The sequence below is a fragment of the Crassostrea angulata genome, chromosome 4 (assembly GCF_025612915.1).
Source record: "Crassostrea angulata isolate pt1a10 chromosome 4, ASM2561291v2, whole genome shotgun sequence".
NCBI lineage: Eukaryota > Metazoa > Mollusca > Bivalvia > Ostreida > Ostreidae > Magallana > Magallana angulata.
Window position 1 is genome coordinate 43,158,072 of NC_069114.1, and position 115,851 is coordinate 43,273,922.

The 115,851-nt window shown below is 33.5% G+C and overlaps 5 protein-coding genes and 1 long non-coding RNA gene across 10 annotated transcripts; 3 read left to right on the forward strand and 3 right to left on the reverse strand.

The window, feature by feature from the left end:
• Nucleotides 1-427: 427 nt before the first annotated feature.
• On the forward strand, nucleotides 428-11,700 carry LOC128180980 (myosin-10-like). Of its 4 annotated transcripts, XM_052849199.1 has the most exons (7): nucleotides 428-1,219; nucleotides 4,762-4,903; nucleotides 5,074-5,088; nucleotides 5,333-5,362; nucleotides 6,004-6,060; nucleotides 7,485-7,594; nucleotides 8,683-11,700. In XM_052849199.1, exons 1-7 carry the CDS (start codon nucleotides 1,085-1,087, stop codon nucleotides 9,982-9,984), a joined length of 1,791 nt encoding a protein of 596 aa, XP_052705159.1. In that variant the 5' UTR covers nucleotides 428-1,084; the 3' UTR covers nucleotides 9,985-11,700. The 4 variants fall into 4 exon arrangements, with proteins under 4 accessions (XP_052705159.1, XP_052705160.1, XP_052705161.1 ...); XM_052849200.1 differs by lacking the exon at nucleotides 6,004-6,060 and having other exon boundaries at nucleotides 429-1,219; XM_052849201.1 differs by lacking the exons at nucleotides 5,333-5,362; nucleotides 6,004-6,060 and having other exon boundaries at nucleotides 429-1,219.
• LOC128180982 (perlucin-like) lies at nucleotides 11,550-18,321 on the reverse strand. 2 transcript variants are annotated; one of them, XM_052849204.1, is made up of 4 exons: nucleotides 18,161-18,321; nucleotides 13,588-13,700; nucleotides 12,894-12,984; nucleotides 11,550-12,009 (listed from the first exon to the last, which is right to left on the reverse strand). In XM_052849204.1, exons 1-4 carry the CDS (start codon nucleotides 18,216-18,218, stop codon nucleotides 11,744-11,746), a joined length of 528 nt encoding a protein of 175 aa, XP_052705164.1. In that variant the 5' UTR covers nucleotides 18,219-18,321; the 3' UTR covers nucleotides 11,550-11,743. The 2 variants fall into 2 exon arrangements, with proteins under 2 accessions (XP_052705164.1, XP_052705163.1); XM_052849203.1 differs by having other exon boundaries at nucleotides 11,550-12,165.
• Nucleotides 18,322-21,434: 3,113 nt separating this feature from the next.
• On the forward strand, nucleotides 21,435-42,762 carry LOC128180605 (uncharacterized). The gene is made up of 11 exons (XM_052848734.1): nucleotides 21,435-21,590; nucleotides 22,188-22,356; nucleotides 22,769-23,313; nucleotides 27,402-27,516; nucleotides 27,817-28,358; nucleotides 28,588-28,897; nucleotides 39,527-39,701; nucleotides 40,906-41,182; nucleotides 41,540-41,592; nucleotides 41,726-41,845; nucleotides 42,075-42,762. The coding sequence occupies exons 1-11, from the start codon at nucleotides 21,536-21,538 to the stop codon at nucleotides 42,492-42,494; spliced, it is 2,781 nt and encodes a 926-aa protein (XP_052704694.1). The 5' UTR covers nucleotides 21,435-21,535; the 3' UTR covers nucleotides 42,495-42,762.
• On the reverse strand, nucleotides 30,527-35,606 carry LOC128180604 (small nuclear ribonucleoprotein G-like). Its single transcript, XM_052848733.1, has 4 exons — nucleotides 35,471-35,606; nucleotides 34,577-34,599; nucleotides 34,215-34,339; nucleotides 30,527-30,807 (listed from the first exon to the last, which is right to left on the reverse strand). The coding sequence occupies exons 1-4, from the start codon at nucleotides 35,500-35,502 to the stop codon at nucleotides 30,754-30,756; spliced, it is 234 nt and encodes a 77-aa protein (XP_052704693.1). The 5' UTR covers nucleotides 35,503-35,606; the 3' UTR covers nucleotides 30,527-30,753.
• Nucleotides 42,763-59,901: 17,139 nt separating the features above from the next.
• On the reverse strand, nucleotides 59,902-63,071 carry LOC128179716 (uncharacterized). Its single transcript, XR_008243124.1, has 3 exons — nucleotides 62,961-63,071; nucleotides 62,764-62,821; nucleotides 59,902-60,041 (listed from the first exon to the last, which is right to left on the reverse strand). It is a non-coding gene; the product is annotated as an uncharacterized LOC128179716 (long non-coding RNA).
• Nucleotides 63,072-68,895: 5,824 nt separating this feature from the next.
• LOC128181034 (dopamine receptor 1-like) lies at nucleotides 68,896-72,999 on the forward strand. Its single transcript, XM_052849288.1, has one exon. It carries the CDS (start codon nucleotides 70,144-70,146, stop codon nucleotides 71,341-71,343), a length of 1,200 nt encoding a protein of 399 aa, XP_052705248.1. The 5' UTR covers nucleotides 68,896-70,143; the 3' UTR covers nucleotides 71,344-72,999.
• Nucleotides 73,000-115,851: the final 42,852 nt, after the last annotated feature.

Sequence of the window (115,851 nt, forward strand, 5' to 3'; positions counted from 1 at the left end):
GCTATAAAAAGGGGGAAAGCCCACTATATAGTTAGCTTTCTGTGGGGGAAAAACTGCTATATAGCCATTTTTCCGGGGGGAAGAACTGCTAAATAGCCATTTTTCCGCAGGGGGGGGGGGGGGGGGGGGGGAGGCACTATATAACACCGGTATTAGTTTGCTTTATTATTCTACAAATGTGACGCACTGTAGAGACTCGTTGAAATTCCAATAATTTCCCTCTAATGATAGTAAAATAAGCCCAATATATCCGTAGAAGTAATTGAGGAAAAGGTCAAGTCCATTCATGATAAGACGATGACAAAACGTAAATAGGATGTAAATCAGACTTAAGCCATACCTTCAAATTTAAAATTCCATTTGACGTATTTTTTCCATTTAAAAAGACTTTTAAATCGGGAAGTACGACAGCAATATCTTAGCAGTATAGTAATTCAGACCTAATAAAATCAATGCCTTTATTATCGTTCTATGGAATCGTCACACGGTACACGCTAGTGCCCGATTCCACGCATCAGTTTATCCGGAATTTCCTATTGTTGTCTTTAAGAATCAATGGTTTTTAAAAGTGTATCTCTGACGAGTTCTACTTTTAAAACCAAAACATCAGTTAATCATAAAAATACTCAGGTGTTGATTTTTCCTCTGCACTGATATACAAAGGTGTGGAAGCGATATCGAGATCGAACCATTGTGCGAAGTTGTAAGTGTCAAACGGACGCTACAGACGAATATATATTTTGGGCCGAAATTTAAAAGTATGGATTAAAAGACTTCGTATGTGTTAAGAAGTCTTATGAAGTGCAATAAAACCCATGCCCACAAAGTGTATCAGAAAAGCTGTTGCTCGTTCTTTTTGGGACTAACAATAACGGAATTCATACCGGATTAATATCGCGATCTGTGTATTGGAGATTAAGTTAAAAAAATCAAGTCTCTTTATTCATATCGACGACGTTTAAACGGGAATAGGTTAACAGGGACTGACATATTCTGAAATAGTTAAGATTCACATGGATATAACTTTTCTACTCCGTTGTCACTGCTGAAACCGTTGTTCTGTGACGACTTACATTACGACAAAATGGATGAACGTTACCGACACATAATGAAGCTTCACCGGCCATTCCTGACCAAAAACATCGTCTGGACTGAGAACCTGGTGAAGGCCTTGAAAGACGATGGATTGCTGCCGGATTCTGTATTCAGAGCTACACAGGTAAAATTCATCGGTTTATGTTAAGGTCGGGGGGGGGGGGTGGTAATTGAATAAAAAATGTAGAGGTACATATATGTAGGAATTTAGCCAATCTTTTTTTTTTGGTAAAATTAAAGCAAAACATCTCTCTTTCATAAATCAAAGCAACACAAGTAATAAATTTTGAAGCCAACTTTTTGAACAGTTTAAGCAAAAATATCTTTATAATCATTTATAAAATTCGACAAATGATAACTGCACCAGACATCTTGGTAACACAAAAACGCTTTTGAATTTTATTGGACACCGAAAGATCCGGTGTTTTAATCCCCTTCCTAGTGTTCCTTATGCAGACCAAAATAAAAAAAAAATACGCGGAAAAGAGTGTAAAGAATCTGTCAGTTTGTTAATATTTATCAAAATCTGTAGAGATTTATGGAAATCAATATTAAGGTTTCTACCCGCTTCTCGCACCCCCAGATAGACTGACGTTGTTTAAAATACATCTAATATCGATGACTTCTTATCTTGTGACAGTGTACACCATTAACACTGAACATAAATCAGACGGTTTTATCCTGTTTAACAAATTTTCCAAGTAGGAACGAAGTCAATTATATACATCTTATCATGAGTGTTACGAAAAAAAAAATGTCATTTCAATAGTGTAAAAAAGATGAAAGAAATATACAAGCAAATACACCATCTTCATTTTTATTCAATAAATCAAGATCTGTGAAAATAGGATAAAATAAATATCATGTTTTAGTTCCTATTAGCACAGTTTTGCAAAACCCTATCATGCGTGCATGCATTTATCTATTGCATAAAAGTAAATTATTGCAAAAGTAATTAAAAACTTGCAGATGAATAAAAACTGTACAAATATGTAGCAAATGTACAACATTATTATGATTCAATTGCCATTCTGCTCTTTCAAAAGGACTGAGATCTTGTATGAAATAATCCTGTTTTTCAGTTTATTTGGTTCTATCTGTCGAGTATCGTGTTTACACAGACAATGCATCTATTCTTTCAACGACGTGCACATTTAATAGGGACAAATCTCTGCTGTGCAAACAGTGCTTTCGAGCACAGAGACCGAAGCATTCAGACAATCCTGACGATATTGCCCAGACATTTCAAGATGGATCGAAAATAAAAAAAAAAACCAACATATCAATTAAATTCCGCAATGAATCAGGCTGTTGTCTAAAATATTTGGTCGTTAAGATAAATTTAAAAAAATCATACTGCGGTAATTTTTCGGAATATATACAAATATAGGACATAGAGAAATGTGTATTGTTGGTATTACACGAACATTAATGTTAAACTTTAAAATTCACAAAACCAGCGCCGTCTTTGGTAGGATTACCCTTACAAGTAACAATAATAGCTTGACTCGTGCAATTGTCATAAGCGTATTAAATATTTCCTTCAAATTTATTTCAAAAAGTGAAACTCAAACCAGTGGGGCTACAACCTTGCCGCGGATTTTCTTTTTTTCTCGGGCCAGTACGGTCACTGCTCGCGAAAGTGTAGATACCGGTATATATTCCCTCCCTTAACAAAAGAATACACCGATTTTAATTATGTCGGGTTCAAACACTAGACATGTATATGGTAATATTTACAGAGGGATTAAATTCTCGTTTTCTCAACTTGTGAATGCCTTTTGTATTTGTAATTCGAAAATATTGAATCGATGTGAAATGCTTTTAAACAGCCAATAGGATGCCAAAAGTGCGAAGTTGTTTCATTTTAAAATATATCAGCATTTGTCTGAATTCCATTTTTAAAAATCTAATGTATTGCCCTGCATTTAAACAGTCGCCTTTATTATGTTGAAAAGACACAGAAGAAAACTACCTGATGAATAATCGTTTAAACTTTCACATGATTTATCTCAAAGCAGTTGTCTTTGAACTAACATTTTTTGTCTATCACATACTATTCAATTCAGAATGTACTTCCTTTTCAACAGTACGTCGGAAGTGACGTTTTGTTCACCAACAGAAACACGCACCTTATCTCGATTTGGGAGTGAGATGATATGTCTTATATACTGTCAACAACAAATACATGTACTTAGTCATCGAATAAATGTGTGAGAGATGTCAATGTATTTTGAATTACGGAATTAAAAACAAATCTCTTGAAATACTACTTAACTCTTAACACCTCAACTTAAACGCTAAAATTCCTACGAACTCTTTTGAAGGAATGCGATGACAAACAATTTGAAACTTGGCAAATAACATTGTAAAGATTTTCAAATGAACGATAAGAATAGCATGTATTTATGGAATGAGAAGTTAAAATTGTTAAAAACATGTTGATGTCTGACGTCAAACGAGTGCTCTCAGTTTACTGTTTGCATGGAGTCCTTGATATGCCTGTTGTTTTTATGAACAAACTCGTATGACAGGTCATTTTAAAAACCGTTATATAACGAATATATATCGAACAACTTACATGCCCTTCCTGTCATCTTATTATGTTTGATCATCAAGATATTTTTAAAAAAATGATATCAATCGTTCTCCGATAAAGAAAAAAAACTGCCTCCTTTTGTTTCAAGAATCCCAATAATCGTTACATAATCTAGCTGTTTGTATGAACTGTCATTAACTAATGAATAGACTATCATAATGACCATTGGAATCTACTTAGCGTGATTGTATTTTGCTTCCGGTCTTTCGGCGCTTGGTTTTATATTTGAATTACAACTTGAGTCGAGCTGTCATGGCACTCCATAACTAAAATTTGATATTCAAGAGACATCATCGTGACCCCACGGGAGAAGTATTTATCTATATGTCGACGCAATTCAGGAATACGAGATTTATAACCATTTCTATGGCAGTCCAAATAAAAACGCTCCATAGAGAATTATGGATTATTCAGGTTTATTGTTTAACGCGCATCGCGATTAAATTGCATTTCATTGATGTATGTTTCCATTTAACAGGCCAATGTTCCCTAAATCGAAAGAAATCCCTGGTTGTGCGCGTACCGAGCGATTTAGTGGCTAATCGGCCCCAGACGCGATCAAACACTTAGCTGGTAGGATTTAACGCCGAGCAGTAAATGTTTTTCGTAATTTAACTGGATGGTAATAAAATGAATTCAAGAAACTTAGCAGAGCAGAAAGCTTACACCTATTCATTGCTTATAAAGTTTAATCTTGTATTGTAATAGGTGACCACAGGGTAATATTCTCAAACTAATACAATTTAGTGAGAACATAAAACACTCCACTGGTTTCTAGTAATGAGCGTTCCCCGATCTTTGCTGACCAGCCCCCCCCCCCCTCTCCTCCGTGTCCGTAATTGAGGCACGTGCTGCAATTTTATATGTATATATATGTATAATTAGAATTTCTGATATTTTGTTTCAAATATTTTTTTTAGTCTAATAAATGCAGTTAACTACACGGCACTTGTATACACAAAATTTCAAAGCAAACAAGTAAATGTTAGTAAATTTTTACTACTCTGATTATGTACTCACAATTTCCACACTTATAATTCTTAATTCACCTCAACATATCATTTTAGGACGCAAAGACTCGAGAGGAAAAAGTCGGATGTGTTCTGGATGTCCTCCCTATTCGGGGTGTCTCGGACTCTTATGGGAAGTTCTGTGACGTACTTCAGAAATGCGGGCACGATTTTTTAGCGGATTTTCTCCGGGATGAAGGTATTTAATTGATAAAGTAATATACAAACAAACCTTTATCATCTGTTTGGAAAACATGGAATATTGAATACATTATAATGAAAGGTTTTAAGACATTTTGCACAAAATAACTCATAGTGTTATATGCATTTATCATTCATAGCATGATTTTTTATGCATACTCACTTTAGGAGAATTGGATCTTGGTAAGTTTTCACGTCACTTCTTGACTATAATTTATATCTAATTTTGGAATGGGAAATTTTGTCGCAACTCAAAACGCATGCGTAAAACATCTTCATGGGCAATTTCAATGACTCAACCATTAAATCCTTCTATCAATAAAAATGAGAAATTTTCAATCCTACAATAAAACATAGATATATTTTTTTTTCATTTGATTCATGTTGCATGTATGTATACATTTTACAACTCACGTGCATGGTTTAGACGACGACGGGGTCGATGAAGCGGACCTTAGTAAGTGACCATAACAATGTTCATGGGCTCTTCATTCCCTATCACCCTCAGTAGAGACCACCGACACTAACACAATACTAGTACTTATCTTAGTACACCAGTACAGTAGCTTAGAGTACTACAAACTAACAAACGTTTTACTAGTCCTGTTATTTTTGTAATGTACCCTGGTTGTCAATCTGTTGGTGTGGTTGGATGATGGGTTGTTTGTTTATATGCAGTACGTGTTCAGATAAGGTTGGTATCAACTAAGTTGCATTCATCATTTAGTTTGAACCTTTGTGTTGTTTTAACATCCTTAATTGTCGCTTACATATTTTTTTTATTGGAATGTCCATGTAGTCATGATTATAGTCTAATTTAATGATAACGAACTTGTTCAATATAAATTCGTAAAATAAATTGAAAATGATAAATCTGCGTGTTAAATGTGTGCAGGTGTGTAAAAGATGATGTTTGGTAGTAAAGCTAAACTTAATTATGAAATAAAAATAAAATTACTATTAAAACTTCTAGCAATATCATATAGGATAAACGGCAGTGCATAATCGCAATTTACAGATAAATCGCATTTGATTGTGGAATTTAGAGTTAGATTGATGGATGACTCGTAATATATAGGAATGAACTTATTTTAACAGCTCTAGACGAAAAAATTGAGAGAATGATAAAACACCGCGAGGCCAAACAAAACCAAGGTATTTGGTGTGCCCCCTCCCCCAAACTCCGTTCCCCCACCACTAAGCTCTCTAACTGTCTCTGGTGATACCCCTTCTTTTCTGTTCTAAACGCAACTGAATACAAAAATGCACAATTTCTCTGTTGTCTACAATAATACAATATTAACAATCAGAAAATATATACCAGTGAAAACAGAACAGATATGTTGATGTATGTACAGGAATGAAAATGTAATATTATATAGGCACACTTGTTTTTACTTTAATAACCTCTTGAAGCTATGACCGATTTATCTCTTTATGATAAAAAATGCCCAATTTGAAATGACGGATTAATCTATCCATATTAATAAATAAAAACATAACATAAATCAAAAAATTGTAATACAACAAATTATAACTTAGAATATATATAAACAGCGCTCAGTAATTGTATGCAGTTACTCAGGCAAACCGAAAGTGAAACAGTGTTTGGACCTAAGCACAAATCAACACTACTGACAACATTTAGTTCTAATCAATAAATTCGATGTAATGAGTTCTTAAGCATTGTTCTTCAAGGATACCCATTTATAGATACCTTGTAAATAGTCAGATTTTAAATGGTACGAACAATTTAGATATTTTTTGAAGTCGTACATTTTATGTATTCCTACGCCAGAGTTCAATATAGTCTCGTTCAACCAGACGCTTGGCTGTCTCCGTAAATCTCCGACAAGTAAAGTCTCTCTTGCTTGTCGGAGATTAACGGATACAGCTGAGAGTCTGGTTGAACGAGAGTAGAGTTCAATTTTGCTTGGATCCATACAATTTCTCATAACTATTTCGATTACTAATACGTAGTTTGATGGAATAATTCTTTGAATATTACACAACATGATTGATAATGGATTTTCACGAAATTCCTTTAGGATTCATATTATAAAAATGTGCGTAATTCAAATACTTATAGGAATTTACTTGCCATGCAAAATAACATATCGTTGATTTTAAAATAAATAACAATCCATTAAATCAACTCCCGTCAGTACTTCAGTACTTTGATTTTTAGATATAAGTAGGGTTAAAATAATTGATAAACAAATATCACTTCTTTCGTTTCTCACCAACGAGTCATATGGTTGAAAAATTTGTTTTAGTTTTATCACATCAAATCAATTAATTTCTAATTTATGAAGTTTTTTAAAAATATTTTCGCATATGTCATATTAAAAATAATGTGATGATGATGATGACGATGATGATGATGAGTTGCTCGTATGTAATCATGACGTCATAGTTCAGGCATACAAAAATCACTATTTCATTTAATCTGTTCTACATGTATTTGTTGAATGTGAGTTTTGTGTTTGGTTTGAATATTTAGCTTAGTTAATATAGGGTGTTACTAGTAATCATCGATGAGAAAATTATTATAAATAAATATGTTCTTTCACTTTTAGATGTGCTGGCTACAAAATTTGATGCTAGAGAAATGTTTAAGAAGCTACCATTTCTTGAACGCCTCCGAAATAATGAGAAGGATGGAATTGAAAGATTTTTTGTAGACAAGGTATTTATTACTATTTTTTTTTGCATTGTACAAGTAAATTTATTGATAAGAGCTAAACTGTTTTTTTATGGGGGAAAAATCTCGTTTTTCGAACAACCCATTGATTGACATTATACATTATACAGTGCATGTATTCATTGCCACATTTGACCTCTCCCAATTCGAACGCACTGGGAACGGCTCTCTTTAATTTTAGATATGTACACTTCAAAACCCACATCGATATAAAATTCTCTTCCTAACTCATCTGTTAAAAACTAACTGATGCACCCGTCTATAAGGCGATAACCACACGAAAACAGGGCTGATAGTTGCACGATTTTGCAAATGTAACTTAATGGAATCATCAAGTAAGTTATAGGTTTTTAATTCCTTCCAAGATTGAGGAGATGTCATGAACAAACACTAAGCTGCATTGCAAGCTGTCGGCAAATTATTTTTTGTTTAGTTATTTTAGTTTATTTTAAAATATATTTTGAATTTCTTTCGAGTACCTTGTCTTTAAAACGTTCTTGTTATATTTTGTTTGTCAATTAACTAGTAAATCCTTGTAGCAGTGAGCTGTATACTAGTGGTGAAATTTGTACTGCGATGCAGACATCGGTAATTCACAGTTTATATATACACAGTTGTTCCATTCTGTACTTACAAAGAACAGTTATGAATGCTACTGTTTCATGAAGTGTTCTTCAATCAGATCATATTCAGCTTCATTCATATTTGTTTGACCGTCAATATCGGTTAATCGGTCTCTGTATACTAATATTGCCGTGGCGTGAAAGTACATGTACCTCGTGAACCTTAAAAAAAACCCAACTTTCATGAGCTCACAGCTCGTCCCCTAGACAAGAATGCAAGTTACAATTTGCTGTTTAAAAAAAAAGATTGGTTTTGTGCGTTTATTTATTCTGAACATTTTTAACTATTGTTGTTTTAAGTTTCATTCACAGCACATTCGTAGAATATCATTTCTTGCATATTTGAATATTATCTTAAAACGATTCTTTTCATGTGTCTGTCAAAACCCTAAAATTAAATTTAACGGGTATAGTTATACATATACCTAGCCATTTTGCTTTCTTCTATAGCTGAGAGGCGAAGCGTTGAAAATGGTATGGAAAGACGACGTCAGAGACAAAGAGAAGGCTGTAGAGGCTCGGCGGAAGTTGATCGAACAGAACGACTCTCATCGAGACGAGGCTGCGAAATGGCAAATCGTTGTAAAGAAGAAAAATGAAGAGTTAGAAGAAAACAAAATAGAAATAAGAGGACTCCAAGCCCAAGTGAAAAGCCTGGAAAATAGTTTAAAAGAGGTTTCTTCCAAGCACAAAGGGGACGTAAGCTCGCAGCTTCGTTTTAACCAAGCCAATGAAAACCAGTTACAAAAAGCTAAGGATAAACTGAGCAATGCCGAGGCAACACTAAGAGACATAAGGAAAAAATTGAACGAAGCATTGCAGAGTCGTCCAAAACGGTTAACACAGAAGCAAGAGGTGGAACTTCACGTAAATGAATTTGCATTTCTCTCCGAAGATGTGGATAGATTATTAGAAAAACATGATGAACTAAAAGCAATTGGGTTGAAATATTTCGACCTCTGCGAACAAAGAGACTACTGCTTAACACACATGGGTCATGAACCTGGTCTTGATGCCCCTTCTCTGATAGACGCTTACAGAGAGTATGCAGTTCAATCAGAGGAAACGATGACAGAGCTCAAAACGAAGCTGGAGGAGTATGGCGAAATCGTGGAAAACTCCAAGAAAAAAGCACAGGAGGATGATAAGAAGAAAAACGCCTTCCAGATGGGAGCTACTGTTTGGCAATCCGCTATAATGAACGTCATGCGAAATCAGCTGCAAGATGTTAAGCTGGAAAACCGCAAGAAGGATACTCGAATACAGCTTCTGGAAAGCGACGGTTCTAAATCGAGAGCCAGGATAACAGAACTGGAACAAGAACTGAAGAAGCTGAGAAACTCAAGAACCTCTCAAGAGCGATTAAGCGTGGAAACTTTTAACGGGGCCCCGTCCATAAGTACAGATAGAAGTGATCGTCTTGAAGATTTTGACGACGACAACAAAAGGCATAAGAGCCGGGATACCATTCTTCCACAGATACACAGACAAGTGTTCCCAGGTCCCCAGTACACCGTCCAGGTGAGTACTACAGGAAGAAAGCCAAGTGACGCCACTGGTAGGCCGTTAGGGATGCCCTCAAATAAATATTCCGCCTTCCCCGAAGGACTAACAACAGCTCCCATCCGATTTGAAAACAAAACTCAGAACAAATACGTCTCAAAAAGTATACCGGGACTTGGAGACCTTAAGGCAATGAATTCGAGAAATAAGTTTGAAAAATCTCTCAATCCTTCCAAAGTTCGAAATTAGACATATCACATATATAAAAAAACATTATACCAAAACTGAATGTTACAACGTTACATATAGTAGTGCCAACATGACATAAAGCTACAACGATTCACAGCGGTTTCTGTGCGAATATTGTTTATCGAAATGGATCAGCAAAACCTGGACAGGATAACTTACTGGGTTACATAATTTTATGCATATGCCTTTACCAAGATGTATTTATAGTAAAACTCTGTGATATTTATGTGTTTAACATTAAATTTGTCTAAGTTGATGTTTGAATGTTTTACACTTTAATTTTACTTCCAAAATATAAAAGCATTACACCCCAGATCTTCTTTAAGTATATTGTAACAGTGGTTTTGTTGGATTTCACATAGTTGATAGATACAGATTCATCATTCTTCAAAAGATTTACGCATCTAATCCCTTAATTTTTATCAAATATAATACATTTTAAAATACGCATGCTAAATACCGTATGTCATTTTCTCTCGGCAAACGTTTTGAAAATTTGATAATTATCGCTCTTAAAAGACAATGTGCCAAAAAATCTTTTCCTGACAGATTTTATAGCAATTACATTAACAAGATTTATAAATCATTTACGGTATTGGTCACAATTACGTCTATTGCTGTTTTTTTTATACCGGGACCAAATTTTGTGAACCAACATCATAAGATATGAATTATAATTCAATGTTTGTATTAATTTTCGGAAAATAATAATGAAATAAAATATTAAATAAGCTACCAATAATCTATGGCCTAGAGTATAACATATGAAATTCAATGTTTTTTTCTTTACAGTGCTTGGCTTTTAGGATTTAAAATTCTAAACATAAGTAACAAATTAAGACTACGTTTCATGATGAATTGCTACTTAAAGTTTAGTTATACAATTTTTATTTTTAATTCTAGTTTTTCTATTAAACATGATTTGTACGCTATCCCCACTATGATATATGAATTATGACTATAATCATTATAAAATGTTTATTACCAGTCATGTTTTAGATGAACCCAACACCTGCTAAACATGTTAAAAAATATGTACATAAAAAATTAATTAGTCATTTTTAGATAGAGTAAAAAACTAAGATCCGTTAATTTTATAGTATCTTTACGTATACTGAGTCGATAATATCTCTAAAATGCAAAGTAAATTTCAAATAAGGCGCTGCACTTTTCACAAAAATAAATTGACAAATATAGATTATCATAGATCTACACGAAAATACATATAACACGCACAAAATTGTATCACTTTAATATTGATTGAATCTTTAAGATTTTATATTGTAATAGCTGTATTTTACACATGATAGCATTAACCTACACATTTCGAGAAAAGGAGTTTATATTCCTAATAATTTAGTAAAGATTATTCTACATCCTTATAAAAATATCAAGTAAAAAAAGCTTAGTTTTGTGAATTCTAACATTCTACTACATTTTGTTTATGCTATTACAAGGCGTATCAAACTTTACATTTATTTAAAGTTGATTTAGTATTTTCAATTGCTGAAAGAAATTGTGAGTTGAGTTGTTCATTTAAAAAAATAACAAGTTGTAACAATACAAAGGCCTTTATAGCTTAATATTGGTTAAGCAGCAACGTAAATCATATTATTGCATCGATTGTGTATTGCACAAATATCTATCATAACGCAGCATAACTGCAAAAACAATGACATATTTAAACAAATATCGTATCAATATTTAACAAAATTTGACATCAAGCGAACAAATAAACGAGAAAAAAAGTACTTGTTTTTCACTGTGAATCATGTCTTTCGCAAATGAAATGCTGGGGTGTCATGCAGTCGACGCGAGCAACATTAAACCCGGTGCTCTTCTCGAGAGCAAGACAACCACTCTGTTGGTTAGTCGATAGCAGCATTCCAGAGAAGCTTGATTTGGTTGGATCTGTGGCGTTGAACTGGTCAAAGTCAATAGTTTGCTTATTGGTCACCCATTTCCAGTGTCCCTGGAGATCCGCCGAAGTACCAGCCGTCCAGAATCCGGAGGAGATGTATCCACCTGAATTCGAAGATAAGTTGTCTATTCTAGATCGTGGAGTGTTTTGATTCTGCCAAACGTAACGCGACCTAGAAGAATACGGGCTGGGGGTGCCAAATCGCGACCCATAAAAGTATGGACCGGGGGTGGTTGATCTTATTTGAACCTTTGAGACGTCTACAATAGAGATGTTCTTGTTTGGATCTTATCAGAATAGAACTAAACGGACTATTAAATTACCTTTCTACCATGCGAATTAAAGGAAAATTAGTTAAATATGAGTGGCTAATTCTCATGTTCCTTTCGTGTGTGTTTTTACTTTTTGTTTCCTTGGATTATTGTCTAATCTATGCACTACATTGCAATAGTGGTTTAACATGAACAAAAAAAACCTATATAAAAACAAGTCCTTGCCTGAAAAACCGACAATATATAACAATATATAACAATTCACTTAACATTATTTGTACCTTGCTTTTGAATGATTAATGGTTATTATTCCGTTGGATTGGAAATTGTTAATTTAAAAAAAACCTGGTGAATACATCTGAATAATTTTAACCAGTAAACAATTTTGTCGTGATTTTAGTTATTTTCAAACATCATATTGGGTTCAAATGACAAAGATGATGGAAATCAAACAAAATGAACAAGATTGACTATTTATCAATGAATCTATATCGCAAGGAAATATTTGGAACGACCTGCATCGATCCATGCGCCAGAATCAACTTCATGCATGACTTTCAAATTAACTTTTTGCTTTTGCCGATTTAATGCCCAACAAATTCAATTCAAGTTACGGTTTTAGTTCGGGAAACTTCAGTTTTTGAGATAGTAACGTTAAACAACCTTCTTAAAAATAAATTTAATACAGTAAAACTGACACGTGTATGTCCAAATACCTGTAATTGTGGTCAGATGACCTTTTATGAACTTGTACTGATCGATGGTTGTCAGGGTAACTAATGTATAGTTGAATGCTCTGCAGAAGATCTACAAATATTTACATATTGTTATACTTTTATGTTAAATACTGAAATCTGATTGGTTAAGACGCAGTTCATAATCCTTTCTATTACCCTCAGCGTTAGCAACGCACTTAGCAACGGGTAACATTAAAAATTGTTACATGCGCGAAAATTATGCGCGTACGGTTCGCTGTAGAATTCACGTTATTCCTATATAAAAGCAGTAAAATTTTCTTTAAAAATAAGACATTCAGTATAACAAAATAAATAGTGCCTGTTTGGGAGGATAACAGTTGAAATTGACACCCCTCGAAAACCATTGTCAACTTCCGCTTCGCGTCGGTTGACAATGGTTTTCTCGGGGTGTCAATTTCAACTGTTACCCTCCCAAATAGGCACTATTTATATAAAGTTATTTATTTAAAAAATATCTACAATGCACTATTAAAACATAAATAATTTCTTTAATTTTCTTATATTACATATAATGACTGTATATATCTATTCATAATTAATAAGGACATGCCAAATACGAAAGTGAAAATAATTCTTTCAATTCTAATTCTGTGCTATTGAATAAAGATTTATGCTTAAGATTCAATAAAAGAGTAGGAAACAGTTAACATACCAGTGCCTCTGGCCAAGAAAACTTTTCAGAGTAGAAGTTGTAGCAGGAGTCTTGGAATCTAACAAAACCATCGGGGCACTTCTCCACTGCATCTTTGTTCAGCTTTCCTGGTGCTGAAACAGTATCCAAATCCCGGTATTTGATAGACAGCAAACAGTTTTAACAAGTTCTGTGTTTCGTGCACATGAAGGTAATGTGTTTTAAATTTATGAACCAATCGTGAGACATGATTACTTTTAATGAACGTTGTTAACATTCAATCGTAATCAATGCGTTTAAATGCTTGTTAAATGATGTCTTTGTAAACTCTTGAAAAATATTTCTATTTTGTTTTACAGGGGAATAACACTCTAACATTGAATAAAACGATGTGACAAAATATTAAATATTTCATAGATATTTAAATACAGATTTCTTCATTTTACTTGCCTCTAATTTCACAGCCCTGTAGTAAAGTAGTGTAATTTGTTTAGACTTTTGATCTGCACGTGATTTTGACCTACTTCCCCGGGTTCTGTCGCCAAATTTTAGCATGTAAAGCAGTTCTCTCAGTAGTATTTTTTGAAGAATGTTATATTAAGTATTTTCACGGAATGTGTCCAGAAATCTGAAGAAATCAGCCCAATACAAGCGCAATATTATTGAGCCGTAAGTTTATTTTGTGTGTGACGAACTGTAGCATGTATGTCTTAAGGATTACAATCTCACATCTCGCAACTAAAGACCATTTGATGCACTTAGAAGTTGAAAGCTTCTAAAATTTATGTCTTTTGTCCGCAATCTTTCGGGTAAACCTTAATATTCTCACAGTAACTTCTATACTTTAAGGGTTTGTGATTGACATATAACATAAAGAATCCTTTTTAAACTTGCAGTTTTTAAAATAATTTTTCCTTCAAATAGAAAAGAAGAGTTTAACAATAAAATGAAATTACAAAGAGAAACAACTCAATCAAATATCAGTTAAATGTGAATTTGACTTTTATCATGTTGATTTCATCTTTTTCTTCATAATTGTGTTGTGTTTAACGCTGCGATTTCATTGATTTCGATACTTTCCATTCAGGCTGCTATTTTTAGATATATTTTTTAAATAAAATGTCGAAGATCACGGCATTAATTCGTCTAGAAAAATGTTGTGTTAGACTATACGTGATTTGAGATACGTAACTGTGTATGTGTGCTGAATGCAGAAGGTGACGGGGAATTTGAGATTTATGACACAGAATACTTCAAACTCAGTAAGATGGTCCCGACAGAGAACTTCGACTTCGACCTCTACGACATTCAAGAGATATACATTACCAGGTATGGAATCGACGTGATTGCAACTAAAACCAATGTCCCTTAAATTTTAATTCAGCCATTGGTATGTCATAATCATATTTATTTTGTGTCATTTAAAAAACAAAAATTGACCTGTGATTATCCTTTTAATAGTATATAAGCAAGCTAAAGCTACAGAGGGAATGACTGGAAGGGACTTGGTGATTTATTTACATTTGATGTTGAGAAATGGCACTTCAATGCAGCTGTTAGAAAGAAAGACTCTCTTGTTGTATTTTAGATACTGGTAGCTGATGTATCCAGAGTTGGTGAGCTATTCTTTGAGTATAAGGATCATCACCTACATTTAACCAACGCCACTGTACTAGCTATTGGGAGCATCAACGGCGATACATCATTAAAGTTTTTGGTCGGAGTCATTACTTTATTCATTCTTTCATTGTCAGTTGCTGAAGAAGAGTATGGTCTCTGTCACCCTAAGTCACACACTTGGACATCGGTCAGAATTAGACCCATTCCCTCAGATCTTGGTCGACTATCAAATATTTTTGCGAGCTAAAGCATATAAAAGATATTCAGCAATGTGATCAAATCTCCCAAAGGTAAACAATGGTTCTGTTAAAAGCTGAAAAACTTAACTTTATTTATTTTATACCACTGATAAACATGTTTTACGACCTATATTGACAAATAAAATCACAAATTATAGATGTCCTCTATATGCCTAAGTTTCTAAGCAAATTAGTTTCAGTATACTTTTCTTTTAATATTTTCTACAAGATTACACTTATAAATCAAAGTACTGAAGTACTGTCGGGAGTTTATTTTAATGATTATTATCAATTTTAAAATCAACGATATGTTATTTTGCCTGGGAAGTAGTTTCTAATCTGTATTTGAATTACGCACATTTTTATAATATGAATTCTCGAACTTTTCCGACAAGAATTTCGAGAAAACCCCATATGAATCATGTTGTTTAATATTTAAAGATAGAATTAATTCCATCAAACTGTGTATCAGTAATCGAAATGTGTCTAAAAATTGTACACGTTTGGATCCAAGCAATATTGAACTCTAGTCCCGTTCAACCAGATGCTCGGCTGTCTCCTTTTATTACCGACTACCAAGAGAGACTCTCTGCTTGTCAGAGATTTACGGAGATAGCCGAGCGTCTGGTTGAACGAGACTATATTGAACTCTGGCGTAGGAATACATACAACTACAAAAAACAATTAAATTGTTCGTACTATATAAAATCTGACTATTTTCAAGGTATTTATGAATACGTTTCTTTTGAAAAACAATGGTACAGAATACAGTACACCGAACTTATCTATTATTTTCAAGATCTACGCCTTGTCAGCAGTGATGATTTGTGCTTAGGTCCAAAAACTGTTTCACTTTCGGTTTGCCAGAGTAACTGCATAGAAGAGTTGATTAAAATCAACTCCCAAAAAGATGCTCAGCATCTCAACAACAAGGGAATGTTCACAAAGCGAAGTGATTCTATGTTCAATCTTCTCTTCTCTATCGCATGTGTGATTTTTTAAAACATTGTTTGATTTTTATTTTAATAAAAAGATTATTGATTAAGTGTTTGGGGGATACGACGACTTGTTTTCTTTAGAACAATTTATGAGTTATCCTTAATCACAATGCAATAAGTGTGCTATGTACATTGCGACTTAACTTACTGAAAATAGATTTTTTCTTGGGAACAGAGGACTTATCAGTGCTGTATGTCATTGAAGAAAATGTATACTAGCATTAATCTCTAAATCTAACTGTCCTGATGGTCTGATTGTGTGACCTTCGGACTATAAGAATATTGTACTTCCCGTAGAACAGCAACAATATATAATTTTTGCTATCTTAAACTTTGAGGTCAATTTGATGATTTAACTAACCAAGCTGTACTTTGAGGGAAACTAAATCATCATATTGAAAAAACCCCAGCACTGATTGTGTTATCATATGATTATATTTATGTTGTAAAACAATTATTTTGGGGGGTTTTCAGCAATACCAAGAGTTAGGGAGCCAGGAAGTACAAATTTTCCCGAACCGAAAGTGATTATTATTATATGATTGATAAATTCCTAGCTTTCTGATTGGCTCATATCCAACTATCTAGAAAAAAGCAGAACGTTATATTCACCCGCACGTAACCTAGGAGGTCAATATAACATTTGATTTTCACTACATTCTACTAAAAAGAGATCGTCCAATGAAATATCGCCTTTCTCAATTTGTTCGGTAATGGCTTCAAACTAAACTCCTCGCTTAATAACAGTCAGTGAGATATGTCTGTATAAATTCGGCGCTGGTCATTTAATAACATAATTTTTAGCTACCCTTGAAGTACAATATTCATCTCGCCTCCACCTTGGTGATTATTGTACTTCTCGTATAGCTTATCAACGTATTGACCTCAAAAACAGCAATAATTGTATGTTATTCAACTGTTATCGTAGCTAAAACATCATATTGAATGATGATTAAACACAACAATTGTTTTATTAGATGATTCAAGGACGAATTTACACATTCATATCATATTTAGTGTTATCGAGATTTTTGCCAAACAAATTGCATGAGAAACACGATATTTCATTAAAATATCTATATTTAGTCCAATGTTTGGAAAATCAAATGAAACAGCACTATATATATATATATATATATATATATATATATATATATATATATATATATATATATATCATCACGTAAACGTAACATTAAATTTTTTTCTACATTGTTCGATATCAGCCAGTGAGAGAGCTAAAATCATTCAATCATATAATAATTATATTTATTTTACTATTTTCTAGACGTCAGAGCCTAAGAGATTGGATTAATTAATAATGTAAAAAGTTACTCGTTCAGAACCATTCGATTTTGGATAGAAGTGAGCGTTATATTCTAGATCAAAGTACGAGCAAATGAATTTTGTAGTAGAAGCATGTAATGTACACACCGTTTAGTTACTGAAAATCATGTGCCAAAATTATAACCAAATCTTAGGTTTCAACCAATATTTTTGTGAACTTTTAAACAAATTTGCTAAAATAGAAACTTAGTAAAGAGTAAATAAACAGGTTGAATTGATATTACTATTGACAGGCTCAAATCAAAAGGTCCTCCAAACTTATAACAATAGTGAATAATTTGATTTCAACAAGTTAAAATCGTTTTCCTGCAAATACTCATGCAAAGATTTTATTTTTATTTTAATGATGTACCATGTAAAATGACATGATGATATAAAAAACTGTCTTACCTGCATTTGCAGAAATTAAAAACCAAAAGCAAATAAAGGCATGGATGATAAACGCCATTGCAGTTGCCTTCAAGAAGTTGTCCTAATTGGATGCAGAACAAAAAAACTGAATGCCTTGCCAGAAACTGAGCCTGTAGTCACATGATTAGATTTTCTGAAAATAACAGATGCGCAGATTTCCCCAAGAAATCTTACATTTTCTGAAAACCAGTGACCTAAAATACAACTTCATCATCAATATCAGAACACTGCCATTTTTCTTTTAATGAAATTATTGGTATTAATCGAGCACTACACATATCGTTATTTCAGTAACAAATCAAGATGAGTATAGACAACAAACGTTAAAAAAACCTGACAAAGTTCTTAATAGACATTTCTTCAGCATAGTGGTGGACTGACTAAAAACCAAACAGAAAGAAATATATATAACATGGGTCAATAATGTGGAATATATATAACATTTATTTTTGCGAACGTTAACCCTTCATCAACTACTTAGTTTCGGTTTTCAAAGATGATCACTTTGATCCATTGAGTTTTCTCAAAATGAAATGTTCTTTTGTGCATTTTAAATTAGCAATAACCGATCGAGTTGGTTGAGATAGCAATTAATTTATAATAATAATAATAGTAAATGCATTCAGTAGAACAAAATTTGTCAAATATTCATGGTATAAATTTTATTGTTGACTTCAGCATAGTAAAAAATAAGATACAACGGTTTTCGAATGTGCAAATAATTTATCTGTTTATCTATCAAAATGGTTTATTTTCATTCACTGGCACACTTTTGCAGTTCATTTTCGCTTTGTTTTCAAATAATCTGCACGTTGTTTTGTGCGTGCTGAGCCGTTGATTGATATCTAGATCCTATCTCTCTTTCGCTTTCGTTCTCGATTTTCTATTTTTCTCTGTCTGTCGAGAAAAAAAGCCGCACAAATATTCAAGGAATTTATTCAAAATTAAGGAAAATAAAAAAAAAAAACTCGCCCACAGTTCATATAAACTTATAGTTTTTGTGATCATAAATATTGATAAGAAACACGTTCTTTGGTGTGTGTGTGTGTGTGTGTGTGTGTGTGTGTGTGTGTGGTGCAGCTAGCATAGTTATGGTAACTTTTGCGTCACCTTACTGTAGATCCTCACTATGGTCCCCGTTACGCTGTGTAACAGAGTCTCGTGTACAGTGGTTTCAGTATACGATTGTCTAAATCATGATAATCCAAATAAACTAAACTGTAGGAGTATCGTAGTATTTATACGAATTAAATAAGCATTTTCTGCAACAGGATTGTTGTTTTAACTAATGTCGGCTGATTATATAAACAATTTCGCAATCGCTGAATATTCATCTGTAACCGCGTTGGTATTGCTTTAATTTACACACGAAAAAAGTCTGATGCATGGCGTCGTCCGGTTGGCCGCCTCTCATCGACCGATCGATCGATAGAGGGAGGATGTTAAACGGAATCGGTATACGGTTTGTCAAAATCGCCCAATATACCAGTCGACCCCCCTCTGTCGATTTTCTGTCGTAAATAGGTGTATGTGGGTCGACATTTAAGAAAATTTCAAATGTCTCAATGTCGACAGACATCACAAACTGCCTGGCAATGGTCGGACGAGGATCGAGGGTTGCTCGATAGACTATTCAACGACTTAAAAAATCGGCCAACGATTCAGAAAAACATATAATTTGGCCCGACGCATACACAATTTATCGGGCTACGAAAAAAAAGTTAATATGGGCGAAAACAACGACTGAAGAACCGCCGACTGTCGCCTGAATAATCCCATTTTTGCCCCAGAAACCGTCGACATTTGCCGTTTTTGGAAATGTGACTAGGGTTTTACGGGTTGACTCAAAGTTCCTTGTGTGGAACCTTTTTTCACCTTCCTCCATTACTGTTTTCTTATTGATTTTTTTCTTTGAGTGTTGCTTACATTGCTATTGGCATATCTTGTGGAGTCAAACATTATCCATGTTTTAGGCGCAATTTCATTACTGCTTTGGTTTTGCCTACATGTATATAAAAAGAAGTTTCCCTATTTTTTTGTAAATTTGTAAAATCTCCATTGTTTTTCAATTTAGGATATCCTGCCATTTGTTACATTTGTTGTATAGGTTTCCTAGCTTACCATTGCTTACTGCCCTTAATTCTGTCGTTGTTTTTTTTGGAAGGTGTCTATTTAATATACTCTCTTATCCATGCAAAGGGTTTTTTCATACTATACTTTTGGCATGTCGTCTTTAGACTCAACTATCCTTATTATAGGCGCTATCCTGTCCTTACTGCTGTGTATTTGACTATATGTTATCGTATTTTACCATTTTCTTTTTAAATTTCCCCCAATTCTCCTCAACTGAGATGTTCTTCTCTAGTTCTAAATTTAGCAGTAAGTCAAATTCATTCACACGTAGTATTATTTTAAACAATGACGATAACGATTTTACCCAATAGGTTAAAGTTATTAGTAAAAAAATGTAAAATTTGTCGCCATACGATGTAAGATTTTTTTAATCGAAATGGTATGCTTCCATCTTTCTTTCCAAAGCACTTGTACAGAAAGCATTAAATCGTTCACATTTATTGAATGTTCTAAAACTCAAAACAAAGGGTTTTTTCAACTTTTATCTGAGACTCACAATTAGCCCAAACAAAATGACATTATTACTTACCAATATTATCCCTTGGACACGTTAATTGCAAATTTGATATATCGATAAGTAATAAATGATTGGACCAATCAGAGTTTCTAAAATGCATTTTGTTAATCTTTCAATTAAAAAAAAATACTTAAAAAAAAGTCTTAGCAATTTACTTGCAGTGTATTACAGTAATGTTTCTTGTTTTAGTATTCAATTTGTGTACTAGTATTTTTTATTTTATTGTATAATTTTTTGTCGTTTTATTATTGCATTGATCAATTTTGCATCACATTCCTTTAAAAAGTTTTGATTGTTTTTGTAGATATTATATAAATTGCGAAATCCAGCGTTGACTAACATATACATTTAAATACGGGTCATTTTTTCTTTCACCGAGTTTCAATCTTTTGTGGTATGGATCACGACTTGGCGTTTTAAATAGAACTGGTAGCGAGAAACTTGAAGCTAGCCACTTTTATAACCCATGCACATTGAAGACCGGAATACTTCTGTGAATGTTTAGGTATGTACCTTTCATTCTTAATATCTGTCCTTGATATTGAGTTTCTGTTGATTAAAATTTTAGAGAAACTAACCACCCGTGCTCCACTTTAACCTTCCTATGATTGAACAATGGAATCGTGCAGCTGTCATGGATGGCTGCATAACCACCGTCTACATTCGTGATAAAGATGTTTCAGCTACCAATAATCTGGGTATAAATGTTTGAAACCAAGTTATATGTTGGGCATAGTCGGACTTTCTTCCATTCATTAGGTATGTTGTGTATTATAAATATTAATAGTTATAATGTCTGTTTGTAGTTGATTACTACTGAAATCAGTATTATAGTATATCAATAACTTGTGTAACAGTGCTTGCAATTTTAAAATGGTGATTTAAGGAAAAAATGATAAATCTTGATACCTGTAATCCTTCAAATTTTAACATTTGCATTAATATTATTGATATTTTACCATCCAGTTGTTTAAATTACTTTATCAAGAAAAACTAGAGAAAATAAACTTACCAGTAAGAATAAATAAAACGCAAACATTACCAGTAAAATTTTTATTTTATTTAAATTTATATTTTTTCAGCGTCTTTGTCTGTGTTAACATTACGAATCAATATGAAATGTATAGTCCAATACATTTTATTAATGACGCAAATGACGGGCTTTATGAACGAGATGATCATGCCCCGCCCATAATTTTCATCTCATAATATTAAAAAATGACTCCTTGTTTTTTTGTTTTTTTATTATTATCAATCGTTACTGGACTTGAGTCAAAATCTGGCATTTAAAAACAAGGAAAGTAGAAAATGAACATGCCATCTGCTAATGCTACATTTGTTTTATATCTTCTGTAGGAAAGTCAACAATGAGAGGTGCCACCATTTTCATATTTGTCCTAATGGCTTTTGATCCATGCCTTCTGATCCTCTCCTCAGCTGGACTAACGAGGGAAGAAATTGTGCAGTTCAATACCACGGGAAATTATGGTGCCTCGGTCGCCGTGTACGAGAGTGACAGTGCTGTGTAAGGGTTTTCTGTTTTATATAGAAATTAAATAAAAGTAAAAAATTAAATTCCTTTTTAAAAATATTGCATTTCTAACTAAATATTTGCTTGTTGAGTTTCCATTGATTAAGTTTTTACAGCATTCCAATTTATAGCATGACGATTCGCAGGGAAGTATTGATGATACAATTACTACTATCACACAAAATTTCCAGCAAAACATACATGTTACCTTTCCAGCAAAAATAGCATTGATGGCAAGAAAACAGTACAATTTTCCAGTACGGCATACCTGTAAACCAATTACAAGTTGGACTTAACTAGACTTTACTAAACTACCATTATTTTCTCAGTATATAATCAAGGTACTAAGAACTTTAACAATACATCGATTCTGTATGATAAATATTTTTGTATGATTCACTCTTAGGTTTTACATATCTGCAAGTGGTTTACCTGATCATGAGACGGAAAGAGTAAACCCCAATAACGCTACAGCCCAAAACTATAATGTATCAATTCCCAAAACTCCCGAAATAGTGCCCGTTCCGGGCTGTGTGGGATTAGGGATGATTGGGATCACAAGAACAGGTGTCGCCATCTACAATCCTCTGGCGGGAGATTTATCTAACGCCGTAGAGGGGGCGTCTCCCGAAGTGTTTGATAAATGTGACGGACATGCGAGTCCAGGTGGAGCTTATCACTATCACAAGATTCCCGACAGCTGCATGTACAAGGGAGAGGTTGAAGAGTTCATTGGCGTGGCTTTAGATGGGTTTCCTATATATGGACCAAGGGTAAGCGAGTCGCAGAATGTGACGGAATCAGAGCTGGACAAGTGTCATGGAAAGGTTGTCAATGGGAGCTACAGGTATTATGTGACGGATAAATTTCCGTATTATCTAGGATGTTTCAAAGGACGCGTGGTGAATCCAAACACAATGACACAGTATAACTGTTCCTCGAACAATACACGTAAGTTCATTTGATTAGCAAAGCGAAGTTTTCCAGCAGTAATCAGTTTTCAATCTATTGAATACATTGATTTTAGTAAGATTGGTCTGAAAAAAAAAACTGTTTGAAAAAATAATGAAAAAAACCTGACAGTGTATTGACACATTATTGTAAACTCCATCAACTTGTTTTTACAACATGTACATGCATGTGTGTTTCTTTGTAATCTAAAATAAAAGAACCTTATTACTATGTCTGCACTAATTATTAAAGTTTCAAAACATTTGATGATAGTTCATTTCAAAATCGTTTACAGATTGGAATCTGGAGAATTATGGATACAGTTATTACCTCTGTCATTGTGTAAACTCCGGAATGGGGCCCGGGGGAGGGGGAGGCGGGGGTGGACCACGCCCAGAGTGTGCCCCAGAAAATCCAAACCGTCCCCGAGACTGTCCACCGTGCCCTCGAGAGGGATGTCCCCCTTCCACGACGCCCACGCCAACAACACCATTGAGGAATATCACTGGCGTAGAGGATGGGTCCAACGCAGCCGGTCACGTGGTACAAGAGATCGGAGTCATCGTGTTCTTCTTTCAAGTGGCATTTTTGGTACTTTTTACCAGATGATTAATCAGTCCAAAATGAATTAAGAGTTTTGTCGGTGTGTTCAGGAACAGTTGATATAACATGTTGTATACTTTATATATACATGACTGTATGATTGTGATAACTGTTAAAGAGCAAAATCAATAGGATGTTATCTCAAATCATTTAGAAGTAAAAAACAGAAACTCGATCAAGCTGAATATGTAACGGAACAGTCCTATCAAAATGCTTGGTTTTTTCATTAATGTATCTTTTCGTTATAGCATGAGGTAATTTTACATGTATTTTCAATCAGTACCTAAACGGAAAATAAGCGTAATAAATCAACCAACATGCATGTTTTTTTCTTTGTGTTTTTAAATGTTCATGAAATGAACACAAAAGCATAAAGTCATGATTTATTTTTGCAAAAATCATATAAGGTCTATGAACCAATGGTCATTTTCTATTCATACATTTTATTGACTTTAGTCTTGTGACATTTAGAATGGATCAGTGGGGCAGCAGATGTAACCGTGTGTAAACGTATAGCTTGATACATATTGTATGTTGTTCCTCATTTCTCTTCATATTTACATTATGAATAATTATAAATAATATAGGTAGTTCGTTAATGGTAAAACCACATAATGAATGGTCAGGATTCTTTACATCATTAGTGGATACAGAATCATAAGATGTTACAACACAGCAATAGAATTGTACGCGTATGAAAGTGTACACCATATCAAAACTGTAAAAGACTTCCTTAGATAATTAAACAAGATAGGAAAACATTAATCGTGAAAATAATAAAATTTAACCCTTCAAATTCAAATCAAAAGAATTTTAGTTTAAAATATGGGCTTGAAATCCTTAATTTGATAAAAAAAAAAAATTCCTGACAACATCAATGTAGATGTAACTAACATTTTATTAAGATTCTTCGGAACAGGGACATTACGATACCTCTAGATTGGTTTTTTGAACGTAACGTGAGGTAACAAAGGAAACCTAAATTACTAAACAATTCATGACAAAGTTTTCAATGTTGGCTCGTAAATTATTTTAATTCCTCTTGACAATAACTAACAGGACTTATATGTAACTTCTAAACTCTAATTAGGAAAAGATACCGTAAAACAGATTACATTTCACACCCAATTAATTAATTTACAAATAATTTTCCATAGGAAAGAAGATATATATTGTTTCCATGTGTTGTTGACTTCTCTAAAACCTTAAAACTGGTTGGAAGCTGGCTTTTTTATGAATATGTTTAGAAAGGAAAGGCACTATTATTTTGATATTATAAAGAATATGTATCAAAGAAAATAAATACACAGCTCTTTACATACGCTATGCTTCTTGGTGTTTTTGTTGGGGGGGTTTTTGGTTGTTTTTTTTTCTTTATTTTTGTTTTGTTTTGTTGGTTTGTTTGTTTGTTTTTTAGGATATTCCATCCATTTTTGCACTGGCAAACATCTGGGGTGTGCTCTAACTGTTCGCTTGTTATTTGACCTTAGGTTTTACTGCCCAAATCGTTGTATATATTTATTATTAATCTTAAAGGGTAGACTCGGTGATGATCTATGCCTGTCAACCGTTACATTTGTTGTACGGTTAATTAGTGTTCCACTGGTTACTTCCTATTTTGCTATTGTTTCTGTGTATGTCTATTTACTATACTCTATTATACATGGCTTGGAGTCTTTTTCACCTCCTCCTATTACTGTATTCTCATTCTTTTCTTTGAGTGTAATTTTCATTCCTTTAGGCATATCTTCATGGGTCAACCATTATCCATGATCTAGGCGCTATCTTGTCTTTACTGTTTTGTTTTTTGCCCATATCTTATGATACTTCACCAGTCTCTTTGTATATTGTGCTGCACACCCCCCCCCCACCCCATTGTTCGTCGAATTGAGATGTTCTTTTCCATAGTTCTAAGTTTAGCAATATGTCGATCTTATCATATAATATTGTAAACAGTGAATTTAGAGATTCCACAAAAAAGGTTAATGTACTAATATCTTGATTTTAAGAACTACCTAAAAAATTGGTTTGTGGTGAGATATATTGGTTTTTGTTTATCGAAATCGTGTGTGTCCTTCTCTTTTCAAAGCACTAGTATATAACGCAATCAAATCGGACCTCACATGTTTTCTCAATCACTGTAATATGTTAGCGATAGGTCAACACAGGAATAAACATGCTAGTCAAAAAAAAAATGACAGTTATGCATACCGATGTCTAGCCTTGCACAAGTTAATTCCAAATTTAACATTTCGACGGGTATACGTAATGAAATTAATGTTTTAACCGATCAGAAGTCAGTCCCCATACGTATTTTCTCTTGGTAAGTCAATTTTCTTTGAATCGAAACAAGATTTTAAACATATGGACAATTTCTTGTATACCTATAGCTACAATTTATTTCAGTGAGTATATTTTAAAGACGTTTTTCTTGTTCTGTGTATTTAGTCTGTATATGAGTTTATTTTTACATCACGTATCTTTAGGTACGTTTTTGATGAATGGCAAAATCCCCTCATATACATTTAAATACGGATCATATTTGTGTCGTGACGTTTTTGAAAATCTTTAAGGTTTGGAGAATAAAATACAATCATGTAGATCTAGGTACCGAGAAAATAAAAACCTGCCGCTGTTACAATCCATGTATATTGAAGAATTTTAGGGAAGTACTTTTCAATATACTAGTATTGAGTTTCTTTGTATCAAAATAAGTTGACAACTAAAAACCAACCTGACATAATATATATATACGTAATAACTGATGGAATCTCGAATTTCCTGAAACATTTTGTGGTGGCGGATATTTGTTAAAATAAAGACGGACCTCTCTCCTACGGTCCCAGTGCACGTCCTAGAGTCGTGCATCTGTTGTGACTGGTTGCATAACTGTGATAAACATGCTGTTCATCAGCTTTCGATAGTCTGGGGACTATATATTCTTGGAGTCACTGGAACTACATTGTAATCTGTGAAAGACAGAGTTGGACTTACTTTATTTAATGAGTATGTTGTATATATCAAAATATTAACCGATCGTTTTGTTTGTTTGGAGCTGCATGACAATATAACGTCATAGTGTAGAAATAGAGGACGTTAGGGTTGTTTCAGTTTTGTAAGAAACAACACAATTTGAATACCAGTGTAATTCTCTAAATTTAACATTTTCATAAACGTTATAGCTATTCTAATATGTACTTTCTTTAATTTGAATGTTATATTATTTAATTAACAAAATATATTTTTTTAAAAAACTACTAGTAAAAATAAGTCTTTCATTTTGCCATATCTGTAGAGATACCATAAAATTGTACACAAAGTAAATTGCTTTATACAATGTACATATTAAGTCGACTGTACACGTGGAAGATCAAGTTAAAATTTGTTCTGTATTTCGTACTACAGTTGAGTTGTGTTCGCTTTTTGTAGGGAAATATAAGATATGAGGAGCGCAACCATTTGGATATTTGTCCTAATGGCTTTAGGTCCAAGTCTTCTGGTCCTCTCCTCAGCTGGACTAACGAGGGAAGAGATCGTGCAGTTCAAGGCCACAGGGAAGTATGGTGCCTCGGTCGCCGTGTACGAGAGTGACAGTGCTGTGTAAGGGTTTCATGATTTCTTTTGAAGGCTATAATTACCTCGATCCTTATGAAGAAGTACCCTGTTTAAAGATAAAGGAAAGTTAAATGTCTAAATTTAAAGATTTTTTCTTGTTAGTTTATTGGCCAAAATTATTATATAGCACAGTTTAAGTCAGATCTTACGATTAGTTATATAATTTGTTGATCACCCAGAATCCTTAACAATGGGCAATACGGTGTTTCCAAATAATATTTTGATAAAGACTTGATAAATGTAATGCATAATAATACAGTGTATTAATTACCGATTTACTCCTAGATTCTACATATACGCCAGTGGTCTACCTGATCATGAAACGGAGAAAGTGAACCCCAATACCGCTACAGCCAAGAACTATAACCTGTCCATTCCCAAAACTCCCGAAATAGTGCCCGTTCCGGGCTGTGTGGGATTAGGGATGATTGGGATCACAAGAACCGGTGTCGCCATCTACAATCCTCTGGCGGGAGATTTGTCTAACGCCGTAGAGGGGGCGTCTCCCGAAGTGTTTGATAAATGTGATGGACATGCGAGTCCAAATGGAGCTTATCACTATCACAAGATTCCCGAGAGCTGTATGTACAAGGGAGAGGTTGAGTTCATTGGTGTGGCTTTAGATGGGTTTCCTATATATGGACCAAGGGTTAGCGAGTCGCAGAATGTGACGGAATCAGAGCTGGACAACTGTCACGGGAAGGTTGTCAATGGGAGCTATAGGTATTATGTGACGGATAAATTTCCGTATTATCTAGGATGTTTCAAAGGACGCGTGGTGAATCCAAACACAATGACACAGTATAACTGTTCCTCGAACAATACACGTAAGTTCACATACGCATCAATGCATTCTTTTGCAAAACTCAGCTTTCCAGCAGAAAACATTCTTTAGCATTTACATCCTCTGATCATGAGTATTTTCTCCTTTGTGTCTTAAGCAAACCGATTGTGATTCATATCACTTTAGATACTGACAATGTTAAAATCTACATGACTCGGTTCTAACCAGTTTATTACAATTTGATTTTAAATTTCCTTCACGTTCGTTTACAGATTGGAATCTGGAGAACTATGGATACAGTTATTACCTCTGTCATTGTGTAAACTCCGGAACGGGGTCCGGGGGAGGAGGTGGAGGTAGGCCACGCCCAGAGTGTGCCCCAGAAAACCCAAACCGTCCCCGTGACTGTCCACCGTGTCCTCGAGAGGGATGTCCTTCTCCCAAGACATCTACACCAGAAACATTCACGGGAAATATGACTGGTGTACAGGATGGGTCCAGCGCAGCCGCTCACGTGGTACTAGAAATCAACGTTCTTGTGGTTTTCTTTCAAGTGACATTTTTGTACCTTTTAATTACAAGGTGATCATTCATAATGAACAAAGAATTTTATCGATGCATTAATGAGCAGTTCATATGACTATATCTCATGTGTTCATGATTACTGTTCAAGTGAAAAATCAGTTGCATATAACCACAAAACTCACACTGAACAAAGAAGATTTCGACCAAAATGAATATACATGTATAAAGGAACAGTCCTGTCAAAAAAGCATGGATCGTCCATAAGTATTTGGTTACGTTGAAACATATTAAGAAGAAATTTTTCCATCAGTACTAAACGATATTTTTGCGTTAAAAATTTCAACCAACGTGCACGTTTGTAACTACGAAAGCCTAACAGGCTCATTCTTAAAAATGTTTAAAAATATCTAATTCGTAATAACGATATGATTACTATAGTATCTCGTAATAACGAGTTGGTATCTCGTTTTAACGAGATACTAACTCCTTATAACGAGATATTTCTTATTTGTATTGTTGGGGATTTTTTGTGCTATTAAGTTTGTAAATGAATAAGATATAGTATACCTAGTGAGTTAGAAGAGATGAAACTTATCAGAAATAGTCAGAAACATTGGGAAACGAGAGTGCCATGAATGTTTCATAATAAAAGCTATTACTTACTATGTACATTTTAATATGCAGGATTCAGAGCTATACCTACACGAACATACAATTTGAAATCAATCTCAAGGTGACCGTACGACAGTATAATTGTTACAATTTAGACTGTTTTGTCAAAATACTTTATGTATGAAGAATTCGACACCAGAGGTCGAACTTTGTGCTGTTAAATTAGCAATTCGTGTACCTCTGTACACGCTTAAAGTTATTTATAGAACAAGAGGGGTACTCTGTCTAGTTTAAGATGAATAAAAAGATTTGTATAAAAGATTGAGATAGTGATAAAATAGATGAATAAAATGGGACGTCATCTGTTTCTTGCCAATTTCATTATAATTGTTTTTCTCTCTCCTTGTAATCTAAGTACACGTACATGGTTATGATGAGCCACTTTCAACATTGTGCAATTTATGTCTCCATGGTAAGGGGTACTAGTGTTAGGAATGGACTCAAATGATCAAATTATTATGCAATTTTAAAAAAAAATATTTTTTAAACATTTAAATGTATATTACAATATATGAATAGCTTTTTAAAAACCTCAATGCTCATCCTAACCTTCTACCTCATTTGCAAGAATCCCAGTACCAAAGAGGGCATTAAACAAGATAACTGCAAATTGGCAATATGACCAGTCCAGCCCCCTCACCATCCCAACATGACCTCTGACCCTAGGGTCAAGAACTTCCGAAATCTGCCAAGAGACCTCCTTCATCAACGTATACATGTACATGTAACTGTCCAGTAGTATATAGGGTTTTTGAAGAAGCAATTCATTTTATGAACACTTGAAGTCTATCCTGACAATAAAACCCTTTTTAAGGAAGGAAATGCATGTAGGGTCTTCAAACGTTTTTTGACAAATTCGTTTTGACCTGGGTCATTGACCTTTAAATTAAAGAGTTCTTCTTGCAATATTCTTCGTACTGCATACTGATATTCTTCATTTTGTCCTCTGGGCATGAGACAGAAAGATCATAATAATATACATCAATACCAGGCAGGTGTATGAAAAAGAAGCTCTATTTTTCATAATTTTTTTAATATGAAAAAGAAAAAGTGACATATAATCAAAATGAGTTAAATGATTTCAGTCTACATGTATATAACAACATAATTATTTCTCCATCAGACTGCGTCCTGCAGACATGAACACAATATCATACACAAATTCTCTCTCAAACATCCTCATCAATAAAATTGAAGTCCATTCTTCATTGCTGCCCATTTACTCCACTGACTTTTACGCTTCACCCAATCCGATCTAGAGCTTCCAGTAGTATGATGCTGTTACCACGGACCACCTATAAAAGAAAAGGTAGAATGTGATAGCTAGTTCAAATGGATGGAAATGTATAACCTGAATGTGAAAGTTCATAGTTAATTGACACAATATCAATCTTTGGTTTTGTTTTCCAACTGCTTGAATGTATATAACTTGCATTGATAGCTTGTTGTTTTTAAATACATAATAAAAATCTAGCCCAAAAATTAAAACAAGAGGCCCATGGGCCACATCGCTCACCTGAGGAACAATAGGTATGATAAAGTCAGCTTAATGGGGTCATAATACAATCTGGACAATGTACATTAATACATGTAGATCCTGAATAAATAAAATCCATTTTTCCCCCTTGGAACTCGGATAGCCCTGATTGCTGAAAATATTTACAAGAGCAGACTTTAATCACCGCTCCTGCACATATATAGGGACTCAACGTTATGCAGGCAGGGATGACCGCACACCTACGCACCTCAACAGGTACCAACGTTAATGCAAGCAGAGATAACGCAAGCAGGGATGACCTCACACTTGCGCCAACAGCTCAACCTAACGCAGGGAGTGCCGCACACTTGCACTAGAAAGGCCAGAACACCAGCAGGGATGACCATACAATAGTGCTCCGCCGCAACCACCACCAATACAAGCAGGTATGACCGCACACTTGTATCAATGCGATACAGGGCAGAAATGACCGCACATTCTGTATCGTTGGTTAGAAAAACACGAAAATTAGAAAGAGCAGGGATGTCAACACCCTCAATCTCTCCGTACCTGTTCAAGTTTAACCCCAAACAGTCACTCGTTGCAATGCAATAGACACTGTCCCTATATATGTGCCAGCCTAAAATAATTCATAGTATCTAAAAATTGGAAATCAAAAATAAACAAACTAATCCAGCCTAACCCAAAACTACTTATGCAGAACAACTTATATACATTGAATATTTATTATTGTATAAAAATAATCATCACATTAATTGGTTAACAGTGGATGCATTAATTAAAATAATCAAGAATCAATAAATCAAGGGCAATAACCCAAAACAGTAATACAAAATGATTCTAATGAAAAAATAGCTGCCTGCTTCAATTTTATAGTCATATCACATGTTGAGTATTGCAGTTCTCAAAAAGATCCTTTACAATTGTTTATATATGGGATATTTAGCTACATCAAACTCTGAACCTTCTTGTGAGGCCGAAGAATTGTCCTGGAGCCAAAGTCTTAATAATTAAAAAGAATCATCTTGCTGATTAGTTTCTGAGAAGAAGATTTTTAAAGATTTACTCTTTATTCCTATGTAAAACTTTAAAACCCCCCCTCCACCATGTGGCCTCACCCTACCCCCAGGGGTCATGATTTTCACAACTTTGAATCTACACTACCTGAGGATACTTCCCACAAGTTTCAGCTTTCCTGGCTGATTAGTTTCTGAGAAGAAGATTTTTAAAGATTTACTCTATATATTCCTATGTAAAATTTTAACCCCCCCCCCCAATGTGGCCTCACCCTACCCCCAGGGATCATGATTTTCACAACTTTGAATCTACACTACCTGAGGATGCTTCCACACAAGTTTCAGCATTCCTGGCTGATTAGTTACTGAGAAGAAGATTTTTAAAGATTTACTCTATATATTCCTATGTAAAACTTTGACCCCCCATTGTGGCCCCAACCTAACCCCAGGGGTTATGATTTTCACAACTTTGAATCTACACTACCTGAGGATGCTTCCACACAAGTTTTAGCTTTCCTGGCTGATTAGTTTCTGAGAAGAAGATTTTTAAAGATTTATTCTATATATTCCTATGTAAAACTTCGACCCCCCATTGTGGCCCCACCCTACCCCTGGGGGTCATGATTTTCACAACTTTGAATCTACACTACCTGAGGATGCTTCCACACAAGTTTCAGCTTTCCTGGCTGTTTAGTTTCTGAGAAGAAGATTTTTAAAGATTTACTCTATATATTCCTATGTAAAACTTCGACCCCCCATTGTGGCCCCAACCTAACCCCAGGGGTTATGATTTTCACAACTTTGAATCTACACTACCTGAGGATGCTTCCACACAAGTTTCAGCTTTCCTGGCTGATTAGTTTCTGAGAAAAAGATTTTTAAAGATTTATTCTATATATTCCTATGTAAAACTTCGACCCCCCATTGTGGCCCCACCCTACCCCTGGGGGTCATGATTTTCACAACTTTGAATCTACACTACCTGAGGATGCTTCCACACAAGTTTCAGCTTTCCTGGCTGTTTAGTTTCTGAGAAGAAGATTTTTAAAGATTTACTCTATATATTCCTATGTAAAACTTAGACCCCCATTGTGGCCCAAACCTAACCCCAGGGGTTATGATTTTCACAACTTTGAATCTACACTACCTGAGGATGCTTCCACACAAGTTTCAGCTTTCCTGGCTGATCAGTTTCTGAGAAAAAGATTTTTAAAGATTTATTCTATATATTCCTTTGTAAAACTTTGACCCCCCCCATTGTGGCCCCACCCTACCCCCGGGGGTCATGATTTTCACAACTTTGAATCTACACTACCTGAGGATGCTTCCACACAAGTTTCAGCTTTCCTGGCTGATTAGTTTCTGAGAAGAAGATTTTTAAAGATTTACTCTATATATTCCTATGTAAAACTTCGACCCCCCATTGTGGCCCCAACTTAACCCCAGGGGTTATGATTTTCACAACTTTGAATCTACACTACCTGAGGATGCTTCCACACAAGTTTCAGCTTTCCTGGCTGTTTAGTTTCTGAGAAGAAGATTTTTAAAGATTTACTCTATATATTCCTATGTAAAACTTCGACCCCCCATTGTGGCCCCACCCTACCCCCGGGGGTCATGAATTTCACAACTTTGAATCTACACTACCTGAGGATGCTTCCACACAAGTTTCAGCTTTCCTGGCTGTTTAGTTTCTGAGAAGAAGATTTTTAAAGATTTACTCTATATATTCCTATGTAAAACTTCGACCCCCCATTGTGGCCCCACCCTACCCCCGGGGGTCATGAATTTCACAACTTTGAATCTACACTACCTGAGGATGCTTCCACACAAGTTTCAGCTTTCCTGGCTTTCTGGTTCTTGAGAAGAAGATTTTTGAAAATTTCTCGAAATTTTTCATTAATTTCTAATTATCTCCCCTTGAAAACGGGTGTGGCCCTTAATTTTCACAACTTTGAATCCCCTTTGCCTAAGGATGATTTGTGCCAAGTTTGGTTGAAATTGGCCAAGTAGTTCTTTAGAAGATGTTGAAAATGTGAAAAGTTTACGGACAGACAGACGGACGGACAGACGGACGACAGACAAAATGTGATCAGAATAGCTCACTTGAGCTTTCAGCTCAGGTGAGCTAAAAAAAAGAAATATTTAATGCCAATGCCTGTGTTTCCCATGAGTGTTAAAAACCTACCACCATTCCTATTTGATTTCTCTCTCCAAGTTTTGTTTCTTCTATACATTCATCAACAACCAAGTTCATGAAGGGGTCAAAACCTCGTAGAATTCCTTGGATTTGTCTGCCTCCATTTAGTTTCACTAAATAAAAGATTTTAATGTCAGAGAAATCAAAAATTACATGAGAAATGACACATTTTGATTTGAAAAAATGATTTACAATATATACCAGTACTAAAATTAACATCATTTATTGACAATTATAGGGTACAAGATTTTTCTTATATCATAAATAGTATGATCAAAGCATGAATATTATATATAAAGGTTTTAAGGCAATTATATTTGTTAATTGACAACATGTTGATGCACACTTACAGTTTATTTTCTTTTCCATGTACCTGTAAAGAAAAATAATTACTATAGAAACAATGTAGTATAATATACTAGTCCGTATTATATATTCTAAATATTTCACACAAAAAGTATACAATCTTTAAACATTATATGCAACTTGACTGAAATTATTGATATCACCTCATAATACTTAAAAAGTGATTTCTTATTCCTCAAATAAAGCAATCAAAGTTATTTACACTAAACAAGATGTAACGCTTTTTTCACCCTCAATTGAAAAATATCAAAATCATGGTAGATTTTTTTTTTAAAAATCACTGAATTAATGGGGACCAGTAACAAGTGTTTAGGGATTCATCCTTTAACTTCAAATATTCTTGAAATAATGATTAGTGTAACTGCAATTTTCTTATTGGATTAAACCATAGCAAAGAAAAGGATATATTTCAGCATTGTCTACTAATTAAAACAATGTGCAAATAATTAGCTGGAAGCGTTTTTAAAAGTATATAACGTTCTTTTATTAAGTTGATCAAGTGTATTTATTCACTCAAATTAATTCCTACTTCTAAACAGAGACATAAATATTATTATGTTACCTATGTCTCTGATCTAAACATAGAGCCTGTTAAGAATTCAACATTTCTTGAGAAATTAGACATTTGACACTGTTTCTAAGCTGTTTTGTCTCTCAAATAATAATTTAGAATTACCGATATGACAGGCTATTTTCGATATATGACATGGTTATATAACAAGATAAAGACAGGTATCCAAAGGGGGATAGCTATTGATATTGTTTCCCCAAAACGCTTCAAGCGTCCACCTTACGTACGTGAATAAATGCATTATACTTCAGAATAACTTAAATATAATAAAATCTATGACAGCTGAATATTCAAAAATACTAATTACTTTTTCAACTCTGGTGGATGGGCTTTACTCATTGTGATATTCTACAGATTGTCGGTCCTATTTTCTCTTTTCTGAAAATGCCGGCAAATCGCTTTGTTTACGTTTCGTCTGTGTCATTTGAATGCTTACAATAAATTATAAAGAATTAGTCTGTAAAGGTCAGTATTGAACTCAGTGATTGATAAACTAATATAAACTATTATCAAAGTAATAAAAAAAGTAATATTTATTCCAAATTCACCCTAATATCCTTAAAATACAATATAGCCAAACGAACGACCTATCTAGTAAAAATATCCACATCAATAAAATGTTTAAATAATACGTCACTGTTTTCTGTGCACAGTATTTAGCGCCATATTTGATAAATATAATCATTTTTATAGAAAAACGGTTTTTCATTTAACTGTGCTCGGATTCTTTCATTAAGTTCCTATTGATGAAGTGAGTACCTAAACAAATGTGTTATATCCTCTAGAATCTTATTATGGTTTCATTAGCGTGTATTATGTTTCTGTTTATACCTACTTAAACGTTGCATAGTTTTATGTTTAAAACTGTCAGTTTGATTTATGTTCCTTTTTTTTGAAACAGTAAAGAGTGACAAAATTTTATTATGACTGAATTCATAATTACCTGAATACAATCTTTGTAAGGAAAGAATATGCTCGATCTGTACATGGTCCCAAATCGAGTTTTATAGAGTGCTTTTAGATATTATAGTTTTACAATAATACATGTTTTTGAGGGTTTTTTTTTTAGTAATAGTTTACCATCTTTTATGCACATTGTATTTACTAATAATTTCAATATGAAAGAGTCACATTATACAGGTATTGAATGCTTATGAAGGCAACAAATGCTTTTTGGAGTCAGGACCTGAAGACACAAATTTTGTCCAAGGCTCAATATATATAGAATATCACACTTTTGTTTTGATCTCGGCCCTGGTATCAGCCAGAGCGGTTGGTATCGGCCCAAGCCCGAAGGGCGCGGGCCGAGACCATCCGAGGGCTGATACCAGGGCCGAGATCAAAACAAAAGTGTGATGTTGTTTATATCATATATCTAAAATCAAAGACTTAAATTCAAATTTAAATTCCAAATAAGAAATATAATGTATCATGAAGAAGCTTTAAAAGAATTTCGGATTTACAAAACTTGTTCGTTTTTATTTCTTTTTATATGTGTTAAAACTGTAAGAGTTGTCGGACTTTGTTAACAAACCATCGTCATTTGAAATACAGTGGAAGGGAGTCAGTCGTCTGAAATGAAGCACTATCTTCTAGAATTCAAAATTATTGAGAGAGAAACTTCCCTCCTACGCAGCTTCGTTATGAGTCCAATTCTTTCACTGTGATTTCGTAAGTTTCCCGTTAGATTCCATTCATAAAGATCCATACCGTTAAAGCAACTAGAAAGTTGTTTGAAAACGTTCATACATGTAAGCGCGTCCATTACTTTAACCCCTTAATTCTTACAGTCTAATCTCTGGTTTTCTAATATTAAGTCTCGTTCCATCCTTCTCTATATCCTCCATAATTTAAACGTTGATTGATATTAAATAAAGCGTGCTATTGTTCTAAGTACACAACCGTTGTGTAGTTACCTCCCCTTACTTGGATACACATCACTCCTTGGCGCTATTTTTGAATTATTATTTTTCAATTTTCGGTAATAAATAAAAATATTCAGACGTGTAAGGTGATAATTTGTATTTATATATTCGTAATTCTATCGTTATTTCACAAACTAGTCTTAATTTAAAGCAGATATATATTGAAATTATCGATTTCAAATTTGAGGGCAATACACCCCCTTGACGACGGGCTGAGACAGAGAAATATCAGCCCCGAGGGCGATACAGCCCTAGCTTTCGGTTGTGTCTCACCTAGTCCAAAACACGTGTATCAGGGCTGATACACTACTAGGTATATGATATATAGGAGTAAGGACACAGCAACATATACAGTCGTTTGACCAGTTCCGAATTTTGACCAGTTCGGAATAGTTCAGAAGTTATATAGCAAAAAATTAATTAAATAAAAAATGGAGAAAAAAATCAATACCTTTAATATAAACATGTGTTAATGCTTGTTTGAATTCTGCAGTTGTTTCATTTTTTACGGTCATATATGTATTTGATATCGGTCTTAGATTAGTTGACTTTGTATTAAATCCAGGTCATTGCAACGTTAATTTGTGCTTAAAATCGTCTGTTGGTGCCTGAAATTTCACTTGTAACAAAATTTCTTTTATCAAATGTAGGCTTAATATGTATTCTAACATACCAAAAAGCATACAGGATAAAAGATAAAATACATACGCAAGTGGATGCAGAATTTTATCGAGCCGTCATTTTACGAGTTCCGAATACCTAATTTGTTTCCCTCTGTTTTATAATTGAATGAAGGGGTGGATTAAAACAAATACTTCTGGAATTCATTAAATGTCTTTCTCAGTCTTGAATAAATCATATTGTATCATAATAATGATAAGTGGAGGTGCTGCGAGTGTATTGCAACAAGATGTTAGAAACCAGGCTAAATTATTGTTACAGGGATTTTGTCTGTCATTTCAGTGCAAATCAAACTATATTGTTAAGAAAATACCAATAACTGAGATGTTTGCATTTAATTTGTTATTCAACTGGTTCAATAAATGGTTTTAGGGCCGAAACTTTTTTATCTACTTTCCATATGTATAGAAACAGTTATGTTATTCGGAACTCATCGGCTTATCCGCAACTGGTAAAATGGCTTCCCGCGTAATTAATTACAATAAAATTTTAACTTAAAAAATTAAATGCAGCAATATTGCATTAATATCAGCAGGGATATGGTGTATATAGGCCAATAAATCAGATCTGAAAAGAACACCCAGGAAAATTTTCAACACCGCCAAATCTGTTCCCTATTTGGAACTGGTCAAACGACTGTACTTATACAGTCAAACTTCATTATCTGGAACTCAAAGGGACTTTTTAAAAACTTCATGATATCAGAGTAATCAAGAAATTGAGGGTAAAATACTTTAAAAATAAGTGGTTGGGACTTAAAATCACTTCGACATATCCACTGTATTCGAGATATCAGTGCTCGAGATATCAAAGTTCAACTGTATCCATTAAATCAAATGTTGCCTGAATACCAATCAGCAACTGTTTTGTTACACCCTCCTATACCTTTCACTATAGGTGCAACTTCATGCAAGTACAATGTATTTTAACGTGTGTTTAAGTAGCAACCAGCCCTTCATGTTGCACAACTCTTTAGCTATTTCCGTTCTGATGAGATCAAATAAATATAGCTCAGACCTAGCAGTCTAAAGTTGAACTGTCAGACAGGTCAACATTGACTTTGTTAAACTGGTTGACTTAACATTTTGTTAGAAAGAAATATATGCATGATTATAAAGATAGAGAATAAGATATGTAAAACCGAATTCATCATTAACATTTACTATAACATTTACAAGTGGGTATACAGTCTTTGATTTATCTTGGCTGAGGTTTAGCTTAAAAATTGGCTCAATATTTTGATTGTCACCTACATTGAAGCACTCTCCTTAATCGGACATATCTTAAAATTAAGTCAACTTAAGTGATGTGTCTATTAAAAAGGGTATACATATTATAATCCCTTATGGCAGCTCGAATATTATCGTTATTTCAAATATATAATAATTTTCTAAATGATACTCCTACACCTATCTTGCTAGTAACTGTATTCATTTTGATTCTGCATCCATTTAGGCTCAGTATGTTAAGGCTGTGAAATTATATTTGATGAATGATGAGACATCTCAGTACATGTATCCCCATTTTAACCAAGACAAGTTATGAAGGAGTCAAAGATTGTGGGTAGTATGTTTATAAATGAAGGATTCGATTCAGTCCTAGAATAAAGTTCAAAAACTGGTAATTCTCAACAGAGATGAAGTAAGACCTAGTTGTAATTGAAATGTCTTATTTAGTCTTACACTTAACTAAATGCTTACTTAGAATGTATTTAATAAATATACAGATAAATTATATGTATATACTGTATATATTAGGTCGGAAATGTCGGAGAATGATACCTACACTGTATTTGACTCGGAGACACAACAACCCCTAACAGTGACCGTGGCGCCAGGAGGCGGGGATGAGACACATGGTACGATACAATACATCACACAGGACGGTGTCCAAATACAGCAGATCACCCAGCCAGGTGGAGAAATAGTACAGGTAAAAAAAATTACACTAAATGTTTTGCATGTTTTTTCTGATGAATTATTATCCCTTAGTTTGATTTGAATATTGCATATCGTGGTCATCTTATCATGCTTTTGTTGAATCTAGTTTATTTCAAGAAAAACTTTTGTTTGGTTGCATAGTTTTTGAAGCTTTTTAAAGATACCCTGCATACTTTGAGATAGTAAAACATTCTTATTATCATGATTATAGCATGTGAACTTATTTTGATTATTACCATTTATCTTTTACAAAGTAGAATTTGGAATATTCTTCACGTGATCACAAATACACATATGACATCTGTAAATAAGATTTATATTTTAAAATGGTGTCAACACAACAAATACAAATCACACCTCTTCTCCCCCTACAAGGGTATTTATTGCTGAATAACAGAAAATAAAACCTTCCTAAAATATCCTTTTAATTTTTGAGTTGTTTATCCCCTTACTTTGCTATTTTCATTTCACAGGAAGAGCCACAGGTATGAATGAGATTATTTTGCCATTTGGATGATAGGGAATGTTCAAAACTTCAAATAAATTCAAACTAATTAAACCTTCATTTTTATTGGTTGACTGGTAGCCCTTTGTTGACTGGTAGTCCTTTGCTTGTCGATTCTTATGTTTCCCTCCAGATAAAATGGGCTGAGGGGATCAAAATACCTCTTTAAACACTTTTTCTTCAACAAAAAAAGTTTGCGTAGGTAATATTCTGAATAGATTTTTCATTTTCTTGATATCACTTTGACAATGCGTACAACCTGTATAAAAAAAACTTTATTTCATATCTAACCTAATCTATCGTGCATGTAACAATTTGTAATGTAAATGGTTAAATGCTGATAAAATTGTATTTCATTTATGGATCAAATGCATGAGGTTTGAACATTGTATTTTTTTTCTGAAAATGTTTTCGGTTTACTGTAATCCGACTTATTTACATGGGATTATCAGTGAGGTTTTAGTGACCGTCATCATCAGGAGTTCGAGTATTCGTTGTAGTAAAAGGTCAACCAAACCTTTCAAAGTCTTTTGTATAAGAAGGTAACATAGTTGTATCATGAAAATTATACCCAATGAATAAGCTTGCAAATTAATTGCAGAGTAAAGTTGTCACAAATAAAAGTAAGTGAAAATTGGTGAATTCATCTAAAATCGACAGTTGAAAATTAATTTGCAATTCTATTTTTTAGGTTGCAGATGGAACTCTCTCTAATTTACAAAACTTCACGAGTGTCTCACAAGCAACACCCATTGCATCAGGGGCAGGTCAGATCGTACAGACTTCAAACATAGTACAGCAGCCCAACAGCCTGATGGTGCAGGGCTCGCCTCAGGTCAGCACCAGTGCCCAGATGACCCCAGCCGTTGGCGTCCCACAAATGTTGTTCCTGAACCAGGTGACTGTGAATGGACAGACTTCATTCGTGCTTGTGGACGCCAACAACAAACCGGTGCAGCTTCCTCAAGGTAAAGTGGCTGGATATACTAATGTTCAAAACTTGTAACATTTTGTAAAACTTTCAAAACTTTGTAAACATACTTGAATTACACCGTGGTAAATATAAAAAAAGAGTGATTGAGGCTGATATTGTCAAAAGTACATACATAATTGAGAAGGAATGCGATCTGATTTGTGTACAATGATTTGATGGAATTTGTTAAATATGATGTGAATGAAGGCAAATGTGATGTTTCATAAATCAATGAAATTAATTGTAACAATTAAACATTGTATTTTGACAAGGTGATGATTAATTAATCAATGAAATTGGTTGTATCATTGTCTCTGTCAAAAGTTGATAATACATTTGTTTACTCTTTTAGGTATTCAAGTTATAAACTTACCAACACAACCTGCAAATCAACAAGTACCTGTAGTAAGTACAAATAATGAATTTTTTTACTGTTTTTCATCAAAAGAATCTGTTGGATGATCAATTGAAATATAACTAGTGTGTTATTGTTGACATGTGAGGTACTTGTTCATAAATCGGCAATTTTTCCTTGCAGAATAACGATACTGGAGAGGAGCCACTGTATGTGAATGCAAAACAGTACCACCGGATTCTCAAACGGAGGCAAGCCAGGGCCAAATTAGAAGCCCTAGGAAGAATACCAAAAGAAAGACAGGTTCGGGCTTAAAAATGAAATCACTGGAACCACAGTGAAATATTCAAGTTGATAAAATATATGATGATGAAAAACGTAGATTTTTTTGGTTCATGTAAAAAAGCACAGTAATTGATGAAAATTCAATATTGAGATAAAATTTTTATAAATGAAATACAGTATAAGGTATAAATGTAGATTATGCTTTATTCACAAAAAAGTATAGTTTTATATTGATTTTATTTTTTAGAAATATTTGTATGAGTCTCGACACAGACATGCCTTGAACAGACAGAGGGGGTCAGGTGGAGTGTTTGTAAAGGGACCCAAGGACAGTGCTGGGGGTGGAGAAGGAGGGGCAGACAAGAAAAACGGGAGGGACAACACCTCCTCCCCAGCCCCCATTCACACCACTCACGTACCAATAGCCATTGCCCCCAGTTCAGCTCAGCCCCAAAGTTCAAACTTTAATATGTCGCAGCTCGCTGCCGGCAATATCCCCAGCGTTTCTCTGAGTGGCCTGCCAAGTAATATTGCACAGCAGCTTTCCTCAGGCCAAATCACCATCTCTACACCCTCCGGCATTCTCAATGTGAACAATATCAATAACTCAAATGGTGCCGAGACTGTGGACACAAAAGGAGACTTTATTACCTCCCTTGCAACGTGAATTTCAGTGAATTTGCTCTTTAGCTTTTTTCTGCCTGTGTAATCTGTTCATATCATTTGCATGTATGCCCACTGGATGCAGTTTTAGTTTCTTTCATTTTTCATATTTGTTTACAATATTTTTTACAACAATAGATGTCTTGAAGTTTTGTGTTGTTTACAATAATCTTTTTGACTTGGAAAAAAGAAACATCTGTTTTGGACACGCATATGTGGTTATTTTTAAAATATGTTGTTCATAACTCATCATTAAATCTATTAAGCAAGCAGATGTTGAAACAGATTTTTTTCTTGTTGGGAATTTATTAGTGGGAAATATCAGTTATTTTCCTGCTTTTTAAACAAGTTTAATATTTTACTTGCCCAAAACGACTAGGGTACCTGGGAAGTGAAATATCAGAATCGTTAAAAAAAGTCAGGAAAATGTGTGATATTTCCGACTAGGTGTGTAATCCTTTTATCACAGCCAGCGAGGACATGCAACTGCCACGTCACCCTTTTGATTGATAGTAAAACAAATTTTTTTTTATTTCAAAATTTTATATAAGAAAAATATGTACATATATACCAAATAAATTGAAATGAAAGAGAGTTAAGAGGCTGTCCAAGCAAAATTCAGGCAGGGCTTTGCACATGCTATGTCTTGGATTTCAATAAATTTTTGTGTATCACTTCATTTTAACATGATTGTAATACATGTGAAAGAAAAAGTTCATTGTATGCCTGACTAGGCAGAAAAATGTCTATTTTTGAATTTGGAACATGTTTAGTGCAAAAAGGTCACAGAAGTTGTAAAAATATTGTGAAGTTTGATAAGTTGTAAAACTGCTTAATTCTATTAAACCTTTTTAAAAATGATATTATTTAGTTTAAACACACTTAACTCTTTAACTTAGACTGCTTTTAAAGTATAAATATATTTCAAACAAAAATATATGCCTTATCAAAGTTGATGCATATTTTGTAAACAAAAATTCTAGTATTTTAATGTTAATTTGAAATTTCAATAAAATCCAATACATTTTCATGAAAGGAAAAAATGAGGCATCTTTATAAACCTGAGAAATGAAATTTTGAGAAACAAAAATAAATTCAGTGGGAACAGCATCGGTCTCATAGAAGCAGTTGCACAAAATTACCCATTTTTAATATTGAAAATGAAGTTTTTCCATGCATAACGTGTTATTATTATTGTTAAAAGACAGTGAATGTCAGAGTTCATGTCACAAATATTGAATATAATTTAATACATGCTTATATCTTTATAATAGGAAATGCTTTATGACAAAAGAAATATTGATCACTCATCAAAAACCAACATTTTTCATAATTTTAAGTGCAAAAAGGTCACTTTGACAAAAATGTTGAAAACTGAGTTTAAGTCTGCTAAAACTATTCACAAATGAAGAAAATTAGCTGAACATTTCACTATTTGGATGGTCTAATATACATTCAAATTATTTTAAGTGTTTTCAGTATTTCATGAAGTACATAAATTTCAGAATAAGGATTCAAAATGTGTTAATCACTGATTAAGGAATAATAATTAATGCAGTGTAAAACTGAATGTATTTTTCAAATTCAATGTATTTGTGTGTTTTCAATAAGTATTAACTAAAATGTTCTTCTTAAACTGGTAATAAACTTGGTGGGATAATAATATTGAAGCAGTATTAGCTTAAATAAAAAAGTTTTTTTTTTTATCAAATTGTGCGAAAAGGTCAAATCCAATTTATCATTGGTACTACTGAATTTGAGGGGTTTTTGTTGTTGTTGTTTTTTTAAACAAAACAATTATAACAATTCCATTATGTACAAATACACATAAATATATCAAATCATTTCTTCTTAAAAGTAACATTTGAATTCATTATTATCTCTGTATTAGTGCCATTAGCAACTTGTTCAATCCAAAGTTTCAAAATGAATGCATACAACTGTTTTGGAATGAGAACTAAGAAATGTGACCTCTACTTTCAGTCGGGTAGTATTTGGAAATTCTAGGCAGGTGTTTAACTTTTGGGTAAAAATTAACATAAACAGACTGGTACACAATAATTATTTACTCAGACTAAGTCCACAATGAATCTAGCAGAAAAGTCAGACATCACAACCCCCCCCCCCCCATTTTATAATCCATGTATTATGAGCAGCTAAAATATACATGGGACAGTATGCTTTGAAACACACCCCCCCCCCCCCTTTTAAACCCTATTCCCAAATCAAATCCATGGTCATATAAGAATCAGTGTGCCTCTTTCAAACTGTATTTTCCTCTTTTTAAAAATGTATTTCTAAATTACTCAGCTGACTAACTTTCAAGCATGTTGTACATATTTGAATAAATAAGCAGTGCATAAGAAGGAAAGAATACATTTCATTTACATGTATCAATGCTATGTTTGGACAATTTACTTGGACAGTGTTATTTTATAATATTGCTAATGCTAAGTGATGTCAGTACATGTATTTGCATGTTCACACTGGATACTGTAGTACTAATTAATATATTTAATTATATTTAGTTATTTACTCAAGATATTGAAATTTCTTAACATACAAATTAACTAGGCTAGTATAAGTTACTTTCATAGTATGACAAACAACCATAATAGATGAAGATATCAAACTAATAATAACATTAAAATTATATTAGTTATCTAAGGAAGTGTGCAGTAGCAATTTGGAATAAATAAACAGAGAATAAACTCATGCAAGATAACAATTTAACAATTTATTGAGCATTAAAATGCTAAATGATGACATGTACATACAGTGCATGATGCATGAAGACAAGTTCATTCTCATTCTCTCTCTCTCTCTCTCTCTCTCTCTCTCTCTCTCTCTCTCTCTCTCATACATGTATGTGGTCAATCTGACAAACTTCAAAGCATCTTATTTTAGTCTTGTTTGCATCCTTTATTCATTGAAGAAAAATGTGCAGATGATTAAATTGAGAAAAACAAATTCCAAGAGATATCTTCTGGAAATTCAACCACTCCTTAGGAAAACATTGGTTATTTTAAATGAATATGGCCATTTATATAATGACTTGCAAATCTATTTAGTTTCTCTGCCATCTAAATATATCCTTTCAAATTACTCCTTCACATAATTCCTGAACCCCCTTCTTGATCTTCTTTCTTATTCGGCGCACTTTCACTGTTTCATATGCAGGAATATCATTTTTACCCATGATATTAGATGCTGTAAAAGTCATCTAGATCCATCATGCCAAGCAACTTGATGGGTTTTTTTTCTTTCAGCAATCTTGTAGGGTTTTTTCTATGTTTTATCCAAGTTTAAATATAGAAGGACAGTATTTTCCAGAAGAATATTTCATTTGCACTTCTCTAAAAAAAAAAAATAGAGAAACACATAATAAAACAAATTCATGTACCTTCAAGTGTTAAGATCTTAAAATTGATAATAAATATTGTGGAACACATACAGAGATTCCATTTTATATTCTGATTATCATTTGCAAAACTAATATCATGCTGTTGTGTGAAATTGTTTATTTACATTTCTTGTCACATGTCAGATATGTACTCTGACCGATTTCCAAGTCAATAGCTGCTGTGTTAAATAATATTGCTGTGCTAACAAAAAAAAACCCACCCCATATTTTCTGCTGTGTATGTTATAAGAACTCGTCATTTCATAACATTTTTTTTTCAATTTTTAACAAAGCAATATTTTTCAATTACGAAAATTAAAGAGAATGATGAAGATTGAAGACTAAATTGACCTATCAAAGGAAAAAAAGAGTACTCCAAATCTCAACACACTCCTATCTAAATAATTTGTAGGATATTTTCCAAATATTAACCACATGAAACACTCTATGATTATTGTTGTACTTTCTTTTTACAAAGATTTATTCATGGAATGTGAATGCAATTAATACAAATTAAATGTGCAAGTAAACATCTGATATTAAATAATATAAATGTAAGAATGCTCTTTCTCTCTCTCTCAATGCATATTATTTACCTGACCCCTCTGGAACTACCCATTTGTCAAGAAATAACATTCCTCTGTCGTCATCGGGTGAACACCTCTTGCTTTTTTCTTTGAGGAGTGGATGTGTACATAAATGTACCCATAGCTGCATAATTTGTTGGCTGACTTGTTGAAATTCGTCTGGTAACAGTAATTTATCTCAGTTTCAATAAAAGGTTCGGGATGCTTACTATTATTTGCGACCTGATTTAACTTCCAATGGTATTTGAGATCGAGACAACATCACCAAAACACCGAAAAACAATCAACTCTGGCAGCATGCTGTGCACAGACGTTAGCGGCGGCCATCTTTGTTTACACTGGTTTTGAAAATATACCCGCACTGAATATTTTTTTAAAATATATTTCAGCGTTAAAAAAAATTATGTCTATCATAAACAATTAAGCTGATTTTATATGAATTATTTATAGTTGAAAATTTATTGCTTTTATTTTTTTCTTAAGTTTTTAAGCCTCCAAATATTCATTTGGCAAGGGAGGTAACTGAAATTATCAAACATTACCAAAATATACTTGTCTACAGTTTTTCAACGCAAGCGTTTCCCACTCATTTTATTTTATCAATAAAAAGTCAAAATATTTTTCTCATTTATAAAAAATACAAACCCTCACCAATAACAATGTATTGGATTTTAAAGCTCACAGTTTGGTACATGGTTTCAATGATTTATATAAGAGAATGAAATATATATTTTCCCGTCCGAATAACCACTTAAATTATTTTTTCAAGCAAATCATCATTATTGTGGGTTAAAAGAGAATACAAAGAAACTATTTCAGAGGAAAAACAAAATATTCGTGAAAATCGATGTGCGACGTTCTCTTATATATTCGCCTGATGTTTGCTTGGACAGCCTCTTAATGTTTCCCGGGAATCGGTATCCCCGGTGGAATCCGCCCTCGGGTCAACGGTAATTTTCGACATCCCTAATGCCCACTGGGTGCGTCATCATTCGTAATGTACGCTGTTGCCCCGACCATTGTACTGCCCCAATGTCACAACGTCTATGGACTTCCAGTCCTCAAAGCACCATGCTTCAGACGTCACGTCGACTCGCTAGGCCTCGGGAAGTCCTCCACGACCGTCGATAAAACTCTATCGCCACATAGTGCTAAACTGAAAACCCCCGGGGGAAACTCGATTGGAGATTCAGTTACCAGGAACTCAAAATCTACTCCTCAATGAGCCTGTCTAACTGAGCCACACTTAGTACCTGGAAAAAGTGCGGTACCCCAGACGTAATTTACACCCTTTATATAGCAACTAGTATGCCCGGATCAATGGGGCTACTTGCAGGATACTAGTAATACAAACAACATCGAGGCTCAAAACGGGATAAAACATCACTCAAATGCAAAATTTTAATATCTGGTACATGGTTCATACAATGTTTAGGGAGGCTGGGTGCCATGGTCAACAAAATAACCACCAGCTCCATGCGCGGATCCAGAAAATTTTTCCAGAGGGGGTCCGAAGGATAATTGTGTTTGCCAGGGGGGGTCCGAGGCATATTTCCGCGATAATTTTACTATGTAAATTTAATAAATTTTCATTTTCCAGGGGGGGGGGGGGGGGGGTCGGGACCCCCCGACCCCCCCTCTAGATCCGCGCATGAGCTCTGCCTTAAACTTTGAAACATGATAGTTTTGGTCATAAACTATCATTAAGTAAAGAGAGAATACATGTAAAATGGGGTTATAGTAAAAATATCTGCATTAGATTACCAAACATGGTGAAAACAATTTTCCATTACACAACTTTGGAAGATCAACTAAAATATCACTTTTGACTACAGGCTTCTTTAGTTAGTGATAAAAGACAATTCATGTCGACATTGACATGGGTCGCAACATATCACATCTAGCTGATAATGAACTGGAAAGTTTGTTTCAATATACCAAACGTAGTTGCATAGCATTACCTTGTTCATATTTTCACGTGTTCTACACATGTATGTGACTGATAGTAGATGTCTGAATAAAGCAATTACCGGACTTTTTATTTTAAAGTGCACACCATTTTTTGAGTTACATATAAACTCTCCCTTTGTGTTGTTTAATCATGTCATCACTTTTTTTTGTCTGGTGTTGGTAAATCTTTTGACAATTCTTGCGCGCAATTGAAATAAATCTGATGGCATTTAATGCCTTTGTAAGAGACAACGTCGGCAAAGATATTTGCAACTATGATTCATACGAACACGAATCGTTCGATATGGAATATGTATTACAACATAAACAAAAAGATTGTTTAAAGATCCGAGGTCATGTACATTCATAAACAGGTCTAGAGAATTCTCACTTAGTCATCGATGTTCACGTAAGGTACTCACTTTTACGTAAGTAACATCCGCAAAGTTTTACGGTACAAATTTCATAAGCGTGTATGCTTTTAAATATGAGTTATCTCTCTTTTGACCAAAGTTAGATGCATCGTTCTTCCTCCTTCTCTATCATCACCATTCTCGTCGTCCTCGTCAATAAATGTTAGTGCTTAAAACAAAGGTGGACAGAGGTAATGCGAACCCTATATACTCATACAAAACTTGTGTTGTCAGTCGATTTTAATATGACTTCTTCTGTTCGGAAAATTTCCCTTCGTACTGTGGAGATTGAGTGTGAATTTTGATTTTTATTTTATTTTTTATTTGATGCCATCACATTTTATTTTGGCAAAATATCATAGAATGTCATGTTTAGAATCGTGTTATTTAATAATAAAACCGTAACAGGAAACAGACTGCATTTCATCACTATATGCAATTAACTTGAATATTTTCAAGATACAAAGATGATGATAGATATTAAATACATAAGAATATACATGTAGCCACAAATTCTTGAAAGCTTGGTCCTTATATCAATGTTAATTTAATATACAAAAATCTACATGAACCATAAAGGATATTACATGTTAGAACTGAGGCAGGGTTCTTTATGAAGAATTTATCTATATAATGGGGTTTTTTTTTTGGGGGGGGGGGCGTATTTTGGATTATCAATTTTTAGTTAATACAATAATATACTCTTAACTCTATCCGCAACCCCAAACATACATGTTAGAAAAAAAAATTCTAAAGATACTTTAAAATTAAACTTCAGTACTTTGTCGTGAGCAACTTGTCCCTTGTTCATTCAACAATACCTAGAAGAACAGAGATAATAAAATATTGTATCGAAAGCGGAGCATAGTGTCTTTCTGTTGTGTGACAAGATTCAATTCTGTATTAAAAAAAAGATTAAGTCTGGCATTTACATTTTTGTATAATGCCTAAAACAATAGTTCTAAATGAAAGAGACTTGTAATTACAGATTCCTAAATAATTCAACACTTCCAGAGTTTTAGATAAAATGTGTGCTTATTTCAAACAATGTCAGATAATGATACCCGTTAACCATTCGTAGGATTTTTGTACCTAATTTTCTTGCATGGTAATAAAGTTTGTGTTCTATTATAGTTATAACATAGTAATTGAATTTTGTTTTATTTAGCCGGACAATTTGAGTCGTTTTCTCGCTTTATTTTAAATGATGATGTGTTTAAACTACAAAATTTCAATTTATTCCAGACTCAGATAGTTTGAACTTGTGCAACACTATTTAAAAATTTAAAAAAAAAAAGATTAATAATCCAGGCAAATAAAGAAAAATGACGGCGATTTTGATCCACAATCACACGAGATACTAATGGAATTATAAGAGGAGTCTCGAAAAACTGTAAAGCAGCTTTAATTCGCATACGATATAAATTCGCGAGGTTAGCGAGATCAACATTTATTCTCATTGTATTTTGAGTTAAAATTTGTTAAAGATGGTAAACACTGATTCAAATGGTCGTGTTAGACGCTGCGAACAAGTTTGCCAGTAGTTTATGACGAAGTATAGATATGCCAGTGGTTTACAGCAACCTACGCATAGGGAAGTGTAATATTTTCTATATCAAGCACTACTAGTATCACGAATAAATCTGTTCTCTTCCTGTTTGCAACGAAAATAATAAAACAAGTACAGGGAAAACAAGATTACGTATTATACCAACTATTTCTGAACATTTTAAAATAGTTTTATCCACTTAACATAAAATCAACCAGTTTTAATTTCCCATTGAAACATCTATAGATAGTAAATACAGTGTGTATTGCGCGTGTATAAGTGTACGTACATGTAAGTACGGCTTTAAAATATGGGGCGTACTTTCTATGCCGACATACACAAGGTTTTTTAATTGTCAGGATAGAGTTCAAATAAGCGAGTTGTACATGTATTTTTATGTTTAGAAAGATCAATTTATTCTTTTCATCGCCGAATATCAGATGATTTTTCATTTCATGGTAACATGTTATTAAATCGCAATACATGAGAGAGGAGGAATTCAACAGTCGGTCCTGATACCACGATCAGAATGGTGTTCACCCGGGCGGCGGAAAATTTACAGTAAAGGATTTTTTTTAACAAAACGCCAGCGAAAAAATCCTTCTTTTGAAACTTATTACCATAAGTAAAGTAAAAATATGTATAATTTGAGAGAAAAAAAATCTAAAATTTCATTTAGATCAGAGGTTGTGATTGATTATTCCTTTGGAGAAGAGAGGATTAGAGATGACAAAAGATTTAATAAGACTACAAAACTGGATCTATGGAAATACACTTAATTGGAAATTAAAGTCACACAGCGTAGGATTCCCCAGAAAGGACGAAACGAAATTGAAAAAAAAAATACATTATTAGAAAAGTTCAAAAGTTTTTAAGGAACATGACTCTGGGATAGAATTTATCCACCATGAAAACCATAACTGAATTCACTTTGTTCTCTGTAATTGCTCAAACATTTCAGGGTGGATTAATAGAAAATGTTTTGTGGATGCATTTCTAGGTGAAATATCTTTATTCTTAATACTTTCTGAAACACTGAAAAGCTCTGATATTGAGCGTGACTTTTCCCATTTTAACAGACCATTTATCTCCTTCTGTTGATGGATAGTCCGATTCAATTACCCATCCATTCTAATGGGTAAAATATTCATTGCTTTTGATAACCTTGACATGATAAATTTATGACAGAAGTGAAAAAAATTCATAAAGATCCGACACGGCCTTGCTTAAGAATTCCCAAATGGTGTCATTAAATATTTTTGAAGGATGTGTACTTCTTCTTGCAAGGCTTTTCCTTCACGGGTTAACCAGATTTTGCTATCCAATATTTGTCAATACATAGCAAATAGATATCGGTCCCGGCATTAACACATGTTGCACTATTGTGTTATAAATTTACATTGTATGCTATCCATACAGCTTTTAAAAAACACCCTAAATGGAATATGCAAAATGCAAAGAATAATATTTAAAATGCAAATTAAGGTTCAGAACAAGCAGGCCGATAATAGCAAAGCGAAGAGATTGATTGATTTTAGTTAATCCCTGCAATTAAAGTACGCCATTTATTTTGTAATCGTATTCCTTATGTCAAAAATATATTAAAATCTGGACACATAGGCAGTACAATAGAATATTCATAAAGGGATGAACAGACTGGATAAAAAATTGTATAGTTGAGCCAAACACGTGATATACCCCTGGCCACCAAATGTAAAACTCTTTTTTGATATGATTGCGTCGAAAATGTTCACTTGTTATGTTTTTTTTTTATTTTAAGAAACTTATATATATATATATATATATATATATATATATATATATATATATATATATATATATATATATATATATATATATATATACACTTAGGGGGGGGGATAATTATTTTATTCTTTCTTTCAGGAGGAGGATGCGCTGTCGGGCATAAATTCGCTGAATAGAGAGGCTCCTACTAAGAAATGGGTACCTAGTACTGTTTTGCGTGATAGACACATTTTGTATTCAAAAATTATATTTACCATATAAATATTATTATTATTTATTATTTATTTCAACTTTGAGCAATAAGCTCATCAGCATTAAACATAAGTACATGTATAAACATATGCGATGCACGCAAAATATCTACATGCATACAAGTTCATGTAAACCATTGGCCGTGACAACCCTTAGATTATAAATATCCAAATACTCTGGTTACATTGATATCCATGGGCAATAATTTTCGTGGATGTAAACAAAAATGACAGCTTTAAAGACATTAAAATCCACGAAAACTGGTATTCAACGAATATTTATAGAACCACAGTGATTAACACTACCCGTAATTTCAGAAAAGTCATCGGTATGCAGTACAACTTTTCACTTTTTTCAAGTTAAATGTATAATATTTTGATACTAATTTTGACATAACTCCTGCATTTGTAACAGACAATAAGAACAATAGATCATTGATTCGAAAAAAAAATTATTTTTTTTGGGGGGGGGGGGGGGCAACAGAATTTAAAAAGTTAAAAAAAAATGTACATATTGTGGACATATTTCGATGAAGTCAGGATAGATCGAGATTAAGTATAATAACTTTCCTGTACTTTTTGATTTGCTGTTCATAAAGTTTAAATGACTAGATTGCCGTCTCAGATTCAAAGTAACAAACACTGATAAATATGGTGGCATACCTCTGCCCCTTGTGCGCAAGTTATTTTTCTATAAAATATATCGACATGCAAGATAAATATGTTGACATGCAAGATAAATATGTTGACATGCAAGATAATTATGTCAACATAATGCAAGAAAATTGAAATAAAATATGAAATATAAAAAATCTCAAAAAATCTCAAATATCGCCCAAATGTGACATCCAATATGCTAGATGCCATCTATTTATGTCGACATGCAACTTATTTATGTCAACATGCAAGATAAATATGCTGACATACAACTTATCTATGTCAACATGCAACTTCTTGATGTCGACATGCAACTTATTTATGTCAACATGCAACTAACTAATGTTGACATGCGAGATAAATATGATGACATGCAACTAAGCTATGTTTACATGCGAGATAAATATGTTGACATGCAACTTATAAGTTGTATGTCAACATAACCAAGTTGCATGTCGACATAAATATTTTACATGTTAACATATTTATCTTGCATGTAAACATAACTAAGGTCCATGTTGACATAAAAATGTTGCATGTCGACATAAAGAAGTCCCATGTTAACATAAATAAGTTGCATGTCGACATAGATAGGGAGCTTCTAGCATCTTTGATGTCACGTATAGGCAATATTTTTAAAAGATTTTATATAATTCTTATTTGATTGCAGTTTTCTTGCATGTCAACAAAGTTATGTTGCCTGTTGACATACCTATCTTGCATGTCAACATATTTATCATGCGTGTCAACATATTTATCTTGAATGTCGACATAATTAATAGAAAAATAACTTGCACACAGGGGGCAGAGGTATGGCACCATAGATAATAACATAAAACGAATTTTTTTTCGGAATGGTACCCCCAAGGGAAGAAATGTAATATGATGACTTTAAGTTTGCAAAGATCACGGATTAAGAAGCTATGGTGGTATATTTTTGCCCCCTACATGCAAGATAAATTATGTCAGTATGCAAGAAAATTATGTCAATCTGCAAGTTTCAAATCTTTTTTGAGATTGTGATTTTTATTTGGATAACTCACTTACTAAAGCCGATATCTGACACCAACGATGCAAGATGCAACATAATTATCAAAACATGCGACTTATCATTTACATGTATGTTGACATACTAGAATATTATGTCAACATTCGACTTAGCATGTCAACATGCAAGGTATTTATATGGATATGCGAGTTAATTATGTTGATATGTGATTTTTTATGTCGACATACGACTTATTTATGTCAACACGCGAGTTAATTATGTTAACATGCAAGAACATGCAAGTTAACTCGCACTTTGCTATAAATAACTTGAATGTAACCAGAATTATCTCTAATGTTGACAATATCATATATCTTGCACGTTAACATAATCAACTCGCATGTTGACATAAATACGTTGCATGTCAACATAATTATCTAGCATGTTGACATAAATTTCTTCCATGCTAACATATTTCTCTCGCAGGTTGACCAAAATTTCTTGTATGATAACATAATTAACATGTATGCTCACAAAGTTAAGTCGCATGTCAACATAAATAAGTCCATTTTGTCATAATCAGGCTGCATCTAGCATCTGTGATCTCAGATACGGGCGTAAGTAAATAATTTTACCTATATGAAAAATCAGATTCTCTTTAAAAAAATGTATAACTTGCATGTTGATCTAGACATAAATTTCTTGCATATATACATAATTATCTTGCATGTGGACATAATTTATCTCGCTTGTAGGGGCAGAAATATGCCACCATGTAAAGCCGTTCGTGTCTGTAATAATTTTTCTTTGCGAAACGTCAATCAATCAAAAAATAGATCTCTTAGTACACATACGTATGTACAATGAACGCGATGTCTACATGCATGTGCATGTAAGTGCAGAGATGTCACATAAAAGGTATGAAACCAGTCCTCAATAATCTGTTTGAATTCACTATGAGACTGTTTTCTCTTTCAAGCTTCGTTTTAAAATCAAATATTTGATTATCGATTTCTTCGTTGATATCTTTGGAAATCTTGTGTACTTTATTGGGTTTCACTATATAACACTCGGTCCACATATTAAACTTCTTCAATGTCACGTTTCAAGGTTGTGCAAGTGGCCTCTTTTATATAATTTCTAATGATAAATTTACAGAAACAAGCATCATCATGTTTAACAGACTTATTTTGTCTAGAAAGTAATAGATATGAGTATATATAAAGGGTTTTTTTTTTTGTTTAGATAATGATTACAAATTAGAGATGGTCGCGGTAAATAGCTAAGAAAACGCGCATTTCACCTTTTATTCATTAGTTTCTCAAAGTCGATCAAATAATGTAATACAGATTCAAAATTTAAAAAAGAACAAATAGACCTACTAGTATGTTGTCATCTTAACTTGCAAATACACGTTATAAAGATAAGTGATGAATACAAAATAGTAAGCGACCTTCATCGCTATTTATTGATAGCGTAAAAAATAAAAATCTTATATACAAGCAAACCTCTTTAATCGATGTAAATAATTTATGCTATATTTACCCATAATAGACTCTGCTGCCATCGTGTGACACTGCTTTCACATTCAATTTAGGGGAACGAAAGTTCTGATTACATCACGCCGCACTCATATATAACAAATTCAATATAATATTAGTTTTTCAAATATGTGAAGAAATTTTTATGATGTATTGCGGTTTTTTTCCACATACATCTTTTCATAAACTTTAAATAGCCTTTACACTTTAGCGTATTAATGATATGTATTTCGGGTTTTTTCATATACAATTTTTTCTCAATATCATAATAAGTAGTTTTTAATCGTAAGAAGAATCATCTAAAAGTATCGAAATAATTTGTGACTATGTGTAACACATTTTAAAAAAGACATGAAAGGGCAACAGTATGCAATGGGATAACATTAAGACAGACATTGCTGTTTATCAGTAAAAATTATTACAACATGCAAATATTTGTTTCCACAAATAGGAATACTTTATCTATACACTTTTATGCACGATCAATATTCTGAGTGGTAAAAAAAGATCTTAAAGATAGTTTACAAATTGATTGGTAGTTCATGCATTCTAAAGTGGTGACAAGATTGTTTGTATTTTTTGCATGTTGCACTGTGCAGTGAACTACCTCAAACACCTATAGCTATTTTCGTCTAGAAGGTAAATCATTGGACGCGTTCATAGTTCTGCCGTTGGTAGTCAAAAGTTGCTGCTGGTAAAATTAACTACACTGACCATTGGCATGTCATTGGTACCAATGTTTTTTACCAACGGTATATTTTTGTTATGTTGTAAATTTTGAATTTACTGGGTGGGTGTAAATACAAAATTTAAAAGTTGTCATGTTGGAAATTTTGTATTTACACCCATCCAGTAAATTCAAAATTTACATGACATTTTTTTCCGCAGACTATCTAGACTTGATTGTGGAAAGTATTGGTAAGACATGGCGGCAAAAAAGAATACATTGGATCCCGGTTTTCAGAATGCGGTTTTCCCTTTGACTATGATGATCTGGGTGCAATTTATGATAAACATGTTGTTGTTTTATTAATGCTGTAAAAAGATGTTTGTTGTATGACATGTTTATACAAAACCGTAATCAATATTACCAACATTTCCATTGGACTCCCATTGGTAACATTGGTAAAATCAATAGCATTTGTATGCCAAAACTGTTCAGGGTTTATTGCTACATGTACAATTGGTACCATTGTCATCTAATTGCACAAACGGTGTATTAAAAGTTGACACCAATGGTAAAACTATGAACGCACCCACTGTTTTGGTTTTATACATATTGGCACGGATTGATGATTGAAATCGTTCCCCGAAACATGATATACATCAAAACATTGTAAAATGCAAGTAACATGAAAAATAAAAATAAAAAAACTCAGAAACTACTTCAGTTTTAATGAAATGACATTTACACCGCAGTTTAAAATATATTCTAATGAGTCAGACGTTATCGTAATGAATGTAAACAAATAAAATCTGATGTGGTCTCCAACCAATTTCTGGGTATATTACCTTGATTTGCAATTTCTAGAATGATGGCTAAACAGTGAACACTAATCAAGACGACAGTAGGTTTACTGATGTTGTCTTATTTGTCCCCTGCCGGGCTCTGTATCGCTATTGCTTCACGAATATGAATCTTTGTTTAGTCTCAGGTTTTTATGAGTGACTGATTAGTGTCAAATTGTGATACAATCGTAATTTTAAAAGACAATTATGCAAATTTAACCGTAAATGTAATCCGAATGATGCTTTTGTTATAGCTTCATACAATTCCGCATCTGTAATTTTCATTCACAAAGATCACAATATTTAAGTAGGTAAATCTTTTGTTCGATTTAATTGATCGCATAAGTAAAGTTTCCCTCGGGATACATACGGAATTTTCTTAGAGAAAAATTGGTAACCCTAGAGGGTCTCCTGCCTTGATAGGGGATGGGACCACTGGGACCTCGCACAGCATGGGGAAATGTTTATCTACGTCGGACATCGCATTTAAAATCGGTCCCGATTGGAGCCTGACACGAAACATGTAAAGGAATGAAATTCACAATAAATATTATTCTTATAAAACCAATATTGAGAAATCATTCATTTTAATCTAAACTTTAAAAATTATTGCTTATGTACATGTTTTTACTTTTGCGTTGAGAGAGAGAGAGAGAGAGAGAGAGAGAGAGAGATTCATTTATCCCATTAGACATTTGTTTCCTGTATGTGAATTCAATCATTGTATCGGGTCGTGACATGTCAGATATTATACCAATTAAAAGTCGCGCTAGATCCGCTGTCAGGCCATAGTACTAATAATATTGCATTAGAGATAAATGATGGAGGGAAACCACGGTGCAATGTTTCAATAATAACTATTTGTTATAATCACCGTTTAATGAAATGACGCAGTCAGACGATATCTGTTATAAAGTAGTCCTAATACAAGACCCATCATTTGGAAATGTTTTGGATGGCTTATTACACAGATTGTTGGAAAGACCTGATACTATATAGATGTTTGGCGTCTTTTTTTTTAACGATTTTCATAAATATTGCTTTTAGCTGGGATATAATATCCATGCCTTGTTCCCCAAAAATATCGCTTATTTCTCATTTACAATCACGTGCCAAAAATATGCCATCCCCCTCATGTATTTCATTGAAAACAAGACTTCTTTTAAAACCGTTTTTTAATGGGTTTTTTGGGTCAGATTTTGAAGAAATTTGTAATGATTAAAGTAGATTCATTTTGCTCTTATGACATTCATTGAAACAGTTTTTTGACAACTCATTTGTAAAATTTGACATGAAAAACAAAACAGATACTGTGGTTTCATCAATTTTCCTGGATTTCGTTGTTTGGTTGATCCACGAAATTTAATGTTCATTGAAGTGCAATTTTTATTAACATTTTGTATTGATAGGGTCATTGGCCACGAATTTACGTATCCTTGAAACTGTGATTTTCACTTTATCCACGAAAATTGATGCCCTTGAATATTAATGAAACTACAGTATTTTTAAGAGCTTTGCTATATATCTATTGGAATATGCAATCCTTTTGATTGTGAATATCATGTCCCATGATCTGGAGGTTGTGATAATATTTAAATATGATTCAAAATAAGCTAGAGAAAGTATATATATATATATATAGGTCGCTGTTGCTTTACACATGAAATGTTCGATAAATGACCTTTTGGGGTCTCTCCTTTCAGTTGTTATTTTCAGATTTTGATTGACCCGTTTTACATGACATTCTTGAGGTGTTCGACTTCCCCAATATAAACAGGATTTATTCGCTTCAATTAATAACAGTAGGGTATCATACTAAGTGTATGTATATGTTTTCTGAACAGTAAAGGTGTATCAATATCACAATAGATCACTTCAATAGAAAAATAACGATATCTTAGTTGTTTTACTTTGGGATATTGCTTATCAGGAACGGTTTAATCCATTAGTGAATGGTTTGAAGTTGAAGGTTGCAACACTTCGTTCGTCATGTCCTGTTAAGTTCTCTAGAACTTTCTTTTAAATCTCGATCAAGCCGATCGTTAATAAGTTGATCAGATTTTGTTCTCTCTGAAAGATAACGGGGTTATATAAACTCTAATCCGAAAATTAAATGAAGTATATCAAAGATCAAAAGATAATATTATGAATTGAGAGGGTAAAATATAAGCACACTGAATTTTAAACGTTCAACTGTTATAAGCTGCACTATAATTTCAAGGATACCATTTAGCACAGTGTTGCAATTTTCCCTGATAATTTTTTTTCCATTTGCATGCCAACAAGGAATACAAATATATCACTAACATCCTTTAGATTACCTACAGTATCAACCAACACGACAAAATATAAATCATTATACACAGTTTTGTAATGACTTATTTTTTTTCATTGAAAGACCGATGCCACATTCCAGCAGGGGACACCAATATATAATGTCACCATGGGGATTTTAAGCAATAGTCTAAACGTCGTGTTCACTCAATATATATATGTTCATTTAACTTCCCTAACAATGTAATTACAATTAGACGTTTCATCTCACTCTTTATATATTTATTTGTCGCTTGTGAAAGGGCGAAACAGACGATATGAAATTTCAAAGTTAAGTTAGGACGTTTCCATTGAGGTCGTAGACACATATCTTGTACAAATTAATAATATTATATATCTATAAACAGATAAAAAGTATCTTCATTTATGACATGCAAAACTAGATGCACAATAATAATAAAAGCTGTATTTTAACATTACAAATAAAGTATATTTCTTTAAAAAGTAGATATAATTGGAAAACATATACAAACACATGTTACAGTAAAGCCTTTCTTCATTTAAAGAATCGTGACTGAATGTGGTGAAACACGTGAAAACCGTCTGTCGTCCTCGCATGGCAGTAGCGTTACGGAGGCATGTGTAAGATATATGAAGAAAGACTACAAAAGAAAGGGGGAAAATACAAGAAAAAAACCATTAAATTTTTCTAAGGAAAATGTATTGATTATTATAATAGAAATTTCACAACTGGATTGTCTTGACTAGAACTACATGCATGTAATTAATAAATTAAAAGTCGCAAAACTCTTTGCGGATAGACTTTGGTTCTCCTCGTTGAGAACAAAATATATGGTGGTGCAATTTTGCATGCTTGATACAAGTTACATTTTACGATCTTATACTAATATACAATATGTAAACGTCAGCATGCAACATAACAATATCAACTTCATGCAAAATATAACTTAGTTTATTGACCCGGAAGTCATATCTTTTCATGTGAAAAAAAATATAGTAAAAATCTTTTGGGCGGTCGATTCTCGCCCATATGTGACATCTACCATACAAGAAGACTTATATATATAGTACATAGACATGCGAGTTATCAATGTTACACCAATGACACAACAAAATTACATAAACCAAGATAGATTGAATGTGACATGAGAAGAAAAGACTTCGATTTACTCGATGAAAATTTTTCATCAGTCTAACACCTTTTCTCTCCAGACTGATTTTTTTAACACGCCACTTAATACCTAGAAATATATTATGTTTAACAGATAAATAGAGAATATATAAATACATGTATTTCTTTATCATTACAGGAACCACACTTTGTAGAACCGTCTAAATCAATAAGCATAGACGCATTATACAATGCATAATGATTCATTAGTGCTCTTTAGTAACCATGTATCGATGTTTTATTTGTATTTGATTTGCGAGTCTAAGAACATAAGGTCTAAAAAAAACTTGTGTGTTTAGGGTAACCCGACCTAACCTACCAAAATGCCCCAATCCTATCATTTTTAGATGTCTGTTTTTATCCGATTGTGATTTTTATATTATTTCTATTAAAAACCCATAATTTTTTAAATATGACACAAACAAACATTCTTGGGATTCATGCACAAAAAATATGATAAAATTAAAAAAAATCTCTACCTACCTAACCTAATTTTTTCATCAGTGTTACGCTAAACACACAATTTTTTTTTATAGGCCTAACTTCTTTTGGGACTTACAAACACAAATATCAAACCTTGAATTTACGCATTCAGCAATAATAATTGCGACTGAAAATCAAACAGATATGCACTAGGAGTAGGAGCCCCGCTAACTTTACGATTTCGAACATTTTCAGACATGTACATGTAGCTATTTGATCAGTAATATAACGGCCATTAAGTACATGTAAATGTTACAATTAGACCGAGTCTCTACTAGTCAAGGACGGGATCAATCTTTGGGTCTAAAGTTGGCCCTGAACGTGAAATTTATGCAAGACCGAACATTGCAAATTGGCGCTTATCGCTCGTATTATTTTAAATTGCTCAAAGAAATAGAAGTAGATTCACATGCACATGGTGCTCTTTAAAGGAGCGAATGTTTGTGTAAAAATTGGTGACGTATTGTAATAAACATTTTTTTTATAACAAACGAGTACAAATACTTTACACAAAAGTGATGCATGGACCCTTTAGGTTGATTGCCTTTTTCGTGCACCACTTTAGTTTTCAACATAGGTCGATATTGTACAAGTAGTATTCTATATTGTTAAGCAGCATATGTAAATTGATTTGTGCAGACACATTTTGAAGTTGAATTTCTTGTCATCTTACAGTTCAGTACATCATCGAATTTTCGTTCGTGTTTAAGGTATTTCAGCCAATGACAGTGCCATTCACAATTTCTACAACTCTATATTATGCTCCTCTCTTTTATTATGGAAACAAATAAAACGCACTGCAATGTTGTCTTAAATTCATCAAAAGGTTTGAATAGCAAGATATTTAGAAAAAGAAAAAAAAGAACGTAGAAAAAAACAAGAATTCCTTTAAGTCTACGTAACAATATTCGTTTTCTACAGATATTGTTGGATAGGTACCCACTTTTATTTCTCCATATTAACTTAGATCGATTTTAGAGGACCTTCAGAATTCAACTTTAGGGTATTCAACCTTAATATGATGAACCTTTATGGTCTAATTTTTCTGTAAGTAAATTACAAATATAATTATCGAAACATTAGGAATAATTATGTTATATTATTTTGAATGACCTCTTTTAAAAATTTGTCTTATCCCTCTAATCTTTTTTCTGGTGTTCTGTTTCTTTTGTAAATGTAGATGACCACTTAAAATCATTTTCTCGGGAAGAAATCCTTAATGGTTTAAAATGTCTCAAATTATGGTGAAACATTTCATTTCAATAGGAAATCGAATAGTTTAACTATGTCTAAGAGTACATCTATGAGATATATACAATGCAGCTCAAGAGAAATATTATCTTATTATATTTCATGGCATTCTGTCATACTAACACTGCAGACATAAAGTCCATAAAATTCATGAAATTAAAATATCTTTTATTTTTACTATGATAATTGTTCGAATTTGATACACGTTAACATCAATGCCACGAAAATTCGATATAAATCAATATCCCAAAACATTTATTTTATATAGTCCTTTGCAAACATTTAATTTTGCTTTTAACTTTTTAGATAGTGCATTTGTGAGTTCTGATGGAAAATGAAAGATAGAGATATTTTACACAGAAATCAATGACATTATCGAGTATTCCAAAAACTGCGCACCATGGTGAAACTACTTTTGTAACATTCAAATTAAAAAAAACTTAAACAAATATACATACATTATGCAATTTAATCCGAAAAGCGATGATGAGTGTCGATTATAGTTTTTCCCAGCATCTGTCGAATAAAAACTTGAAACATGTGACAGTTCAGTGTATCTGATTAGCAACAAATAAAAAAAAATGTTCATTATTCTTCTTTCACACAAACCTGATTTCGTGGAAAATGTATCAATAAAAGAAAATGCATCACTTACCTAATATGATCGATAAAAAAGAAACTGCGACTGCAAACAGTTTATAATACCTTGTTAGAGCAAAATACTTCTGTGTATGTTATGCACTTTAATACATTATGAAGAAACACGTGGGTAAGAAATAAATTGGTGACAGTAAGACAGTCACTACTTCTTATTGACACTATATTTCAGGTGGTATAGAAGGATTAGCAATTCATGATTAGCTTCCATTGAGCCAAAGAACGGATAATCGAATAATTCTAGATGTTCAAATACCACCAAGAGAAAATTTGCACTTTTACAGCATTATGTACACGTATAACAAAATAGACAAGGTGTGTTGTTAGTGGAGAGGGTAGAATGGCCGGCCTTTGAGCAGGGATGAAGTGAACGTCCGTCAATTTGATACATGCCTTACCTAGCAGTTCATAATTAAAGATTCAATATCATACAAAGCAAATTATTTGATTGAGCGGCTTCGTCTTTACGAGCCGGGGATGTGCATCCACGACTGTTTAATTTAGCGACAAAATATTCAGAGTTAAAAGTACATCACTCATTGGCTGTACGATTAGAGACAGTCTTCAAGTACAATGTTCATAATTAAATAACGTAAACATTTTTGAAAATCATTTGATTTTAAATTCCGCTTTCATCTATTTAATCTGTTGGAGCATTCACGTATGTATACATGTAGGTACTGTTAGTAATAAATGTTCGGTCGTGGAATACCTTAACAACGTACAATGTTTATGTTAAGCATGCTAAAGCTTTTTGTAACTTCAATCCGTATTATTATTATTAGTTATGAAATGGCAACGTTTAAAGTGTTTAAAATGAATATCATTTAATTTTGGTCATATCACAATATATCACTGGAAATGATTCACACGAGCACTGACTGTAATAATTTAAACACTTAAATTTTTAAAGCATTGTGCAAAGTACAAATGATTATTTATACTACGCGCTCGTTATATTTCCTTGATTCTTCTCAAATATGTCAATTTAATAAATGGCTTTTCCTGTATATCAATATATATATATATGATTAAATATACATGTATATTACAACTAAATACATCCTTATCGAGGAAATTGTTCTCCAAATCCTAAAAAAATCCAGCCATCTGCCCCACATAACCTTACTGTATTTATATAACAAAAAGACGATTTTAGGTATTAGGTATCAAATATAAATATCGCTTACAGCGTGTCGTCAATACAAAAACATTACAAGTTCAGTGCTATTCTGAGCGGAAACGTGCCTATAGATGCAGTATTAATAACGAACACAAATGTATAGCCACTGAATTTATAAGGCGTCGTCATTACTTGCATCTTCTTCTAGTTTATATTCTTGTCATGGGAGTTAAGTGAAGAGACTTACAATTATTCAATACAAGAAAATATCGACACCGAACAAAAAACGTCTCTGTATTAGATTTGACTTTGTATGTTGCGTGCATGTAAAAATTAAATGTCAAACATCTCTACAAAAATTACATTGATAAAGGGAAAATTGATCGGCAATCATAAATCATAGCAAGTTCACACGACACAATATGTATTCACAAGGCAAAAAAAAAAATAGTCTGCCCGCCATCATTATTATCGGTTCATGATTTTCAGTGTCAGATTGATGCACAAATTGTTCAAATGCATTGCATTTAGGTCTGTTGTTCGATCATGTCCACCATATACTCGTACATTGCAATCTCTCATTGAAGCATTCTTTGTGCCAAATGCGTTGATCTCTGTCAATGACAACTAGTTCTTTTTCATGCTTCTCTGAATCATAACGCTACCAAACCTTAGGATTCATATCCCAAAATGCTACTTGAAACGTTTTTATACCACGAAGAGCTCTGTTGACCAACTTTTAAAGATGGAAAACCTAGTTCAAAAATGAAGACTGTGTTCCTAATATTGGCTAACATTGGGCTAAAATGTTGCATTCTTAGACGTGCATTTTTACAGGCTGCATTGTACAGGGGGTCTCTGTGTGCCGTAGACCTATGAGGATTTAGAATTTGACTCCTAAATCTTGTGAAAGTCTTGTTGAATGGTCAAGTATCGTTTTGTTGAAAGGTCAAATATCGTCTTGCTGAATGGTCCAGTATGGTCTTTTTGAATGGTCCAGTATTGACTTGTTGATTTGTTCAGTATGGTCTTGTTGAATGTTCCAGCACTGTCTTGTTGAATGCTCCAGTATGGTTTTGTTGAATGGTCCAGTATGGTTTTGTTGAATGGTCCAGTACTGTCTTGTTGAATGGTCCAGTATCGTCTTGTTGAATGGTCCATTATCGTCTTGTTGAATGGTCCAGTATCGTCTTATTGATTTGTTCAGTATCGTCTTGTTGTATGTTCCAGTATGGTTTTGTTGAATAGTCCAGTATGGTTTCGTTGAATGGTCCAGTATGGTTTTGTTGAATGGTCCAGTATGGTGTTATTGAATGGTCAAGTAGGTCTTGTTGAATGGTCCAGTATCGTCTTCGGTGTCAACAGCAGAATGGATTTCAAAATTGAAGTTAGCATCTCCGAAAAGATAGTAGATTACTCTGATGAAAGCCAGAATGCTTTGTGTCCTTCCAGGTTGCACCATGCATGATAACGGAAAAAACAGGATAGGTTCAGTGAATTATCGGAATGATCTTCAAGTTTCAAAAGCCTATTTTTGTTTGGAGCAATAAACCCCACTAAATCAATTAGACGTTTTAGAATATATCAAAACAGCAAAATGGTCCCTGTTTACATGTTCATGCATGTTGTCAATATCATTTTCATCGTATGGAATCGATTTTGTTGAGATCAATGTGAGTTCTTTAAACGATTTTATTCTTTTCCAAAGTACCAGGTACTATCGCGGTAGCCTATTGGTTGAAAAAAATTCTACAGTGTATGATAATTACCTACTTTTCCCACGAGTTTTCATAATACAACGCCACCTGCTGGATTCACAAAATATTAAGTTATATAAAAATATACAGAATGCTTTTATCAACCCTATATACATTGTACCAAGTTTTATCAAAATTCGTTCAAATACTTCTTGTAACTTATTAGTATATCAAAATTGTAATTCATTTACACTCGTTTCCCCTTATCTTTGATATGCATGTACAATCAATTTGTAAAAATCTTTATTTCATTCCATGTTTGTTTGGTATAATTTTGAAAAAAAATCGGAATTAAAGTCGCAGAGAGTTTAGGAAAACGTCTCATTGCTGAACATCTTGATTCGACTCAGACTTACAAAATACTTTGAAAATATACACGTAAATTAAAAAAAACCATGTCTTTGACATTAGAAAACTATTCTGGCCATTGAAGAAGTAAATATATGTAAATCTTCCATTTGCAGACTTTTACTTTAAAAAAGAAAATCTTGGTATTGTTAAACATCAAGCATTATCCCCGTCACATTTAGAACTCTCATCATAATCAATATCTAACACGAACCTCAAACAATAGCTTAATTAGGCCCTGTTTTGTATTACCTTTTATCTTTCAAGGGGATTATTTTTCTTTTGAATCATGAATTTAAATTCCAAACTAGCGTACTGAAATCATGAACTCTCTCTCTCTCTCTCTCTCTCTCTCTCATCGTAATCGATTTCGAATATTAATCAACAAATAAGAACACAAATTATTTGAAATACATAAATCGTATATAGTATACAATGTATATCTTATATAGTGATATTTAAACTTATTTGGGTGACGATGTTTTCAAGTTGGGATGATTTCCCTTTTACTTAAAGAAAATAATATTTTTGTTTTAACCTGAATGATTACTTACACCTAAAAGAAAAAAATCAAAAACACGGCCACGTACAAAAATTAAATCACGCAATGACGCATAGTTTTAAAAGGTAGCGACAGATTAATGATACCCCTGACGTCATGGGTCGATAAACAGACGGGTACCTGACAGGTATACTTAACGTGGGGGTTGTCTGCTCACGGAGGGAAACTGAAAGACAAAACTCTTACTTGTATGTTTACGTACGTATCTGTGCATTTTGACATCTCTGACATTGCGATGGACAAAGGGGATTTTCCTTTACGCCACTGTAGATAGAAAATAACAAACAATTTAAGATTGTGGATGTACTCTTAGATTCGTTTTACACGTTGACTCATGGTCATGGACTAGCTTATTTGTTCTGTTTTACAGCATTTTGCAAAAAAATAAATAAATATGATACATGTATATAGACGGCAATGTCAAATATTATAAATTACGATAATATAGAATTTTTGAGGCAGTAAAAACGTGTACGAGATAAATTAATATATAATCGGATGATATATTTAACATACGGCAATTAACTGACTTTCTTAAGTTTTAAAGACGACCAGAGCCCGTGCGGAATCCGTCCCGGTAGGTGATGTAATCCTACCGACAACCAGGAACGAGAAATAAATTTTCTCGTATCTAAACTTCCACTATTTATTACATACGCCGTAAAGTGAGAAACATTTCTCATTCGCTGCGTATCTTGATATGTTGTTGCAATCATATATATCTTTCTCGCTTTCAGAATAGACAAAAACTTAAATTAAATTGAAATATTTCAAGACGACGCACTATCATCCATACTATATATTATTATAAGTACCGCAACTCAGAGCAGGTGCTGAACTTATTTTCTCCACATTGAATCAGAAATTCCGTGGGGATTTTTTTTAGATGTGGGATAGTTCTCTGAATAACTACATCAGCAATTTTAAACACGTATCTTGCACTTTTGACTAAATATACCATTTTTGAATTTTATGCATGTAGTTATCTTTCATCATTTAAGTAAAAACTAACTAAATGAAAGCGCACAGTTAAAACTATTTTATGAAAGCAAATTCCATTTGTTATACATGTATTAAGAGTCAATGGTCCTCTGGATTGCTATTGATCAAACTTGCGGGACGGACAACCATAACAAAGGTCACAGGAATTATGCAATTTAATGAATGCCAGGCTCGTTATATTTGGTTTGTGTAGATAGCATGTAACATTGGAAGCAGAGGCAAGCGAACGCTATTGCAAAATGTTTGGACAGGATATAAATTTATTTTGTTGTTTTATTGCAATTAAAAGGTTTCAGACCATCAATTCATCCACAGTATAAACATCAAATGTAATTACAAACTTTATTATAATGTTAATAATAGTTTATATAAAAACTACATTTCATTAATTGTGCGTTGCACGCTGTGCATTTTAAAGAAATGTAAAGAAAAAAGAAATACACACGAAATCGGTTTCATAAACGAATCTCATTAAATTCATTTAAACTACTGTAGATTTTATAGAATTCTAAATTTAGAGAGAAAAAAATCAATATTCAATTTTGCAAATCGAAAAAACTTAACAATTTCAAAAGAAAGTAGGAGAATAAAAGTAGATTTGTACATTTATAATTACTACAACAGATCAATAGACTCTTTTGCTGAGAGAAAATAAATCGATAGAAATTTAAACGAAAGATCTTATCTGAGAGATTTTTAATTCTGAGTATCTGGACATTTTAAGAAGGAAGTCATCTCCTTTTTTCAGGCGTTGGGAAAGATAACGGCAGTACAGTCTATATAATGGCCGTCTTGAATACATGGCATAATTGAAAATGCCTCTTTACAGGGTCTTTGTATGGCCATTTTATACTTTAATTGAAAATTGTGGAATTGAACGGTAAAATCCTAATATTACGAAACGAAATTGCCCGCTCTTTGCCCACAAAGAAGCTAGGTCTATTATTGAAATATTCGATCCTAGTGTTTACGAATTTATATTCCTTTGCATAGTATTCATGTATAAGAGAGAGAGAGAGAGAGAGAGAGAGAGAGAGAGAGAGAGAGAGAGAGCTGTTCTTAGTAATGATATAAAATACAAGTTACTTCGCTGATATAAAAAATAACGCCGTTAGTGTAATTGTCGCCACATCTTTATTTACACTTTGAAGCAGTTCAAAGGAAAATAATGACATTCTTTCACATTTCTTCTTGGAATAATTACACGGCGATTTTTAGCTTTTCCTCTTTGGACTCAGTTCCTTCATGCAATGTTAATCATTGTGATACGAATTGAGATTGAATAAACAGGAATAAAATGAATATCAATTATTCACGCCTATAAATAACGCTAATTTGTCCCGAGACATGTTGATTTTTCCTGATCCGTTCACTTCGATGCGCCATCTGCCCCTTTAACGATTTGTTCACTACGATGATGTATCATAGCAAACTTTGCTCTGCTTTTTTCTTCCTGCGCAAAGCTCGCGATTCAATTCGACATCGGGATCTATAAAGAAAAGAAGGAAGGACGAACCGAAGCACAAAAGTTCTGCTGCTATTTGTCTATCTGAACAGAGCATGCGCGACAGAACCTAGAGGGTGTATGTAAATAGCACAAGTTCAAATAATTATTTGTTGTGTATGAGAAAACAGGTAAACGCTGAAGAAAACTTTACAATTCAATGGAATGACACAGAATCAAGTTAGATTGTTGATAAAACGGATTAAAATCTCATTATTTGAAGGCACGGAAATCAGGATAGCGTTTCATTTTTCCATAGCGGCATCTAGTGTTCCCTAGGAGAAATATATGAATCAAGTGTACGTAAGTTTAAATGAAATCACAAAGTGGAAGAAAATGAGAACGTTTTCATTCACTGTGATTTAAATGTGGTGTTTTATTTTAAGCGCAGAACATACGATGTGTAAAATTCGTTTGTGGAAGACGTGGATTTCAACACAGGTGTTTAATTAACTTAAAAACTAAACGATCCGTTTGGAAAGAATTCGTCTTCTAACCTGGATAAAATATGTGAAAGGATGTTCCTATAGTTTTATAAATATTTGACAGCACTAAAAGCAAGGAAGACTTTGAATATATTAAACGTGTTTGTAAGAAAATATTTACCGATTTAAACGGAGGTGTTTGTTCCAATCATCTCGCCAAACGAAGGCTTGGAATCGATCTTAAAGTCGCTAAATGTTTGCCAAACTAACACTTGAAGAAGGAAGGGAACAAAAGCTTAACATTGTATTCTACCGGTGCCAAACAGCGGAGACCAAAACGCCCGGAACATTGGAGCGAATAGGCAGAATTCATCAATGTTTGCTCTAGACTTAAATCAAGTGAGTGTGCAACTGCCAATGCCAAACCTAGTATTCCAGGGCTTCGATTCTTTGATTGAATATGGTGACAAATTTCACTTGGTATAATTGGAATTCCAGCACATTAGCTGTGTCTTACGAAGTGCTTAACAATGTCACGGACTTGAACGAAAGCAGCACCACGGAGGAACCGGTGGACCCCCACCAGGGTTCGGGGGAGCCCTACACCCTGGCCGAGAGTATCATCATAGGGACCATCCTCTCCCTATTCATCTTTGTGGCGGTGTTTGGTAATGTGCTGGTTTGTGTGGCTGTGTTTAAAGACAGGAGACTTCGACATCGGACTTACGCCTTCATCGTGTCTCTGGCTATAGCCGACCTGCTCGTCGCCTTACTCGTTATGACGTTTGCCGTGGTAAATGACATCCTTAACAAATGGTTGTTCGGACCGGTCTTCTGTAACATTTGGATTTCTTCCGATATCAACTGTTCCACAGCTTCAATTCTTAACTTGTGTGCTATAAGCCTGGATCGGTACATTCATATCAAAGACCCTTATAAATATAAAACCTTCATGACCAAGAAAATGATGGTGATTATGATATCCACCGTGTGGATTTTATCCCTGACTTTGTCCTTCCTGCCGATTCATTTGCAGTGGCATCGCAATGCCGAGGACCGTTACAAACCTCTTCCTGAAAACTTGTGTGTAATGGATCTCAACCCCGTTTATTCTGTAGTCTCATCAACGATAAGCTTTTATTTACCGTGTATCATAATGATTATTATTTACGTTAAGTTGTATTGTGCCGCGCGAAGTCACGTCAAGGAAATACGCAAGACAAGTTTCCACATGCCAAATGGCGGCAAAGGTGGGGGATCTGGGTCAAAGGACCACAAAGCCGCTGTAACACTAGGAATTATTATGGGTGTGTTTCTGTTGTGTTGGATGCCTTTCTTTGTGGTTAACTTGGTTGAAGCATTTTGTAAATGTGTTCCTATATTGATGTTTAAGATTTTAACATGGCTGGGATACGTGAATTCGTGCTTGAACCCAATAATTTACAGCATTTTTAACAAGGAATTTAGAAATGCTTTCCGAAAAATCCTCTTTCCTGATTCGTGCAAATGCGTAAGGCCTAAACGAAATGGTTATGCGCAGAGCAGTAGGACCACAAGCAAATCCTTAATTTCAAAATCGGAATATATCATGCAATCAGTAGAAAATGGAAACAGAAGGGACTGTAAAGAACCCTTGTGTGCAGAAGGCACGCCTCTTTAGTCACGTGTGATGTAAGTGACAAATGAGGTAAACTTGTGCTCGAATTTCTTTACTCGTATACATACTGATATTTACGGTAAAACAGTAACCGTCGCAAAGAACTGTGATTATTTAATGGTCGTATATGTCATATATATTTAAAGCTGATTGGTCGGATATCTATGTAATTAAAACCCATGATAGTTGTGATCTGTATGAAATATCTATTTCTTTTTTATGCCAGTCAAAGCAGTATTTTCATTTCGCCTGAACTTTAAATATCCAAATCTTGTCTTTCAAAAAGTGTTTGATATTGTTCCGATTTGTAAAGAATCGATAAATTGCTTATGTCCACGCCAAGTCAATACCAACTAGCATTAAAATGTCTGATATTCAAAGAGTTTCTAAATTTATCGAATCCTCCTATTTAAACACCTTTAGATCATAATTCGCTGCAGGGCTTACAAGCTCTATCCAACTGACCTAGAAAAAATCTTTTTGTATCAAAAAAAATAAAAAAAGAAAGAGGGGAAAATGGGAAAAGGATTCCAGAACGGCGTGTAGTGCCAATTTCGCAACAATCTTCAGTACAGTGGGTTTATCATGATGCCAAATTATTTATATATCATTTAATCAAATGCAAGTATACACACAAGCTCGGTGACAATGCTTTAACGTAGTTGACTTTTCTTGTGAATGCCTTATTAATAAAAATAAAGTACTTTTGAAAATGATTTTTTATTCAGTTTGTTTATGATTTTAAAAAAATGGTTAGACATGTTCTTCAAAATCAGGCCAGTAGTCTAGTTATAGGATATTTATCTTTTTCCTTACCTATCGTGTTTAATGAGGGAGGGGGGAATATTTGATCACGGCAATTATGAAAAAGCAAGTCATTCGCTATCAGGAATAATTCTTTTCCTTTTTAACTAAACACTTACTAGACCATATTTATAAACAAAGAAAAAAGCAATCCCTTTTCCGTGTGAAATGTTTTTTGTTTTAAATCTTTTCTATTTATTAAAGTACGATCTGGATTGCAAAAAATCAGTGATAATTAAAATTGGACTGTCAGTTTTTGACAAGTTGTATCGATTTAAAGTATTTTAGTCATCAACGACTACAAAACATCGCCAAATGCCACAATTAGGGACTGTTAGAAAGGTTGTCAACGATCAATTTTTACCTAAGTATTGTTTAGTCAGACTGATGGTTAGAGTAAAATATGCTATAGAAGTAGTTTCAGATATATTTACTTTACTTTAGACCATAACCAATTAAATCCTCTGCGACTAAAACAATATTCTTTTTAATACTCACGAAAACATCGCTTTTGTGTAGGCTGTTCTACACATAGCTTGAAACATATTTGGAAGTGACCTTTAGTGTCGTATAGAACTAGTTCTGCAAATGGATTTAGAATATTTTATATTTTAAAACGTTTGTGTATTTGATTGGCCGAATCAAAACCCCATTTATTTCTTTTATGAGATCTAGACGGACAATTCTATCGCATTGTTAAACTGACATGAACGTTTTGAAATCCATTTAGTCATAGCAGTATATTTTCAAAGAGACAATCGTTCTTATGCTTTTATCTCATTATACTATTTATTGATTATAGACTGTTACACATCTGCTTGACAGTAATTCATTGCAATAAAAAGTCAACGGACATTCTTTTGGTCTTATTTTCTGTGGTCCTCTGATCGGAATTCCTTCGTTCGTTCAAATTGATTCGAGTATTAATGTGTGTCAAGTGCAGAATAAAGGGTCCATTATTTTGACAATCTCGTGCCGGTTCGAATTTGAAGACGGAAAATTGTTTGAAAGCTTGCATCTGAGAAAAAAAGGGTCTTACCACGCTTGGCGGGTTATATGGATTCATTGTAGAATAGCCAAAAAGCTTGTATTCAATAAAAGATGAATTATGGCTTGACATATATCGTATTTCAATATCCTTATGCAAATAATATCGAAGAGTTTTCAATCGCGCTATAATTTTTAACTAAAATAGATTTCAAAAACTTCTACCTTTAAAGATTCTCCGACTACATGTATACTGTTGGTTTGTGCTTTGTACGTGTTTGTACACAGACATGTAGATTTTTATTCACGGTGACAGCTTCGTTTGATATAGCCCTCGGTACGATAATGTAAAAATCTATGTGCGAAAAAGATAAAACAGTGTATGTAAATGCAGAAAATGAAAAAAAAAAACTGTTAATGAATTTAACGTTCACAATTTCTAAATTGGTCCGAATTTGTATTAAATTTTGGGGGTTGATGATAAAAAGGAGATCCAGTCTGTGCATGCAGTTTTAGCCTAAACAAACATGCATTAGATTTTCATTCTTTGCATAAGATCTGAAAAATCTTTACACAATATCTAACCATTGAATTTTTTATTTCCGTATTTCTATACAGGTAACACCGGGTAATGTGTAATTGAATAGAATGGGTGTTTAAAAATAGCAAGACTATTAAATTTAAATGCAATAAAACAGATTTTTTCTGTCTCCGAAAATTCTATTGAATCTTGTTTTTCTTTTCTTTTTTGTTCGTTATCTAAAAATAGTGTTTTTTATTGGCTCTTCGGGTGACAAAAATGAGTCAGCGGTTAAATTTCTTAGGATCCATGGCGTGACACGAAATCACTGAAGCTACTTTAACAGGCAATTGTAATCGTCGCATGAGGAAAAAAAGTGAAGGAAAAAAATTAATCCATTACACATGGCATTTTCAGTATCGACGTACAATGGTCACTCTTTCGGCGTAATGAATACGGACATTGGCAAACAAATGGCTAAAATTCAATTATGGTTAAAATCAATCCACATTGATTGGCCTATGGTTCTGAAATGTTACAATTGTGAACGCAGTCTAACTGCAATAAGCAATATCCTTACGTCAAACAATCGAAAACAATGTATTTTAATGCAGTATCTTAGAAGCATTCCAGTGCAAATGCAGGTATATGAACCATTAGTGTCTTGCATAAACTACCGCACAATTTGATATACATGTATCTTCGAAAAATTATCAGCAATGTTACATGGCTAGTTATTGGTTTCTAAAAACTTTTGTTATGTATTGTTTGCTTTTTATTATGTAAGGTAAATGTGAAGGTGAACCAAATTCAGTCAAAATACAGTTTAACGTCTCTTTTGATTGCAATGGATATCATTCGCGATAAATATTGAAGAATAATTTGTGAAAAAGCAAAAATGGTGTCAAAACAGTAAACATTTTGTAAGTTGATCCGGAAACATAGATTTTTATATAAATTCGCGCCAGATTCAATGGGAGTTGTGTTAAATTGACACCAACATTCTGAGTTTGTTATTAGTTGACCAGCATTTCGTGATAAGTATCAACAACCTTATTTTCCATGAAAGTTGTTCAACCCTGAAAATACTTTGACTATTACCAAATTTAGTATTGCAAGTGGTAAGAACGATAATATTAGTGTTTTCTTTTTTAAAATTTTATTATAAAATGAATTACACTGTGGCCATTTGAAATCTTTCAAAAACCAAATCTTGCCAAAATATTGCTCTTATGATTAAATGAACGAGTCCGTTATTTAAACATTAGCATGTATGTATTCCCATGTAATTTATAAGAATGTGTCTTCACCAATAATCTCTCTCTCTCTCTCTCTCTCTCTCTCTCTCTCTCTCTCTCTCTCTCTCTCTCTCTCTCTCTCTCTCTCTCTCTCTCTCTCTCTCTCTCTCAAAATACGGTGTCAATTCCCCTAATCATGTAAGGAATATATTGGTTGTAAATTTTGAATGTCCACATACAATCTTTCAATAAAGCACGCCAAGCTAAAATTAATAACAAACCAAACACCTTTGATGGCAAATGGATTGTTTGTTCCCCAGAAGAAGGTATTGAATCTTAACCTGGAATCTAAATGTTTACTCAGAGCTTATGAAGGGTCCTTCTAAATGTCTTTACGTTTGCCGGTTAAGCAAAACATTTTGAGCACACATAGAAAGGGTGAGGTAGGTAATCCATGTTAATATTCAAAATATACACGCGTGGTTACTGATCTCGCCTTGAAACCCGAGATAATCTATGTTAAAGGGTACCTGCAGCCCAGCCGATGTGAAACATATGTCAAAGATTTTATTTACCAAAATTTAATGCAAAAAACCGCATCGAAATCGATGCGAAAATAACGGAGTTACGCCGCTTCAAAGTGGCTATTTTTACCTGCTTTGGGAAATCTAATCAAGAGAAAACAGAATTAGGCGATAACGAGGCTTCAGCGGAAGTGACGTCACGAGGTCAACAGGAGGGAAATTCCTTTACAAAGCTATACAAATTAAATTCGATTTTTCAGCCAAAATGATTGACATAGGTCAGATGTTTTGACGTATCTAGTTATTTTAAGTATTGCAGATTTAGAAATTTATATCCGTAATTCTTTTATTACAGTCAGATTTCTTTTTAAAGGATTTTAAAATTGGCTATTCTCGTCGCCTTTTTACCGATGAATACAATAACTTAAAAACGCTTGCATGGGCATATTTATGTTCATAATTCATTTTTGATTACATGATATCCTTTCACACACGAGTGATCTGAGACAATGACACAGGTAAACTAACGAAGCCACTGCTTCAGACACACGTGTACCTGGGGTATGTATACACAAGGTACACGAGTCTGGTGAACAAAGAGAGGATTTCACACCTCTAGACTGGTAAATTGATTTGTGTATAATTAGCTACTCAATTGTTTTTAAAAAAACCCAGAGAAATATATTAGACTCTGTAAAATCAATCATTTGTAAGCTAGGCCTAATACATGTGTATAGTCCGTCAATCAGTGATTAAAGAATCATGCATGAGACTATCAAATAGTAAAACTAGTGTTCGAAGTAAATGCCTTTATTGTTACTTATTTAATCACTTAAATAATGACCAAATTTACAATTCAGCAATTTAAACCCTTTTTATGTGATCCAGTATTTATTTCGGAAGTAATTACGCTGATCTTTATCATGAATTTCTTATTTAATAAGTGCAACTTTCTCAGTTCGAGCGCTATGGTAAGCAGTTTACTTAACGCTTTAACTCCATATAGCTTAAATTGTTATACTGACAACGATTCATTATGAAATCTGAATAAACTTGAACATTTTGACAAAGGATGTAACTAAATGTAAAATGAAATTCCATTATCGTATTTTTACTGAAAGAATACGAGACAGACTTAATCATGCAGCCATCTTGGACTTTCGCCTTGATCCGTTTATAATCCCGTGTTTGTATTTTAAAGAATGCATACTATTTTGATTGTTATTGGTCCGATATCAATATTATTGAATAATCGACCGACATCATTTGTAATTTTATGCCTTATACGAGGAATAGACCCCGCGTTACCTTTTACGAAATATGCATTATCAATATTATTAATCAGTTAATAATGTCACGGAAAAACCATTCGAAAGAATGACAATATTAACAAAATATGTTTCTTATAACAATAGTGATTTGATTAATTGTCAATTTGTTACATATGGTGTGCATTTATATGGAAAATGTGTTACACATTTGACTAAATTCATGAAGCAAACAATTTTCCGAATTCGGCATTTTTGTGCGATAAAATACTGGTTTAACCTCAAACAACAGTATATTTAGTCACCTAGGGTTGATAAGGAAATAAAACAACAGAAAAAAATGTTCAGATATCGATAAAACAATGCAAGAAAACGAACAGTTTTCCTACGATATTCCTGTTTCTCATACAGCGGCGTTGACCCCGTGACGTCACAGCTCATCTCGCGCCAAATCGGCTTGATTCAAAACTCGTTCAGGTGTGAAATCGGGTTTTCCCCAAATATCTCGAAAACTACTAATGCGATCGCTGTAAAATTTTCAGGATGATGTTTTTACACATAGATCTCCATTATATCAAAAATTGACCGGGACTGCAGGTACCCTTTAAGACTCCACACAATGGATGAACCCGCCTTATGTAAAATAAACACATCCCCCACAGAAAATCAAATTTGTTTTTCTCTTTCCTGTAGACGTATAAACTTACGTTCAAATACGTCTTTGGTCATAACCTTCATAAGACTGGGGTGTGTATGGGAAAAAAACCTAGAATTTTATCAAAATGTTTATCCTGAGTGTTTTACGTCGATTTTCATGAATTTGTCAAGCACCTGTTTAAGGTATATTGGGTCCCCAGGGTCAAAGGATTAAAATGGAAGAAACATGTCTCATACACACACGTTATGGGTTAAATCAAGAGGAAAGTTCCCTACGATAAGTTTAATGAGGCATCGTTTGTTATTTCATACTTTTCATGTTCGCTAGCAATATACACGGGATCCCTATTCCCATTGAATGATCTTGTACATCCCATTTATACAAAGCATGTAACTTTCTCCTAAAAAGCATGCTATTCCGTATAATGACTTTGAGACTCATCCAAATCACGTGTCAATTTCATCTCCGTTAATAATCGACAATGAAATTGAAATCAGCATGTTTTTCCCTAGATGTTACACATTAGGGGGTTTATTCCATTCATAAACTAGGGGATATCGATTTATTTTGCATGTTAAACATTGGTATTTCTCTTTGCGTATTGGTATGCGGTCATTCTATGAATATAGTCAATTACGTTCATTTAGCACTTTATATATTAAAACCACATTGAGTAAATTTATCAATATATCTACATATCATACAGATTTTTCCCTAGAGACGGGTCTAGTTCTATTTTATTTCTTTGAAAAACATAAACCTTTGCCGTACATCACAAACATATTTATGCTTTTCGGAATAAAAAAAATGATGACCTCAAAAATTTGATACCTTTAGATCCTTAAGGAGGCTGGATAGTCAACAATTTAACAATCAGATCTACCTAAAATTATAAGATCTGATTTGTTAAGCTATAAACTCTTATTTAGTAAAGAAAAACATCTACTAGTATATGTTTACGCATCTTCCTATACTTTTATATAGAGCTCTTTTTCCAAAGGAGATCAATACAGTCTAAAACAGGCCCATCGAGCCCTCTTAACTCTTCGATATTGCTTTATATCTTAGTATTGCCACTGAATTCTTGTATACATTGCATATTACATATTTACTACTATATGATCACAAACAATAAAAGCCTTGTGAAATCAAATGTATTATAAAGTGAGCTGAGTAATCACGAACGATATCAAATGAAAAGCTATTCACAGCTTTCTGCCAGTTTTTCTCATACATCGAAATATTAAGAAATTTGCGAAGACGTGTACAGAGAAAGTTTTTTTCTACAGACAGAAAAAAACTATGCAATCAAGGCCAAGAGAAAGAAGTTTTACGATGACGAAGAAATGGAGGCTGAAATTAAAGTTCGTGGTAGATCGATGGAGAATGAAAAAATTAATCAGCAGTCCTTGCTTGCTTGCTTTTAGTACTGTCCAAAATGCATCTTATCCTGGATTCTTAGACATGAAGGCGAGAGATGAAGAGGCATAGAGTCTGCTGCAGGCATTTGATATTATTTGGGAACTCGGATTAAGCTAAGAGTACCAATGTATTAAAGCCATGGATTTATTTCCCGAAATAATTATGAATTCATAATCCTTAGAAATTATTTTCTTTCCTGTTTTTGTAAAGCAAAGATAAAAGCTATCTTATCCGATGCTACATGCAGTCGTATCATAAAGGTTAATAAAACGTAGCAAGAGCGCCCAATATTGCGATGAATATGGCCAATTCTGGTACAAGTGACCAAGCGGCTAAACAGACACGTGTACGATATGACCCGATCGCTAGCAATCAGATATAATAACATAGGAAGAAATTAATCGGCGTGTGTACCAAGTCTGTGGATAAAACAATGTTGGTTATTAATCAGAATGGCAACAATTGACCGCTACACGGGGAACCCTTGTTAGTGATGATAGATTATAAGACATGACACTTTGTTTATGAGGAATTTCTTGGGTAGACGAGAACAAGGGAATGGCCGAGCAGCGATGTGCCAAATAAAATGACCATAGAACGCCTTTAATGTATGCAATGTACTGAATACTTCTAAAACTTTCAAAAACGTTGATATTAATTCGAGAGAGAGAGAGAGAGAGAGAGAGAGAGAGAGAGAGAGAGAGATTGAGAGACACAGACCAGACAGATACTTATTAATCAGCAGAACAGTTCTTCAAGCGCTAACAGTTCCAAAGTTATCTAGAAGTACGGAAAAGCTACTGGATGTGTATATAGTAAAGCAGTATCAATGAATAATGTTATTTGACAACGGTTACGCTTTTGTTCTTAATATAACAAACATATTTTGACCTTAGCAAGCCTTTATCTTCTCCAAAAGCGATGATCCCATCTTTACCCTTCATTGGTTAGTCGGTGCTTTGTTCAAGATAAGTCGGTCATTCCTGATAGGAAAGGACCGCCAATATCACAGACCCGGACCAGGGACGTTAGAAATACCACGACACTTAAAGACTCCTTGTATGTGAACATAATGTGAACATATGGACAAAAATAATTTTGTTAATTGTATGCAATATAACTACATACACATGCATATGCATGTTTAATACGACCCTCCATGTGCATATACAGAAAACGGAAAAGACACTTGCTGATGTCAAGGAAATGTTTCACTTCAAAGACTTCTTAAACAACGCAACATTTATATGTGTTCACACTAAGGGTAATTATGCGTGTATCTTCAATGTTAGGAGACTGGAAGATTGAATAATGCATGTAAATGTTCGAATGAATAATGCAGTTTGAACCGTCGCACTTTTCTGCATTTATGGGATCGGTTGCTGTTTATTTCACCACACCTTTCCAGATGAATTAGACTTCCTTTTAATGCAAGGTAAACATTTTATTTCAGGGCGTGTTTAATAGTTGGTGCTCTGTCTACAATATCTACATTTTCACGAAGAGAAGTTGACTGTATTTTAAGGAAAGAGGAAACTGTCCTATAGTTCTAATTCTTCATAAATAACGCAATTGGAAGGTTCATTAACAGAAAAGAGACAGTGAAACACTTAATGAATTATAGGAAGATGACAAAATAAGCATGCTTGTAGATATAAACAGTAATATTGCACACCTAAAAATACTAGACCAAAAGCTAGCAATTTCAATTACGTTAAAGATAATTACAGTTTTTAACATGAATGGTTTTAAAATGTGCAAATAGACCAATTTGTAGATCAAATGAAATTTAAAAAAGAAGAAAATGAAAACAAATTTAAAAGCCTTTGTAAATCAAATTCATTTAAAAATGCTAAATCATTGACACAGTATAAGATCCTATTAACCATCGCGCATTCAATTAAAGTTAAGAGTGCTGCTTGTACGAGTGCACAATAATATTCTTACAAGTGTAAGTGTAGGGAAAAGATTTAAACTATTAAGTTTCAATTGTCCCAAAAAATTCTTAAGAGAGAGTGCGATATGTCAATTTCACCCAATAGGGGAAACGAAAAGAAATACTCAAAATATCATAATTATTTGATCGTATTCCCAGTGTTATGTTTTATATTTCAAGCGAACTCTACTGTAATAACGAAATTTGAATTTAATCGTCCGCTGAATGAACTCAATTTATGAGATCGCCCAGTGCAATAAAGAGTGCAAAAAAGTAAAAACTGCAACTAAGGAACATTATTCAAAACATGTATGCACTTCAGCAGGGAAATAAAAGAAGTAAAGGATGCCTGTATTTTATCATTACAATTCTCAAAGATCACGAAGCCAATTACAACGTCCTTGGTGAAAAATGAATACGAAAACAAGTGTACGGGGTCTCTGATATCTTTATTATCATCATCAGAAAAATTCCAAAACTATTGTGTTTCCTCCCAAACCAAGCAAACAATCTGATGTTTTTTTCAGTCACCCTCTGAAACTTCTGCATATCTACACGGAACTCTCCTCCAACGCACTCTCCTGCGTTGGAGGTTTTTCTTATGTATTCTTTGCAAATTAGTTTGAGTAAGATTGAGTCTTGGGATCATAAAGAATTTTAACAAGATGCCTCGCTTGGACAGACGGAACGACACACAGATACACTAATCACTGGATGGTTTCCGCAGAATCGAGCAGAACTACTTTTAACAGATGGCTAATGGAAGAAACAATTTCTGCAGGCTCGTTGCATGCACTCTTAGAGACCCAACTGTCAATATAAAGCTAGTGTTTAATGTATTATAATTGCTTGTTATGTATTGTGTTTTTAACAAGCATTTCAATTCAGATGGTGTATATTTTTTGTAATTTATCCTATTCTGTTACATCAAGTAGTTCTATGCATGTACATTGCTTTTGTACAGTAGCACAGTTTAATGTAAATTTGAAACGCTGAGCAGACGTGCTATATAACATGAAGCAAACCAAACCTCAACAAGAGAAGAGTAATGTCATATTGTAAATTTGGAATTAACCGCATGGCAGTAAACACAAAATTATGACAACTTTGTCATGTTATAAAATTTATATTTACTGCCATCCGTGTTACAACGCACTTTGAAAAAAAAATTCAAATAGCGTTGATTTGGTCCCAAATTTAACGCAGTTTGAAATATTTTTTAAAAGTGTGTAATTTTTTTCAAAGTGCGTTGCCACACACCCATGTGGCAACGCACTTTCAAAAAAAATTTCAAAGTGCGTTAAATTTGGGACCAAATCAGCGCACTTTGAAAAAAAATTTCAAAGTGCGTTAAGAATGTACATCAACATTTTGTTGTATGGAGACTTAACGCACTTTGAACAAATATGTATCAATCACAAATTCTCTAATTTCTTATTTATTGATAGTATGATGAATTGTTAACACTATGGTGATCCTTATTTACCGTATTTGAGAACGGGGATGGGGATGGGTGTAGGGGATAACCAAAGATACAGGCCAATTACCAGTACACCATGTAATTGATTAGAGGAAGAAGGTCCCCTATCCCTTATTTTATCCTTCCAAAACATGATTTTCAGCAACATTTAAGATCGGAAAAAGAAACATGCTCTGTTGTAAATTAAGTGAATGCAGTGATATTGAAAAAACGGGCTGTCAAAACAAAAAATTCTCCATTGGTATGTTACATGTAAAGAATCTATAAGTATTTCAACATTAACCCTCTTTTCATATTCTAATCAAATCTTATGGAAAAAAATTACATTAAAAATTTTTATAACCATAAAAATAAGTATTAGAATGCGGGTTTATTTTCTCGCGCTGATCTTCTAAAATATCATATTGTTTTTGATAAACATACATGAACTATTTTACGTATCCTTTTTTCACATCATGTTTGTTACAAACACATGCAATAAGCCAGTTAAAATATGTTATACTTTGATTTCCATTTTCAATATACATAAATCATATTCGTTCTGGCATAGCCCAATATGTCAGATAAGAATTAAATTTACCACATACTCAAAAAAGGAAAATGCAGTTACTTAGCGATGAAGTTCATTTCATATTTGGATAATTCAAATCTCCCAAAGAACTACTAAAAGGAAAAAAATTCTCATCTAGAAACTGTTTATCAAGTTAGCTGAGAACGCAATGAGTTCTTTTTTAAATATATCACATTAAGCTAAACAAGGTTAAAACAATCAGTGTATATAAAACTATCAACTAATTTCACTAAACCATGAACATTTTTCCAAAGTGTTTTGATATCGTCGATATCAACGCACTTTGTTAAAAAAAATTTTTTTTTCAAAGTGCGTTGACTTGGTCCCAAAATTAACGCACTTTTTTCAAAGTGCGTATTTTTTCAAAGTGCGTTGTAACACAGCCGGTAAACTTAAAATTTACAACATTACAGTAAATTCGGTGAATCAAAACCAGAACAATTGTCTTCGGTTAATCACCAGAATATCTCAACCGCTGGCAACGACGTGACAGAATTTCGACTGACATCATTTCTGGATTCGGTTGATTTAAAGCATCTGTCGGATGCAATACTAAGTATTGCAGGGGGCATGCGTACCACAGATCAGTATATATTGCACCGCTTATGAGCAGTGCCGTCATCATCAGACAGTTTTATGCTGAGATAGAAGACAGGGGTCTGGTGGAAATGAGAAAATAATGGCGAAGGGATATACAAAACAAGATATCAGTTTGACAAGAAAATATCTTCTTAATCTACTTTGCCCGTTCAAGAGTTATCTATGACCTAAGCTCATGTTGTTTACGGCAGTTTTTTAGGTATATGATTTATAAGACTGCATTATTTTTCTCATACAGAATTTGATGAGTTTCAAATGCAGATATTTGATGCTCGTCTGACACCCATACCATAACTTAAGTATGAATGACAATAGGACTTTCAATTGACTTGATAAATATTAACTCAACGTTGCATTCATTTGCATTCTTTCAGATACATGTAATTTTTTAATATTTTATGTTATAAATGAATCTTTATTTATTGTTTCATACAAAATACATTAGTCTCAGTTGATGGTTTGAGGCACGAGAATCGACTTTCACTATGCCAGAAATTGCATGGTTCCACCTACAGATGACCAAAACTTAACCCGATATAAAATAGCACCAGGAGGAGTTTCTTTGAACCCAACATCCTTCATTAATGGACACATATTAAAGTTGACCAGTTTATCACTTATAATCCGTGACGGTACAACGCTAACTCAAATTGATATCGACCTTACTCCCGACCAAAAGGACAAGCACTTGGCGATAGAGATTTAGATTAGGATAGTGGCGGGGTCAAACGTGCCTGGCCTTTGGGTAATACAACATCACATTCATATAGGCATGTCTTTGTGTACAAATGTATGCTGAAAACTGATTTTTATTTTACACTGATGACTATGTACTCAAAGTGTTGTTAAAACTTTGCAAGCAAATGTAGCTTTATTTTCTTTATTGTTATCTACAAATGATCTACGATCTATCGTACAACCAAGATCAAGTCAAATGTCTTCATTTAAAAACGCAGTTGTGTTGCCAGGTCTGTTTCTCAAAGTCATTTGTAAAATGCATCCCTGACCCTCAAATAGCTGAGTCTATTAAGAGTATTAAGAAACTAAATTATGTAATTTTATATATGGGTTTATACAATGAATTTGGATCGAACAGAACACATGATTATAGCCAAATCTGGGCTATTTCCATTAGGGTAATGGTATAGCCAAGCTTTATTTACTGCATGAGCACTACGCAAAAGTTTTCATGGTGGGTTTTTTAATATGAATAACAACCTCTCTCTCTCTCTCTCTCTCTCTCTCTCTCTCTCTCTCTCTCTCTCTCTCTCTCTCTCTGATTGCTGATAGTTGTTCTGACGCACGGGTATTGGACTATGCTAAGGCTTCTTTTTGTATGATTTGGGAAATAGTGACACTGCAAATTGTTTTAACACGTGCATTGATTTTCGAAGCGTTCCACGGCGTAACTTTGATAGACTGCTTTCACCATTTATTTGAATTACAGTGTAAGATCATTTCAAAGCAAGTAATTCAAAACTATAATGTAAAGCAAACGTTTTATTTACAACCAAGCCAACAGCTATGAGCTCAGTTTTAAAATGTAGCTTTATACATACGAGACCTGAGAGTTTAGGTTTATGTTACTGAATTATTGCATATTGTTGGGGTTTTTTAATTACTCTATATCTAAATACAATATAGATTTAGATAGATAGATAGAGAGAGAGAGAGAGATAGATAGATAGATAGATAGATAGATAGATAGATAGATAGATAGATAGATAGATAGATAGATAGATAGATAGATAGATAGATATTGCATGACAGAGTAAACTAAAACAATTTTCTTTAATGCCACACAACTTGTCATCTAGCCTCACCAAAACGAGACTTTGACCGTTACTGGTTTTATATTGATTTCACTGTCAAACCTAGGGCCAGAAGGGCCGACACTCACTTACTCTTTGAGACTGTATCAACCATAAGTTGTAAGTGGTGCCACTAAAGACTAATTGATTCCTGTGGGCACCGCTTTTTTTTATTACATGTCGATTAACGGTGGCGCTTTCACTCTCAGTTGATGCAGTCCCGTGATTTGTTTAATCTGCTCTCGACAGGAAAGAGGTATCAATAAAAGTTTGTATCTTGATCGGTTCAAATGACCATCGACCGGAAGTGGTCCTGATGGATGTAATGGAAGTTTCAAAGGAAAGACTGGACCATTATTTTAATCCGGATTGCTAGCTACGGAATCGCTAAGCGAAGTGATACATAACGTTTTGAGAAATAACGACGATTAAAGCATGCATGCGTCATGGTATAATGAGACTCGAAAAAAAATATTTAAAGGCTGAAAATCGTTTTCATTAAATCCTTGAAAATTGATCAAGACATCGCATTTGAAAAAATATGAATATTTAATGCAGTATCTGTATTTGAATATTGAGAATTTCCGTAGTTATTATCTTGCAAAATCTTTTAAAATTGCTGCAAAATTCCGCATAATTGGTAAATTAATTTTAAATTAATTTTATGTTAAGGAAAATATGCCAAGCTAATCCAACGTTTGTTATAAGTTTTGATAAAATTCAAAGATTTGAATTCCCCGGCCTTTTTAATACACATACCAATACTTTGATAGGCCTGATGGCTATATCTAATAGATTGGTCCAGTAGTGACCTGATATTGATAAGAGACAGAATTTCATTTGAAATTATGTGTTCTTAATACAACTAAGCTCCTAACAAGTCACGCGTCTTTAGAGCTATCCTATTTCCTAAACACCGAACTAAAACATTTCGGACACTTATCTATTCTCTCTCAGACGACGTGTTCATCATTCATTGATTTGGTGGTATGATCTGTTGCGCGAATTACACAGCTTTATCATTCAATTTATCATAACATTTTTATACGAAAATCCTCTTGCAGACAGGTCTATAATCGTATAATGGACTATTACAGTTGGGCCAGCGCGTCCGGAACTCCTTGTTATCCCCAGAAATGGGGTACAACTCACAGTTCTGTATACAATTAGTTCATTTCCGACAGTTTGGGAATCAGATTTGTCTGATTCTAAAATTATTGCTGACCTCATAAATAGTTGTATTGATATTTTCTGAGGACAGAATCGGCAGAGAGATGGACTGGCACTGGACCGAAAAAAGCGAAATTATTCAAGGCTTTCACCACCTTGACAAACGTTCGAATGGAACACGCAGAAAGTGAATGGGAATATGCTTTTAGAGATTACTATTTACGATTTTTTCAAGTTTATTTATAGACATTAAAGTCGTAAAGTCCGAGACAAGATATTAGGAATGCTCTAAAAAGAAGTTAATTATTCAGACATTAGTGGCTTTCATGAATACAAGCATTAAAATAACTACTAAAATATTTTGTTGAAAAATTGATTGCATGGACAAGAAAAATCACGTCGCTTTTATGGCATGAATATTTTACTGGTTTTATGCTTACAATTCTCTCTTAAAGCCCCTCATTTTTTACAAATTACATTAAAACAAGATGGTAATGGAAAAATTGTGTTTCAATCAAATTTGCAAGACAAAGGTTTGATCTTTGCTTGCGTTGAAATTTGAACCGTGACGAAAGTCAGAAAAAATAATGGCGCTCTTTGTACCGAAGCATCATTTTATCTTATCTTCCACTTTATTTCCCTTCCAAAATGATGAGGAATATTGTTTTTATCTTGGTAATTGTGTGATTTTGAACCAAAAATATGCTATTAAACAATGTATAATGTAACCCAGCCATTACTTTGGTCGAAACGTCTAGAATAAAAATAATGAGAAACATTGATAGGTATATGAAAGTATATTTCTTTATTAGAAACAAGAGATATATTTTGTTTTTTACCGTATCATACATACTTAAAACTTATCTTAAATCGATTCTTTATGAATTATATAGATATTCACTTTTTGTACAAATTAAAGTAAAGGAACCCCTTCCTCCTTGCCTATGTCTTTTGGAGAACCAAATTTGTTACTCTAGTCAGTATATCTGCATGGCATATACACTCAAATCTTGTTCTAGGATATTTACGTAGATTCCTGGTCAATTCCCACATTGACCCTTTTATTAATAGCCACAGTCAGTGACCAGTCTGTAAAATAAGCAGCACTCTGATTTTGTCAGCTTACAATCCGTAAACTGTCAAGACAGCAGTCTGTAGTTAACATCAGTGGCTCGCGGGCCGCTGTGATCTTTGAATGTTATAATCGCACTCACAAGGGAATGCGCTCTCGGTTTCATATTGATTTGATACCTATACGAATGCTCATTATTAATCGCTTGTGGTTTCTGCAGAATTGTCTTGTTTTTTGTCTTGTGTTTTCATCGAATGTTCACACTTTCTGCATTCCAATGTCGCTTTTCCAAACATCTCTTGATTCTACCATAAAACATAACAGACAGCTCTAAGGAGAATATCGGTGGAATAGTGTTACAGATACCAAATAATCAAATGCATTTTAGATGATATATCACACTTTGAGGCAAAAAATAAATCAAAAACCACGATAACATCGGTATTTTCATGGTAAAATATTTGTTATGGGCCAAAATGTTGATTATTTCACTTGTTTTTCTTACAAGTTTAGCTTTTCAGAGTGCTAAGAGGATGAAAATAAAATATTCTAAGTGGGTGCTGATTATAATTACACACGGTAGTTAACTCAACACCTGGTTATGTAGAATGGGTGTTTGAAATTGTTAACTTGCTTCTGAAAGCGTTTGAGTGAGTTCCATTCATGCTGAGAAATGGTGTACCATACAAAGTGGGTGACGAAATATCATACGCGTTAAAGTGGGCCCCTTAATTTAACAAATTATCTCAATTTATTCTAAAGCCTACGTGCGTTATCATTTGTATCAGGTGCGCCATAAAACATTATGTCGTTTTAACTGACAGTGACGTCATGATATGTCGTGCGTGCGCAATAACAAAACTTCAAAATATCAAATAATATATATACAAGTCTATACTCTGTATTTGCCGCTTAATCACGATGACTTTGATAAATCCATGCATGCACATTGAACAGCTTGATACATCGGGGTTTTTTTTAACAGTATGCATATACACCAACAATTGCTATATTTTCTTAGACATTAATCTACATGTCTGAAATTCATAAATTTTTTGTAAAAAATGAAAGCCTACATGGGAAATTTGCCTGAGGATGTGCGTGTTGTTTAAAGATTGTTTTGCAAAACCAAAATGTATTTTCTTTTATTTTTCATTCGAGAACATGGCAGCAATTCATAACTTTTTATTCAGCGCTATTCATAACCGATATATTTCTATCACCCCTTGACACAACATTAGCACTGCCATATCAACGTGAAACTAGACTGCTCAAACCGAACGCTCCGCGGGAGACACCGTTTTGAAGAAGTTTAGAAACCTAATCTGTTAAAGTTTTATAAAATTCATAACTGATATTTACTTAAAGCTTGAGAAAGTCGTTAGGCATTTCAAGTATGTTTTTCTTTGAGTTTTAAAATAGATCTGTTAGACACTGGATTCTACTCATGGCGGAGTGAACAAATATTGGTAAGCGTCCGTCCCCGATGGTGATTACACATACTATATAACGGTATACACTGTGCATATGTAGGTCAGTAGTGAATTATTCAATATATATATATTTATCAATAAAGTTATCTAGTAACACGAGGCTAATGGGTTGTTTACATGCAAATCAAACAAAACCTCTGAGGTTTTCAAAAGCTTGAATGAGCTAGTTTCAACATTCTTTTACCAATTTCAGACATCAATGACTGAATTGTTCACAAGTGTTAGATACAAAGCATGAAGTAGATCATTCATGTTAACGGAAATTGTGAACTAATATTAGGGACCTATATACTAACAAAAGTATACTTTTAAAAAAAGGTCCTAATTGCGTACTGTGATATTTAGATGTATAATACTATTATAATACTTATTCACAAACACATTGGTGGGCAGTGCGGCCCATCGGTTTATCATCATGATACATGTAGTATAAATATTGTTAAGATTTCAAGATAAAGTATCCTTAGCAGAGCTAATATTGATAAAAAATTTAAAAAAATTATATGCTAATGATATCTTATTATTCGATTACATGTCATATCTTTTGACAGATTTACCAAATCACAACCAAATTAGGTTCATGTTTAATATATAATCTTTAAATTTTGACTGCAATCAAAAACAACTATATTAACGTACCAAAAATAAAATTAAATGTCGATTGTAAATAAGAAAGGTGAATGAAATCAATCAAACTTTTAAGATGAACTACTTGTTTTGGTTTGCAATATGTTAAATATACATCAAATTGCCAATTATTGACGAATTCTACTTCATTTCAGCTTTCGACGAAAAATGGGACACGTGGGTCGATGGACAAGAAATAATTTTACTGTACACTATATATTTGTTAAATATTTTGAACTCATGGCCAATGAAATTCTACACGTGTGTCCACAAGCGCTCTGGTCGTTATTGCAATCCTACTGTAGTGCTATGTACTAGGCCTTTGAAATTCTTTAAGTAAGAAGTCGTAAGAAATCACGTTGAGTTGGTATTGGTATTCCAATCAATGTCATGTTTCGCCCGCCATTGAAACTCATCAGTGCGTGGTGTACGACGCTCAGTAACATAATTAGCCCAATTTTAAACACGTTTACAGGGCCAAAACTCGTCTCAAAGTATGCCATAGTACTTATTGTATTTTCGGATCTTAAGATAAAGACAGAACAGCATCTTAAATTCGTTTTGAGTTGGTGGCGATTAGTCTGTGCATCATTGAATGTTGACAATTACTTATTCCATTGTGGTCAATTTTAGTTAAATCAAATCAGACATGCTATAAATAATTAAGGATCTACATTTAGTTTAGCTTGTTCAATATTACATGAAATCTCTGTTCTAAATCAATCAATCTAAAGGTTTAGAATACAATATTTCCAGTGTAACACTACATTATGTACAAGTATGATAATTTTGAATAAAATCAAATAAATACTTCTTAATTTTTTAAATATTGCTACTGTTGGCTCAATTATCTAGGCTATAAGCAATACAAGTGAAAATGGTATCATGTTGCCACCCAAAACAGAAAGATAATCACGTGTGTATTTGAGTGTTACACTTCAAGTATATCGAGTACAGTATTCACAATTATCAATAAAACAGAACAAAAGATATAACACCATTTACAAACTCATAAAGCAAACTTACTCCATTAATACTCATTTGCCAAAAGATAATATCGCCGCTATTCTCACAAAATATACATGGTATTTCGTATTGAACACAAAACCGTTATTTTATTCTTTCTTTGTACTAAGTGGTCATAATATGTTGTCTCGCATTCAATTTCGACGTCGTTCAATGTTTAAGTGTATTCTATCCAAATATTGAACACAAGGTTTGAGTATTGATATTTCTTGGACGGGTATTCGCGCTCTTTTGTCAGCTCCCATTTTGTTTGATCGACAAGGTCGCCAGATATGGCACTTATTTTGGGAAGAAAAAAGATTGAACATATCAAAACACCAAATCTACCGATTTATTATTGGTGAATGATGGTATATAATTACTGTTCTTTTGATAAATGAAAAAAATCTGTCCATAATGTGTGTCATTGGCGAATCCAGACGGTCGCCTTTTACACAATATTGATATTTTGACGACATCTTTTCAAAGTCTCGTCGATTGTAATTCTCTCTTCGCGAAATTCTACATTAATTTGGGATCTGGGCCGTAGATTTTCATTTTACCTCCTAAGAAGAATGTTAGGAAAAACCACTACGACATCTAGTTAAAATTTGATCATGGAATGATAAAAAAAATTCAATTCATTATTCGATGACTAGTAACTTAACAATTCTGCATTACAGACAAACTTATCTTATGTAATACAGAAGGGCCATGCCAGCAGCTGTATTGAAAGATATTCATTTTATTATAGCACATTTTCATTCTTCACAAAAGACAGCGGTCCATTTTCAGCCGTGACATTTTGACACCCTTTCGCACGTTTATCAATTAAATGAGTTTCTAATGTAAAATAGGTCTTCTGTCAATGGGAGGGAAATATTTCAGTGACGTCTGCTTGATACGCTTCGGCAGACGATCAATTTTAACCGAAAGAAACTCGCTTCTCCTTAATTGCATGAAATCAACGGGCAATGTTATCCATCCTTGAAGGGATTGGCAGACGAGACCCTTTCTACAAAACATGGCTTTCTGAAATATATATTATGTGGTGTGATGTATACTCTAGTCTAAGCCGCCTGTCTAAGAACGTGTTTCTTCAAAATCGTCCAAGGAACTGTCCATTTAAAAAAAAAAACTAACAAATATCATTCTCGTGTGAGAGACCGCATTTTTGCTGAACGAATTTTTCAAACAAACTTGAACCATTACATAAACATGTGAAAACGATTTACAATCATAGATATACATCTGATTTATGAACATATTGACACGGCAAATGTTAGAAAAAAGAGTTTATCTGAAATCTTTTTTAAAAAATCGAATACCAATGTTACTATAAATATTTACAATCAAGTGTTTTAATCTCTACTTCTTAAATTCATAACTTTCTTCTACTATACCAATGATATTTATGCACATTTATGATAAATAATTATCAAGTCAGTTCTGTTTGGATGTATTTATGCTATACCACAGATGTTAATAACTTACTCATATTCCACACGAAGAGCAATATATTTTGGTTCATGTAATTGGGTCAGGGATACTATTTGCTGCTCCACTAATCTGTTCAGTGGACTTCCAAGGAATGATTGCTTGCTTATCCTCAGCGTTATAAACGACTTTGTTATTTCCCTACAAATCAGCATCTGTATTTGTGTAATTGATAAAATGGTCGATTTACAACTTGTGCTTTTCCCATATATCTGAGCAGTCGAATGCTTTTCTAAACCATCCTTTTAATTTGACATCAATTTTCCTAAGTCTTCATAGAAAACCAACGATCGTGATTGAATACGAATCGCAGAGTGAATAGCGAGCCCAAAGAACGAAGTCTTTCAAACCATTTTGCTTGTGGTGGTTTCGCGGGATACCGCATCTTGTTCTAAAATTGCTTCTACGACCACACAATTTAAAATGTAATCAACCCTTACAACGTTTTACTATTCGGTCTTACAACTTCATAATTTTCTCTGTAGGGTAATTCACTCCTACTTCAAGCATCTCTGTAATTGTATAGATGTTTTCTGGTTCTTGAATAGCATGTACGTATGCAATTATATTGTTAGCAGCAAGTGTACAATTATATTCCTTAGTTAGTTTTCTGATAGTTTCTATCTATCTTGCTTTAGCTAGTTAGCTAGCCATTTGTCGCATTTTCGAGGCAGTAAGTGCAGAATACGGACAGGTTTCGATTAAATGCGAATACAATGCACTGTTTCGGTTTAATCGGTAGTGAACTAAGATGCTGAAGGCGGGATCCAAGACAGAAACGATCGTAACGATATTTTATATTTGAATTTCAGGCCTGAAAATAGACTGATGTGAAACTTAAAATATCCAAGATGGCGATTCGTACGTTGTGTATAATTAGGTAGGGAATATACTATTTTTAAAATTATTGCGTAAGGTGCATGTTTTAAAAACTCAAAAAATGTAACAAAGTTATATCATTTGGGCCAATCATCACAAATTCCACTTGAACATCAATTTTAAAAAAAAAATTCGAAAGATAACTATCATAGAGTCGCTTTGGTGACCGGAAGTAAATATATTCTTAATTTTTGTCCCATAGGTTTAAAGTCGAATGATGCAATCTGTCAGCACTGACACAGAAAATAAGGATATCTTTAAGTGTACCAACATTAAATGCTCTATATCAATGTACTTGTGATGAGGTCATAAAGCTCATACACTTTATGTGATACTGCTTTGATAAATAATATCAGAATAAATCCATAAAACTATATTACAAATGGAAATAGTGGCATTTTTTTAGAGTCTATAGATGTATGATTTCACGTCTGAAGAGTTTTTGTTTATCTAAAACACCTTTTTATGAGCTGTTACAAGATATTATTCTGTTTTTATTTGATGATAACAATGAACAGATATCGGTACGTATTTATATTAACAGTTTGATGTTTTCAGCGATACACTAAGAGTTACTTGTTACATCCATAGAATGTTATAGATGTTAGCCAGGTGCAATGTTTAGAACTTTTTGATACCACAACACTGTGGAGGGAATGATGTGCATGTTACAAGTGTTAAGACAATAATTCATTACGTAATAAACCAGAAGCATGTTTGAGTGTAACAAACATCTGCACCTAATTGTTGTACCTAATTAAATGAATACCGGGCAACGCCAGCATCTTCTGATGCTTCATAGGATGGATATGAACAAACAACAATGTGCCATCCAGTTGTCAGGGACGCTGCCGCTCTCTGTGTCACGGTCAGGAATTCCTCGCCCCATGTCTTGCATATTGGCCCTCAAAGAAGTCAGGTCTCTTATTGGAATCTAATGTGTGTGTTATCTGTCTATTTTCATCATTTTTATGTTGATTTTTGTCTTAAGAAGAAAAATAGCATTCCCAAAACACAGCCTGGGTTTACGAGCACTTAATGAGTTTATGGGTCGACTAATTACCGTGTGCATATTTCAAAGTTGCACATCGATGGCTGTTGATATTGTAGACAACATGTTGTTCGGGTTAAGCTGTGGATGGTTGCGGATACTCTGTGTGCTTATACAAGCGAACCAATTTGTTTACTAAGTTATGATTCAAGGTGCGTCAATTTCTTTCTAATAGTTTTACATATACTATATGCACATTTATTTATATCTGGCTTACAATAAATTTGCACAGTATTCATTTATCTTCATTACTTATTTGAAGATAGTTCTTAGATATGCAAACAATGTTAGCGGCGATGTCTACTTGGGCTTTATTGATAAGATTATGATATAAGAAATGCTGCTCGTTTGATATAAATGACATTTTTGCATTATCCAAATAATTTTGTTTCCTATGCATTACGTTAAATATAAACGTTTTTAACCACAAAATAAGAAAACATTTCTTTTACACTCTTGGAAACATTATTTGCTATGTGTCAAACAATTTTTTAACATTCATTCTTCAGATAAGAAATAAGGTGTACTTTTTGGAGATTTATAGTAATTTGAAGCCATTAAGAGAATATATGTACATGTGCTAAAAATTTATACACAGCATGGCAGGTGTTTCTCATCTAAAGCCATTATCTAATTTGATATACACTCTCGTCTCTTGAATGTGTGCGGAAAAAAGCCAAACAAACAAACATTAGAACGCTAATATAATTAGGTAAGTAACCCAAACTACATATATACAAATCACTCGAAAATACATAGTCTTATAACGTTTATCGTTACAACAACAAAAATCAAATGTTTTTTAACATAAAATATAAAATTCAAGTTTTGTTTAACCTAAACGCCTTTGAAATCCAATGATATGTAAAGTTTTACACTGTAACAGGTTTTCAATTTGTTTGATCGAAAGTCTGTCACGTTGTTGTTTTTTTTATTATTTTTTTTAACAGAATCCCATGTTGCGATTAAATCAGAATGTCTGTGCTGTCGTATCATCGCTGATCTATCATAATATAATCCAATAAATGCAGTTTCGTACTGTGGTGAAAACTTTAGTAATTAACACAAAAATGAGATATTCTATCAGCCTTGCTCAACACATCGAACAATCTAAATTCCTCCCAGGGGATGCCAGTTGATGCCGAGACTGGCATATTCGCCACCCACCCAAGGAATTCAACCTTATTATGGAATGTGATGCTAATAGCATAGTGGTAAAAATTAACAGTGATTGATGTCGCGTAAAATGTTTGTACCCAAAACACATAGGATGTTAATTAGAATATGATGCACTTAATATTGCACCGAGATATTATCTGATAGAATCTCAAATTCACGTTCGAAATTGTTTGAAAATAACGCCGTAATTCTCGGTCGTAATCGGACAAGTTACACACTTGAAGACGGCCAGATTACCAGCTGTCGCTTAAGGCAGATAAATATCAATTAAAGTTTCGTATCCTTATTATCGATTTCTGATACGGGGAGAACTCAACGAGGTCAGAATTATTTTATTTAACTTTTCATTACATAAAAATCCCTAGTAACTATTTGAATACTGGTTTGTTGCATCATTAATATCAAACACCATTTGTGGTCGTCGGGAAATGTTGGATCCCCTTTCTTTTCCCCCTTCCCCTCTCCAAAAAAAAATTATCATACTGTAGGTGGAATCTAACCATAGTAAATTGAAATGAAAGCTTACATATAATATGATGTTGATTCCATGTTTATTTTTATTTTAATGATCCCTTCCCATTGTTTCAAGAATACTCCAGCTTTTGATATCAATAGAGGTTAGTTGCTATAGCAAGTGACCTTGATATCTGGAACGTAATAACTTATGAGAGGCATGCAGCAATCCCATAACTTAAGACATTCATACAAAGTGCAAGGTCAAAAGATATATCGCATATTAAATCTTCAAATGTTTTATACCTCCATATGAATTCAAATCATAAACATATAAGAGGTTTCTGAAACCAAATGTCGATAAAAATGTAGACAAGTATGAATACGTCTATAGTACCTATTTAAAGTATATACAGATAAGTATATCATATGATAACAATTTCAAGGCGAGAGAAATAAACTTTTTCTAACTTCGAAATATATCACATTTATAACATTAAAGTTGAGTATTTTTCTTCCTTCGATTTTTTTTTCCATATCATGAGCTGGTAGATGTAGTTCAAGAAAATCATTTGTCATACGGCTCTTCATAAACCACTGCACAGAAACTGAACATATATTTTTTGTCTTAGTGATGGCATATAGAGCTCTCTAAAAGTTTCCTAGAATAAGGTTAAAACCAGAATTTGGTTTCTTTTTTTAAATATAATAACTATGGTTGTTTAGGTAACTGGAAACACAAACTTTTATCTGATTTGGCCTTACATTTTTACTCCAAGTTTTCAATCGGTCTTTTTTTTTCATATTTGATAGAGGATTTTTGTAAAGTTAATCAAGTCGGTGCCACATTAAGCGTGACAATGATGTGAGGGGTTTTCATTTGATTCCTCCACAGCCGGATTTAAACCGAATTAGATCGGAAGCTATGGCAGTAAATCTGAACCATTGGAAAGTGATCCCCGCTCGTCAGCTTTGTTACAATGGCATGTAGAGTTAACTCGACTAAAGAAAGAAAAATGTAAAGAAATGTTGTAAACCAGACCAGAATCGCCAAGAAAACGTTTCATTCGCAAAGTTGTAGTTTTTTAATGTACCGGGTGGCAGAAATAACAAAATGACAACCAATTAAAACAAATTACATACAACATGAAAGAGCCTATAGTACCTACTTAATATTGTCACATCTTTATTCTTTTGAACGACAATGCTACAGTCATTTGTTTAGTAATCACTGCTGTAGAAAATAGTATACTTTAAAACCTTCCCTTGACACTTTTTATAGTGTGCTGCGGAAACCGAATTCATTAGGTGAAATTATTAGAGCATGCCAAATTCATTAGATGAAATTATGCAACTTTATTATAGGTTTAAAAAAAAACAATAGAAAATGCTTAATTACACTGTGTCAAAAATACTGAAACTTTTTTACAGTGTTGGAAGGAAGAGGAAACAACCTTCAGCTAAGCGGAGTCAGATGCATCTCTTTCATTATCGCAGAAAGCAATGATTGCAAAACCTCTTGCGGATCAAAAGCTGATCCAATAAAGTCTGGCACCTGCATCAACATATAATTCCTCGTCTTACAATATTTTTGGAAGCCCTCGGTCGTAACTCGTTGTTGCGGCGAAACATTAATCACAACACCCACATACAATAAGGAAAGAACTTTGAAGATGATTAAAAAAAGGATAATCACGAAATTCATTAATTTAATGGATTAATAATTCAATTTCCATCGTCTTCTCTTCCTGTCCGAAATTCCGACACCGAGTCAGGCTTCCACGTTTCCAATAATCTTTCATTTTTCCTCCGCAACATGTACAAACAAATTTTCAGTTGTTTGTGACTAATCTTACAATACTAAATAAATATAATACAAAGTATAAGATGTTTATTCAGAAAACATAAACAAAAGGCACCATTTTTTGTAATTTAATCACATATCCACCACACAGATCAGACAAATGTTCAATTCTGTCAGTCGCATTGTTAGCCTATTATGTGTACACTGGTTGGGTTTTTCGCCGATAATTTCTCTTGTCGGCGGTTGCATACTCAACAATCCACTCAGAAAATTGTTCTTGATTTCCAAACTCTCCAGATACTTTGTAATGTCATAGTTATACATACTGCAAAGAAAAACAATTAAAAGATACATGTTATGGGCGCAATTCCGAGGGTGAGCAACGTTCAGTTGTACAGAGGGGGTTCATACGACATTGATCAAACCGCTCGGATATGGTAGAAGTCTTTGAAAACGCAGAAGCTGTACCGAATGCATTGTCGTTGGCGCCTTCCCTGTGATCTATTGGCAAATCCAAATAAAACACAGACTTCCGAAACATTTGATTATCTCCACGTAATCAATCTATGATTCAGATTTCGTGGTAACTTGCACTTATCTTCTCAGACCATGGATTTTTTGTTGCCATAAATTATATTCATGGCACATTGGTAGGAAACATGCAGCGTCGAGTCTATGTTTGATGCGAGATTGGTGTTTTGTTACCATTGATTCTAGTATTTTGTTACCTAAAATACACACGGCCAGGTTTCAAAGTTTACTACTGGGGATTTCTGCGTTTGTAATACCATCCCTTATTTTTATTTCTATTTGATCCGACAAGATTATTTTTGATTTATCCAAACCAACATATCTTTATCAGTATATAATCTTTGTTCATAACATTTTGAAAGTAATACTGGATTAGCCTTCGTGACCCCCCTTTTCTTTCATTTTCCAGAATTGATAAACAAGGACAAACTTAACAGAATATAATGAGTAAAGAATTGAGTAAAACTTTAAAAAAAAATTTAAAACAAAACGAATCGTTTTTGAAATTACTTTTGCATCTTCTTCAAATTGCTCCAGTTCAATTAGTAGAATGAGATTTTTAATGTTAACTTTCATATTTTTTTTACCAATCGTAAACAGAAACGGTCGACTTAAAATTTTTAACAGGACCTTGGACGTTCGCTGGAACGAAACTATCTATTTCTTGCATCAAAAAAAGTTAAAAATGACGCTGGTTTCGAGTGAAATATGCATAGATTGCTTAGTCCTAAACAGACAAATCTTGTCAATTTCAAAGGGCTGAGTTGCCAGCAATAATAAAAACAGGCGTACGTCATATTTCTGTTTGATACCAACTATACCCAAAGTCCAAGCCCCTGTTTAAATGGTGCTGAATAGTCAGCTAACGCTTGCACTTAACCAGTCTTTGGCTTGCATAAAAAGGCAAGTCAAAACAGTCTGGTTGAACATTCGCTGTTCAGATCCCAATCGTTTCAATTAATTCGTATATAGAACCTCGGAAAAGTTTATTTTCTTTGGAAGGCCTTGTCGTTGAGTGTTGCTGGAGAGCGTCTCTGTGCTACCCACTCTCGAGTTATTTTGAATTCTTCAATGTCTCCCAGCAGGTTACCCTATATATAATGGTAGGAATGTGGTATACCTAGAATTATAACATTGGAAAGTACACAACTAATAGTGGTGTTTGACATGCGCATGTAAAAAACACGAATAAGGACAGATGTGTATATCAGCAATTCTGAAGTGGAGTCAACATATGTCAGTAATTATTAAGGGAGCAGTGAAAGTTGGGGGGGGGGGGTTATGAGGTGATGAAGTATTCTCCTTCCAAACCAATTCTTCTCCTGACTTGAATACGACTTCGAGGTGTTTGATATGCATTTAATTTGCTAAAAAGTATTAAACATTTATTTTAGTAAATTTTAGCAAACTGGTAAATTTAATACATATGTATACCTTTCTATAATTAAAAGATTTGTTGTGTCTGCAAATTTCTTTAAGATTAGTAAATCTTCATAAGAAATTTAAGTAGAATTTAATATCATGTATATTTCAATTTTTCGGCAATATTTATGATGAAAGCCAGCACAAGGAAAAAATATTAAAACATTACATAACTACATATTTCTAATCCCTGAGATGTTGATTTTTTGGTCGTGTCACTCTCAAAACCTACCGACACACCGGAGCGCATGTCGCCATTGGAATGCTTACAAATCATGCGCATCTTAACACCTGTCAAGTGGTTAATGGCATCTTAAATCGCTGGAGTGATGGCGAACACGTGGACCCACGTGACTGCGGTATAACAGGAAATGGTAAAACCTTTCACAAATTGTTTCCGATCAGGTTAAAGTTTTCAAATGTCACGAAAGAAGTTAAATAATTCGATTTCAAACAGTGTTCATAATCATATTTTACTTATTCAGAAGACTTACATGAAAAATGGAACTCCTCTAAATGACGGGGTGTTTATATACATGTATAATGTATTTGCACTTTTGTTCTTTACTAGACCTCAACAAAGACGGATATTTTAACTTAAAATGTTCACGGTTTGCAATAGTTATTCAAGATCCAAGAAGAAGACAAGAGGCCCTGGTGCCAAATAACTCACCTGAGCGCAGAACCCTTGCTTGTAAGAATTGAATGGGTCTACAACGACAGACCAACGACGACAAAGAATTGACAAATTTGAGCAGAAAAGTTCGGTAGAGTCTTTGGCTCAGGTGGCCGTAAAATTAACACAGCCCTTCTTTCTGTATCAATAGTATCTTCTTAAGATCAGATCAGAGACTTTTCAGCCATCATGGCATGTGAGGATTTCTCCTGCCTGCCACACACAGTTTGCCAATGATATATTTATTATACACCACGACTGAAAGCATAGTATTCTCCTCTCAAAGGGTTTTTTTCTTGTAATAATATTGGATCCAATTACATTGCTTATCTATAGGTATCATCATGCTACAATTTTAAACTTTGAAAAAATGTATAAAACTGAACATGGAATGCTCAACAAATTAGAGTTTTATGAACTGTTAGTGTATATATACATGACGATGACTTTGAAGAAATAGATTATCCAACATACAATGTCTAAGTTTTAAAAAATTAGTTTTAGCGAGGTCATAAAATGTGTTTAGCTTGCGATACTTCTGATAAACGACAAGAAACAAGAACTGTATCGGAGCAAGCTATCGCAAAAATATTTTTTCCATTCAAAAAGTGTTTGTTTTCGCCTTTGCGTTTTAATTTATCAATGTGATTTATCACGCCCCTTCACAAACGCTGGACGTAGGAATCAGACAAGTTATATAGACGGTGTTTAGCTATAGATAAGGTGCTTTTTAAAGATGAGAAGTCTGGGCAACTTCAGGTAAAAGGTTTAGTTAAGGTCAAACTTTGTATAAGGGGTAGTGTACCCGTATTTGATAGAAATATCTCTTTTTTTAACATAGCTTTAAGTACATATTTGTCTATACATCGTCTATTTCCAAGTTACGTTCGTTTAATAATTCCCAAAGGTTGAGATGTATACATGTACAACTATAAACAATTTAAACTTGTTATTTATTCATTCATTCATTTATTCATTTATTAATCTTTTTTAAGGCTCAGTACTTGGCTGTTGGCTGAAAGTTGTGTTAACAACTTAAATATTTAAACATCCCTGTTTGACCATTGCAAGCAGAGAGAGAGAGAGAGAGAGAGAGAGAGAGAGAGAGAGAGAGAGAGAGAGAGAGAGAGAGAGATTATATCATTTTAAATATAAATGTTAATTTAATGTTAATTTAATCGTGTAAGAAAATGAATTACATTATCAATGTTAAAGTGATGAAATAAATAATTTCCTTGAAGTAAGTAGATATTTGGGACTTTTGGAAACAAACACTAATCACTTCTGATGTAAGTAAGTAATTATTTGTCATAGGGATATATATATTGTACATATAATGACATTTGTATTACAAAATATATTGAAAAACGAATATTATATTATTTGTAACTTTCTGCATGCATAATTGACAATGTTAATGTTCGAATTAATTCGATGATTTTCTTTGTTACTTTTTACTGAATTAAAATATATATTAGGCGGATTCATTCATCTTCTTATCTAACTTACATGTACGACACGCTGCGCTCTCTAAATGTTTTAAGTTCTTCCGAAAGAAAAGGTTTTTTGTATTGTAAGTTGAATATTGATGCGTTTTTTCAGCGTTTCGGAAATACGTCTAGTTAATTTTCATTTTCTCATAGTTTCAGAAAAAGTCACCCACCAAGAACTTCTGGATCGCAAAGGGTATATTAGATTAGGACGTTTTTCATCTGTCAAAAACGTTTCCCGAAAGTTCGTTCATTACGTTTAACGAGCCGTGCTTTTTAACCTAATTCCTGCACTTGTAGGTCCGAAGTAATTGTTATTGCATTTTCGTTTTATAAAGAAAAATCTGTCAAGCCACCATGATTAAGCGATCTAGAATTGCAACGAGGGTGACATACTGGTCCATAATTATTGTAATTTGGATTTGGAAAAGATTTCCTTTCTTATTTACATAAAACATTGCTCAGTTATTTTGTTAGAGAAGTTTATAATTACATCATGATACGATGGCAAAACCTTTTATCTTCAAGAAAAACTTATTTGTAGAAGAAATGCTTTAATCAAGTTTGAGATGGCACATTCACTTGATAGCTGTACAAAGAAGCGAGGGTTAATTAATATGTTGTCATAATACCGCACAATAATGGATCAATTCCAGCCTGAAAACGTTTCAAGAGGGTGTCTATTAAAAAAATCATTCGTCAAATTCCTGGGGGAACTTTCTTTTGGTGAATTTAGAAACATCTTTAAAATTAAACCATAAGCAAATGTAAGAAATGAAACTAAGAAAATCGAAGGGAACGTACCACCGACCAATAACAACTAATATATTATCTGCGCTTGCCGGTTTTATGCAATATAGCATCCAGTTTCTCAGATTTGGAAAATGCGAGAGTTTTTTTTTCTTTTTAAAACAGTTTCAACTTTATAGAATTCGGTTACGATGAAGGATAAACTGATATACCAAGGTTTTGTAATGTACGGTTTATTTTTGGGCTGTGATGAAAAAAAAAGTTGAGGTTATTCTGTTTGAGTCTGTAAGTAAACCTTTGATAGTGCTGTCATGCAGGTCTTGGGTTTGTTTCAAGAAGAGAATATAGAATTTTAATACAGTAACTTGTCCAATTTACGGGTTATTGCTTCCGAAGCACTAAGACCATGAGGCTTGCAGTATTTTCTGTCTGTTCTTTTGTCTTTCTGTCTGCAAAAACTTTGATTCGTAACTATACAATGCAGAACAAACTCGTAAAGAGAGGCAAACATATTCAACAAATCTATTTCAAATGTACAAATAACAAATTCGTATATTTGTTCTTGATTAAAGTGTTTCTATGGATCTTTTGTTGACCACACAACCCTCCATAACGAATTGCAACAGCTGGCTAGATAAATAAAATCTTCATCAGCAAAATGGCCTCAACGCGGGATTTTCTAAATACATGCTCTAATTATATATTGCAAAATCACAAAATATTTTTTAAAATCTATATAACAATTATATTACACTTTGCCCTTTGTATTTACTGCATCATAAAGTTGTCACATTTTGGTTAAAACCATTTCTAGATAGCTATAGGTCATTGTATTGCAGCATTGTCAATCAGTTTGATTTAGGCTATCCTAACAAAACACAGATCAGTTCTAGGATATTTGATGAAATAAAAGTGAATGTTGTTCCAGTGTTCAAACTTCGGCATTGCTATTAATTTTCCGAAAATGAAATCCAAATGGTACGTGCTTTATTTATGCGACGAATCCTGCAAGACAAAGTTATCTTAGGTACGCATTCAAGAACTAATTAGTCGATCGTCCAAGTTTCCGAAAAAATGACATGCCTTTATCAATATTTACAAGAGCGGAATTCTCGTTTAGCTGTAAGATGTAAATAAGGAATATGGAAAAGCGATTGCGGGCTATGTCAACCAGCACAAAGCTTCCTTCCAGCGGTGAGCGCGCACCTGTTTTTCATCTTTATATATCGTATCTGTTAATAAACAGTCTGCACTTTTAATACTCACCCTCCTTGGGGATATGCTTATCAAGGAGAATATAGACAGGTTGAGCAAGAATTTTAACCTGCAGTTTTATTTTTACTTACATATCTGTTATATTTGATTAAATCATGTCGTGTCAAAACAGAAAGAATATTATTAGCTTTTAATTTATCATAGGAAACCATTTGGCATTTAAGGTGAACAGTTCAAACAAAAAAGAAATTTGACATTTCTATCTCAGGGATACTTGTAATAGAAAAAGATATTGGTAGGTTTTAAACATGTATTTTTAGACACCCTGCATTATATTTAGATAGAGGCAAGATGGTCATGAGGACAAAAATGTTTAATTAATCAATCAATTTATCAATGTAGTATTCAGTTATTAATCAATCTTTACAGCAACCGATCAATTATATCATTTCATCCCCTAGCACACCACCAAACTATAACATACGTTAAATAACCACTTGATTGCGTTAGGGTTAAAGTCACAAAAAGCACCAGCAACGTATTTACATAATGGCGGGCATATACATGTACTTGTTACCTCTACTTTAGCATCCACCAATTGAGGACATTCAGCCCTGCTGAACAATTTAGTTAATTCGTCCATGACATTTATTTTGTTCATCGGTGCAATTCGTAGGGGAAGGATATAAATGCATTCTAATCATACATTATTGTCCAAACTGATCCGACAAAAACTCCACGAACTAAAAAAAAACGACCAGATAATGGTCTCTTTCCGTGCTGACAGAAGGTTTAAACACAGCAGTGACGTAACTATGATTGATGTAATATTTATATATTAAAGAAGATTGCACTGGTGGGAACACTTAAACTTTAAACTACAAGATAATTATTCCATTTTTGAATTATTTGAATCATTTTACGAATGATACTCACATGAAGTTTTGACTGTTAAAGTTCAGATAAGAGTTTTAATTAAAAGTACACAGTTTTTCATACTGTGACAGACATATACATGTGTACCATGTAGAGATATAGTATTTTCTTTTTTATTTTACATGTATTCAATATTCTGTCTATTCTAAATGCATTCCAGTGAGCTTTACTTCAAGTTTCTATAGTCCAACCACCACTCCATCCAGCGATTTACAGAGAAAATTTGCACGATGTCCACAATTCTCATCGATAAATTTTAGTTTAAAAACGAAATAGCAAGAGAATCTTTCAGTGTTACTGCTTTGAATCTCATCACTTTAAATTAAAATTATAAAAACCTTCAGATCGAAAAGCAAATAGAAGATTATTCTGGATGGATATCGAAAGCACAGAGATTGGGTTTGGCCAAATTACTCGGCTTTAGATGCTCTTGGAAAATGGTGTATGGTTTTGCTTTATAATTGAACAGTCTCTATCGGGACTATGTAATGGACATTTATGACAAAAACAGTTGCCAGCTAAATTGATTGTAACACATTTAACGAGGTCCATTTAATCTCAAGGAAAATCCCCGCCAAGAAAAAAGTAGTGTAAGAAAAAGAAAGACCCAAGCCGCTTCGTTCCGCTTTGTATATTTCTTTTAATCTGTGGAAAATGATTTATCTTTACCTATCAGCAGTTTAGTGATTGGATAAAATATCTAATTGTATAAAAAGATGAAAATAAAACATTTAATGGTCTAGAAATAATCACCATTATACGATAGTTTACATGATAAATATGATCATGAATTCTGTTTTATTGTTGTTGATATTATGATTGCAGAGTACTATCCTTATATATTTGCAAAGATTTTTAAAAGTATTCCTAAAGGTTTTGGCGTTTGCATCAACTATATGCATGTCTTATGCTCAAAATATAAGTTTACACGAATTGGAACAGTTATTTGAAATTATCATGTTTCTGCTTTGTTGAACTAGAACATACTAATGTTAATCCATTTTCTGTGTTATTATGCAAACAAAAAGCTTTTTAATGAGTGCTGCTATATTTTTTCTAATACCCGTCAAAAGGTTCTTTTTCATCTGTCATCGTTCGACAAATGCAAAAGTGAAAAAAACATCATACTGATAAAAATTAGAAAAGTAGATTACACAATTGCAGATCCCATTGCGAGTTAAAAAGGTTACAACAAAGACAACATTCTATGATGGATTCCTAATAAGTTTGAAGCAGTGTTCGACAAAGCAACCATAGGGCATAACAGTTACACAGGAACAAATTATGATTTCAGAGATAATGTAAACAAAAGAATTAAAGGAATGGTTTCAAAGATTATTTTCAGTCTCAAACAGAGAGAGAGAGAGAGAGAGAGAGAGAGAGAGAGAGAGAGAGAGAGAGTTTGGCAATACTTTGCTCTTACATGATAGTTCCTAACATGACTCTGTTTTTGAATATGTCAATAGTCACTGCCTGTCATTTTGTCATTTACTCAAGAGATAACACACTGATCATGGAGATATTGACAATGGTTGGTGTTGTTACATAAAATGATAAATGAACGTTTAATTGAATTCATACCACAGTCAAAAGAAAATATAAAAAGGAGCCATAACTGAAAGAGATATTAGTTTGTTTTACTTCAGAAAAGTGCCAAATGAAAGCAATCACAGGATCCTGGCGAGTTGGAGCTTGTTAAAACACCGCGGAAAAACTGTCAGATTGCAGATGTACATAAACAAGCTTGCCAAAACTACAACATAATCCCGCGAAATATCATTTCCAATAAGCACCGATAAAAAAGCTAAACGTAATGTTTAACTTCAATTATAGACGTACTGCAAAGTCAACATAGCGAATGATTTATTGCGAAACATTGTGAATAAAGCAACATAATTAATACACTTCTTATACTGGTCCTTAATCCTTTTTGGCACTGGTACCTTGGCATAAATGTCCAACATTGGGCATTCGACTTTGATGGGTGGGGTTTTGGGTCGTATATAATGCAGGTCAATTTAGGGGTAAATTGAAATGCATTAGAAAAAAGCATAGAATTTTCAACCTGATTTTTTTCTTTTCTTTTCACATGACCCAGATATTTTTAACGTCTGCTATTTAACGTAGACTGATTGACATCTAAAAGTCTACGGTAATCTTTCCTAATTAAAGGCAAAGTGATTTTGCAAACTTAAATGACGTTATGAAATCGTTAATTAACGATGGAATTATTTCAAATCACGACAAATCGCTGACAGAATCTGAAACACGCCATGAATCAATAAAATCTTATCACAACAAGCTAGCCCTTTCCAATTAAACAAACAAATATAAATCACTTCCGGTGTACTAATTATTTCGGTTCTTATCTTCTACTGAACGTGTTGCGAAACCTTAATAAAGAAGTCGTATTGCATGACACAGACACATTTCATAACCGGTTTAATTTACAGAAGTGCGAGCTATTATCGATGACATTTTTATTGTCAATTCTAACGGGTTTCCTGGGGTTGCAATATATGTTTTCAAAACGCGTTATCCTTTCATTAAAACCATATGTCTGGCGTTAGTAGAACGATGAAATCTGAAATGTACAGATACTTTGTCTCTCTGCTTTTTTTTACAGCATTTGAACTACTTAAACATTTTAATAAATTAAGATAAAAAAGATTTTCAAAGGATGCAGTTATCAGTAGAATTTGTTTCTTATATATATATTTTTTTTAAAAATTCTTTAGTTTATAATTCAAGACTTTAAAATACCTCGATAACTTAAAAGATGTTCTTTTCGAACAAGTAACGTTGCTTATAATTTGGAATGGTTTTGAAAAAAAAAAATACGAAAACATTCTTTGGTATTATGAGGTGATCATTATTTTCGGCACGTGACCAATTCCAATAGAATTGATCACGCCCAGACCGGAATGTCCATCTCTTGATATTCAAACTTATCGTATATTTATATGATTTTCAGCGAATGTTCGACTAAATGTTAAATCATTGTGATTTGTACGCTACATTAATTTCGTATAATTATGCTTACACCGGTTACTTCCAACAGTGCGTCATAAACGTCATTGATGTAATGTGTTGAACTATACATTACAAATTTGATTCATAGTGTTATCACAGACAAAGACATCGAAACTTTAAATATAACCTCTGTGTCACGTTTAAGAACGAGGCGAAGAAAAAATGTTTTTTGCTTAACAGTAGAACACAATTTTCAAAATTCAACAACTAGTTTATATTGGTCTATATTACCTGAATAGTATACTGACATATTTCTACAAAAGCGTATATATATATATATTATTTTTTTAGGGGGGGGGGGGAATCTCTCAGAAAAAAATAATGAAAATGGCGGAAGTATGGGGTATGATAAAAGATGATCAATTATCAGGTGAATTAATTAAACAAAGTAACTTTAAGAAAATCCTTGTTGGTGTAAAGGGGGTGAAACAGACCAAGCCAGAGAAGAAAATTGCCTCTGTCCTTGAGAAAAGATTCATTTGTTTAGGTCTGTTGTTCAAATCATCAAGCAAATAGTGAGGGGGAACCCCGAGACGGCGTTCTATTCGGTTTTTCAGGATTTTATGTGATTTAAGACAACGATTCACGTACATGTACAACAAATTACTAGTTATTAATTGACACTATAATGCTTTTTGAGAGTGTGCTCTTTCCGCCCTTAAAAAAAGACCAGGTATATATTAATTATATTCATGATTTTAGCAAGGCTGGGTTAGCTTTGGTGGTTTAGATGTTGTTTTCAAAGTATGCTGGTGTTAAAAAAAAACATTGCATCGATATTTCTGTGAGGACAGCAATTCATTTTTCTTTCTTACTATTGTATTTTATTTTTACCACTTACTTCTATGAAAGATTTTTTTAAAAAAGGATTATGTATATGTATTTTTGTATCGCTGAAAGACCAGAATTGCATCAATTAAATCGAGATATCAAGGAGTGATGCTAAGGATATGAATCGGTTTTCTGCACGAAGTTCAGTTGTTTTTTTTTAGTGGTTACAAGTTGTTTCATAATGAACATAGTCTAGACATTCATGGGAAGGGCAAAAGAAAATAAAACAGTAATGCGGATACATAGTCCCAAGTTAAGGTAAAAAAAAGACAGATATTGACCCTAAGAAAAAATAAAAACTATAATTGTATATAATTTTGTCTATCTCTTGTCTCGTTTACCAACGGGTAAAAAAGCAGGAGAAAATTAACCAAGCAAGCCGAGATCGAGGCATATTGTCACCCAAGACACTTACCGCACTTTGACAATGACCTGTTCCCGACATCCGCGCGATGTCTGCCTTCCAGTTATCTACTTTAATACTGTATCACATGTTCTCAAAGGAGCTGGGTGAATCAAATTTTTTGCTTAAGTCATCATTTTGTGTTTCTCTATTTAAAGAATGCCTCACGACATAATGCCACCAAAAGTAAACTTGGCAAACAGGGATCAAATTTGATAAATACCACAAATTACATTACAATAAGATATGAAGAACCAATATTTTTTTAATAGTGATCATTTGGGTATTGGTCGTTGTAAGTGGAGATCTTATACAAAATACCATTTTATCAAACTATTTTATTTCGCCACTTGAAAACCAAGAATCAGGGCTGCATATGTGCGTAAAAGCATTTCACTCCAAAGATATGAATCGATGGATTTAGATTTATTACGACTGTTTTAAGAAGCTCGGGAAATTCGTCGAGGTCTAAATTGGATTCCTATTTGGCAATCCAATGGCGTTTATTGCCAGAAAATCATATTTTGGTACATCTATTTCTAAAATCGTCTTTTCAGGAAGTAGCTATTGGTACTGATCTTTTTTAAAAAAGAAAAGGCAAAATCTAGATAAAACATATTTGAATATCGTGTTTGTTCTATTTTCCCATAGATTCTTACATGCAAAAATTGTATCATTTTGTGGTTTCGTTTCAGTGTTTCATCTGTTTAACTGTTGTTTTGGTAGCATTCCGATATTGTAATGGGAGTAGTAAAAATTCTTTTCAGTATATTTCCCTTAGTTTATTCATAAGAAACAATTTCCACCTCGGACCATATAGTGTGGATTCAATAGAGTTCGTGATGGCTCAATTTTCGTGGTTTTCGTGGTTACCACAGTCAACGAACATTGCCCCCCCCCCTTCCTCCAAGAATTTAAATGATTCTATAGTATACCCTACCAATGAAATGAAGATCATGTTGCGATACACGTTCCGTAAGTGCTTTGAGGCCATCACCACATTCAATGTTACATAATGTGTGAAACATCCTTAAAGCCTTTGATAAAATTAGTATAAAATCATTCATGTTCTGGTTGCTGACCACATGGGGGGGGGGGGGGTCATACAATTATCTCCTTTATCTCATCTCTTTCCTTAGCTTGAAAGGATATTAATCCGGTTATATATTTTGCTAAGACTTCGAAATTATAAAATGTAGTTTTTTCCATCAGAAAATTTAACTAAGCAACCACTCAGACCTATGGCAATCTCCTTTGTTTCAGGAACTGGTAAAAGTTGGCCAGAATTTTTGTTTAAATATTAAATAAGTATTTTTTGTCTGCGGTGTTTTAAGCATGTGTATTTGATTTTTATTTCTTCTTTAGATGCCAGCATGCAAATTGTTTTTTAGTTTGTTCCATCTGTTCTCACACAAATCAACTCCACAAAATATCGTCGCCTGCTGCATATAACATCTGAGTTTGTAAATATTTTCACAAAAAAGATAAAAAAAGAAAAAGATTAAATCCTATGCTAACACATTTTGTATGAGTGCATCCTCTAGCCCAGATTTCTTGTAAGTTTTGTCTGTTTCAGCACCATAAAAATTCCATCCAAAATTACACAAAGCTCATATGACCTTGATGTCTAAAAAATAATGACTCGTTGACAATTTTTTGCTATTCAGTGTAGTTATGTGTGGGACGTTGACGTTATAGATAATTAAGCTGTATTATTCTGAATTCGGTGCCATCTATTTACATAATGGTTGCTGTTGCCCTCTAAACATCATCAGTTGAAGACAATGATCAAGGATTTCTTCAATCTAATGGTTTCAGAGAGAAGATGCTGATTTTTTTCAGCGATTCAATGTTACGCAATAAAAGGTTTTTCTCCTTAGGCACTGTGATTAGTTTTGAGATTGCTTAATCCTATAAAAAAAAGTTTCATTGCTAGGGCCTACTGACATAAAATAACATAAACATTGACCTTAAGCTTATTTAAGGAATAAATAATCATTCTTTGAACATGATGAGATATACTTTTGGTCGGGGTGTGATCAAATCCAAGAAAGCCCGAACGGGCTTTATGAAAGATCATCTCATAATATTCAAAGGATGATTCCTTATATAATTTTCAGCACTGTACGATTAAATATTAAATTATTGGCATAAACACTTAGTTTTTATTTTGTTAATATGCCAACCCTACTTGTGCCCCACTTGCGTCATTTTCATCATACATAAAATGTATTGGACTATACGTTACAAATTCAATTCATAGTATTATCACAGACAATGACACCAGAAAAGTAAATATTTGATAGTATCTAAATATATTTATTGTTTGATGTCTCATAACAACTAAAACAAATCTGTTGGTCAAATCACCGATTCTGGACAATATAATTTTGGTATTTATATTTTTTGACACATATTATTTTATCTATACGGATGAAGACGTACATTTGTACACTACTTTTTTCCGAGCGTTTGGAACATGGATTTTTAAAAATCAGAATACATGTAATTCTAGTATGAAAGACAAATGTCGCAATGACGTTGAAATTTTACTAAATGATAGTCACATTATATCATTACCCACAAAAAATATTTACCATTTTAGTTAATAAAAATTAAGGAAAAGAGAATCCAAAATCAAGTTAAAAATTACTGCCAACCTAGAAGCCTTTCTTACCAAGATCGCACGTAGGATTATAATTTCGAAGGGAATAATGATTCTATATACAATCATCATTGAATTTTAGATTCACTTTTGGTATTAAGTAAAAAAGTTCCTCATACAATTAGAAAATAATCAAATTTAACAGAATTGACATGCATTAAGTTAAATTGCTGTTATAAACATATCATGGGGATATTAGATTAGTTCCAGTGCAAGAGATGAATGAATCTTTACTGTAATTCGATAACAAAATGTTAAACTAAGGTTGATGTGTCTGTCTAACATCCAGCTTGGGATTTGAAAACCATCAATAGCTACCAAAAATCTGTTAATTCAATTTGAGAGTGTAACTCTATGGCGTGAGAAGTAACATAAGTCAATCGATACAGACAGACCGACACTTTTGCAGTGTTTTTTTTTTCCTGATGGTTCGGCAAACTGTTTTACTGCGTGGTGTAGTAGCTAAGCAAACTGTTACACTTCGTAGTCTGGTGGTGAGGCGAACTGAGTGCTTCCTGGTGTAATGTTATGATATGCTATTTTATACGTAATTTGATGGTGTTACATGTGATTTTGGGTTGTATAAATCTAACATGGTTTGGTCTAGTGGTTAAGAACCCTTTGCACAGTTTTGTAGAGAAACCTGTACAATGTTGGTCTAGTGTTTAAAACCCTTTTACACCGTGGTATGGTCCGATGGCAGAACCTTTTACACAGTATGGTCATGTGGTAGAACCTTCTTTGTCTTGTGGTTGAACAATTTTTTACAGATTGTGGTCTGGTGGTTGAGCAATATTTCATATAGTTTGGTCTAGTGTGAGAAACGGTTCTACGCTGTTGGGTCGAGTAATTGAGAACACCTAACTTTGTTAGTCTAGTGGTTAATCATTCTTTTGCACAGTATAGCCTGATGGCTGAACTTTACACAGTAAGGACAAGTGGTAAAAAGTTTTACACGGAATGGTCTGGTTGTTCAACAAACATTTTTCACAGGGTTGTGTCGTAGTTGAACAAACTTTTGTACGTCCTGGTCTGATTGTTGAACAAACTTTTACACATTATGGTCTTGTAGTTGAACAATCTTTTCGACGTATGGTTTGGTTGTTGAACAAACTGTTTTACTGACTGGGTGGTTTAAATCTAGGCTAAACACATTTACAGTGGCCCAGTGGTCGATAAATTCATAGTTACACTTAGGTCTGGTCATATTGTTGAACAAGATGTCATTCTTGGTCTGGTGTTTAGCATAAGGGGCTTATAGGTCACTAGTTGTTTCATATCATGGTCTGATTCCAACTGATTGATGTAAAAGCTTATCTTTCAATTGTGGCCACAAAAAACACCATTCATGTTTTGATATAATTTTGCATCAGTTTCTTCACTGTTACGTAGGACGCAAAAAATGTTCTAAGCATTAAGCTCAAGGAAGCATGAGGTTTAATCAATTTCCTGGAAAATGTCAATTATTATACCGTAGTTTTATGTTCATAAGAAGAGGTTAAAGGAGGCAAGCACTTTTTGCAAAAGAATTTTTTCAAAACTTTTTGCAAAAGAATTTTCTGTAACTGTAACGTTTACCTAAAATAGTCAGAGGTTTCTTTTGCCTTTTCTTAGGACAAAATCCAAACCTTCGAGTAAATGAAAAGACCTATCGTATATCAAGCTCATGAAAAGAGTTACCAATACAAATATAAAGATCACTTCCGTAATCCAGAGAGCCTCTATTCCGGATTTTCGAAAGTTGTTATCAGCGTTTGACCACATGCCAATATTATTGGCAATAACGAAGCGTTTAATAGAGCACGATCTCGAAGCTAGACAGTAATTATTTTCTAGATGATATTCTTCTGATCTTAAACGCTGAATAATATTGTGATTTTCATAACCTTGAATCAATAGTACTCTTGGATTTTCTTTTAGGCGAAAAACTCGGGAACCATTCATTTTTATTGGCAAGCTAATATATAACCACCAATGAGAAAAAGGACGGCATTCCCAGAATATTGGATACTTCAGGCGTTCCATGAAAGAGGCCTAATCGTCCAGGCTTTGCCTTATTATTCAAGGAGTTTGCCAAAATTGACAAAAGCTAAATGATATTGCATTATTACTCAAACTCGACGGAAATTTCATTATATCAAATGCAAATATTCGCTATAGCAGGCTTAATTCTGACACTTCAAGCAACGTGCTAGACGCTCTTGTTTACGGAGAGAGAAATTGTCACAGTTTTGAATGCCCCGTAAAACATCAATAACTATAGAATTGAAACCCAGATATTTTCATTCTTTTCTTGTGACATTCAACATCGATGTGATGCTGTTATTTTTACATTACTAATGATTATGTCAAGTACACGTGGGATCGAGAAATCGCTTGTAGACAGGCAAGTAAACGTGAATGTCTGAAGACAGGCCTGAATACCTGAACGTTTGAAAATAGGCACAACTAGTTATACCCAGGCCTGAATGTTTGAAGACACAAATGCCTGAATGTCTGAAGAAAGACAGGAATACCCGAACGTTTGAAAACAGGCTCAAATACCTGAAACTTTTAAGACACTAATACCTGAATTTTTGAAGACACGAATACCTGAATTTTTGAAGAAACGACTACCCGAATTTTTTAAGACACAAATACCTGAATGTCTGAACACATTCATGAATACCTGAATGTTTGACGACACGAATACCTTGACGTTTGAGATCAGATGCATACTCCGAATCATTTTTTCTAGCTTGGCTAAACATGTGTCCTAAATTGTCGTTGCTTTTGATATTCTTCGTTGCTGCTAGAATTTTTAGAATAAATTTATTAGTAAGCTCTTTGTTTTCTAATTTTTTGATAAATATTCTCAATAAGGTATCAAGAAATAATGAAAGTATTAATTTCCGTGCTTTTGATTGATTTTATTTGTTTATTCATGCATGTGTATTTTAGCAAACGAAAACTGCGTAATAACCATGCATACAATCATATCATTTCAAATTTGAGTTTGAGAAAAATCTCACAATTGCATAAAATGAGTGTCTGCAAATCTTTTTTTTTTATTTACCAAACATTGAACACAAAGCTATATATTCTTATATAATTATATAAATAAATCATATGTATATAATTTAAAATCCTTGACCTACATTACGATTGGCCTTCCGCTGCTTAATGGAGGAAACCAACGTTTCATAACGTCAAAACGTTTACCCGTCGATTTTATTTAGTAACACTTAGAACGATATTTAACAGCGGGACAACAGATTTATCGTAAACGCAACATGTCTTACATTTCAAAAGTGTGCAAAAAGATATCTTAATGTCTCGACAAATATGATCGGATTTAATTGGTCCATTAGTACAGCAGTTGGAATGTGTTAATCCACGCACAGAAGACAGGGTTCACGAGCTGTAATGGTTTTCTTAACGTTCAAGGCACGCTAGACAATTGTCGAGTGAATTCATAAGAGATAGCTCTAAAATAGCTTATATTATATAAATGAAGATATTTTTTGTTATCAAAACGCACTGCAAAGAACTATAAGAATATTTTTCATCTAATCAAAAAGCAAAAAATGTATTACAGATATTTGAAATAAGCGACATCAAGATTAAAAGAATGATTGAGATATATATTGATTTTTTATACAGTTACTTTATATTTTTAAAAAAGGTAAAATATAATTACGTTACTCAAAGAAAACCATTTTTGCCTCTTTTTTCAGAACCTCATATAAGAACCGTTTTAAAAAGGCCTTGGACTTTCAGTAGGACGTAACTATTTATTTCATGTGTCAAATCAAGTTAAAATGACGATGGTTTCAAACGAAGTATACACCGATTTTGTAGTCTTGTCTCAAAAGCCAGACAAATCTTGTTGATTTCAAAGAAAAAGACAGCCCTACGTATTGCCGTCTGACACAACTACCGAAAGGCCAAGCTCTTGTTAAAATGGTTCTATGTATTCATATGTGAACATATTATTTGACAGGAAGACGTTCAAAAGATAATACAGTACTTAGTCTAAAATAACGGCGTGATGTAACCGAAAATGACTTTATTATGTAAAATTGATGTTTTGATTTATAAAAGAGTGCCTTCTATCAGAACGCACCAACGACAAATCTCGGTTATCATTAAACCGTTAACATTATCAAACTTGACAATATACATTTTGTTTTGTTCATATTTTTACATGTTTCTTCACATGTTTCACATCATTATATGAAAACAAATAAGTTCAGTATGATACAGCAAGTGTTCTTAACATTAGGTTCGTTAACCAAAAAAAATAAAAAAAATAAAAAAATAACAAAAAGAAGAAAAGCAAAATCATCCTAAAGCTATAAAAAAAACCACGTGAAGGTCACAATTATGTAATGTATGTTCTTAACAAGGGATTGTTTTCATTATTTAGAAGATCATACTGCGATGTGCTACAACTCAACGATTTGAAAGCATGCCATTCTTTAATTATAACAGAAAGAAAACCCCATAAATCATCGTGGCGGAGGTGCTC

Excerpts from the sequence above, each read along its gene's own strand:
- LOC128181034 (XM_052849288.1), top strand. The coding sequence starts at position 70,144 with ATGGTGACAAATTTCACTTGGTATAATTGGAATTCCAGCACATTAGCT.
- LOC128180980 (XM_052849199.1), top strand. The coding sequence starts at position 1,085 with ATGGATGAACGTTACCGACACATAATGAAGCTTCACCGGCCATTCCTG. Across the intron at positions 6,061-7,484 it reads CGAGGCCAAACAAAACCAAG|ATGTGCTGGCTACAAAATTT; the intron begins GTATTTGGTGTG and ends TTTCACTTTTAG. Across the intron at positions 7,595-8,682 it reads AAAGATTTTTTGTAGACAAG|CTGAGAGGCGAAGCGTTGAA; the intron begins GTATTTATTACT and ends TTTCTTCTATAG.
- LOC128180604 (XM_052848733.1), bottom strand. The coding sequence starts at position 35,502 with ATGAGTAAAGCCCATCCACCAGAGTTGAAAAA. Across the intron at positions 34,340-34,576 it reads CATGGAAAAGAAAATAAACT|TGAAACTAAATGGAGGCAGA; the intron begins GTAAGTGTGCAT and ends TCTTTTATTTAG. Across the intron at positions 30,808-34,214 it reads GAAATCAAATAGGAATGGTG|GTGGTCCGTGGTAACAGCAT; the intron begins GTAGGTTTTTAA and ends TTTCTTTTATAG.
- LOC128180605 (XM_052848734.1), top strand. The coding sequence starts at position 21,536 with ATGTTTGAAACCAAGTTATATGTTGGGCATAGTCGGACTTTCTTCCAT. Across the intron at positions 21,591-22,187 it reads GACTTTCTTCCATTCATTAG|GAAAGTCAACAATGAGAGGT; the intron begins GTATGTTGTGTA and ends TATCTTCTGTAG. Across the intron at positions 28,898-39,526 it reads TTGTACCTTTTAATTACAAG|GTCGGAAATGTCGGAGAATG; the intron begins GTGATCATTCAT and ends TGTATATATTAG.
- LOC128180982 (XM_052849203.1), bottom strand. The coding sequence starts at position 18,218 with ATGGCGTTTATCATCCATGCCTTTATTTGCTTTTGGTTTTTAATTTCT. Across the intron at positions 12,985-13,587 it reads TTTCTTGGCCAGAGGCACTG|ATCTTCTGCAGAGCATTCAA; the intron begins GTATGTTAACTG and ends AAATATTTGTAG. Across the intron at positions 12,166-12,893 it reads TCATCTGACCACAATTACAG|ACGTCTCAAAGGTTCAAATA; the intron begins GTATTTGGACAT and ends TCTCTATTGTAG.